The sequence below is a fragment of the Ruditapes philippinarum genome, unplaced genomic scaffold, assembly GCF_026571515.1.
Source record: "Ruditapes philippinarum isolate M1 unplaced genomic scaffold, ASM2657151v2 ctg825_1_1_1_1, whole genome shotgun sequence".
Classification (NCBI taxonomy): domain Eukaryota; kingdom Metazoa; phylum Mollusca; class Bivalvia; order Venerida; family Veneridae; genus Ruditapes; species Ruditapes philippinarum.
In genome coordinates, this window is record NW_026861026.1 from 19385 (window position 1) to 163563 (window position 144179).

General features: G+C 32.6%; 6 protein-coding genes across 6 annotated transcripts; 1 reads left to right on the forward strand and 5 right to left on the reverse strand.

The window, feature by feature from the left end:
* Positions 1-7823: 7823 nt before the first annotated feature.
* On the reverse strand, positions 7824-48902 carry LOC132714283 (proton myo-inositol cotransporter-like). The gene is made up of 9 exons (XM_060697113.1): positions 48362-48902; positions 18909-19068; positions 17642-17853; positions 16880-16991; positions 12063-12226; positions 11146-11260; positions 10186-10430; positions 9794-9946; positions 7824-9447 (listed from the first exon to the last, which is right to left on the reverse strand). Exons 1-9 carry the CDS (start codon positions 48807-48809, stop codon positions 9221-9223), a joined length of 1836 nt encoding a protein of 611 aa, XP_060553096.1. The 5' UTR covers positions 48810-48902; the 3' UTR covers positions 7824-9220.
* An 8261-nt stretch (positions 48903-57163) lies between these two features.
* On the reverse strand, positions 57164-78302 carry LOC132714288 (uncharacterized). Its single transcript, XM_060697117.1, has 14 exons — positions 78174-78302; positions 74236-74370; positions 70797-70981; positions 69218-69448; positions 67891-68185; positions 67127-67317; positions 66255-66423; positions 65289-65593; positions 62043-62293; positions 60687-60918; positions 59634-59771; positions 58494-58623; positions 57762-58015; positions 57164-57646 (listed from the first exon to the last, which is right to left on the reverse strand). Exons 1-14 carry the CDS (start codon positions 78211-78213, stop codon positions 57434-57436), a joined length of 2769 nt encoding a protein of 922 aa, XP_060553100.1. The 5' UTR covers positions 78214-78302; the 3' UTR covers positions 57164-57433.
* A 5510-nt stretch (positions 78303-83812) lies between these two features.
* On the reverse strand, positions 83813-87083 carry LOC132714284 (inter-alpha-trypsin inhibitor heavy chain H3-like). Its single transcript, XM_060697114.1, has one exon. The coding sequence runs from the start codon at positions 86604-86606 to the stop codon at positions 84678-84680; it is 1929 nt and encodes a 642-aa protein (XP_060553097.1). The 5' UTR covers positions 86607-87083; the 3' UTR covers positions 83813-84677.
* A 9816-nt stretch (positions 87084-96899) lies between these two features.
* LOC132714286 (uncharacterized) lies at positions 96900-105085 on the reverse strand. Its single transcript, XM_060697115.1, has 3 exons — positions 104904-105085; positions 99559-99783; positions 96900-98820 (listed from the first exon to the last, which is right to left on the reverse strand). Exons 1-3 carry the CDS (start codon positions 104938-104940, stop codon positions 98765-98767), a joined length of 318 nt encoding a protein of 105 aa, XP_060553098.1. The 5' UTR covers positions 104941-105085; the 3' UTR covers positions 96900-98764.
* A 37-nt stretch (positions 105086-105122) lies between these two features.
* On the reverse strand, positions 105123-115331 carry LOC132714287 (uncharacterized). The gene is made up of 5 exons (XM_060697116.1): positions 115271-115331; positions 110448-110539; positions 108419-108660; positions 106407-106542; positions 105123-105217 (listed from the first exon to the last, which is right to left on the reverse strand). Exons 2-5 carry the CDS (start codon positions 110503-110505, stop codon positions 105123-105125), a joined length of 531 nt encoding a protein of 176 aa, XP_060553099.1. The 5' UTR covers positions 110506-110539; positions 115271-115331.
* Positions 115332-129595: 14264 nt separating this feature from the next.
* On the forward strand, positions 129596-131887 carry LOC132714289 (uncharacterized). The gene is made up of 3 exons (XM_060697119.1): positions 129596-129738; positions 130390-130550; positions 131263-131887. Exons 1-3 carry the CDS (start codon positions 129692-129694, stop codon positions 131544-131546), a joined length of 492 nt encoding a protein of 163 aa, XP_060553102.1. The 5' UTR covers positions 129596-129691; the 3' UTR covers positions 131547-131887.
* Positions 131888-144179: the final 12292 nt, after the last annotated feature.

A 144179-nucleotide genomic window follows, 5' to 3' on the forward strand; every position in this document is an offset into this window, starting at 1 on the left:
AAATGACTTGGTCATTAATCTTTGACCAACCCACATTTGTCTTATGTTCACATAAAATTATCCTAATCATAAAAGAAGTCACGATCGTGTATGCTTGAGTTACTTCTTCCGACAGAGGCATTATCAATAATCGTTTTTACTTTTGCATTCTCTAAACCAAATATTTAGAAAAAGCATTTCGTAAAAAAGTCAATCCAATCTAGTACTGCTGAGGACAAATGAAATTTTTCTACTTTAGCTATTGAAGAGGTTACAAGATGCTTTCTCTATGTTATATCTTGACCTCTTAATCAATTGATTGATTTATTTATTATTTTTTGTTATCTTAGCTTTTTACCTTTTGTTCATTTGCATGTACATCAATTTGTGATCGCTGCAACCCCTTTATTGAAACCATAAGTTACATTTTCAAGGGTCGCTCTTGTCAACAACTGTCAGGTTATGGTTAAACCACCGTCAAATAGGAACAAGTATCATACCAAAATATTTGTTATAGAATGCAGACCTCAAGTTACAAATGCTCCATGCACGTATTCAAGTGAAGATCAAACTTTACTTTTCATTTCGGTTGTATTACGCATATTGAGATAGCTATGTTTGGGTACTAGCCATGCATGTGATAACAATTAAATGGTTTGTAGTGTGCTTAGCAGATAAGTACATAAAGAATCCAGTTAACATTTTAATACATTGTAGTAAGAAATTAACTTGGGCCTTAGTTATAAAAAGGTTAATGAAAACTTGGCTGGTTAATAACTGCAATGCTGATTTTTTCCTGCCCAATTTATTCCTTTCGTGCAATATAGAAACATGTTTAAGGTTTATTTCAGCTTAATGCTTCGTTAAAAACAGATTACATCAAGTCAGACGAAATTAATTATTCATTAATCAAGGCGGCCTATAATCCCATAGGACAAGATAAATGTTTGGAGAAAATGTATGAAATTACAATAGAAAAAAAAAGAATAAGGAAACTATTGGAATCAACTTAAACTCAACCCTTAACCTATTGAAATTTATAAAATGGACCTGCATGGATGTGCAGACTGGTCTCGCTCTACAGTCGATATCTTACCCCCAGTCTGAGCTCTTTATAACATATAATGATTTCCCAAGAAATAAAAATTATACAACTCAGTTCTTTAAGAGAGTATTTAAGCAAAGAGGTATTATTATAGGTTTTTCAGCAGGTGATACTTACAAGTATTATTTGGCAGCCAAACTTAAATTTTACAATAAAAGACATTTCAGTTTTTTAATGAGTATTAAAGCACGTTTTAAAGCAGGTGTTAGTTGTATTTATTGTTTTGCAGCAAAGGTTGTACAGCAGGTGTCTCTTGAAAGTGTTGTGTTACTGTTGGTAAAGGTTGCCTCTTTCTTGTGCTGTTACATTTTACAATTTTCAGGAATAATTTCTTCCAATATAAATTAAGTATATCTGTAAAATGAAAAGGACATATGTTAAAACAGTTTCTTTTTCATTTTAAATTCCAAATTTTCACAGCTTTGATATCTGATTCAGACTTTATGAACAAACAACAACAGAAGAATTTATAAATAATCTATTTTGAATACTGCCCAACAGAAATGCATTTTAACAATACAAAAGCAATCAATTGATTTTCCGTAGAATTTTACATCAATCTTATTCTTATCAGACACGCACACATTAGAGAGAAATCAACAATGAATAGAAACAAACAAATGAAAACAAACACAAACATTTCAATTAAACTTAACGAGACTCTATAATATGATATCCAACAAAACAAACAATAATAAACAAATAAATAAACCGAATAAACTCTGCAAACAGTTATATCTTACTATCACCAAGTACGTGGCTTCCTTTGGGATCATTGATTCCAACACTTTTATGCGTTGAAAATTGAGTACCGGTATTGCCGGTGCAAGGGGGCATTAGGGATGTTGCACTTTTTCATTATCCCTCATGCACAGACTCAATCAAACCGAGTCTGCAATTTTCATGTTATTTTGTTGTGAATAATGCTTCCGAGGGATAACACTTTCTCCAGATTTTTTTCTATTTAAGACATTTCGAACCAGACCTAGTAAGATCATTTTTAACAAAGGTAATATCGAGGGTTCAAAGGTAAAAGGTTATAACTGCCATTTTTGCTGAAATCGACTTTTTATGTTTTTTATAATGTACTTATTGTCCTTTATGTTTGGCGAAAATATTATACAAATATTCAATCCTTATAAGGGCATAACATTAAAAAGTATTTTGTAATAACTTCTTTTCTACAAATTATGTAGGGGTAAAAGGTTCTGAGTGTACTTATTACCTGTTGTTTACTTGTTGTTCCCCATGTTGTGAAGAATCTGTAGTGGAAAAAGGTTATAACTGATTTTATCACCTTTTTCCTCTGACAGAATACTGCATTCATACAGTTCACAGACACTATCTGTTATCTCTTTCCCCAAGAAATTTATCTTGTATATTTAAATGCAGCGAGAATATAACCGAAGGTGAAAGACAGAAAATACATTGTATTCAGAAAATACTGGTCAATGGGTGATAACAAAAGTCAGAGGCAATTCATTTGTTTCCATGTTGCCAATAAAGAACCAGAGAAGGTATCTAAACAGAGAAGAAAACAAAAAACTATTTCAAATTCGTTTTTCTTCACAGTTGGTGGCAAAATGGTTAAAGTGTGCAATGACTTTTTCTAAAATCTCTTGATGTCGGTTCCAAAACAGTTGCAAACGCAGTTAAGCACAAAGTGGCAGGGTTATATGTTGGAAATGACAAGAAAGGGAAAGCTGTGCCTGGAAATAAAACAAAGAAATATAACAAATGATGAGATCATTTGTAAAGAAACACATCGAAAGCTTTCCGACTTTTGAATCACACTACACGCGAAAAGACTTCAACAGGAGGAATCTAACGCAAGATTTAAGTATAAGACGAAGGTACTCACTGTATGTAGAAAAATGCAAAGGACAAAATAGAAGGTGCACTCTGCAATCTGTATGACACTTTGAAAATAGAAGATAGACTAGAGGAAGCAGCAAAGCACAGCAAGAAAGAAAAAACAATGCTAGAATGGGAAAATCAGCCGATAAAGAAAGGGCAAAGAAAGATCCAAAGTTTTCTGTGTCGGCATTTGATATCCAGGCTGTATCGCCAAACACCATGCAGTTTAATTGGTGAACTTTACTACAAAAGAAAACTGTGTTGTAACAATTTGTCATTCTATGAACTGGGAAATGGTAACGGGACTTGTTATCTTTGGGATGAGACACAGGGGAAACGAGGCTCGTGCGAAGTAGGACCTTGTGTGTACTTGTATGTTACTTCTGATGCAAGTAAGACATCTGTTATTGAAGAAGTGACATTATATAGTGATACATGTGAGGGACAGAATCGCAATCAGTTTGTTGCAAGTTGCTTAGTTCACTGTGCCCAGTATATTCCTCACATCAAGTGTATTAACCACAATTTACTCGAAAGTGGTCATTCAGAAATGGAATGTGATTCCATACATGCATCTATCGAGCATGCAAAAAGCCTCACAAAAGTACATGTTCCATCTCAGTGGGAAACAGTTATATCATTAGCACGCCGGAAGCAACCATATATTGTCGTTCTAATAAAATACACTGACATACTAGATTACAAGTTGTACAAAGAACAAAACTTTAGCTCAATGAAAATTGATGTTGATGGAGAACGTGTTAATTGACTGAATATTAAATGGATTCAAGTTCGTAAAGACAAAGAAATGAAAGAATACATTATTTTTGTGAACTATGGTTTTTGATGTTAGTGAGTTCAAGGAAGTAAGGTTAATGCAGAAGAAGAGCAGAAGCAAAGAAAAGTCTCTAAAGGCTCCGCGAAAGACATATACAGAGAAACTTTCAATATATGCTGCAAAAAAAAAGCTGATTTGATGTAACTTGTTGCCTCTGGGACAATTCCGAAGGAGGTCGAATCATACTACGAGTCATTGCCATGCAGCAAATCTATAAAAGACAAATTGATAGTGAGAGTGAAGAAGATGAGTGAACTTCATGGAATAATTAATGACAAACATTCACATTTTGTTACATAAAACAGTAGTTTTTATTTACTTAACTATGATATGGGTCACTTATATCCTTAATTGCTGATGCCTGTGGTCTGTTTGACTTCAGTTCGATTATATACCAAAGAACATTCAAAATAAATGAAAATTTGTAAACTTAGAATTTAGTGCGTATTTCCCTAACTTTTTAGTTATCAGTTCATTTCTGTAGAATCTTAATATTGAGCAGGTACATATTTTATATCTCTATGAATGAAAATTGTCAATTTTGTGTACGAGTATTATTGTGCATGTGTGTTAATGACATTACGTAAGGTTCTTCAAAGTAAGGACATAATTAATAAATTTGCAACAGTAACAATTACTGCAACATCTAAATTATTTTCAGAGGAACAAGGCTATAACTGCACTTACAACCTTTTACCACAATTTATCTCGAACTTTTATTGCTAAATCTTCAGAAGTAAAAGGTCGTAAGTGCAGTTATTACCTTTTACCGCTCAAACTTGAGGTCTTGACAGGATCTAAGTACATTTATTACCTTTTACTTCTGTAAAATGATTTTATTTTGATCTTAGAACTTTAAAACAAAACATAATTACTGTGTTTTATCAGCACCAAGCAATGTAAACTAAACAAAATATGATCTAATGTAGTCAACAAATATGGGAGAATCAAAATTGTTATGAAAATATTACGGAAAATATGATTTGATCAAATACCAGAAACGTATAGCAAAGTCACGGTATATTTTTTCTTGTTACAAATACATGATAGTGTTACTTCTTTTGTAATTTAGTAGTTCACTGTATACATTACGAACGTCTTTGTGCAACTTAACAAATTAAATGTGTGTATACACAAATTTATATCGTGCCTGTCAACTTAAAATAGCTTGTATTAAAAAATATAATTTTTACATTTATCTTTTTTATTGGTTTTCTTTGTTCATATAAATAATGACAGTTAAAACTGAAAGTTGTCCATAAAAGCAAAAACATGGCTTAATACATTCCTTGGAAATTTTGACTGCATGAACAAGATTGAAGGTATTGCGTTTTTACAACGGAAGCTCTTTTTGCAATCGTTTTAAAGCAATGTTAATTACATATTTGTAGCATTGTAGGGGAATATTTAAATTTAAATTGATTCCAGAAAAAAAAAACATTCATATGAGAATGACAAAAACTTTTTTAGAGTCTATGTGACTTTTTTCGATTATAGAGTTATTGAATGCTCTATAAAAGGCCAGACAATAACTTAATTTTGTTTCTAGATTTGCTTTTTAAAGCCTTTAATTCCTGACATTTTCACGTCTAAAATTGCAATAACTATAGGATAAACAGATAATTCATTTAAATCACAGACAGAAATGTTTTAAATCGAATACTCAACAACATTTCTTAGAATTGAAATTCAGCAGATAATGTCTTGATGGTTTTATACACGGACGCATTATAACAAACATCGGTACAATGGGATGAATATATGGTCATAGGGAACAGCCAGTTAAGCACTAAATGAAGCACACAGATGATTTACTTTGTGAACTATTTAATTTCACCACCCTGTTGATAAAATGGCAAAACGGCATTGATCTGATATAACAGTTTCACGTTTTTAGCGGATGCGTGAATTAATTGAAATATAAATATTCATTAATACTGTCTCTCAGTAAATACAAGTGTCAGAGAAAGATCAAATAAATCAATCTGAAAGTACATCGTTTTTATTAGAAACGCAAATAAGGTAATTTTTCTTCTTTTTAAACTCTGCTGGTAGCTGGCACCAAAAGTGAATAACATTTCATCTCTAAAGGAGACAAGCCATCATGCATATTCTTTCGGTACAGGAATATAACCGTTGGTGACTGACTTTTGAACCCCAAAATAACAATGGACAGTTTTAAAAATAAAGGAAAGCTGACAAATCTATCTTAAAAATTATCAAATAAAGGTAAGTGCAATTAAAACGATTTAGTTTTTTGTACGGTTGTCAAAATACCTTTTGCTACCTATACGACAAATTATTTTACAATCGGCACATCTTACTTCAGGTGATAAGCATCTGGATGCTTTAACTTACTTGTTAAAACACAATCAAAAATACCTTTGCTAAAGAGATAAAGTATAATTTCCCTGACAAAAAGTGCTTTGAAAGGACCAATGGTTGAGAGAATGAACAAAAATATCAGTATTGAACACTGTCATGACTTGTTGAAATTTGAAGTTGAATTAATGAATGTTTACCTGCCAGCGATACACTAGATATTTATTACAATAATCTGTAATTGTATTGTTATTGTATGTACCATACAATATAATTGTATGATGTAAAATTTTACATCATTATGTAAAATAGAATATTTAAGAATATCTAATAATTCAAGCAGCTGACTCGTTATGTCAAAATTGTGCCTTTTGTTGTCACTCTGTATGTTTGATTTACAACCTCATTTTAATTCTAGCCACCTGAGGCTCGGTTCGGGTAACGCGTTTACAAATCAGTCATTTAATGGGACATTTGCCACCATATATAAAAGATCCGCATCAGCATTGAAAGTTCATATTAGTTAAAATCTGACAGGAATATTTTATAAGAATCAAATTGATCGACTTGATTTATAGTAGGTTTGGAACCCACATCTATGTCGGTTGACAATAGAAATTTTATAACCAATGAATCACTAGAGTATATGATTTATATAGGCCTTAAATAGCTGCTAAAACATAAATTGGTCTCAATATCCTTTTCAACGTCAAATTATTATGAAATTCAATGTAAGAAAACATACCATTATGGTTTTCTAGCTTACTTAACAAAGGATTAAATCTTAATTTAGTTCTCATCGAAGATGCTTAAAGCTTTAAATAAATAGGAAAATATTTCATAGGCTCAAGGTTTACTTATTTCACAAGAGTAAAACGCATTCTTGTTTGTAAGATATATATGAAACATTCAATTTGAAGATTTTTATTTTTCAAAAGTGAAATCTTTACTTATGACAAGTGTTGTTGATATTGGTAATCAACTTTTCTTACTGTTTGATAATCAGAAGAAAACAATCAAGAATACGAATACTGATTGATGACATTAGGATGTATGCTTGTACAGGAAGATGCAGTATAGGTCCATGATTGTTGCATATTTGAAAGGAGCCATACTGTTTCATAAAGCTTGATTAACAAATGGTGTTTTCATTATTAATCTTTTTTTATCCACGAAATCTCCCTACAATTTATGAGAAATCGTGAGGGTTGTGACCTTGGTTCCAACAACAGCATTATCTTGTATTTGCTCAATACAAAGTCCATCAGAACTGAAGAGATGATTCTGTTTGCAAACGATTTATCATCAGACAAGAAATAATGAAAAAAACAGTAGAACAGCTATGTTGTTATAATCAAGCAATAAATATAAGTGGTTGCACATGCACATACACATTATCTTGACTGTCAGGAAATGGCCGTTATCTCATTTAGTCCCATTTAATATTGATAAAAATCAAGGCAATGTATTTGTCATTTACTTATAAAGATATTTTTTGTTGTTGTTTTTGTTTGTTTGTTGTTTTTTTGTTTTGTTTTGTTTTGTTTTGTATGCATAACTATTTTCAAAATAGCTAGGTTGAACAATTGGCTCAAAATGTTGCTAAAAGGCTGATCAATTTGCAAAATCGTTCGTTCTATCCTGTGTCTAAGGTTAACCAAGTGGCATGAAACACATTACTTTTTCAAAACTTCCTTACATAAAAACAATAAAACAACTATATTTATTTTTATTTCACAACATTTTTATTTCCAAAAATATCACAACAACATGCCACTGTTGGACATAATATATATATCTCTGAATAACAATATTGATTCAACAATACTTAACGTAATCTAATATTAAACATGGATTGGTAATTATAAAATACTATATGTATGCAAATAGTACATAAGCTTTGGTTTCGGACAAAATACATATTTCTGCAGATTACTTTTTGGAAACGGAATACACTCCTCTGCAAAACTCCGACTTATACCAACTTGTGTATATTTTATAGATGTATTTTTTATTTATATAGACCGTGAGAAAAGTATTGGTTAGACAAACAATATAACCAATAATACTACGTCAACTAAAGAAATGTCAACGAAATTATAAATTAAATACGAAATTTTGAAACTTACAAAAGTTATACAAGTTAGATTGCATTGGCACTTGGCTTCTAGTATATTTTAATTCTTTAGTTCAACAAAAGAAAATGCTTAATTCATTATTGTCATGATCATTCGATTTATAAAGTCGGTGTATCATATTTTTCCTATACACATGAATAATAATATGAACTGTATGACAACTCATAAGGATTAGCTCCTGCAAGTGTAGGATGTTTCGTCAGAAAAAATATATAGTTATTTGTCAGGTAAGGCGGTAACAAAGCGGTAAACAATGAATTAAACGGTAAGTATCTTCCTAAATACCTAGTTTGTTACTCTACTTTTTAAAAAAAATAAAAATTAACCTTTGTTATACCATCAAAATGCCCAGATTAAACATGGTAACCTTATTTCTTTTTAGAAATTACTAACTCAATTAATAAGATAGGAAACTTAATATTTTTTGCCATGGAAAGAATGGCCGTTTATCAAGATTATCAGAACTTTCAGGAAGATACAAGATAATTACACGCATAAAATACATATTATTCATATATCAATCAAAATCATTCACGTAATAGTTGTTTTAATTCTAATCATCTTTTTCTTTTGGCATTTAATGGAGAATTTTGATATCATATTTACATTAATATCATACCTTAACACATCAATAGTACGTCTATCACGATAATAGTAAACATTCATTAATTTTTGTTTTGAAAATAGAATACATAAATATTTAACATGATATATATCATATCGTCCTTGAACTAAGAGACGACATGTAAAATCATATGTACTTGCAACTTAAGAGGCAATAAACGAATTATTATCCATATATAAACCACCTGTTTTTAAATTTTGAATATAATTGTACTCCATTTATCATTTCTAGAAAATATTTTACAAAAAGAGATCACATATGACATCTACACAAGGGTATCACTAATTTGACTTGGTGAATATGGACAAATGCACATTGTTTTACTAAACTAATATTCATTAACGATATTGCTATTGCTATTCGGGTGAGTCCAATTCTGATTCAAGACCATCTCTGTTTAGACCACGAATGTGAACATACTGTATTGTTTTTGTGTTAAAGTCTGAACTTGCACTTACGCCACACCAAGGATTTGCAAACAAGCCCTCGACTTCCTCTAGACTCTTTCCCTTAGTCTCTGGTAGCCAAACGAACAGCAATAAGGCCCCTAGCAATGACAGACCCGCATATAGTAAAAATGTTCCTGAAAGCATAACATTTAACGATATGCAAAGTAACGATTGTTTCCTACGTTTAAACATACATATGAAAGAAAGAACATTTCCACGGCACGGAAAAAAATTACAAGCAAAAGGTAAACCTATATATAGAGAATGCGTTTTGTGTACTAACTTAAACACAATCACCTTATATATTTTGTACATTTCTATCACAAATTTGACATTTTTATCGAAATAAACAAAAATTGTCTTCCAGATATCAGAATTTAGAAGTTATGTTATTCACCCTTTGTTTGTCTTCAAGGATGTCTTTGGGTATAAGAAAAGGTTTAAAATCAATGTTAAGTCTTTCTTCAAAACAAAACTTACCAAATCTAGTAAGACTTTCCATGAGAGTAAGAAATGACATTGACACGACCAGATTGAAGACCCAATTTGTGAACGTTGATACTGAAATAGCTGTACTTCTTGCCCACAGTGGATATATTTCTGAATTTATTGTCCATGGCATTGGTCCCATTCCTGAATAAAGTATAAGCATTAAAATTATAGATGCCCAATTTATAGAAAAAGAGAAAAATGGGAAAGTATTGTTAAATCGAATGTATATATTATTTATATTTATCTTTTGCCTAGACTACATCAAATATTACAGCATACACATAAATTGTTAATGTATGCTTACAAATTAAAACAGTATATGATTTATAAGATCAAATAAATGAATTTTTGTCATGAACAAACTATGGTTCTTAACTTACCTGGTGCAAAGGTCATAAGGTATAAAATAAGGCCGACCATCGGCATCCACGAATAAGGTGATGGGCAGTAATCATACGCCCATGTTAATTTTCCAGGTAAACCCTGTACGTTACACCTTCCAGATAATGACACCCAGGGGTTGTCCGGGCTTGCTGGCAAACATGATCCATTTGATATAACAGAACCTTGATTATCGACGAAACAAAATCCGCAAACCAAATCCATCATACAATCATTGCATGTGCTGCAAATATAATAAAAGAATATAAGCGAAATAATGCAAATAATGTTGTTTTGATACCATAATCGATGTAAGTTCACGATGGACGCATGTGTTCACGATTAGGGATTATTATTTTGTAGGTTAGAGTAAGATATGTTCAAATAAAACTCTCTTGCTGAACGCTTATAAGATGAAAGTAATGTGTTCTAGGGTTCTAGGGAAGAAAAAAAAGATAAAAGCAATCTTTCCCACATGATAATAAATCTCTCAGGTAGTTGCTGACCTATCAATTGCCTTCTACACAAAATCTATCTATCAAATAAAGTCTTCAAAAGGTTTTACTAAGAATATGAATTTTCAGAGTTTTTATCGATTACAAACAGTTTGTGATCGATTTCTTTGAATACATTTATTTGAAGACAAGAATGTTTAGGCCAAATAGTCTTTTCGATCTGTCTTTGGTCTTTTAAAATCGTAACCATATCAAGAAATATAAAAAAAAATTTAAATATGTTTTCAATTATAAAATAATTTAAATTGTTAACTTAATACAATGCAAATAACAACGAATAAAGGTGACCTGTATTCTCTAATAAAAATAGTTTATCTATTTTCGGTTTAAATGAAAAAATGCATTAAAATAGTTTCCCTACACTAGGCAATTGGTGTTTTATGCAACAATTAATACATTTTCACAAAAAAAGAAAACAACAGAAAAAACAACCAAACGTCATACCTATGAGAAAAACAAGACGTATTTGATGGTGACTTTTCAGCCATTGATATTCTCGGGGTATTCAATGATGCCACATGAAATCCGACCGCCAGCAAAACCAAACTCACAATAGCACCTTGAATTAAAAAATATTTTTTTACGATAGTGTTATATCTGTAATAACAAGTTTGATTTGATTTGTTCTCGTAGGTTTCTGACAGAGAAGTTTTTATTTTGCATAATGTCGTTCTCATTGTCTGATAAGTAATATAGTTGAAAATATACTAGTATCATATTTTAGAATAGAATAATAGCACTTTGCAACGCCAGTTTAAATGTGACGGGCTACTTTGACTTTCCTATATACAGAAATTTCCTCTACTTATATGATAAAATATTGTCCCGCATACCCCCTGACAATTTGACCTCGAACAAAATTGGATTCTCTTGCGTGTAATTTTTCATCCCCAAAACAATTAACTTTTTTCTTATTTGAGGTGTTTAATATATAATCATCACTAACGAATGACTCGTTGCTTTCCTTAATGAGAAGAAACAGGATGTTATAAAATGGTTAAAGACTGATTTCCCACTCCTATTGAAAACATGAAACAGTTATGACAAAAGTCTAATTCATGATTCATTAATATGTTTTTTTTCTGGTGAATAACAAAGGAGTTTTCTGAAATGGAAGAAATTAGAAAATTTTAATACGTGTTTGTCATTTGAAGCAATGCCATTACATGGGAGTTTTTCGTCATACAGCAATAAGCCGGGAGAGACGACAATTCCAAACTTTACACTTGATGAACAAATCTTAAAAGATATCTATCTCTTTTTAGAAATTCAATCTTTATAATTCATCAAGCCGTAAGACAATTTTTTCAATTGTTTTCTAGCTATTTCATGACAACGATAATGAATAATGAATACTCTACCAGTGAGACTTCCAAGTGTTAAAGGACGTCTTCCAATTTTCTCTACGAGATATAAACCTAATAAAGTAAACAGGAAATTCACAGCTGCCATTACTGACGACAGCCAAATAGCCACCTCATCACTTCTAACACCCGACATTTTAATGATTGTAGCGCTGTAATACCTGAAATAGAAAAAGTAAGTGAAAGTATGATGCACGTTTCTTGTGATCAAAGATCCTGTATGTTGTAATTAAGGACGTAACATACAGTTAAGTAAAAATTTATATATGTATATAAATATTATTTGAAAACAATTTCAAAACATCCAAGAATATGTTGAATATGTACAGCAAATATTTATATACATTATAATTGGACGATAACATAAATGCATTAATTTTTTTATTAACAAACAGAAACTTCATCGAAAATCAACTCTTATTACATCCTTTTATTTTCATTAAATATTAATTTCGGTAATATTTACAAATAATGTTTTTTTCAACTTACAATTTTGAAAAAATCTTCATAATTATGATCATCATATTTATTATATCAAACCATCAAAAATAAACAAACTGAGTTATCTTATTTTAGAAATAACACATATTATACATGTTAAAGTCATTATATTTTTGTCCTGGATGCATGTTCCGTTGCTGTTTTTTTCTATTTCTAAAAGAAATATATATCATTGCTGTTAAATATTCTTACTGTGTTACCTTTTCTAAACAAATTTATAATTATTATTATTTTTTTTATTCAATAAATGATTAATAACTATAATTGTAAGTCCATTATAAATCTATAGTTCTTTTGTTTATTAGATCTGAAATGTAAGTGAATAACAAGCGTCTTTGGCAAGATTTACCTGAACAAAAATAATGTTTAGATCTAGATAATATTTTCAATATTAATACATCTCATCGATGTAAGAAAAACCAATTATTTAAAAATCGAAAATTAAATTTGCTTATTTCACGAACTGAAGATTTTCGCGAAATATATGTATTTGTTCGCTTTTTATCTACCATATATAATTTACATAACTCAAAGAAGTAATACGCACATATTTCATGTATTTGCAGTCGAAAGTTTGTTCAAAATGTTGATTTCGAGAAAATTTGGAATCTGAATGTGCAGTATATTTCATATTTGCATAAGTAAAACATCGGCAAAAGGTAAAATACTTCGAGATCAATGAAAACAAAACAACAACAAAAATCTAAAACTATGTGCAACATATCTTATGTTTTTACACCGGTGAGTCTTCCACCAAGAATTTTAGTCTTTTTTTTATATAGAACATTGACAATATTGAAATAGCAAAACATACTGGTCATAGAATTATAATCAAACTACAAGAAAAATTACCAATGCGGAGAATTGTGACCGTCATAATAAAATGACCCCCTGTAGTTTGTTACAAAAAGTGGCCCCTGATTACTCTTAACAAAAACGAAATTAATACGGAAACAATTTTTAAAAAAGAAAGTAAAAAACAATTACAACAACATTAAGGAGTAAGGCAGGTTTCTAAAGTGTTTTTTTTTTCAGTAGTGAGTAATAGGAGGTCACCTTTTTTATATGACCAAAGGACAGTATTTGATACACCGATTTTAGCTGATCGAGTCTAAACGAATAAACTACTGAAATAGATCGCCAAGATGGGTGTAAGATATCGAATGTGTTAGTAGTATAAAATAATGTGTAGATTTTTATATTTTCAAATATATTATACCAGCGAGTGAGCGACATATAAAAGAGGATATGATAATATAATTATACGTTTACATAAGAATATTACTCTCTTCATTAATGACAGAACCAGTTTATGCAGTTCTACATTTAACCTGGGTAGTGCAATAAGATTGGCCCTTTGTAAGGAATCATATTAGCAAAGCATTTTCAAATATACTCTGCAACATTTTGACTGACCTCAGTGACCTCGGGGGATAATCAAAGCGCGCTTGTTTTCCGTCTATCCCTTTCTAACAGTCAAAATAATGACATTAACCCTTTTGCTTGTCTGTTTGACAGTTCCTTTCGTTAAATTGCACACTTGCACACTTGATTTAAACCTTTCTATTTTAACCGTTTACAAGACAACAAAAGTTGAAGAATCGTAGCAAAGAACCTTTGCTGAATTAATTGATTTTTGTAATTGATTCACGCAATATTGAATAAAATAATGTATTTAAGTCTTTTGATGTAATTTTTTTATCAATATTGTGCAAATTCTGTCACTAACTAGAATTCATTATTAAACACGACATTGTTGCATTTCAAAATGTCATCTTGTTATATAAATAATAACCTCAAATGCTACATGCAAACCCTTGAAAATATTTATCTACTTGTGTCATGAAAGTTTACAAATGAGCTCATGAGTTAATGTGAGTTACTGTCAAACTAGAAATACACCAATAAAGCTAATGTTCTATTGCAGGGCAAATATATCCTTGAAAAGAGAAAAATAATCCCATTGATTGAGTAATTGTATAAGAGTAGATAGGCGAACACTGTCGGAACTCATTAACAATAAATCTGTTTCCATCTCCATTAGCAGCTAAGATACATGTCTTCCTAGAACAATTCAAGATGTGACAATATTTCCAACAATCAATACTCTCTAAGATTGTGACGTAGACCCTAAGAACCTCTTAATACATGTTTCGAGTAAATTTCTCCAACACAAACATATAGTACTGAACCTAAATGGCTTCTTTATGTACGAAACTAAACCTTTAAATACATTGTTGTATATAAGTTTCACATTTATACAGTAGATTAAATGTAAATGTAGAATACAAACACAAGCACACAAAATCAACTTGAAAATCATCTTTAAAGGAATCAGTTATATTCAGGAAATAACTAGAGTAAATAAAAACAAATTCTCATTATTTGCCCTATGTTTCTTGAAATATTTTGATGTAATAATGCCGACTTCTTGATTACCCATTTAGGCTTTGGTATCATATTATTCTTAAGTGTAATTGAATAACAAAAGGGGTAATTGTCCTTTAACAACTATCTGCTGCAAATCAGGAAATTGCTTTTTCCACAAGTTGCAGACGTCATTGTAGCTTAGCAACCAAACTCTCCAGCAACGATATAGATAAATAAAAAAGGCAAACAGAGAGGTAAAAGAAAATGTACAGGCTTAATTAGTTACAGCGTTTTCCATTAATGGAAATTGGCAGTGAAAACACTTGTGGAAAATTGATTGATCATTATTAGCCTCTTCAATAGTCGCTTGATGAAATATGGCAATTGATATAAAATTGATTAAGCTTTTACAAATATTTATACCTGTCAAACTCTAGATAAAAGGACAAAAGTTACGGTAAATTTATTGCATTAATCTAATATGCAAAGCCAATGCGAGCCTATGCAAAGGAATGATCTGTTTCCAATATACATTTTTACGCAAACTTGTTTTTTCCTTCACGTTCCTTATATTGCATTTCTGACATAGGACCATTATCTACTGTATGTACGGGTTCAAACATAAAGGTAGAACGATGTTCTCGGAATGCAATCACCTACAAACAACCACCGACAAACAACCATCAATAAACAACCACCGACAAACAACCACCGACAACTTCAGTAGCACAATACAACTGGAAATGCATCTGGCATTATTATTAATACGTGTGTTTTATCTTATTGATTATTTCTCCTCGTTGTAAGCTTTAACACAGTTCAATTAATTTTCAGAAAATTCTCATTTTCTTGTTTATTTAAAAGAAAAAACAACAAACATATGAAATACTCTTATAGGTTAATAAATTATGATACAGGGAATTCAATTTGAAAAATATATATTGGAAGGTTTTCTTTCGTCAACTTATCCCGGACGCATGTTTGGCGGCGTATGAAATGCTAGAAGTCTCCGTCCGTCTGTCTATTGATCCAAGCAAAGATCGAATTCTTTATGAGCTTCATTCCGTCCTAAATATCAGTTGCAAAAGAAGGAAACCACAAAAAACATAGGGTTTAAGAAGTGTTTTTCACTAGTTTTGTATGAAAAATTCGACATAAAGATAAGACAAAAAACAACATAATCTTTCGTCAAACATTAATGCCCTGAGCATATCCCTAAAGGTTTATAAGATGTCTATTTGAAATTTTAGGTATGGAGAGATCTTATCAAAGAGGAGTACATGGTATCAGAATGAATGTAATGCTCCATTTTTGTCTGTAGCATGTATTAGAGGTAGCTAGATCTCATGAAGCAGTGTAGTGCGTATCTGATAACTATTAAATCATTACCTTTGGAGTTTTTCTACATTCCTGTCATACTTCATTAAGTGTTTGTGATACATGGGTCGGCTTGAAACATCATTGAAGTCAGGTTGAAAGTTCTAATTGTTAAGAATGCTTACTCTCTTACTTTTGTAAGGAATAAAACTTAGAAGTATTTTGACATATCAACTTAAGACTTTATAGCTCTCATATACCGGCTTTGAATTGTTTGGTCCTTTTCCAATTTATGTCTATTCAAATGTCAATGCGTGCTAATAAACTGTATTCTTTTCATATATTTTTCTCGTTGGCAACTTATTTCTTTGTTTTCATTTGTTCGGGGCATGCGATGCGGGTTGATAGTTAAACATTTTTTAAAATTATGTCATCATTTTAAAATCACAAAATCCTGACATTAAGATAAACGAAGGAACCGTCATTTCAGAAGGTGCTTCGGAATTTCAAAAAGTGCGTTGATAATTTTCATGAAGAGAAATACACAACATTTAGACATGCCACTACAGATGATGAACTCGATAAAACTACCACTTCTATTCAAAGATCTACCCAGATACACTTACATGACAGTGTTTATCCCCGCTAGTTGTTGTATCATCTGTAAGGAGCATCCTATTGCAAGACCTCGTCTTAAAGATGGATATCTTAATATCTGTAATAGTACAGGCATGCTTGCTGAAACAAAGATTGTTTAGATTTATTTCAAATGTCTGACTTTATAAAATAAAAGTTGTGAAATACTAAAAGTTGTACATTGTATCTTGATGAAGTAATATTGTTCTTGCTACTCTGTTTAACTGATGAAATAATTATTTATGATTTTATTATTACGCTTTTTATAGAAACCACAGACAGTCGGTGCGTGACTTGGATAGTTATTCATATATGTACACTCCCTCTTCTTTTATAAATTAAATAATTTTTCTTATTCAACATGTTTTAATAACATCATATTTTCAGTAAAACAACAAAAGAAAGTTATATTCACTTCATTCATATATACTTTAAATAAAGACAAGGTAGAAAGGTTTAATATAAGTTATACAACAATGTCTAATGAATCAGTAGTTAATGCCAGCGTTTTAGCGGCCTAATACATCACAAAGAAACGACAAGTTTGTGATTTTCATTCCGAAAAACAGTTGCACATTGGTTTTATTATGAGTCATAAAACTTATGCAAATGGTTTTTAATTAACACTGTGAGATAAATGTAAATAATGCATTGAATACTATCTTCAATCATGGACGGTTGGACACACACATGGTAAGTCAAAGGCACAATATCAGAAATAACAAACAATGATGATAATTCTCAACTTTTACATTTTAATTGTTGTTCTTCCTTTGCATCGAGACATGTGGATTTTATACTGTCATATTCGTCTTCTATATCAAGCTGTCCACGTATCGACTGCAAAACTCTTCGCGCCTTCTCTTCTTGGGCTGAGACAATCAACCACCGAGGACTTTCTGGCATGAAGATGAAACCAACAAACTGAATAAACGACGGTATGCCAGACAAACCAAGCATGTACCTGTAAAAAAAGATATTTCTTGACGAATTGCCATATTTATTTACTATCATTCGTTTGTTGCACTCGTTCATATATTGAAAATGAATCAGTTTTGGTTTGCAATATAAGTAGATCCTATGACTTGTCTTTAGCGCAACATTGTTTTATAACCTTCTCTCATGAGAAGGAAGAACTATGTTTGTTGACACTTATTGAGACGTGACGATATTAAACTTAACCTAGAAGTCAAAAACATTCAAAATGTATATGGTTGCAGACATCTTGATACTTTGAGTTCAGTGATAAACAAAGTATCTAGTAGGAGACGAAAGAAATTAGTGTATTTTTATCATTGAAAGAACTTTAGTTACAAAATGGCAAATATGTTGTTCCTCTTTATACATTTTATCTCAACTATAAAATAAATGTCATTCTTGCTTGTTTTAATTATGTCTTTGTTTTCTGTCATTATATAAAGTTTTTCTGTCCAATCAGACCCATATGTTTTATTGCATCATAAAAAAAACATCGTAGAGTCTTGTCTGGTTCCTTGCCTTTATTCAATTGGAAAGAAGTGTACCAGCATACTTATAGTCTATTTCAAGGTTAATTTGTCCGGTCAATATTAAAGTTAAAACAATCAACGTACTGTTAGTGTTTATACAGTTAACTATTTTATTTATTGGACCTAGGAAGCGAGCATGGGTGTAAGTGCAATTCACAACTGAGGGTGTCAAAAATAAATGATGATTCGATATCAGCAAAATCCATGCCTTAGATTTTGTTTCTGAGAAAATTAATAAGCTATTATCAACAATACTTTTAATGATTCTTCCAGCTGCTCTTCTTAAACGCCTGTTTATAATCATTTAATTTAGGCCCTATAAGGAAATTGTGCTGGGTAAAACTTGCACATGTACATATTTGTTATAAGATGAAGCCTTCACTATATGCAGAAAATACTTTGAATGAGCCCACTGCCCCATGCTGTCTTCAATTACTTTACATTTACACTTATTTTGAAGTTAAAATCATCCGTAAGTTACAAAAATACAATTTGTAACGAATCAACTTACCTCCATCCATTTTTCTCATCAGCACCAAATACACCATCCACAATACTGGCAACAAATTGGCCGCATGCAACCATTGCTATGTTTGTGGAGACAAGCCTTCCTCTGATACTGACTGGTGAACATTCTGCCAGGTACATAGGCACAGTTGTAGACATGAGACCTGATAAAAAAACATACCACTTAAGATATAAGAGAAGTGAACTACATGTCACAGACATTCTGATAAAAAATTATGAGCGATTGTCCAAAAGGCAGATCTTTTTTTACAGGACGCATTTCACACAATCATTCAGTTGCACTTATACATCGGAGCGTCACCAAGCTGGGTACTGAACATGAAAAGCGGATAAAAAAGCAGGCAGAGGAGATGTCATTAAGAAAACGTCTCCTAGAGTATTTTTTTTCTATGTTGTCTATGTTGAGAAATTCATATAGAGTCATAAAGAGTCATTTTTCTCTAAGTCGTCTTACAAAGTAATTTTCTTCTAAGTCGTCTAAGGTAATTTTACAGTAAGTCATTTAGCTATGTTCCTCTACGTCATCTAAAGTTATTTTCCTCTAAGTTATTTAGATTGACTCTTCCCTTAGCAAACTGTTGTGTTTTAAATAATGATAAAGCTTATAAAACATATTACAGAATTTGTCGGTAAAAATTTATTTACGAAAATTATAGAAACATGTTTGGCTTTTGTCATCTTAACAATTTGTATGCATACATGTCTGACTTTGAAAACGTTTGCAAAATTTGTGTACAAGTTGAATTCGACTTAAGACGGTGCCAGGGGTGTGGACGGTAGTTTGCACTTGACAGTACTGTCCATGAACAGGCTCAATCAAACAGTCGTCAACATTTTCAATTTTGTTGTTTTGGACTTTCTTTAGTGATTCTTATTTTCTCTATTTTGTCAGTAGTCGAATGAAAACAACAACGCATTTTATTCAATGCAAGATTACTACTGTTATGGAAGTTTAATATGTATTGTATGGACGAACTTTAAAGCAACTGTTAATGGTATCTGTTTTTCGTGAAAAATTGTTTTATATTTTATATACTGTCATCCAATTTTCTATAAATAAACTATATAAACTATTGAAATGAGCAAAACCCTATACAATTATTTTAAAATAATTTTACTTTCAAGAATAATTTATAGAAAGCACTTTGCATGTCAGAAGAATGTAAAATTCCATTTGTAAAACTATTGAATACTTTTCACATGTGGTGTACGCTTGAAATAGATATATTTGATATGTTTTAACCTTTTGCGTAAAACAAGTCACACCAGAGGATCTACTGTTACTTTATAATGTTACATTTAGTCACTCTCCTTGAAACAAACGGGAATAAAATATGTACAGAAATAGAATCTTCATTAATATTAATGCTATACATCTGTTTACATAGGGAACGTGTTACATTTCGCTAATAATATTCTTAGCTTTATACCCTTCTATGGCAATACAAATTATTAACAACAAAACTGACATTTCAAGCGTACGTGGGTGGATCAAGAGAGCTTAGAAATAAAGTGAGTTTAACCTAATGAAACGTGTATAGATAATTTTATCTGATTCGTTTAATGTCTGAATATAGAAAGACCATGATTTAGCAAAAAGCTAGTGCTTTTGTTTCTAAAACTGTTTATACCACCACTTTCAGAATTTTTTATCAGATAAACTTTGTCAAAAGATGTTTTTTACATATATCACAGACTATGCATTGCACACAGGAAGATCGTTTGGAATGATCAACTTATAACAGAGCAAAAAGAATCCTTTAAATCGAAATCCTATGCGATAATGGTTTTAAGTGAACATCAGACAAATATCAGACAATCATAACAATAAGAAAGATTCTATTAAGATATATCAGTTTTGAGAGTATATTGACCAGTTTTTAGAGTATATATCATTAAAATACAAATAATGTCATATATTAAGAGATCTTTGACGAAACGGATTACGTTATTTAAAAGCACAGAAAGTGAAGCTTCGTTTCAGGCTATGGATATTTTTGTAAATTAAATTTGACTGGTTAACCATTTCAATACCAAAGTTAAAAATACAACGTGGTGGCTGAAAAGTACTTGTTTTTAAGTATTAGAATTTTAAAACAATATTCTGTAAAATGTGGTCTGGATAATTAGGACATTGACCGTTTGTAAAATGTTGTTTGAAACAATGACAACAAAATTTTGAACAAAAACCTGTGAAACAAACTGCGAAAATATGTGTAGTAGCATTAACACATATTATGTAGTGTGTACTGCAATAAACAAAAATAAGTCAATATCTTCCGAGCAGACCACCACATCAAAGTTACCACATTAAAATAGAAATAGTAAATACACACGCACTAAAGCTTGCTTTTACCAAATCACTAGTTTGTACATGGACCTATAAAACAGTGATAATTTTCCAAAATTTCAAATGCTCCTGATCACTTTTCTAAATTAACCAGTATCACCTATGAACAATTCATTTAATAATTTTACAAAAATTCTGATGCTCATGATTTTATTCATTTTATATAATATTCAATTGATAAATCAATATACTTTTTTTGTATCAGAAATACCTTACGGCTTACTAAAGTTGCATCTCATTTGTTAAAGAAAGTAATGGACTTATTTTTGCCTTTGCATTAAGGCTCACCATTAGTATATGTTGTTTGTGTATAGAAATATTTTTCATCATTTGTTGCTATAAACATCTGCACAACGTTTAATGTTTAACGCTAAAACAAATCTATTGTCAGTGTCATATAACATTTATTTTTTTTTATAAATATGAGGTTATGAGTGCATTTTACATTATATTTGTATGCAATAATGTCATGTCTGTCATAGTAAATTGATTTATAATCATATGATAGAAAAAACTACAATGGATGTCCAATTAATAACATACATGTGAAATCAACCTCATTATTTCAAAAGAAAGATCTTGAGCGAAATGGACCACTCAATATTAGTCTCAATTAATCCTCCTCCTTACTTTAATATGACGACACTATTTCTCTAAATTGCTTTATCAACATTTGTTATTCATTTGAGATGTTTGTTTATTTTTTCTAGAGGCCCGTAGTCAAATAAAAACAAGGCAACAATAGTCCGTTATCAAGAAACAATTGAAAAGACACATGTTCTTATCTTGGCAACATATGATTTTGTTTGGAAATATTAACCTTTCAGATTTTTTTCAATTAGTTTTTATAAAAAAAAGTTATATAACATATCATGAAATGTTAAATTGTATTGTGTTATAGGCATTGTATTTACATGCTTTATGTAATAAACATTTGAATAATAATATTACTGTTTGTTATATGACAGAACATCATCTGCCTGATTTTAAACTTGATATAGTATACTCATATGGCTGTAAGGCAATGATATCCATACATAACACAGGAATACACAATTTATATAACTGACATAGATCTGATATACTTACAGGTCTGTTTAATTATTGTTTTAACATTTGCTAATATTTCTCCATAAGTTACACCTTAGCTTCTCTATAATGATAAATCAACAATCAATTATTCTCTTATTTTCAGTTGTACATTCAAAGAGCTTACATCCAACCGCAATATTTTTGTATCTTTATTTTGAAATTTTTTTTACTTGAAAGGAATAGATATAAGTATTATTTTACTTGTTTTCCAATCCAGTCTGAATTACATTGTTGTGAAATGTTTGTGAATGTTATTCTATGTACAATTTATTGAATAATTAAAGTTTAAACAAACCTTTGTTATTATTCAGCATATAAAAATCAATTATGAAAATTATAAAAAGGAATCTAGGAAACAAAAAGGTTTTAGAAATAAAATGAAAATATATTTCTCAAAGCAGCTTGATTGTAAGCGCAAGATGCACCTGTGCAAACCTATGAAGGAATGGTTACAAAAATATCCGAAAAAACGACCCAATCATGGTATTGTAATTGCTTCAAAACCTGACATAAATCAAGCTTTACAGCCTATAAAGAAGATAAATGTATTGACCATCTCTCACAAAGAAACCTATTGTGATTGATTAGAGGAAGTTAAAGTAAAGTAATTTTACCCATCAGGCCTATAATACAGCAAGGAACAAAGTAACAGAGACACTAATCAATTAGAATGATACGGTTTCCGTGACTACAGTCGAATTCCAGCCTCATCATTACTAATAAAGGAGTGACAAATTCTGAATTACAATTCCCCCGGAAAAGGTTTATAGCTTCGTAAACATTCTTTCGCCTGTTCCGAAGATATAGAAGAAAATAAAGCCACAGAAATAGCAAAAGTTATTATCTCGTTGATACAGTCAAAGCGATTTACTTTGATTCATGTAATATATAGAATTTATAGAAGACAACTGATAATACAAAAGTAACGGTTCCTTGTAAGATAGGAATATCGGATTTTAAAGACTTCACATACAATATTTTTTTGTGGATGTTTATGTACACAAACAAATGCATTTCTTTTCCCAAAAAGGTAATCCTGATAAATCACCTAATGTCTTCCTTACGATTAATTTTGTTTTCACAAGCATGCATTTATTACTTGACTTGAATCAAAAAAGGAAACCAACAGATTATAATTGTAAATAAAAAAATATTTTGATCCTACACAAACATGGGACACCTTAGCTCAAAATATATAAATCAAGCGGTTTCAAGGTTACAATATTATCATCCTTCCTTATTTAGAAAGACCCTAATTGATAAATGGGGTGAGCCTGGCGTCTATAAATAAACAAAACCAAGAGAGTTATGGTTATTTAACAAAACACAACTCTGCGTGGTTAACGAGTATGGCTTTCCATAATTTTGTATTAAAAGATCATGATTTCAAGTTTCAGCATTTCTCTGTACCCTGTATGCCGACTAAATTACTTCCTTTATCTAAGTTATAATTATCATTCAAATTAATATCCCCCAACATATGCACATTCAGATATTTTCTCTAAATGAAATAAGGATATTTACTCAATCTCTTACATAACTTTAAACTGATACATGGGAAATAATAAATGCACACGCATTCTAGCTGTTTCTTTTTGCTTAAATTGTTGGTATTGTAAAAAATACAATAACAACAACAACAAAAATATCTCACTATCGGTCAATGTTTCCAAGAGAAATTCTCAATATTCAGCAATTTTTACATTCATTTTGACATGAATTATCAATTATCATTTAATAGAAATAAAATCAATAATAATTGAACTTATTTTTTTTTTAAATTAAGTCTAATTATGGAATGTTACTGCAAACTTAATTTACGTCATGAGTTATTCATTTCAAATGTTTATTCTGTCGTTTTATGTATGTTTAATTGATTATATAAGCAAGTATTTCACACCAACCCACGCAATATTAAAAATTAACAAACCTTTGCTTGCACTTTATCAATATATCATATTTGTATTTCAAAACATTTTCGTTTTAAATTTAATTGACAAAAAATAAGTAAACATTATCAAAGACAAGCTGTACATTTCTACTTTTATCAGTTCTTTCCATTATCAATTGAATTATTCTTATCGTGTTTATTCAGTTTGTTGAACTCTTCATAAATTGTCTTACAAACTTGAAAGCTATACATTCGACGACGAATAATTAAAAAAAAAGGGTCAAAACCCATAGAATTGATTTTCGCAAATGTGTTGCAAATACAAAAATTAAGTAAAATATTGAATGTTTGTAAGTATAAATAGTCCTCTCCTTTGCGTAAAAAACACTTATAAACCAAAACCAAAAATCCCTTCTATGACAGCTAGTAGAAACACATTATCAAAGAATTAATCACTTGCATGCGTTTATCTGGACTTCAAATAACTCATTTCTCAAGTTTCCTTTTTTATCTTAAATTGTCTTGAATCACGATGAACAATTCCAAATGGAAATTTTTTGCTTGAAATGCTTACTTTGTCAGCTAGATATTTTTTTATAGTAATGATATGCAAAGTTTTGTGTTTAGTTAATTATTTCAATTGACATGAATGTATAAACCTTTTTGACTTGTTCAATTGATGCAGTTAGACCATTTTGATAAATAAAATGTTTATTTGACTTATACACCAGGTGTACCTAGTGAGAATAACTGAGTTATTTAATAAAACAAAAAATCTTTCTATGTCATTTTAGATAAGGCTGACCTGAGGTAAACAAAGATCAGCGAAAACCGATGTAAGAGGCTATATAATAAAAAGCATCTTAAGGCTCACAGACAATCTAATGACAGCTCTGGCAGGTAAATCATACAGATAGCATCTACTTGATTGACCTTTCCTCCTAAAATCACCATAATTATGATATATGTCATAATCAGCCCTGATGCACTGACATGATGAGATGATTTTGAAGATATTATTATAGGCTTAATAAGGCTGGGAGACATATTCTTAGTAAAAGTATAATAATGTTACGGGTCTGCTGTGAAATAAAAATATGAATGACATATTTCAGAAATTGCTAGGGATAATTGTCAAAAAGATAGCTGGCCAATATATGGTTAAATGATTCTTTGACCATGTACTACTTTTTAAATAAAACTTTTGATCTTTTATTAGTAAATGGCCTGAAGTGTTATTTTCCGATCTTTTGGCTTGTATGTCAAGGGAACAATATTTCTACCTATACAAGTTGTTGCTCAGTTAAACAAAAGACTATAATATGATTAATATTAATCAATGATTGATAACGTTTGATGAAATAAAGTGCTTGATTTTCAATGATACTTATTGAATAGTTCTTAAATTAGTATATCAAAATATACGTGTTGAAGTTGTACTTTGAAAGTTCTGTTTAAAAACATAACATTCAATGGAGTTTATTGATTTTATTTGACAATAGTACGATATCCCAATCATAGTAAAGATGATATGATATTTTCAAACACTGTTTCTTTCTTTTATTTGTGATTGTGTGCTTATAGATTAATAATCACCTTAATACTCTAATCTGATTATTTGCGTAAAGTCTATTTTGATAAACAGCATTATCCGTTCTTTGCTTTTAAATATTTTATGAGTTGTCTGGATTTGTTTTTTACGTGGGGTCAAATAGACGTTTTCCTTGAGATACGGCCAGCAATGTTGGCAGTTTTGGGCCTGTAGAAATCTAGGTAGTATACTACAATAACATAATGGCGCCAAAAGCATTATAAGCATGGTTTCATGAATACAGTTGAGGAAAAGACACACACATTTTCTCATAAAACGGATAAAACACACGAAATACCGTATTATGATATCATTTTCAGTTGTTTTACACTTTATATCTGAAACCATTTTTACGAGTGCGATTCTTATTGTTGATGAAATTACTTCGTATTAGATTCGGTGAAGACAATTCTCTGGAGTAGTAAAGATGGATTGTATGAAAACAATTTATCACTAAATGAGAACTAAAGGGTGAGAAATTGAAAAACCATGGAGTTTCACTCTAGCAAACAATGATTAAATGTTAAATAAACAATAGCCATCATACAGGCTCTCACTGTTTTATTTTCTAACACAATAACATAATAATGGCAATAAGCCGCCAAAGAATCAAAATAATTTTAGCTGCCGAACATTTCCTGTTTTGCTCGAGTCTGAATATTCAATTAGTCTGCCCCTAAAGGGCCGAAGAACAGCATTAAACATTTTAATTGTGTTGATTTCACTATTTGGGTGCAAAACAAGAAAATTCACTGTTTAAACATGTCATCTTTGCAATTGTTTATTTCTAGCGCAATAGCATCATGAAAATGTAAAATTTCTATTTTCTACGATTAAAATTATGTTGTATCCTAAATATATATATAATAAGTATTTAATATCTTATTTGTTGAAGATTTATTAAATATATTTCCGAAGAAAGTCACCTTTACAGTGCCCATCCCCTCGAAAATCTTCTTACTCCGTTAAATCATATTTGAGTAAAAATGAAATATATTTATATCAAGAACTACAGCAGAGCATGTTTGACGTAACATTCGAATTTTCAATTTTATCAATTCAATATAAAAATCAGCAGTACTATTACTATTGAGGTCTTCAATGCCCTCAATAGGAATTGATAACGAATTAATCGGATCAGTTCCTTAAATAAGTCTCACATAAACGTTTATATAACATTTATTTAAATTTATACATCTCTGACCTTTAAGTTTCTGGAAACAATGCAACAAATCTAAATTATTTAGACGTAATATGATTTAAATTGCAAAATTGTCTCCAAATTTAAACAAAAAATACTCAGTTAACCTTTCTCCTATAAATAGCATTTGCTTTATACTTGCCATGCATCGAGTTTATGACTTAACATTATGTTTGTTTAAGATTTCATAGTGAATATAAATTGAGGTATTCCTGTCCAGCAGATTGTTCTTGTTCCTCTCTTAATGGCCTCCGCATTTTAACTGTTTACTATTATGTTTCTATGAAATTGAATGTCTTTATTTTATCTGTGTGTTTTGTTTTGTTGATAAAGGCGCACAATTTTATTAAAACTGGTATCAAGTACACTTGATTGTTAAGAGATATAAGAATATGTCCTAAACATTGTTATACTTAAAACAACGACAGCAATCAATTGTAGTTTTCATTTTTCAGTTCAAATACTCTTAACTCGTCTTTACACATTTGGTTGGTTATATTTGTCTGGTGACAAATGACAGAATATTTGAATAAAACAAAAACTTTGGATTCAGACTCAGGTGTCTGCAGAGCTAGAAAATAAAATATCAAGAAACGTACTTTTATAATAATCATAATTCATTGCATCATTTGAAAGCATGACTTTGGATACTCAGACTGATAAATTATTCATTACACACCCCAGACACTAAAGAAATCTCAGTATTTTAGAGTCTTTAACAAGTTGAAATTACGAAAGTAAGATTTATTTCCTCCGATATTTCTCTCCATCAATATACTCTTAACAAATATACTCCAATTTTAAAAGTGTGTAACTCCTGCATAATATATTTTGCTCAAAGACAAGTCATCATTGTCTATTATGTTATAGTGTTTGATATTAGAATGAAACCGTGTTGTCAATTTAGGGTTTAAGTACAAACAAAAAGTACACTATTTGAACTTATTATGTCAAAAACAAAGCGCACCAAATATTTAATGAAATATTTCAAGGTGACAAGTGAAATAGGGACCTTAAAATGTAGTATATTTGAAAATGATGTAATCTCGGATGTAGAGGCTGATGCATGCTTACCTTGAAAACAGCGTAATTATGTTTTTGTAAGAAAATCTGCATATGGTCAAAATAAAAATCACGATAGATTTAGATCTAAGTATGATGCGTAACCTGCAAAGGCAAAAAAAGCAAAGACAGTACAATGTGTTTCATTAGTTCAGACTTGACATTGATAATTGAGCTTTGGTACGGTGCTGACATAATATAATTATAGGTCTTAAGTTAACAAAGGTAATAACATACGAAATGAATCTCCATGTTTGGCTTTTTGATTACAAAAATCATGACAATGTTGAAGTTTTACTGAACGGAACCTCGTTAACCTGATTGGATAATCAAAATAAACTGCATAATTTTGATCGAATAATCAAATAAACCTATATATCTATAGTGATAAAAAAAGAAATGCTGTAGAGAAAATGGACTATTTTTTTGTTTCGTTTTGTTTAACGGTGCACAAATTTAAGTTAGGTCATATGGCGCTGAAATAGGAAAGATGATTTTCGCTAACTTCGGGTGTTACAAACTTATTGCAACACCTTGTGTCAAAACCACATTACCTGCTAGAAATAAGAGATGCATAGACTCCAGCAATTCGAACCAATTGAAAGTTTTTCTTGAAAAACTGCATAATTGGTCAATATCATGACCTTTATCATGTAAAGAAAGAATTGTTAAGAAAAGGACATTTTTTGTTTCGTTTTTGTTATTTAACGAGTACACCATTACAGTTTGTATAGCACAATAATGAGCAAATTAAAAACATAAACCTTGTCAACGAATTACCTGCCAAATATAATGAAACCAGTTCACAGAATTTATGATTTTGAGGTCACTGCCATCAAAAAAGTTGTTAGTAATTCATTAAAATTGAAACAGTATTTAATTTAAATAAATACACACATTAAAAATGTGGAGAAGAGCGATACCTTTGAAAGCTTTATCAAAACAGAAGGAAAATTACAGACTCGGTTTTATCGAGTTTGTACATGAGGGATCATGAAAAAATGCAACATCTCCAGCGCCCACTAGCAACGGCTTGAGCAATTCTCAGTTTTCAACACTTAAAAGTGCTGGAATCAATTATCCTAAAGGACCAGAAAAATATAACAACACTGAAAACACTTATTGAAATAACAAAAAGAATCTGCATACCTTTATGTGCCAACTCACTACATGTATTCCATACTTTAAACATTTGATTTCAGAAACGATCAGCGATACCAAACAATGCAACAGAATTTAGAAATAATCAAAACCTGTTATGATTATATCACCCTATTCTGCAATAATGGATGCATATTTCAATGTTTTAGTAATACATTTTAAGGTAAATACAAATTGTAATTATTGCATGAATCAAACGATTACAATCTTCCTGTCTGCCTTATTATTTATAGACCACAATAAGATGACTCACTTTTAAAAGATTCTCATGATTATGTGTAAGTTACATATTGTATGTCACCAAAGTAAACAGTTTCAAGCTCAAAACGTTCATTAAATAAAACAAATCAACATTATCAACTGAAAACATAATAAACATGATATGATAATAAATCCAAAACTGCTAGTAAAACATTTTATACAGAAATAAAAAGGAAACCTCCATTGCATTAAGATAGTTGTACTGCCTTTTAAGCATCACACTTAACTTGGCAATAATGACAACAGTTAGAAAATAATATGTTTGTATATATGCGTTACACATCAATGTCTTTTCAAATGGAAATGCATCCTAGTGTATAAAAACAATTTCTTTAAATACTGAGTAAACATTTCTGCAATTCCTTTGAGAATTTAACTACAAAGAATATTTCCTAGAAATGAAATTTATTTATTCAAAAAGTATGTTTCAAATTTCAATATATCAGAGTCCAACGAGAAATAAAACAGAACTATAAACATTTAATCAATCAAACACTTGACTCACTATATACTGTTATGTTTTAATTATTCTCTGTTCATAATAATTAAAGTCATTACAACCCCGCAACCATATAACAGGTTCAAGCTACGTGTAGATATGTTCATAAATCGTTACATAATTATTCTTCATTAATGTTTAAAAAGAAAAATCACCAGCGCATGAAAATAGAGAAATTAATTACTGAACAACAACCTGATAAACGTTTTTTTACACTTTGATGTAAATGATATATGCATTTTTGCACTTTTGCACTTTTTTCTCCATATTTCAGTAAAGGAGAATTCAAGTGTCAGTATGATGTCAAGAAGAGAGCAAGCTAAAGAATTCAAAACTTCAAGAGAGATGAATGTGCATGACAATGATAGTGTGTGTTGCGTTTTCTTCATCAAGTTCTCATCCGTTTCACAAAATGAATTGAGGAGGTTTAAGACAGACATAAAAATAAACTTGCTGAACACTTCATTCCCAAGTTACAAAATAATATCATTTAACATTTCAACTAATGTACTACGTGAATTAAATCAATCCGTTAATTTAACAGAGCCGTAAATGAGAGAAATCTAAATTGTTGAAAAACTTGTTAATCCATCTAAATGTCTGACATAGCTTGTATTGCAATGAATTTAATCTTCTTCAACATTATTGGGAATACCAGGACGTTTTGTTCTGTATGAAAAGGGAAAGTATTATTACTAATAGCGGAAAGTGGAGTAAAACAATCACTATTTTAATGTTAATAGCGACTGTCTGGTATATGACAAAACAATGTTTCCTGGTTAATATGAACACTGATACGGTATTACCATACCTCAATGCATTTAGTTGTTTTGAAAGTTTTGTACTAAAGAAGTCTAAAGCCCTTGTAATGTGCAATGTTTATCTGTATCTAAAGGCATATTTTATCAGCAACACCAATGTTTTTCAAATATTATCAAGTTACTGGTCTAAAACGAAATGACTTCAGGAATTCAGAATTTTGCTTCACGTATTCTCTCATTCTTTATTGTTCTATATAATTATCTAATATGTCCTTCCTTTATTTTGTAATGTTACGAATATCATACATATTAAAAGTAAATTGAAATTATTGCCGCAGTTAATAATAAAAAATACTTCTAAATCAGTTATGCATATGTGTGTGGTTCAATGTAATAAATATAAGTTCTTTGATGTATCAGTTATGTAAATTTACCATATTGGTTTCTGTATCCAATACAATGTCTAGAACAAACACGATTTAATGTTGTGATTCCAATACCTTCATGTCAAATATAGTAAGCTATTGATTTATCTGCAATATTCATCAGTTTTCTAAACTTGCCAAAGCATTAATTCAGATTCATCTCCGATACTTTAAAAGGGCAACGACTTTTTCCAACAGATTAATAAGAAAACCTTTTACGTGTTTAGGAAATGTGTAAGCTGATCCAAACTATATGAAGCTTAGAATCTGAACATATCTTACGGAATACAAAATTAAGTACTCAAATCTTTAAAAAAAAAAGTTGTCGGATGATGAGAATTGAACTATCTAGCAAACAAAAAGTATTAACATTTTTCATACTGAGGAATATAAAAAAAACATCGCTTCAATGGAAGTAATATCTTAAATTTACACCGTCAGGTTAGATGTTCTACACTATGAAACACGCCAAGTGTATCCGTTAAACGATTTTTGTTCTTATTGCACTATCTCAATTATTCTAACAATGTGTAAGTTTCATTAGATTAATTTTCATGACCTTAGACAAAGATTTTTATCATATCAATGGACAGGGTCATAAGATAATATTTGTTAAATTCATTACAGAATATAACAAAGTTCATAAAACTAGAATAAAGAAAAAAGAATAACATAGAAAAACAGACAAATTATGTAATCATCTAGAATCGTTTGGTCAAAGATGCATTTTATGATGTTATTCACTGTTTTTTTTTCTTTCATCCATTGACAAAGCAAAAATGAAATCTTTAGTAAATTCAGACATGACTGAAATATTTATGGCCAATTCTGTCTCAGAAATCAGTTCTTTTTGCTTATATTAACCTTTATTGGACAGATCGACGGGCAATTCTTACTGATGTTGCCTTTTATTGAATCTGACATTGAATTACAAATTGACACACGTATCTTAACGTGAAAAGTAAACGAAAGTCTTTCAGTTATGTATGCTACAAATTACAGAAAGACACATGCATACATGGGTTATTATGTTTGATTTTTGACACTGTGAAGAAAATATTATCATTCGCGCTTTTGGATATCGTTGGTTAGCCGTGGGCAGCCGTAAAAAGTTGCCCTGTACTTCACTGCAGTGTTGTTATCATATTTTGCTGGTCCTGTGGGATCATCGATTGCAGCACTTTTAAGTGTCAAACCGCTGCTAGGGGACGTAAGGGAGGATGCACTTGCACAGTCTCAATAAAACCGATTCTGCAATTTTCATGTAATTTTGCTGATTCAATGTTTCCCAGGGATCACTCTTTTCCAGATATTTTGTTTGATTTAGCTTGAGCCGAACAACCAGATAATGCTACATTTCGACAACATATACAAACGCCTCAAACTTGATTTTTTTATGACGAAGGTACCTTTTCAGCACACACATGTATTCATATCAATTTCAACTATTTCCTGACCATATTATTTTCATAAGGCAACTGATAGTTCTCCCTCGGTCTTTAACTAATTTTTAACATTATTTAAAATCATGTCTGTCTGAACGCAGGCAATTCAAATAATTCATTTAGACTAGACAGTCAGTGATTCCTCTCTACCATAAAGAAATTTGAATCTACCATTTAAATCCATGAAAGAAAATATCAGTTTTTCTAGTAGTTTATATTTAAACACAATTACTGTCAAAAAAGGAAACCTTTATAGTCTTTTATGCCTACTCTTGTGTCTTTATGAAAGAACAAACTGCAAGTCAAATCATTGAATGTGACAAATAGTTTGATCTATCTTTGAAATACTATTTTTAATAGCAATATATAAACGACTCTAGAGTACAATGTGAATTTAAGATAAAATAATACAATAAAATAGCATTTCTTTTATTATGTTAACTCATGTCTTAAATTATATGGCATAATATTTTAATGTTTACCATTGTTTTCTAAACGGTCTTTTTACCAGGTCATCTGACCGATTCCATACATATGTGACCCAAGTGAGGTGATTTCATGAACAATTTGGTGAGGTAGATAATGATGTACTACACACAGTATTGCTTGAATAAAAACACATTTGCAACGCAGAATGACAGCATGTTTCATCATAATAACTACCTTAAAAATCAAAATTAATAAATTTGACAGACGTCCCTAATTTCTTTCCAACTTTAACATTCCACTTACAGATTCTGTTTACAAAACTTGTTCTGACATGATTAATTGTTGCTTAAATGAAAAGAATCGATCTTAAAATCCTTTACTGATAAAGGTCTACCGTATGGTAAACATGTCCATATCTTGTGGAATCTCATCATGGTGACTTTATAATGTGAAAAGTTACTGGTCATGCAATTGTGATGGCCACAAAATATAAGAGAAGATACAAAAAAGTGCCAACATTGTATCATATAACATGAATAAAGTCCGTTCCATATTTTCACAATCTTATATATCAGCTTTCCCTTCAAATATTCTAATAAATATAAATGAACATCAACTGATTTAGTGGTCAATAACTAGATGAAAACTTAGAACACGAGACAGACACTGCATATCTTCCTTCAATTTAACACATTGCAAGATTGCAAGAGTCATAATAAAACTTTATGTGCACAGACAGTGTTATGATGAGTGTTATGAGTGGATTATATCCGGAAGACATTCCTTGCTGACAGCAATCAAGCCATTTTTGATACATGACAGACACAAACCTTGATGATAGTAAATAACTATAAATCATTAAAGGCTTCATTATTCAGGGAAATACAGTTTTTAACTATTGGGATAACAAAGTGACTGCTACACTAAATTAAGGAACACAAATATCAAAATATTCCTCAATACAACAATAATATAATCATGAAAATATGACATTAATGCCAAGCATTTTATAAATGTATTGCTATATATTACTGTTTATTTTGTACTATTGCAATATTTACAGTGTTGCATTAAGTGTTCTTGACGTACAAGATTATTAGTTTATTTCAATTGTTCGTGTTTTTTTTTTTGTTGTTGTTTTTTGTTTCTTGATGTTTTTTGTTTTGTTTTTTTTTGTTATGTGAGTGCGGGTTGTTTCATCAACAGTCCTTTGTTTTATTTCATACATATCTATTGCTACTGTTATCTATTCATCAAAACATGAAAAAATGATAAAATAAAAAAAAACTGATTTGCTCATGATAGTTTTATTGTTCAACTTCAATACCACTAGAAAGAAAAATATGTGCTGCTTTTTCTAAACGTGATTTATCAACGATATTATGCAAACATTTTGAAATATTATCTGTATATATGACTGAAATACTGTTGGGAAAAGGCGTAAAATGAAACAAATAAACAAACATCTGTATATATTAGTTTTTAATAAGATCATATAATTGCCTTTATTCTATTCATAAAAGAAAATCATAAACTATCAATACCAGACAATCACAAGATATAAAACGTAAATTCGCTGCAATAAAGGATAATGTAGTGTGACACGGAAAAATAGAACACCCAATAAATCAAACATATGAGTCACCTGCGGATAATATAAATTCCTTTACAATGCGAACATGTTCAGGTTCCAGAAAAATTCTTACAATTCATCTTTACAGAACATAAATGTCTTTGAAAATTCAAAAAAGAAAAGAATAGATAATGAAAATATAGTAAACTTCTATTTTTCTTTTATTTCTTTTATTCATTATTATTATTATTACTATTATTTCTAGCACACCTTCTGGGTTAATGATGGATGGTTTTAATGTCATTTTATCAAACATATCAAATAATCTCCAAGTTAATTTATTCTTTGGACATGTGCAATATATTACAAATTAACAATTCTACACATCAAGGTTAAGATTTTTCGATATAATTAATAAACACAATAAACGGGCTATTAAAATGTAAAACGAAAGTAAGTTAACATTTCGTTCCAATAATTTGAAAATGAAAATAACTGAACGTTTTTAAAATTGATCAATGAAACCATTAATGTTTCATATCTGTTCATGTAAAATGAAGCTGACGTTTAAATTGCTGTAAAAACTGTAAGTGCTTCTCGATGTCATACTTGTATTGCAAAAATTTCTCAATTAAAGTACATCTAACATTTCAACATACTAGGTTTAACATTTGAGCTGCGTCATGACAAAACCAACATAATGGGTTTGCGACCAGCATGGATCCAGACCAGCCTGCGCATTCGCGCAGTCTGATCAGGATCCATGATGTTCGCTTACAAACCCTATAACAAGTAGAGAAACTGACAGCGAACAGCATGGATCCTGATCAGACTGCGCGGATGCGCAGGCTGGTCTGGATCCATGCTGGTCGCAAACCCACTATGTTGGTTTTGTCATGACGCGGCTAATTTATTTGTTAACAGCAATTTTGTAATTGAATCATTACATAGGGTAATGATAAGATTTGAAGTAGCAATACATTTAGATTGGATGATTGGTGCGATAACATAACTAATTACATCTGTCAATTTTGATTGGCTAATAAAAATGTTGTTTACAGTTATAAAAATCATGGAAATTAGAATCCATTGTATGATGTTCTTGAATGATAGTCAAAAAGTTAAACTATCTAAAGAAGAGAACTGGTCTTTCAATTGTTACTGTTTAGAAATATTTCCAAACATTTCCAAACGGCCTGTCCATAATGTCTCAAAAAAGACTTTGAGCTAGACAACGATTTTAGCAAAGTTATCTAGTATTAGCAATAACAAATACAAATCCCCAGATGATAAATCTATGTGGAAACGATTTTCGATCGCATGAGGAGTAAAGGATGAAAAATGAGTCTAAGGAGATATATAAAAGCATGCTATAAAACCTCAATAATGAATATATCACTTCAACACCAATATAAAATCACGAAAATTCAAATATCCAAACAAGCATGTTTCTTGCTTTAGTTAATTCATATTATGAAATATTTAATCAAACCTACTTTTAATTATAAGAAGAAAAAAAAACATGAAAATACTTGTAGTAAAAGTCGTCAAAATTCAAATTCATATATTTAACTTTAGATGTTTCTATGTGAGTTTGTTAAGGTAAAGCAGTATTCAACCCAGTACAGTTGTGTCCAGTAACAAGACTATATCGAATTTACCTACCATATATTGATGTTAGAAGGCAGTTTTCTTAAGATCAATGGCTGGACAAATATCTCTAGCAAGTAAAGTATATTGATCTTTTCAAATAAAAAGACGGAAATTTACATAAACACGTTTCTGCAAACAATCAATGTTTGCAAAAAAGTTCTTTATATATGATTTAAATAGTAAAGATGACATTGAAGAACAAATTTTATGATTCAAGCTTCGCAAAATTTGACTTTATTTTGTTTTCTGGTTTTTTTATCATTTAAATGCTTAGGTTAATGATAACTTTTCTTGCATATCAGGTAAGATTATCAACTCTTTATACACTGGTGCTATAGAAAAACCTGTGCTACACCACCAATCTAAGCGTTAAATGACGTCATTCCCAGGCGCCTTTAATGAATGAATTGCATTCTTAGGATGACGTCATTGTGCTGTTATGAATAAAATTGTAAATTCATATGCTACAATTAGAAAAACAGTGCTAAATGAAATTATTGGTTTTCGCACAGACAGGAATATCTAGTTCTCGGGAAACTGTTAAGCGGAAACTCGGTCGCAGTAAACAGTTACCCTTGAGCTATATATTCCGGTCTGTACCGGCAACCGGTGTAAGATCCTTTTACCGTAACACGCCAGTAAAGAGCCGAGGCAACAACCTTAAAATCTGGTAAGTCTTGCGGCCATAGTTTTAACTTCTGGCTGCTTTATTTGAACATTTTGGTTTTCAAATTTTCATCAACATATATATAAATCAGTTTGAACGACTTAGTCGATTTTTGCAATAGAACACAGTTACAGAAATAAATATACATGTATCATTAGATTTTATAACAAGTATAGTATATTAAGGTAAGCAAAAGTTGTAATTATCACAAACATGATCATCAAGTTTTGAGAATTAAACAATTGTGGTTATATATGCAATTTTTGCTTATGGATTAAAACATATTTCAATGTATAAAGCTCTAGAAACCATACATATAGCGGCGAGAAATGCTAATCAAAGAGTATATTATAACATGGAAAAAATGTAACTCAACAAATCTCTGCAAAATGTCAATATCCCCGTTTTAAACTTCGTCCTTGACATAGGAAATAGTTGATTGTGAATACAAAAAGATTTTCTTATTCTTCTGCTCTATTTCCCTGACAAGATACTGACAATGTGTAGAATTTACCAATATCGTTATGGAAACTCAAGCCGCCAAACATTTCCGTTTTTTCCCTGAGTACGCACTATTCAATTAATCTATTACTAAAGTATTGTAGCTTTTCCAGCCATAATATGAATCGTAAAAATAACGACATGAAATATAAGGCATTTGTAAAAAGACAGTATGCAGTAATTATTTTATTCCACATAATCAAAAGAATAAAAAAGACATGTTTTATTGTAACCTTTTAAGGTTACAATTTTTAAGATATACACAATTGGATCTTAACTTGTTGACGTGATTTTGCCGTACCTTTAAGTACAAATCATGTACAATTTCATATATTTGTTCGGTAACAATATTTTATATTGTTATTGGCAAGCTATTAAAAAAATTAACATATGTATTCTAAAAATGTTCAGCAATGTCATAAGAATGTTGGTTTTTTAAACATATTTATTTTAAGCTCGATTGCGTAACAAGTTCTTGCAACTTATATTGATCACTTTCGAGTCCGCTTCCTGGAACAAACCAGTCCTGGTGTCATGTGAAGAAACATAGTCGAGACCCGAGTAGGGCTCGAACCCATGATCTCTGACACCTTTACCACTAGGCAACCGCTCCCCCATTAGAATGTTGTATTCAATTATTCAAATACTAACATTTATTTATACATGTACAATATGATTTCTTTTTTTGCGCTTGTTGATCCTTTCAATACATTTTTTGAGCATCTGCATGTATGAACAACATTTCACGTAAATTGAAATGTTTTGTATCATGCTCGCATCTTCATTATTTTTATTGATTATTGCTAAAGACAAAAACAAACAAGCATTAATACCTGTTGAGTGCTAGCTTCCGTTCAATCAGGAAATTACCTCCAACACAATTTCCTCATGAGAAAAAAACTTATGATAATCTCAAATCCATGGAATGATGCTATGCTATGACCCATTAAGTTTAGGTCCTTGAAAAATGCTTTTATTAACTTTTACCACGCTAAATTTGTCCATCTTTTAGTCTCAACACAATTATTCGTCATTTTTTTATAAATTTTTATAACATTAAATATTTTACTGATTGTATAGATTTAGCAGTGCAGACCAATGAGAACATCAAACGTAACAGATGAATCGGCTGGACTTGATCTGCACTGGAACATATGGTTAAATATATTCGTACATTAGAATAAACATTATATAAGATTAAATTATAGAATCACTTCAAAAAGAATACAAGGATTAACGAAATACTGTTTTTTTCTATTTTTTTATTTGTTTCCTGTTTCTGTTGTTGTTGTTGTTGTTGTTGTTTTATTGTTGTTGTTTTTTTCTTTTTTATTGTTCGTATTAATTAAATCTATTAATCACTCATAGATAGACTAAGGATATGTATAAATTTTTCATTGCATTATACCTAGGCAAAGAATAGACTATTTATTGTTAATATCATCCGTCCATCAATGATTACTTTTAGTCAACCAACAGACGATTTATTGCCGACCACATTACAATCCATTATCAACGATTGCAAAAATATAAATATTTCTCCGTAAAATAACTTTGTAAAAATGAGATTATTTCTTTCTTATTCGACAAAAATTACACATTCCGTCAAAAACTCATAATCTTTAGAAATTTCATAATCTCGTTAAGCTACAAAGCAGACGAGATCTAAATATAGAAGAAGAAATGATGAATAAAACATGAAAAAAAATTGTTTCCTAAATTTCCCTAGTCATAAAATTAATGTATTTTTTATTCTATAATTCATCAACTTCTCATTTTTATTCGCAATGAAGAAATTTGAATAATATAAGATATAACTTGTGCGTAATTTACAAATGTATCTCAGACTTCAGACATATTTAGCACTATTTCATTCCTCCACGTTTCGGTTTGAACTGAATTTCAAGAAGTTTATAGTCTTCATTGTAATGCATGCCTGCCAGTGGCCAGGCTCGATAACAGATGGTGGTGATACTTGGTTTATACAGAATTTATGTTAGTTCGATTGTGAAGAAAGCTTTAAGCTTATACAGACACACTTTCGAATCCGTTCCTGGAACAAACCAGTACTGAGCAATGAGTGTAAAGTTTCTTGCTCAAGGAAATAACGACTTGCCCCTAACAGGGTTTGAACCCATGCGGCTAGCGATCATTAGATTACTAGTCCGACGCGTTAACCACTCGGTCATGCTTATTATCACTAAAATTTGAATTAAAGAAAATTATGAACTTTTTTTATAGCCGTTTAGTAACATGTTATTATAAGTAGAATTAAATATACTAGATATGACCTGATGATGATTGAATCATAGGAAAAAAAGAAAATAAAGCAGTCGATAAATCTTCTTTGATGTTGCTTACATAAATACGTTATATTTGTTATTAACAATGTGCAAAAATTATTTATCTTAAATAGGCTTAAGGTACTTAAGTTCATTAAACAATTGGCATACACAATCTTAATTTGTTCTATGTTGGGTTAATCCTTACAATAAGGGTAAATTTTTGTTAAACAACATCAAAATAAGGATTACTTCGAAATCCATATTTGACATTGGATGTAAATCAATCAAAAACTTTCTACTTGAAAAGAAAATGCAGTTTCTTGTCTCTTCCATTAATGCCAGTCATACAAAAGAAAACCTATTTTAGGTATAGACTAATTTACTCCCTCATTTAAAAGCATGATTGCCGAACACAGACTTATAAATAATTCATTACAACGGGCAGACATTTGATTCCGGGAGATCAGTGAACGGTTGTTTTGAAATCTTTAACTTGTTTCGGTGAAAGGAAATACCGGGTTTCATTTAAATCTTTTTCAATAGATGGTATAATGGACACAAATGGGACTCTTTTAATCAGTACTCTATTTCCTGTCAAGTATCAGCAATATAGATTTCTAACATTTCTGCAGAAATTCAAGAAAAGTGACATTTGAGACACACCAGTATTAGACATATTATACATTTTTGTTTTTATGGTATATGGTCTTATAATAAGTTAATAAGATAGTTCTATGTTGAACCTTAATTGAAGAGAACCAATGCCTTGTTAACGTTTTTAATTTGTCTGGGTTACAAGAATATGGGGAAAACTCTCTACTCAAATAGGTTTTGAAAATAAATAAAATATTCAGCATCAGAAGAAATAAAATCCGATGTTAAACAGACTACATTGCTTATTATGCAATACAAGTTACATTTCATTTCTTTTTATGAGTCGGTCATGCAACTGTTATCAGAGAAAATTGACTTTCCTTTGACTTGACTGAGTCAGTCAATTTTGCTGCATGATCAGCATTTAAATGTGTATTTCAAATCAGTATTACTTTCATTTACTAGAAATAAGCATTAAACATACTTAATTGATTATTTTACAATATTTTATATGGAACGATGCTAAGGAACAAATGTTAACTCTTTTAGTAATCAGGGGTAACAGCTATGAATCCTATTTCATTCGCTATATACGTACATGTGAATATTTTTCTTTATTTCTATTGCTCATTGTAATAACATAATCATGCTCTTCTCATTTTAATAAATGCCACCGCCTTACATGTTTATACATGTGGGTAAAGAACATTTAAATATGTTCATATGCTCAATAAAAAATGAATTGAATTGAATTGTTTTACTAGTTCCGTAAACTAAGAAGCACTTATTCCGATAAGAAAGTAATATTACGTTCACAATCTCTATTTCTTCATCAACAAATCAAAATCATAATCCTTGCTTTTGTGCTATTTTTTAGATGATTACCGCAAGACGGAATGACAGATGGACAATATGTATACATATATATAAATATATAAACTTAATTAAAATCGTTCTTTATGGTAATGTCAAGGGCACGTACAAAATGACAGACAGGAGGACAAACGTATGAAATTTTTAAAATCTCGTACATAATATCCATTGTTATAGGACTCTATTCATGTATCAAGTATCATCCATCCATCTATTGTACTTTTTAGTTATGGTAAGATCACTTTCATAAGTTTTCATCATTTCTGTAGCCATAGTAACAACAGAAATAAATAGCACGTGCACAATCTTCATACGATCATATATTGACATACCAAGTATGATAAATCCGACTTTTGTTCTTGACATAGATTTCTTTAAACGTACGGACAGACAGAGGGTAAACATATAGTCATCATCAATGAAACCGATAGGGGAATACAATAAAGTAGGATTGCAGCGATTTTGTTGATGTTAAACGGTGCTAGACAATAATTTGGAAAAAAGGAAAACAATCTTTAAGCCCTAAATTCCAACAAATATCCGACAAGAATTTGATGCTGATCCATTTAAATGTCATAAACCTCTCTATTTCTGCATAAAATGGAAATGTATTTTAATGAAAATTGTCTTTCAAAACGGAATAAATCTTTCTTGGATAACGGAATTAAACTTTCTTGGTTACAATACAAAACATTTCATAAATTCCTTATAGAATTCATTATAACAAATATTTTAAAGCTAAACTCTATGGAGGGCGTTCGTTGCCAAAATTCCAGACATGTAAAGTGTTCCTTTTTAAAATGACTTTTGAAAATGCGAACTTGTATGCCTACCATTTTTTATTGTACCCGTGCATAGCACATAATATACCTCTTAACTCACTCTTTTAATTGAAGGTTCCCACCTTTATATAACAAGTTTATAAATGTATCGTAACAACTGACCTAACATCTAAAACGACAACAAATTTACAAATTCGTATCTTCCATTGCATGCAATACATATGCATGTTTGCACACTTATAGATCTGAAATATACAAATGAAATGTAAATCTTAAATACAGATAATAGATTTTAAGAAAACGTGTTACCAGTTGTAAAACTACAAGAGTACGTTAACACAGTAACCTGTTTAAATTGACAAAAGTAGATTGACAAAGTTAAACGATTTTAAGTCAAGCATAACGCTCCGCCCCTCTCGGAGTATTTACGAACTTCTATTACGGACAGGTATAAAACGGCGTCTCTCCAATATTTCTAAATAAAACTGAAGGACAACATACGGCATTTTTCATAACATACATTTGTTACATTTGTTACAAAAGTTTTGTGACTAGCAACATCACTTGAAAATTGCTGATTTTACCATTTATGATGAAGATAACTTATGCATTAACTTATTATTTAACATCGTGTTCTTGACAGTTACAAATTATTTATCATTTTAATGATTAGCCTGTCCGTGCTCTGCCTAGTGCCCTGTCCTGTGTTTTGTTTGGGGTCCGCCTGGGCTCCTTGCCACTTATTCTTGTTGCTGGGTCATGTGGGGTTGCGTTCATTGAGCGCCGCCTTTCCTTGTTGATATATACTGAGAAACATCGGCGATTTGGAAATTTTTAGGGAAAACAATGACCAACTTCAAGGGAGTAATTTTATTGATAATCTAAAAACCATCCAATATTTTTATTGGTATCATTAAAAATGTATTGGCACAAATTTCATTTTCAACAAAAACTATGCAAGTATTTGCAAAAATAGGATTTTAAAGCGGCCACCGAGATTTCCTTTCCGAAATCAAGAAAATACTTATCCGTAGCACATGTGTACAATCTTTGATAAGGTATTTTCAGTTTGAATAAAAACTTTTTGCACTTGTTCATTATCCCTCATGTACAGATTCAATCAAACCGAGTCTGCAATTCTTATGTTATTTTGTTGTGATTAATGCTTCCGAGGGATCATTTTATTTCCAGATTTTTATACTTCACAACAGCAGTTGTCAAGTGCCGTGTGGCAGCTGTAAAAAGTTGCCCCGTACTTCACTTCAGTGTTGTTATATTTTTCTGGTCCTTCGGGATCAATGATGCCAGCGCTATTAAGTGTTGAGAATTGAGTACCGTTCAAGCCGGTGCTAGGGGGCGTGAGGGATGTTGCACTTGTTCATTATTCCTCATGTACAGCCTCAATCAAACCGAGTCTGCAATTCTTATGTGATTTTGTTGTGATTAATGCTTCCGAGGGATCACTTTGTTTCCAGATTTTTTAATATACTTGTTCAAAGCTTATGGTCTTAACTTTCATTCAATATTCATTTTCTTTTTTGAAGGAAGCGACGTGATTTTTTTCCGAATATATGAGTGTGGTTTTAAGAGAGAAAAACTAAACAACGATAAATTTGAAACAAATTTTTATTACTTCTACGTAATTAATTTTCATTTTTAAGGCATCACTAGAAAGTTCATAAAGGATTCTTTTACTTGAGTCTAAAATTATCAAAATTGACCAAGAAATAAAAAAAGTAAGTAGGGGCGCCATGTTTCTCTTACTGAATTTCAGAGTGTGTTTTGTTTTTTTACTTGGGGACCATATGCCTTTTTTCATGGTATGGCATTTACGTGTCACATTGAAGGTTCCATGATAATCGCCATATTAACACATCTGCGGATGTTTCAAAATTCAAAATAGTACCGGTTCATGTTGAACTTTGCTTAAGCCGGTGCTAGGGGGCGTGGACGGTATTGCTCTTTCCATTACCGTCAATGAACAGGCTCAATCAAACCAAGCCTGCAACATTTTCAATTGTGTCGTTTTGGGCGTTCTTTAGGGATTATTATTTTCTCTATTTTACAGAAAGTAACAAGATAACCTTTTAAACGAAAAGTTAATTCATTTTGATTTAATTCATTTTTATTTTTAGGCACTATATAATTATATATCATAAATCGTATGAAGCACACTTTTATTTCAATCCAAAATTATCAAAATTGATTACGAAATAAAACTAGAAATGTGTCCATAGGACACGGATGCTCCCACATGCCACTGTTCTGTCAATCTTATGACTCTAGGTCAAATATTTTTTGGACTACATGTGCCACAAGTTGAAAACTAAAAATCAACAAAGGGCCATAATTCTGTTAAATTTGGTGGCAGCAAAAATTCCTTCCTTTACTACCATCTACACATTAAGGTTGTTAATCCCTGGAAGTTTAAGCAAAATCTGCCATCCGGTTTAAGAGGAGTTGCGTTCACAAAATTTCTACATAGTATATAATGAAAAAATAAAAAAAGGGCCTTAATTCTGTTGAATTTGGTTGCAGCAAAAATTCCATTCTTTACTACCATCTACACATTAAGGTTGTTCATCCCTGGAAGTTTAAGCAAAATCTGCTATCCGGTTTAAGAGAAGTTGCATTCACAAAATTTCTACATAGTATATAGTGAAAAAATCAACAAAGGGCCATAATTCTGTAAAATATGGTCGCAGCGAAAATTCCTTCCTTTACTACCATCTACACCTGAAAGTTGTTCATCCCTGTAAGTTTAAGCAAAATCTGCCATCCGGTTTAAGAGGAGTTGGGTTCACAAAATTTCTACATAGTATATAGTGAAAAAATCAACAAAGGGCCATAATTCTGTTAAATTTGGTCGCAGCAAAAATTCCTTCCTTTACTACCATCTACACATTAAGGTTGTTCATCCCTGTAAGTTTAAGCAAAATCTGCCATCCGGTTTAAGAGGAGTTGCGTTCACAAAATTTCTACATAGTATCAAGTGAAAAAATCAACAAAGGGCCATAATTCTGTTAAATTTGGTCGCAGCGAAAATTCCTTCCTTTACTACCATCTACACATTAAGGTTGTTCATCCCTGTAAGTTAGAGCAAAATCTGCCATCCGGTTTAAGAGGAGTTGCGTTCACAAGATTTCGGGACGTACGGACGGACTGACGGACGGACGGACGGACGGACGGACAAGTGCAACGCTATATGCTCCCACATTGTGGGGGCATAAAAAAGTTTGGAGGGAACGCCGTGTTTTTCTTACCATTTCGAGTATTAGATTCTATTTTCAAAGGAAAAAGTGATAAATTTTTAAACAAAAATTTCAATACATCTATTTAATTCATTTTTATTTCCGAGGCACTCATAGAAAGCTTATGGAGAAATCTTTCATTTGATACCACAAATATTTGACTTTTTATAGAAATAAAAAAAAGTTAGAATGGACTTCCTTCACTTTATTGAGAAAGCGACGGGTATTATACCTGTCCGTACATTTCAAAATCGTAAATACTCAGAGAGGGGCGGGGCGTCATGCATGACTTAAAATCGTTTAACTTTGTGAATCTACTTTTGTCATTTTAAACATGTTACTGTGTAAACGTACTGCTGTAGTTCTACGACTGGAAACACGTTTTTTAAATTATATTTTCTGTATTCGAGTTTTACATTTCATTTGTATTTTTCAGGTACAGATAGATATCTACAAGTGTGTAAACATGCTTATGTATTATATGCAATGGAAGATACGAACTTGTAAATTTGTTGTTGTTCTCCATGTTAGGTCAGTTGTTAAGATTTACATGTAAACTTGTTATTTAAAAGATTGAACTAAGAGGCATATCATTTGCTGTGCACGAATACAATCAAAAATGCTAGACATACATGTTCGCATTTTCAAAAGAAGTTTTCAAAAGGAACACATTACATGTCTGGAATTTTGGCAACGATCGCCCTCCATAAAACTCATGCTCATGGCCAAAATCTATTAAATAACAAATGTTTAATTAAAACTGCTGAGTCATTGTGATATTACGTAGAGAGTTTCTAGTCAAGTCAAAGAGATTTTATTATTTTCTCTGCTTTATTTCCCTGACAAGATATTGACAAGAAGTTGTATTTATCAATACCGTTATGGAAACTCAAGTCGCCAAACATTTCCGTTTTTATCTGAGTAGAGGAATATTGAATTAATCTGTCATAGTAGCATTTCTAGTCATCACCATCATTGAATCGTAAAATATGATTAAAGTAGAATGGATATGTTTATGCTATAAAATCAAAGCACTTTATTTCTTTTCTTTTTTTTCATCAGCGCTTTCACCAGAATATCGATCATATTATATAATTGCTGTTTATTGTGAACCGACGGTTTTGCTTACAAAAATAACATACATGTATCTGCATATATATTATTCATAAAGTTATCGTCAAATATATAAATAGTTTGCTTATAAAATCGTTATTTTTTAAGCATCTATCGTAGGCCCTTGAAGGTATTAGCTTGCTCTTTTATTTTATGATGATGTCATTGACGCAGTCACTTATGATCGATACTATCAGTAAATTCTAATTCAGTAATTACTACGCATGCTTCAAACAAGGAAATGGATAATGCAGTTTTGACTTATCAGTGCTGATCAATTACCATATTGGCATCCGTACTCTATTTATTGTCACAGCAAACATCATTCAATGCTGTGATTGCAATTCTGTCGTCGAGCTTGTTGAAGTCTAATATTGATTTCTCTAATTTACTGTTGAGTTTTCTGCACTTGTCAAAGTTGTAATTCTGATAAAATTTAGCAATTTGATGACGAACAACGTGGAATATAAATAGCAATGGTTTATGCCAATGTTACATGCTCATGTACACATATCGATTATTGCTAAAAGGTATATTACTAACAGTAGTTTTTACTAAAGGACATATTTCCCGTCTGAAAATTAATATATTCAGCAAATCAATCCTGTATGGAAAATAGAAGTAAAGCTAATTTATTCCTTCAGTTCATAATGTTTACAACTCAAAGAATAAGACATTTTTCGCTTTAGATTCTACATGAAACAGAATTGTATCGAAGCAGTCCTGTTTTACAATACAGAACGATGATAGCTTTCTCTAATGGCAACATTTTTCTATTGACTTTGATGAATATCTATAATCTATATCGTTTTTGTAATTTGATCAAAATAAGATACTAAAAACAGCAAAAATAAGACGCTAGTCCTAGCCACGTTATGTATGACAATATAATGTAAATTCCCCCAAAATTAATTTCGGAAAAAATGTTTACTGGTCACATTTTTAACATTCAAGTCAAAGGCCATCATTACATATACATTTGTAATCTATTAACCGTTATTCTCTTACCCTATATATGGAAACAAAGTATAATTAAGAAACAAATCAGAACCTATAACATAGACAGAAATGATAAAATATCAGTCTTTAATGTATTTTTTTATTGGCGAGGCAACACATTTGAATAATTTCGGACATGACTTGGTTAAAGATGACTGAAATATCCTAGATTTTATACAACTATTTTCTTATAACCTCATTCCTGTCTTTGATTTTAGGACTTTATACTGTTAACGATTTCAATATGAAACCACTACATTTTTTTTTTGCATAACTGATAAAGTATTGAGTTTGAAATTTCACTCAGGTTTTGTAAAGTTTTATGATATATTCGATCATCACGTGGTTCAATCGCTGGGGATTCATTGGATTATTTTCCTAGTTTTTAATCCTAACTAATATTAAAACATATATTTTAAACATACTCTCTGCATTTACTATGTCTTTATTGATAAGCTATATAAAATGTTTATGATCAATCAAAATCCATACAGAACTAATAGCTAAGTACAGTGTTAATTGATTTTAAGGAATAGGTGCAAAGGGATTTCATTAAAAGGTGCCTCGATTCTCAGATACGTCCCGAAAAAAGAAAATATATTTACTCAATATGACGATTTTGTATGTTTAAATTTTAGATTTATTCACAAATTAGAATTGCGAAACAGTGACAGTTAAAGTAATTATGAAAATGATAATGTCTGCATACTTGATTTCAATCAAATATTTGACAAAAATATTTCACGATTATTAGACTGTTGAAGTTGTTGGTTTTTATTGTACGAATGAAATCACTCATTTCTCGGATAAATAGATATTAATGATATATCTGCCGCGTTCCAGTACCAGTGTCAACAAGTATAGAAAAACAAGGCTAGTGACATATATTTAAAACTATTTAGTTCTTCTTACTGAATTAATTGAAAATCAAAGAATATAAGCATGATATAATCTTAAAATATAGAATATATACGAACCTATTGCCGCCCCGGCGAGTACTCTACCGGACAAAAGCATGTACTTATCTACTGCAATACCCATTAAAACTGCCGCCGCAGTAAACACAAGACACGAGCTCAAAATTACTCCCCTACGTCCCATTCTGTCATTCAAACCCCCGCCTACAAGAGCAAACAGGGCTGCTGCGCCTACTGTTACCGACACTATCATCTCTTGCCATAAAGATGTCAATCCAAATTCATTCCTTAATAATATCATAGCACCTGAAATCACACTTGTGTCGTATCCAAATAAAAATCCACCAAGTGCAGCGAAAAACGTCAAAATGTAAACAAAACATGGAGTTTTTGTTCTTTCTCTGATGCTGTCAATTTTTAAATCCAGCTTCTCGTCATCAGAGTCATCGTATAACTTTTTTGGCCTTGGAAGGCCTTTTGCGCCTTTAAGTTTGTGTGCTCTCTCCATAATGTTTTCGAATGATCTGATTTTCAGAACACTTGAGAGAGTACAAAAATCACATGTTGAACGTTTACGCGCCAACTGTCAACTGAGTGTTTTAATCGATTTCCAATGAGAAGATCCTCTTTATAAGGGGACACAAATCTCCAATATGAACAAGTTTATACCCACACGATATACGATATTTCTAATATTGTCTTTTCCGTTACCAGAAACAACTTCGATATTGTGCTTTTATATTCGTCCACAATATTTCATTATTCGATTTGATTGTCTACGGATTACTATGTCGATATGTAGTCCGTGTCAAACCAATAGATAATCAAAGCACAGAAGGCGCTAAATTTGTTTGGGTCTCAGAATGTCAGAAAGGTGAAGGTTGTGAGATTATGAACCAATTTGTTTTTGTATAGTGCCACCAATGCTTTCCAGCGTTTTAATTGTAGTAATTTGGCTATAAGACTAATTGCAACACTAATATTCAATTCGATGTTTATTTGACTTAAACAATTTCAAAAAAAAATGAATTGCCTTAACTGGGGTTTGAACTTTAGACTTCTCGATTATCTCAAACCCCTCGGTCACGGTGAAGTTATATGTTAACAGCCTGAAGAAAACCATAATATTTTAAATTAGGGTTTGAAACCCTTATTATTTCGACGCTAACTGTTGTTTATCACAGATGTAGATAATCATTGAGCTTACTATAAGCATGTATATCTATAGAGAATAAAACAATATTAGAAATCTTCGACCATTCGGGAACTATTTTGCTTGAAAATAAATGCGCCTGTCATTTGACCATCTTTACGCAGTGATCTCCCCTGAATTTTTCGCCGTAAGTGTACATATAAAGGGAAGTAACTGCTTCAAACAAGAGGGCCATGATGGCCCTAGATCGCTCACCTGACTTATCAAACTCATCCAAACAATTACCTAGACAAGCATTCTGACCAAGTCTCATGACAGGTGAGTCAAAAATGTGACCACTACAGTGTTAACAAGGATTATCCATATTTGAGCAGTGCGACCTAGTTTTTTACCCAGGTGACACATATTCAAACTTGACCTAGAAGTCATCAAAACAAACTTTCAGACCAATTTCCAGGATACTTGGATCAAAACAGTAGCAACTAGAGTGTTAACAAGATTTTTCTATTTTTAGCTCCGGTGACCTAGTTTCACATGCGATTTCGAAGTCATCCAAGCAATTACCTAGACAAGCATCCTGACCAAGTTTGATGATAATTGAGTCGAAAATGTGACCACTAGAATGTTCACAAGGTTTTTCGATATTTGGGCGGTGTGACCTAGTTTTTCATCCAAGATGACCCATGTTCGATCTTGACTTAGAAATCATCAAAACAAACTTTCAGACCAATTAACAGAATATTTGGATCACAACAGTAGCCACTAGAGTGTTAACAATATTTTTCTATTTTTAGCTCCGGTGACCTAGTTTTTCATCCGTGATGTCCCATGTTCGATTTGTTCCCAGCAATGACCTAGACAAGTTTCCTGACCAAGTTTGATGACAATTGAGTCAAAATTGTGACCACTAGAGTGTTAACAAGGTTTTTCTATTTTTAGCTCCTGTGACCTAGTTTTTCATCCGAGATGACCCATGTTCGAACTCATCCGAGCTATCACCTAGACAAGCATCTTGATCAAGTTTGATGATGATTGATGCAAAAATGTGACCGCTAGAGTGTTAACAAGGTTTTTCTATTTTTAGCTCCGGTGACCTACTTTTTCATCCGAGATGACCCATGTTCAAACTTATTCGAGCTATTTCCTAGACAAGCATCCTGACAAAGTTTGATGATGATCGAGGCAAAAATGTGACCACAAGATTGTTAACAAGGTTTTTCTATTTTTACCCTCTTTGACCTTGTTTTTCATCCGAGATGACCCATGTTCAAACTCATCCGAGCTATCTCCTGACAAGCATCTTGACTAAGTTTGATGATGATTGATGCAAAAATGTGACCGCTAGAGTGTTAACAAGGTTTTTCTATTTTTAGCTCCGGTGACCTACTTTTTTATCCGAGATGACCCATGTTCAAAGTCATCTAAGCTATCAACTAGATAAGCATCCTGACCAAGTTTGATGATGATTGATGCAAAAATGTGACCGCTAGAGTGTTAACAAGGTTTTTCTATTTTTAGCTCCGGTGACCTACTTTTTTATCCGAGATGACCCATGTTCAAACTCATCTAAGCTATCAACTAGATAAGCATCCTGACCAAGTTTGATGATGATTGATGCTAAAATGTGACCGCTAGAGTGTTAACAAGGTTTTTCTATCTATAGTTCCGGTGACCTAGTTTTTCATCCGAGATGACCCATATTCGAACTCATCCGAACTATTATCTAAACAAGCATCCTGACAAAGTTTGATGATGATTGGGTCAACAATGTGACCACTAGAGTGTTCACAAGGTTTTTCTATTTTTAGCTCCTGTGACCTAGTTTTTCATCAGAGATGACCCATGTTCGAACTCATCCAAGCAATTAACTAGACAAGCATTCTGAGCAAGTTTGATGATGATTGGTTCAAAAATGTGACCACTAGAGTGTTCACAAGGTTTTTCTATTTATAGCTCCTGTGACTTACTTTTTCATCTGAGATGACCCATGTTCGAAATCATCCGAGCTATCACCTAGACAAACATCCTGACCAAGTTTCCTGAGCAAGTTTGATGATGATTGGGTCAAACATGTGACCTCTAGAGTGTTCACAAGGTTTTTCTATTTTTAGCTCTTGTGACCTAGTTTTTCATTCGAGATGAGCCATGTTCGAACTCATCCGAGCTTTCAACTAGATAAGCATCCTGACCAAGTTTGATGATGATTGAGGCAAAAATGCGACCGCTAGAGTGTTCACGAGCAATTGTGGACGGACGACGGACGACGGACGACGGACATTCACCGATCCTAAAAGCTCACCCTGAGCAAGCTCAGGTGAGCTAAAAAGCGGACTACTTTCGGCATTTGCAATTAACAGCATCAGGGTCTGAAATTTCGCTACCATTATTTGTTTGGTCTGACGACCCAAACAAATAAAAACGAAATCCCTAAAGAACGCCCAAAAAGACAAAATTGAAAATGTTGCAGGCTCGGTTTGAATGAGAACGTAGCTATATGGGGTGTGATATGAATTTGATATGAACCTTTTGGACCCTGGATATGAAAACGAGGCTAAATTGATGAGATTGGATCAAATAATGATTTGTTTTTGAACATCAAGTGGTGCAAATGCTGAAAGTGCATTGGTTATATCTAATACGGTATAAGATAAACAATTAAATAATGAAGAAAATGTAGCACGCACTTACAAACAAAAAATATATATGTTATTAAATTTTTATTTGTACATAAATAAATCATGTTCTTAAAAACATCGATAATAATTATATTGTTTTGCATTTTTATAGAAGCTTTTTGTGTATCATTCAGATATTTTTTTAATCGGTCTTATGTCATAGGGGCTAATCATACGGATAATAAGTGAACGTGTGCAGTTCGAATACAACCAGCGACTTATAATTCAGTCTGGTATGGTACTTAATGGAAAGTATATGATGCTATATGCCATTATAATAGGACTTTAAAGGGTCAATAATAGTTTCTTCCAAAGTCACGACTGTCGCAGGTTTGTGCGATTTGCAAGCGATCAACATACTGCTGTTGGTTTAAAGATAATTTAACGTCTTAGAGAGACCTATATAAGTTTATTATTATCATCATCATCACCATCATCATCATCATCAGCATCATCATCATCATTATTATTATTATTATTATTATTATTATTATTATTATTATTATTATTATTATATTTGAAAGGTGGAAAGTTGGTACATGTATAATACCACTTATATGATTCATATTGTGTTGTATGGATATTGTGCGGCCATTTCAATGTACATGCAAAAAGAAAAAGTATCAGAATTTTTCTTGATTTTACTTAAACGCTTTTATCGACATGAAGATATGCCATAACACGGAACGATTTTATGTTTTTAACGTTGATTTAAAGATAGGAATGAACTTACCGATTCTGAAGGATGCTTCTCATTTCAATGAACTAAAGTTGTTCTCATAAAAATCAGTAACTGACTGCTATATTGTGATATCGAATTAATCCAAGGGGTGTTTCTTCTGCTCTATCCATTTTAGGCATACAGATTTTGGATAACGTTGCAAAATACTTTCAATTGGAGACACTCGAAGGTAGAAATAAAACCAGAACAATGTAATACAACCAAACACATATATTTCTTTTAAAGTTTATTGAACATTAAATTTGTACATAAGATGACATACATTTTTCAAAGAGCATGAAAATTAAGAAAATCTTCTTCATTTTGTGTTACAAAATACACTTTATTCCCAGAACAGGAGTATTTGAAAGTAATTTTAAAGAATACATTCAAATTTAGATTGTTTGCATACATGTACATAAACCCATAAATACATATTTAACCGTGTGTTAACTAAACTTTCCAGGTTAGAAGCGATTGGTGATAAAGAAACATTTAATTTCATATAACTGTTTATATATGTGTGTTTTAACAAAAATAAATTGTTTGTTCTTATATATAATAATTATTTATTCTCATTATGTAACACATGCCCATCTAACAGGTAAAAAAATAATTAACTTCACATTTAGCCATTATTGTGTTCAAATTCATATTAAACTGTGAAGAACAACATCAATAATTCACATGACAAACAGAAATTTCTATAAATATCTTTTAGAATGAATCGGTAACGCTGAAATTTTAGAGTAGGGCGGTGTTTTTATAATTTTACGTATTTTTACCCATTTTTCACTATCAATTAGTGTCAATTACCATTATGATAAACCAATCATCTGATACAATTTAGTTTGACAGCGAAAAATGAGCATGACGTCACTTTAAAATTGCTCTAATGGATATAACATGTTGACAATCGGTACCGTTGACCTAGTGCCTTCGGATCGGGAGGTTGAAGGTTCGAGCCCAATGGGAAGTGTTTATTGAAGGATAAATGTTTCTCCTGGGATTCGTTCCGAAATGGTCGCTTCGTGAGCCGCGAGGTAGTTAAAATGAATGGTTACCGATTTCAATCAGCCTGGCGCCAGGCATAGTGGTAGGAGTTGGGAGGTACAATGTATGCAAGCAAAAGGTGTCTCATAAATCAGAAATGGCTGGCCCTTTTAGTAGGGGTGACACGACCTTTAACTTTTTTTGTTTTCAAATGCACCGATTAAGTGACTTAACATAGTCTAAAACACTTGCTAGTTACATAATATAATTTATCAAATTATGCAGAAATTTCTCATGTCGTAAGTGTCCGGGTAGAAAACTTGAGATAAAATAGTAAATAATGTAATAAGAAATTGAATAACACGAGCACATTCATAGTTTCGCCTGCACTGTGAATAACTATAAATTTTTTTTTTTCTAAAATTTGAATTCTTGAAGATTTATTAACTTATCTGAATGCATTTTGCTTTCATGAAAAATCTTATTTTATCTGGAATTCTTAATCTTGGGACTTTTATTTTAAAGAATTATCTGTCCAACAAACGTAAAAAAAACCAACCAACAATATTACTTAGCAAAAGTGAACATTGATTCAAACATTCCAATATATTGAGACCATTAACATAGCATCTTGTAAATATTCGTATGGTTATAATTTTATCACTCATTATATTTATCTTAATATGAATTTAGGGGTTTTCATGAACAACTACAGAAATCTGAAAAACTGAATTCAGTTTTTTTGTGATTTTCTCTTCAATAGCTGTAACATATGATTTTCAAAATGGCGGCGCTTATGTGATTATTTTAAGATTATTCATACTTATTATTCATAGTGCCTTATTCATCAATGCGCTGTGAGTTTTGTATAATATAGTTCCATGTTAAATAGTAAAGTTAATAAAAGGAAATAATCTGCTTTAATACAAAGTACAACAAAAAAACAACAACAAGAAAAAAGGAAAAAACAAAAACAAAACCAAGAGGTCCATGGCCCTTGTATCGCTCATCTGATTATTCTTGCTCCACATGACAAAGAATGATAAATGCTGATATCTATGAATGAAAAGCAGGTATAAGGCCACAATACAGACCAAATTGTGTACATGTAAACTAGTCACCGGTTGCTATGGGAAAACAAGTTGTTGCTAATCAAGTTACGAAATGCTTTGGGAAAAAAACGTTGCTAAGGAAAATCCATGTTTTTTTTATTGAGGACACTTATTGTTATGGCAAATCAATAGATGCTATAGAAGTCAATAGTTGCAATGGAAATGCAATAGTTACTGTGGAAGTCAATGGTTGCTATGGAAAGGCAATTGTTGCTATGGAAGTCACTAATTGCTATGGATAGTCACTTGCTGCTTAAGATGTCACTTGTTACTTAGGAAAGTCAGTTGTTGCTGTGGAGTGTCACTGGCTATCATTGATAGAGAATGGATGGTGTTGTTACCACGTTGTTCACTGGACAATGGTCAACTATCTAAGCTCTACACTATGATTTCAGAGAAGTAGATTAAAAACGTTTTACTATATACATTTAAGGAAAACCAATGACCATCATGGCAGGGCAAATTTTGTCCTCGTGACTATGATCTAAAGAAACTTGGTAGAGGTCTTCTAGACAATATTTCATGCCAAATATCTAAGTGCTACCCTTTGTGGTTTTAGAAAAGATTTTCATATTCTACTATTTATTAAAAGAGTAACCATAACCCCCGGAACAATGCCAATTTTCATCGAAGGGCTTGCTTTGTTTTGGACAAATCTGGTAGGGACCCATTGGTCAATGTTTCATGCCAAACATCCAAGCATTGTGCTTTTGGAAAAGCGTATATGTTAAGGTTGAAAATAAAATGAATTTACAAATGTATATCTACTCTTATCTCCTATGAGCTACTAATTTATTACATTAAAACCATTTACACAATTTGTGTAGATGTCATCTAAGGATCATCCCGGTTAAGTTTGGTCAATATAGATCATGTGGTTTAGGAGAAGGATGCTGTTGATTGAAAAATATTGTGGATAATGGCTGACAACGAACGAAAGACACATTGCCATCACAAAAAACTCACATATGAGAACTTTCTGCTCAGGTGTTATACAATACCATATGATATGTAGGAAACAATCAACTTGTATCTTTAATATGACTTGTCCGGCTTATGTTTCAAACATGAATGGCCTTGGTTTTTCAAATTAATAACTGAAATTCAGCAGTCCGTCCCCATTGCAGTGAAATTACACTAAGAGATGTAGTGGTTTCTTTGAAAGTAGCGTCAAAATGGACAACATGACGTTACACTTGACATATCTATATATGAGCCGTGTCATGACAAAACCAACATAATGGGTTTGCGACCAGCATGGATCCAGACCAGCCTGCGCATCCGCGCAGTCTGATCAGGATCCATGCTGTTCGCTTACAAACCTTATAACACGTAGAGCAACTGATCGCGAACAGCATGGATCCTGATCAGACTGCGCGGATGCGCAGGCTGGTCTGGATCCATGCTGGTCGCAAACCCATTATGTTGGTTTTGTCGTGACACGGCTCAATTATAAAAGCGACATAAAGAACACAAATTATAAGACATTTTCTTTGCATAACATAAAAATTTAAAGGTCTTTGAAAACATTGATAGTTTGAACCTACTACAAGAATGATTACAGTAAAAAATGTATGAAATGATTATGTTGTTGTTTTTGTTATACTCTTTTACATATCTTCTAATTTTCTTGTAACATACATTTAGAAAATAAGTAAACAATTCATTTAGCTCGTTAACTAACATACTAATATCGTTTTATCACTATTGTGTTGTACATTTCTTAAAAATTATATATACCAAATGTTCACTTGAAGAATGTTCACTTGAAGGTACAATATTTTGATACAGTCTTATTTGAGACATTTTTTTTTCATTTTTTGTTTTTTCTTCTGCAGATATAAGCAGAAAGACCCTTAAACTAACATGTATGAGAAATAATTTCTAGATAACAAATAGATGTATTGAAATGTTAATGTATGTTCAAAGGCAAATCTTTATTTTCAATTTTGTTGATTAGTCATGCGCCAAATTAGGTTTATTCTATTTTCAATATATGACCCGCGTCACGACAAAACCAACATAATGGGTTTGCGACCAGCATGGATCCAGACCAGCCTGCGCATCCGCGCAGTCTGATCAGGATCCATGATGTTCGCTTACAAACCCTATAACAAATAGGGAAACTGATAGCGAACAGCATGGATCCTGATCAGACTGTGCGGATTCGCAGGCTGGTCTGGATCAATGGTAGTCGCAAACCCATTTTGTTGGTTTTGTCGTGACACGGCTCATATCTTAATACAGAAAAATAAGGTTTTAACTAAAAAATGTACATAAAGTATGTATTAAAAAGTATACCAAAAGTTTTTTTTTTTTTCAAATTCACATATTATGGAAACTTTTTCAGAAAATATTGATTTTGAAAATACAACTGTCTTAAAAATAAATTCAATGTATACAGAAAATTAACTTTTAACACAAAACTGTTGTTCATTATTCGATACAAAAAGTTCTGTTTATTTTTCTGTAAATATTTCATTGTATGATTTTAACGCCACATAACTCGAAGGGTTCGGTTGGTTCACCATCGTAATAAAGTAGAACGCTGATAGCTGCACAAGATATGGCGTCTGAGCATGGGCACTTGTACATGCATGACATTGGATCGCCTTCAACTCTCTCTAGAAATGTGCACTTTTTCCATGAACCGCTGAAGTTACTCGTAGCTGCATTTTTCGGATACATCACCTGTCAATTAGAAAGAGTTGACAAGATTTATATATAAATAAAATAATTTCAAAATTTTAAATAAAATAAATATGTTAAAAGTGTCAAGAAGAATAGATACTATAACGACACACACCTTAGTGACTTGACGGCCTAATTTATTATCACATGAAATCCCTCGTCCAGTAAGCTTCACCGTGAATGCCGTTACCCCGTCGGTGTTCCATATGTTAGTTTTGAAGTGTGACCAGTAGTAAGTGACAGTCTCCGTTGTTGTTTTGTTTGGAAGTTGTTTACATGTGTTATCGTCGTCATCCAAGACATACATTACATTTTCTAACATTGTGTTCTTGGAGAAATCTTTGCCGTAAAAATCAATGTCTTTTCCAACTGAAAACGGTATTTAAAACTATATTTGTTGTTTTCATTCCTTATAAAAGTGATAGAGAAAACATTTGAACAAATTAAAGTACATTTACTTTTTCCGAATTTGACTCTTTATGGTTTCATTCTGCAGTCATTTAAAACTCTGTAGTATCGCATTCTCACATGAATACAGATGTCGGATCTTTTATGATTTATTATATAGAAACAAAATATTAGCCGCGTCATGACAAAACCAACATGATGCGTTTGCGACCAGCATGGATCCAGACCAGCCTGCGCATCCGCGGAGTCTGATCAGGATCCATGCTGTTCGCTTACAAACCCTATAACAAGTAGAGAAACTGATAGCGAACAGCATGGATCCTGATCAGACTGCGCGGAAGCGCAGGCTGGTCTGGATCCATGCTGGTCGCAAACCTATTTTGTTGGATTTGTCATGACGCGGCTCAATTATTATTATTAAATAATACAAAGTTCTTACAGTCTGCTTGTTCGGGTTCGTATTGAAGAGTACACCCATTACTCTCATACACAAGACGGACGTAGCGTGCGTATAGAGGACGATCAGTTTTGAATACAAGTGCATCGGTGACGTTTACTCCCTTGCCCCACTGCAAATATATATAATATACATAAGAGAAATGTCTTTATATAAACCGATAACATTTTATCAGCCCATAAAATTGTTCTCCAGAAAAATCATGAATTAAAAAATATAAGTATAAATATTACATTCTAAATGTAAGATAATGCACTTTCAAAACAAATAGAGAACTACTCCATTGACGTTTAAGCCTTGCTTTGAAATGTTTACAAAATTGTAAATATGCAATGACATAAAATTAAAAAAACATAATCCCTAAAGAAAGCCCAACACGAAAAAATTGAAAATTTTGCAGGCTCGGTTTGATTGATACTGTTCATGGACGGTACTGGAAAGTGCAAACTACCGTCCACGCCTCCTAGCACAGCTTTAAGCAGAATTCAACATTTAAACACGAAAATGGCGAAATTTGAGTCATGCATGAGTCATACATATAAAGTATCCTGCAGGGAACAAAATATAACAAAGAAAAAGAACACTAAAGGACTATATGTTAGTTATAAGCAACTTAATTTGAAATCACAAGGATAATCAACAGTTTAAAGGAACCTTTAATGATAAAGTGAAGAGATATACGGCCTTTAGAGGGATTTGGGTAAGTAATGAAATACTAGATTTGGGTCGATTGTCCAGCATAAGAGTGAATGGTGTAAAGGAGAAAATAAGGGGCGTCCGTGGCCGAGTGGTTAAGGTCGTTGACTTCAAACCACTTGCCCCTCACCGCTGTGGGTTCGAATCCCGACAGGGACTTTGGATTCTTTCATGTGAGGAAGCTATCCAGCTAGCTTACAGAACGTCGGTGGTTCTACTCAGGTGTCCGTTCGTGCCTGAAATAATGCACGGAAGGGCACCTGAGGTCTTCCTCCACCAGTAAAGCTGGAACGTCGCGATATGACCTATACTGTGTCGATGTGACGTAAAACCAAACAACAAACAAAACAAACAAAGGGGAAAATGTAACTGGTAACACCCAATCACCAGTAAGTTGTACACTGAAGATAAGTCAAAAAAAGTTACTGTATGGCTATAATCATGAAATTCCACATTGTCCTCGCTCCATTGAAGTTTGAAGAGAAAATTGTTTGCGTCGATGTACTTATGCATAGAATTTGGAATCTTGAGTTTGTCAACTCTTCTAGTCTTACTAAAGTCAATCTGAAAACAAATGAGCCGTGTCACGACAAAACCAACATAATGGGTTTGCGACCAGCATGGATCCAGACCAGCCTGCGCATCCGCGCAGTCTGATCAGGATCCATGCTGTTCGCTATCAGTTTCTCTACTTGTAATAGGGTTGGTAAGCGAACAGCATGGATCCTGATCAGACTGCGCGGACGCGCAGGCTGGTCTGGATCCATGCTGGTCGCAAACCCATTATGTTGGTTTTGTCATGACGCGGCTCAATTTAATGATATAGCATTTGAATCGTTCAAAGATTAGTTGAGACAAATCTCAGACTATAAACATGAAGGTTTTTTACCGTACTTGAAAAGATATGTACACATTTTTGTAAAGTGATGCTTTTATTTCTCAATTTTCAGTATCTCAATTTTGTTCAGTTTTTATATTTATAAACTGGATACATTCGTAATGTCAGTGGCAGTTTTAGCAATATAGTGTTGTATAAATTAGCTCTCCTTATTAGCTCTACTTAAAGACCCATTATGCACAAGATATGTTTTCATTTTTGTTTCTCTAAAGCATTTTATATTTAGTGTACTACTTTTAAAGTCTCTAAAAAGCTACAATATGGCCATTAACCTTTTTCATCTTTTTTTTCTGTTGCTTTTTGGCAATAAGTTCAGGTATTGTGAACGTATAGTGATTTACTATTTTGTAAAAAGTCAAAATACTTTTTGGTTCACATTTTGATTACTTTTACAACACATTATTTCACATTTAGTGCTACTTTCTTCAGGTATCAAACATATAACGTTCTCTGAAACCATTATCTAAACGTTCTTGAATTCATGTCTGACCTTTCCAAAGAAGTATAAGGCATGAGGCATAATGTGTCTCATACATTTTTACAGTAATAATCTTTTATATTATATAAAAGTATGCAATTACGGATGTTTTCGTGTTGAAGCGATCTAGAAATGTATCTTTGTCCGAGAAAGTCTCCCTGTGCGTTATAAATAAATGATTATTCATATCGGAGGCACGGAGTTCTTCCAAATTCAAAATATGCAGCTTTAATGCGATGACAAATGTGTCTTCTTTCGGATCGTCAACAACTTCGACGTTGCACACCAATGGTAGATATAAAAACGTTCCTCCCAGATCAGAATCGGTATCAACCCTGTAAGAAAAAAAAGTAAAATCGTACAAAGTAACATCGTACACCTCTAAATATCTTATTTATAGTTTATTTATAATTTATAGTTAAAACGATCATTCTGTATATCAATATTCATTTTGTAAAATTAATTAAAAGGTACTTTGTACTATCTCATAGATTAGCGATAAGGTTATGGAGGACTAAAAATAGTAATTCGTCAGTGTGTATTACCGACAAAAATGTTTATAGATTATACATATACTGTAAAGCCATTGCAAGGGTTTACCTACAAGAACACCTGTTCTCGCATAATTCAAATCTGAACTGCTTGACGTCATCGTTCATCATTTGAGCCGCGTCACGACAAAACCAACATAATGGGTTTGCGACAAGCATGGATCCTTACCAGCCTGCTATCAGTTCCTCGTCTTGTAATAGAGTTTGTAAGCGAACAGCATGTATCCTGATCAGACTGCGCGGATGCGCAGGCTGGGATGGATCCATGCTGGTCGCAAACCCATTATGTTGGTTTTGTCGTGACGCAGCTCATTTATATTTGCGCTTTTTATCAAAATCACTTTTTGGTAAACGTGTAAAGCTTTCTTTCTCACAATCATGTGTCCTTGTATAAAATGCTTATATTTGAAGATATCAGGACAGTGCATAAATTTTTTCACGCATGCACAATAACCGTATGACAAATAAATATTGCCATAAGCAGAATTACAAGTAGACGAGTAACCAAAGTTCATCATTCAGAGCATTTTTCTTATCCTTACTGCATTGTTAGGAGGATGCTTATGATTCCTATCGTGTAAATTCTGATGAACATTTCCACATCTAAGCCGTTTTAATTTTCAATTGTTCTGAGGAATTTTTCTTTTAAATTTTGTTTGACAAATTCCCGATACTTTTTATCGAAAATAAGTTCATACACTGATAAATTACCACGTGAATAAGATTAAAATGTTAAAATGATAGATTATCCTAAGTTACTAATGGATATTATTCTTCTAGTACATGTATTACGAATACGTGTTTTTTGTCTACGTAGAAAGAGCATATTTTCCGCGTCGGTATAAAATCAAAATATGAAAATGAGGTAGCTGAACGTCCAGAAACTTATCAAGCCGACTATATCTTACCATTCAACCACTTTGGTGGTAATATTACCGACATTAACACACCCAACGTTCCGTCCTCTGAAAATAACCTCAGCACTTACGACCTCTAACAAATGCATTCCCGCGCTTGGTACTGCCGTTCGGTAGGTGACAGGGCTAACAACCGTGTTCCGGAATGTAGTAACATCAAATGAAACTGACATTATGGTGTCAGGTAAATACGTCTGTGTTGAGCAATCAGTTTGAAGTTCATCTTTGTAAAGTGGAAATTGCTGAAATTTATTAGGTAAAAACTTAGTTCTTATGTTCCCGTGATGTAAACATGTTATATATAGGTATATACAATGGAATAAATTGAAACTTGAAATATAAATATATAAATATAAAATTAAATAACTTGATTCTTGATATTGTATATATACATTTTTACTATGAATGAACTTAATTCTTGAAAGAGTGTTATCGTTTATAATTATGCAAAAGAAATCATCTAGTTCTTATTGGCTTAAACACTTTGTATACGATAATATATACACCGTGAAGAACCGAATCTCGCACAAATAACAATACATGTCTACAACTGTTGACCTCTTGTGTGCAAAATATATATCATTGCGTTTTGTATTTATTGCCATTTCTCGATTCAAATATAATTACTTTAAAAATATAATAAAATAAAAGTTGCATCACAATAATGACTTTACACTTGAATTACTTAGCGTTTTAAAAGCCTGACGTCATATGCTGTACGTGAAGTTTTTTCTTGCGCTTTGGTGAAAAACAGTTTAAGTTGCTGTTGGTTTGTTTTTATTTGTTCATTGCTGACTTGAATATACGGGAGAATATAGCTTAGCTGACATAAATATAATACTCGGCTAGCGCCTCAGGTAATTGGATATACGGGAGAATATAGCTTAGCTGACATAAATATAATACTCGGCTAGCGCCTCAGGTAATTGGATATACGGGAGAATATAGCTTAGCTGACATAAATATAATACTCGGCTAGCGCCTCAGGTAATTGGATATACGGGAGAATATAGCTTAGCTGACATAAATATAATACTCGACTAGCGCCTCATGCAGGTAATTGGATATACGGGAGAATATAGCTTAGCTGACATAAATATAATACTCGGCTAGCGCCTCAGGTAATTGGATATACGGGAGAATATAGCTTAGCTGACATAAATATAATACTCGTCTAGTGCCTCAGGTAATTGGATATACGGGAGAATATAGCTTAGCTGACATAAATATAATACTCGACTAGCGCCTCAGGTAATTGGATATACGGGAGAATATAGCTTAGCTGACATAAATATAATACTCGGCTAGCGCCTCAGGTAATTGGATATACGGGAGAATAAAGCTTAGCTGACATACATATAATACTCGACTAGCGCCTCAGGTAATTGGATATACGGGAGAATATAGCTTAGCTGACATAAATATAATACTCGGCTAGCGCCTCAGGTAATTGGATATACGGGAGAATATAGCTTAGCTGACATAAATATAATACTCGTCTAGCGCCTCAGGTAATTGGATATACGGGAGAATATAGCTTAGCTGACATAAATATAATACTCGACTAGCGCCTCAGGTAATTGGATATACGGGAGAATATAGCTTAGCTGACATAAATATAATACTCGTCTAGCGCCTCAGGTAATTGGATATACGGGAGAATATAGCTTAGCTGACATAAATATAATACTCGACTAGCGCCTCAGGTAATTGGATATACGGGAGAATATAACTTAGCTGACATACATATAATACTCGGCTAGCGCCTCAGGTAATTGGATATACGGGAGAATATAGCTTAGCTGACATACATATAATACTCGGCTAGCGCCTCAGGTAATTGGATATACGGGAGAATATAGCTTAGCTGACATAAATATAATACTCGGCTAGCGCCTCAGGTAATTGGATATACGGGAGAATATAGCTTAGCTGACATAAATATAATACTCGGCTAGCGCCTCAGGTAATTGGATATACGGGAGAATATAGCTTAGCTGACATAAATATAATACTCGGCTAGCGCCTCAGGTAATTGGATATACGGGAGAATAAAGCTTAGCTGACATACATATAATACTCGACTAGCGCCTCAGGTAATATGATTCGTGCTGGCTATATTCTCATGTATATCTCATAAGCAACTTAAATTTTATGGAATTCGAATAATACTGTATGGTCAATAAAATTTTGGAAAATAAATTTTTAATGCACTTTAAAGTTTTGCAATGATTTGTACATGTGTAGCTGCAAAATGATAATAACAATGAAGCACTTGGTATGTGATGCGAGGACACGCATGGGCCGGCCCTTCTTCATTTGCTTGCCATAGTTGTATATTTAAATACTTAAACATCAGAGTTAAAATGACTAATGTTTTACAACTTATTACTTCCTTTTAAGAAATAAATGTTTAATTTAGGATGATATTTTACGACCTCAATGCCGTTTGGAAGGCCACAGGGCTATAATGTTTTAAGCGGGGGCATAAAACTTGTATTGATTCGCCGAATTTCGAGTACAATGTATAATTAAGAATATTTTAATAACTTTATCAAATTTCATCAAATTTCAAAAATGATTTACGGAAATGAAAAAATGTGATAAAGACAATTCCTAAAAGTTACGGAGTGTATTTATTTATAATTTAATAATTGCAGCTTTAGAGATGTGACATACGTTTTCACTTCACTTTGAAACTAAAAGTTTTCTTTTAAACTACTCGAAGAAACTATCATATTGCTGAATAGATTACATGATTTCAAGACAATTCATCAACATGCATGTACATGAATGATAAAAGACTTGCACTTAGGACAACTTATGCTCTACAATCTTCACAACGATATAATAGCGAACCCTACGTAACACCTCAATCTTCCAAAGCACATTTCAGTATAATACAGTAAAAGTATGGAATATTATTCCGATTGATATTCCCAACTATCAAAATCTGACCGAATTTCGATACCAATTTTAAAGATACCTACAAATATTGGGTAGCGGGAATCACTTCTTAACATGTTTTTGATTAAAACTGTCTTTAGATTATACGAATATACCATTATTGTTGTGAGTATGCAAGAAAAAATAGATTCAAACACCAGCTGTCGTAACAGACGGGAATATCTCGTAAAACTGTTTAACGGAAACTCGACAGTGCTTCGTTACTGCCGTAAACAGTTACTCTCAAGCTAGATATTCCGGTCTGTACCGGCAGACGGTATAAGGTCTTACAGAATAACTCTTATCTGCTCCAACAGTAAAGTCAGCAGTTTGTCCTCCCACATCATTGATGTCAATCAACAGTCTGTGTACATCGCCTGGTTTTGCAGTCTCTAGCATCATAACGTACAAGTTGAATTTTACGCGGTTTAATTCTTCAGTCGGCTTCATCTCAACGTTTACATTTTCAATGGTCAAGGTAACGCTGCCGCTATTGTACAGTCCCGACCCAGGTTTGGACTCGGCAAGTTCTAATTTTATATTTGACATTGTTCGGGTGTCACAGTCAATGTTGTTTCCAGCCGTGTTTAAGACCACTAATTTTATAAAACAAACTAATGTTTTACAACGCATTGATATGTTAAATTTAAAACAATAATTCAATTTTAGAACCCTAATTCAAATCTTTGATTAACGACTTAAAATCTGTCTTTTACTATACTATAATTTTTATGTAAAAAGAAATAGCCTAACTTTGGATAAAAGTAGTTGATTATATCTTAAAATTAAGATTATGTTTTCGTTAAAACAGTTGATGCAAATTCTTAGTCAATTTGTCTGAATCATTTTCATACTATATGACCATACTCTAGATATGCTGGATAACGTTTTATTAATAAGCAATACGAAAACATTAACTTAACTTAATAACTACCAAGTAAAACTTCCGTAATCGAAGTGAGCCCCTTGTACAATCCCATTTATTGGATATTGAAAATTTGTGGTATTCTTTCTCTTATTATACAACTCTCTTCAAGTTTCACTTTTTGTCATTTCTGTTATTCATACAGATTGCATTTGAATTATGAAGCAAACCTACCACATTTTTATATACATGTATATATTTCGGCGCTTAAAACTTCACGGAAAACCATATGATTGGACAATCTATTGTCCTTTTCAACCAGAAAAGCTGGAAAGTTATTGTGAGCTTATCTAGACCAAGATAATTATAGAGATGGAAAAATGTGAACTTACTGCCCAAGATGCTAAGAGCGTTGTCCTTTCCTTTCGTTGACGTTGATATGAATGAGAAAGTATAGTTATTTCTGGTGAACTCTGGGATTGTTAAGGTTATCTCAACTATTCCTTGAAATCCAGGTGATACCACTTTGTAATTCTCGTTTACATTTGTGGTAAATGTTGACTTGAATAAAAGTGAAATGATATAATTATAATAAATATTCCTTTATAATAAATATTCCTTTCAAACTATCTGAACATATTAGCAAGCTCTTCGTTAAATGGATCTATGGAGTATCGAGACCATTCACACAGTCGGAAAATCTTACAACATTTAGTCGATATCGAACTTAAGTTGCAGGACAGATAACTTTGCCAAAATATCATTTAATTACAAATAAGTAAGTTAAGTAATGTATCTGAGAAAAACATTCTGTCTGTTGTTAACTGGCTCGTTTTTTCTTTGATCATTCGTTTGTATTTAACAAAACATTTTCATTTATTTTTGTAGATCTAGTTACATCTAGTTACAAAATTAATTTCCAGTTAGTCAAACCGGTATTGCATTCTCTTCTGATGTTGAGTAAGACAATCATGCTACTTTCAGCTTTACTGTCATAAAAGTATCGCATTATGTAATGCATGAGAACGTTGGGAACATATAACAAGCGTATACCTTATTTATGTGTAATAAGGCAGTTCTAAAATGTTTCAGGTAATACGAGTAAATGGAACTAATTTAGGTTTGAGATTCTGTTTTATGTTAATTTGAATTAAGGTTTCACTCATGGAACAATTTTATGAAGATAAATTGTACATAAATTAGGATAAGTTTTCCAAAATGTAATTGTAAAGAGATTTGAGGTCTTCAACATTGTACGACTTACAAACACATCAAGTGCCCTTGGTGCAAGATTAACCGTGAGATTTAGTTCGCCAAACCATATAGCAACCTTCTCAACATGTATCCCTATCACAAACTCTATGTCTGTTCCGTTAAGGTCTGTATCCAATGTTTGTAAGATTGTTTCAACAACCAAAAGGTTACGATCGTCATTCTCGGGGTTGTTTGTAGCATCTGTTAATACAAAGAGATCTATGTGAAATACTATGGAAATATGAGATATGGTGTTATAAGATATTTTCATAACAGACGTTATTGCATTTATATAATAATATTCAAACGGCCTTAATCACATTGAAACGCTTAGTGAAAGCTTCAGCTTAATTATTTATGTATCAATATCATTTTGAGACTCACGGTCATGACTTTGAAGCATCATGTGTAACATTTTGCTCAAGGAAAGAAACTCATATCGCATGTACTGACACAAAAAGTTGCTCTAAGTGACGCTTTGAACTAATATTAAAATCTAAGGGTGAAAAAAAAAAAAAAATTGAAATATATCTCGGCCACACAATACAAAAAAAACGGTGTATAGCTGTTACCGGTATAAACAAACACAAGAACAGTTGACGTGTAGGATATATGGACCATTTTTGTTTTATATATCGCGGCGTCAAAACTGAACTAGCATAAGCTAATAAAAATAATAATTAAGGATTGTGATACTAACTCATAAAAGGAATGCAAGATTAACTTCAAAAAGAATCATTGCTTTGAAATATACTTATAATATACATGTACAACCTTTGTTAAACAGCAGTCCACAATCCAACACCAGAGACGAAGTTAAAGGACATTCACTGTAAGCCTTGGAATATATCCTCTCCTTTGCGACGGACTTAAATGAGTGTCCGACAACCGCAAGTCTCATTTCAGACACTACAATCTTATCCTTGTACAAATCTTCATTCTTAACTGACACCTGAACTTGTAGATTGCTCAACACAAACGGTAAGTTAATGAATAAGTTAATTAATGGAAGGCCTCTGATAGGGTCTGGGATAGTTTCTACATCAAACGCTTCGTCCACGGTAATAGGCTGAAAAAAACATAGGAGCCGCATCATGACAAAACCAACATAGTGCGTTTGCAACCAGCATGGATCCAGACCAGCCTGCGCATCATTACAAGTAGAGAAATTGATAGCGAACAGCATGGATCCTGATCAGACTGCGCGGATGCGCAGGCTGGTCTGGATCCATGCTGGTCGCAAACGCACTATGTTGGTTTTGTCGTGACGCGGCTCAAATTGATTTAAGCAGACAGACACAGGTTTAACAATATAATTAATTGATGTAAATAAATAGAACAATTATTCAACGGAGAATCATATGATATGTTAGAATAACTACATTAAAGTTGCTCTTATACAGCTCTTACTTAACAACAGCATCAATCAGAAACCATAAAAATAATTCAGGGAAAGTCAGAATAACTTTTACAAACGACAGTATAGGGGTCATAAGGGATACTTTGGTGTAACTCTGACAAGAGCAACTCGAAGTCACATGCACGACGGTTTTCTTGGGTGCTAAATATATTTGTCAATTTGTGATAACGAGGTAGACGTACTTTCCTTTATTTGTTTTCTTTTCTTCTTCTGATATATTTGTAGGTGACGCTAGGAATGCAAATAAGCACGAGCACCAGGTCGGATAACCGTGTTATTCGTGGGTACGCAGCAAAATGCAGTAATTTAGAAACTCTCATATCGAAATATATATCAGTTACATTTACAGTGACATAATTTAAGTAATTTGTAAATTAAGAGGTATTGAAACCGTGAATTAAAAGAAAAATTGATTTAGACTAGCGTTTATTGTTGTCATACATGACCGTTATATGAAGTGTTACAAGCAGTTCTTTTTGTGCTGAGCATCTATATATTAGACTATATATATATATTATAACGTTTTCTGGAGTAATTTTGAATCATTTTTAGTTTTCCCTGAGTAAAGTAAATCTTTAAACATTGTTATTTTACCACATGCGGAATAATGATTCCTTAGCCATACTTGCACTAGAGTCATGCAGAATAACTTAAAACATACAATAAGTTAAAGTATCTTACATTTGTAGTTGGCTGCAACGTGTACTGTATTTGACTGAGGATAAGATAGCTTTCATTATTCATGTTGTATTCCACGGCAAATGTCGAAAAGAAACCTTCCACTTGCTGGGTGTATGTATGATAGTAGAATTCCATTTCGATATCTACCTTCGTTGAACTTGAAGTATTACTGCTTGGAGCCGAAATATTTCCAAGTGTCAAAATAAAACCAGTCTCGTGTCTTATTGCAAGCTAAAGATTGTTTAAGGGAACGAACATTAGATAATTTATGATGTACATGGTGTCATTTAGGAAATTAATATCTATTTCTATTCTAACATGTTAATTAAAAAATAAAACTGATAAAATATGCTGAACTGAATTGGGCGTATAAGTAATTTGGGTAATAAGGTTTATTGTCGTCATACCTGACGTCATATGACGTGTTACAATCATTCTTTTTTTTGTGCTGTGCATCTATCAAGTAACAATGCACTTGATTACCCTATTTACTTAAAAATATTGGAATAGAGTGATTTGTTTGTTTGTTTGTTTGGGTTTTACGTCACACCAACACAGAATATGTCATATCGCGACTTTCCAGCTTTACTGGTGGAGGAAGACCTCGGGTACCCTTCCGTGCATTATTTCAAGCGCGAACGGGCACCTGAGTAGAACCACCGACGTTCCGTAAGCTAGCGGGATAGCTTCCTCAGATAAAGAATCCAAAGTCCCTATCGGGATTCGAACCCGCAGCGATGAGGGACAAGTGGTTTAACCATTCGGTCATGGACGCCCCTAGGGAATAGAGTGAAGCCTATCAGAATTAAAATAACATATCACCATGTGACCACATTTCATTACCCTAAGCATATTACAAGGTATCTTTGATGCAATATTTTGCTTATACTCCATACGTCTATGTTGGTATGAAATTTTACATTGAAGTCTCGGTAAATTAATTTTGTCTAAACGGGGTTATCTTTTAAAAATAAAAATAATTGATGTTAGATATAAGACAAGATCGAATCTATGACATCCGGTGATGTCTTGTAACAAGCAGCTTTTAACAGTTAACTGGCGATAAATCGGCTTAAACTGAAAACAATAAGAAAATTGTAAACTTTACAAAAATATTATTCATGAACGCACTAATTAATAGACTGGCGACAAAGTTATGTTCATGGCAGTCTGTTCAGTTGCATTCATATATACATAAAGCAAATATTCAAAAGTCGTTTAAAAATTTTAACATTTGATTGCAATGCACGTTCTGTATGGCATGTGAAATACGTAACAATTTTATTGTGGGTTGCTGGGTGAGTGTAGATGAATTTTGGGCTCGGTCGGTCATCGGGCAATTAGTTAGATTGTTAGTTAGTTAGTTAATTAGTTTCGCTGTAACTAGTAATACTCATAATTATGTGATACTTATCGAACTAACTCACAAATATATCGTCAGACAGATAATTTATATTTCACCCTTTTTTCTTGCACGAGTCGGTTCGCTCAGCTACCTACGATTTTTTATTTTTACCAAAAACTACTATAATGCTTGCAGTGCTTTGATTACACTTAAGAGTAAATCTCTAAATCTTACATCTGGATCCTTGAAATCTCCTTCATACTTTTTCTCCATAAAGTAGAAGTATGTGGTCTCTGTAATAGCCAATGGTTCCCCGTTCACCATCACTGTTGCGTTTACGTCGTCACCAATAGAAACAGTAGGCTCTGCTCCAAGAATGAAATTCGTGTCGTCGCTCGACATTATTTCGATTTCAAGATCTTGATGTAAATAAAAAAAAATCATATAAATTGCCAGAATAATGACAAAGCCATATACTTTACTTACATCTAGCTTATTAGCTATATCCGTTCAACGTCTATAGTCTTATATAACGTTCTCGCGGAGGTGATGCATTTTGGCTTCCGTAGAATACATTATTTATGTCCCAAATTTGGAAATGGCTCCAACAATAAAACATATACATGACATTATACAGGGCATAAAGTGATCGAGGTCAAGGACAAATTTTGAAGATCGCTTGGTCAATTTAATATATGCACCAGTGAGCATTAAACAAAATTGAAAATTTGAGTTCTACTGTGATAAAATATTCAAATATATATTCATGTGATCTTTTCCTGATACAATTTTTTTTTTGTATGTGTGGTTTGTTTTTCCGAAAAGTTAAATTAAAGAAAGGCAAGTTAGAGAAAAGTATGCATCACGTGACACCTATACTGGGCCGCTACTTCTTTTTTTCTGTTGTGCATACATTAACATGGCGTTCTGAGCATGACTAACTTCCTGCAATCACGTGTTCTGACGTGTGAATGTAAGTCACATTTTATTAGTTTACACCCCATTATTTGAGGGGCAGGATGTGAAGTGGTTTCAAACTTGGTTCAAGAGAGAAAAATCGTTGCAAACTTGACAAAATTACAACTGAGTCATGAATATTTACCACGCTGGCACATATTTTCTAAGTAAGTGGGTTTGTATGCTTTTTTGATTTTTTATATATAAAAAAAAATTATATATAATTTATGCTCATTCCTTAAGGCGATGTTTATGGCACACTTGGTTTTGAGCTTCAGCGTCCTTGCTTCTGATGTAACGAAGGTATTTAAGATATAAACTGGTCATGTACTTGTTTTGTGATTTGACAAGTTGCAATTCTGGTAGGATTTTCTACTCATTTATTCACATCTTTAAGTTTTGAAGTTCGCCAAATAATACAAAGTATGTTTCTGTCAATACTGTGTAAATGTTTTAATTTGCATGTTCCAAATAAAGTTTCAAAAAACAAACATATCTTGTTCAAGCGCATTTTGGTTACAAACTTGTACTTCAATATTATTGCTTATACATGTAATTGCGCGGACAGAACTTTGTTTTTGATAAAATAATTATTCCTAATATTACAGCATTTTTTGGTATTCATAGTGCCATAATAATCAAATATAAAACCAAAACGCAATGCAAGTATTTATAATTTGTATATTCTGGACGAATTCAAGATTGGCGCATTTGAATTAACAATATCCGTCAAAGATAATTACATATGTACTAAAAACTATTGATAAAAACAAACAACAACAAAAAAACAAAAACTAGTATAATCAAAGGGCTGAAAGCTCTGTGGTATTTTCTGATCTTTGCAATCTAAATCGTACGGTACAGTACATCTGTATGTATTTTCCTGTATAAGTTTATTTTTATATACTATAATTAATTTATCTTACAGGGCACCGAGATGCAGCGACTGCGTTTAGATTTTTTACTATAACAGTTTGAGTTTGATGCATACTAAATTTTGCATGACTAGAGTTGCATCAAAAAAAAATTTATGTTCATCTTTTTATGACAGCCACACATTATCATTGCATATCGTGTCTACTTTCTTAAAAAAGACACTTGAATATAGTTGCTTCGACTGGGATTTGAACCCCTGACCTCTCACACCCTAAACGAGCGCGTTACCCCTGTACCACGGAGAAGTTACACGAAGAGAGCCTGAATAAACTCAAACAATTCTGAATTTAGAATTTCCATTTCGGGTTTTTAATCTTAAAAATTATTAGTTTTGATGTATTTTGTTCACGATAAACATGTTGTTAAACACTGATGTAAATAATTTAGCGATCTCCTCGCCACAACAGTCCGACATGTATATATTTCACTACTATACAGATTTATTTGTGTACTACGCTATGAAGTATTCGGTATCGACATCGTTAAAAATAGCATTTTCATTGATTTAAATGATATTCATCCGCGTTATTTGTGATTGTGGATTTATTGTCAATTCTATAAGCCAACGCTACTTTGAAACTTTGAATGCATTGTAATTTGATGGATACTTGTAATAAAATGAAAATATTTCTTTCTTTTACATCGCTAGTTTTAAACTGTTTTGAGAACTACTTGTTGTTAGGTTTGTCGTGAAAGATAGAGATTATATGTCAGCATTGTATTTCCTGACTGCGTCAGAAAATACAAAAAACGGGTATGCTGAAGATCTTAAGCTAGCTTAGTTTTTAATTTGTATCAGTCTTCCCTTCAAGCAATATGTACGAAATATAGCCTAACAGTTATTTGTGTTGGATCAAGAGTTAAATGAGTGAATATCAAATGCACTTTTTTCAAGTGTGGCATAGTCCAGAATGAAATTAGATAAGTAATGCTGACAAACGAAAGAATCAAATTTACATTTTTTTTTACAGATTTTTGAACTTCACCACAGTACGTGCAGCATGCCGTGTGCCTGCTGGAAAAAAAACTGTACTTCACTTCAGCGTTGTTATATTTTTTGGTCCTTCGGGACCTTTGATTCTAGCACTTATTAGTGTTGCAAATTGAGTAGCGCTAGAGGCTAAGTAGCGTGAGGGATGTTGCACTTTTCACAATCATAATCCCTCATGAACAGACTGAATCAAACCGAGCCTGCAGTTTCCACTTATTTTATTGTTATTAATGCGTCATCCTTTTTTCCAGATTTTTATACTTTTTACTGTTTTCGCTGAGAAGCATCAAAAGCCCTTCATCATAACGCGACAACGTCCTTGCAAGCAATAATCTATGAAAGTTTTATTTTTGTGGCAGAGTGTTCTTTCATTTCGTTTTTAATTTATGGTATTATTTACCTTATAACATCAGTTAAGCTTTTTGAGAACTTCCCATTATATTCCATAATGTCAATTAATTAAATTATAAAAATGAACTGAGAAGCGTGCAGTTAAAATAAAATAACGTTTGCACTAGTATTATGATTGTGAAACAGGAAAAAAATACAACAAAGATCAACAATGCGAGGCGACATTCGGACGCAACCCCAACAAATCCAGTTATATTCGTTTAAACCACGTGAATACATTTATATTATAAATTCCTTGGCCATATGTGAAAGTACCTGTGAAGAAAATCAAATAGTAAAGTTTTCAAACACTACTTTGTTTTGTACTTATACGAGGATAAAACTTAAAAATAAAAAGATTTTTGAAAATTTAGTTTACGTTTATAAAAATGTGTTTACTTTGAACTGTTTGGCCTGCAAAATCTAGGGAAACTTTGTGAGCAGTCCTCTGCCCAAGATAGATATCATCATTCTCAGAGTCTTCCAAAGGACCCGTGACCTGTATATCCACATACGGGTGTGTCAGAACCGATCCTGCAAAATGACAGAGAAAATGATTGTTTTATCATTTATCTATGTGTGGCTATGAGCCATTATATATGTTATAATGATTCCAGCATACTATATTGAAGAAATTTAGCAAAAACATATATAAGTATAATCTGATGTTTAAAAATATAAAGTGTTTTCTTCCTTAATGAACATCTAACGAAAGTTTCTGACATCATGTCATTTAAATACATGCGAGAAAGTGCAAGTTATGCCTATTTTCGACATGTAAATGTTAAATTTATATGATAAAGTGCATTGGACTTTCATGAAAAAATATTGATTTAAAATCACCGTAGGGAACGTGTTACAGTATTGCGCCTCCGGTACAGAATTTTCAAGATGGAGGGTTTTGTAGAGAAGACAGGTAAAAGTAATTTAGTTTCTTAAAGACATTTTTGTGCTTCGCCTGTAAGGACAGATCTTGCACATCTCTATATTGGCTAATTAATGTGCAGATTTGAAAATTTATAAAATTCCCGCTACAAACAGTTATGTGACATGGTTTTGTTCATGTGATATGATATAGGAGACATCGTGCTAACATCTAAACAATGTAAGAGTTTCTGATACTTATTGTTTCTCCCTGATATAAACAAAATGTAATAGATTAAATATACATAATGATATTTACAAAGTAATAATTAACATAATTCACTTTTTTTTTTGTAAATTTTGTCATTGAGGATACATTCAGTCGTTTATTTATAGCGTCAGAAATCACGCAAATTACTATAAATTAATTATATTATTAGCAAGATTTGGTTATACTCATAAGCTGTACAGATATAGAATAAAAAGATCAATAACATTATACTGTACAATACGGGATATATTGGACGAGTACACATACAACAGCTATACATTCCATTCATAATTTCTGTTTGTGAAAAATATAATATACATAAATCATGTATAGTTTGCTTAAATTATCTTTATGTCTAATTCTTGATGAGTAACGGTAAGCAGATGATATTATTAACATTAACATTAAAAGTCGCGTGAAATTCTTTTCTTTTGAGAGTGTTACAATCTTTTGGTATTCTTACAACTTTTATCATTTTAATGTACATTAGTTTTTAAATACAGTCGCCCTCGAAAGAGTTGAATTTCAAAATTCAGAGAAGATTCAGCAGTGTCATTGCCGCCGTTCTACCAGTAACAGTAGCCTTTTCCGTCAAACTTCGGATAAGAACCTCGAAAATAAGAATACGTATTTCGGTCTAACCTACGAACAATTGAATGCTAGGAGTTTGTGACTAAATTTATACCAATTTATCGAGTAAAAATCCACCTCAATTAAGTATATTATTAGATATAAAAGTAAACAATACATACATTAATTATATACTTATTAAATTGTCTACCTGTTGATATAAAATCAGATTTGGTTATAATTGTACATCAGGTGGCATTTTTAAATTGATTATACTTGTCAGAAATATTTTCAATCATAGTTTTACCAAAATATACTTTATTTTACTTTTGATCTCACATATATACATTCGCTATATATTATCAATGTTAAAACAAGTAGAGATTTTGATGCTAAAGCATCAAGTCGCCGGATAGAAAATGACTGTATTATCATAAATATAAAAAAATCAGTTTAATTAATGGTTCAGGTATAAAGAAAAGAGGAACAATTTATGTTGAGTAACTGTTTATTCACAATAAAACATCTTATATGAAGCAAACTTGCTTAGCAATATTGTTAAGGAACTGCTATGATTATTATTATTATTATTATGATTTATGCTAAAGATTTTATTGATAGTATAGATCTCGATATTAAATTAATTAATATGTGGTAAGTATAGGACGAAGTTGTGACCTAGTAGGCCAAATTCGAATCTTTGAAAATCCCTTTTGCAGTTTTCATAAAACTATTTTTTTGCGCTATCGAAAAAAATAAGCTATTTAGTTGAAATCAATATTCCTGTCGTTACATACGATATAGTTAACGTTTAATTGCCTTTCAGTTCGATAAAATACATGTATTAACAAAAAGATATTTTATTAGTTTTCATTATTATGTGTCGTACCGTTTTGGTAACCTGCGCGACGGAAATCGACGGAATATAACGAAGACGACGATTACCACTATTTATTTCAATAAATGTGCCTCTTTAGCATAAATCTATTTTGTGATGTTCAACCTAAACAGTTTCTATTGAACATTGACAGAAAGGGCAAAATTTAACCCTTTACCAAGATAAAATGAAAAGGTTTTGAAAATTTATTTAATTCTTTAATGTACTAATCCTTTCTAATGATATAAAATATGAAACTGATTAATGAAAGATAACTTTGTAATTATTTATACATTTGCATCTAATTAGCCCCCATACCGTTTTCCAACTAGTATGCTTATCAGCAATCTGTTACTATTAATAGATTCTATAACACACAACGTGTAGTCACGTGATTCTTACAATAGAACAGGGAGAATCTGTTTATAATTAGATAAAATAATGAAATATAATAGGTGTCATAAGATATAAAACAACCAAATAATTTAAATGTGTCATTTTAAATATCATTCATGATTTATCAATCATAAAATAGCAACGCTTGACACTTAGAAAAAAGTAAAAGTATCCCTAAATTCAATGACTGGTCCATAGGGATACGTTATTAATTCATTTTATGAAAATTGTAATGTTGCTTTTTAAGATGTCAATATTTGTATATTTCATTTCATTTAGCAACGTTAATTTATTTTTGAATTTTTAAGATTATGAAAAATAATTGTGGTCCTTAATTGTTCAGTAATTGATTTGCTTTTATTTTCAGATTTTAAGGCCTTCTCCTACCATAGATATAATATTAAACTGTTACAAATATAGTCGCCGTTTTCTACCGGCGGCTAATCACTTGGAAGAACTATTATCAACCCGTAATAAGTAAATTAATTAGTAACGGAATAGTAACAAGGCGAGAAATTTGGTATTTTACGTATAAAGTATATAAGGTGCAATAAAAGATTATAAATTTTTTTTCTTAAATGGTATAACTTTATATCTTATGAAATATTTTTTTATAAAATTTATCACAATAAAATTATATATTTTTTTCCATAATCTTAAAGTCGATTCTAGAAAGAATTGTAACAAAGAATGTCTGTTATTTGCAGCGGATATATATAGCTTTATACACTTAAAACGTATAATTCTTTAACCTTTCTCTGGAGGCATTTAGCTTCAAAACACATCTGAGCCGTCTCACGACAAAACCAACATAGTGGGTTTGCGACCAGCATGTATCTAGAACAGCCTGCGCTTCCGCGCAGTCTGATCAGGATCCATGCTGTTCGCAATCAGTTTCTCTACTTGTAATAGAGTTGGTAAGCGAACAGCATGGATCCTGATCAGACTGCGCAGATGCGCAGGCTGGTCTGGAAAACGCACTATGTTGGTTTTGTCGTGACGCGGCTCATATATGTTACTTAAAAAACCATTCTTTTACTTATATTATTCTAGAATTAAACCAATAGTTTGAAAACATAGTGTGTTTTTTTTACTTAATTTGCTTAATTTTTCATAAAAAAAGTACAAAGGTTTCTTTTTTAACATTGTACTTGTTATTTTAATATTTTTGTTATCTTCTTTACCCTGTTTGTTTGTTTTTTTTATGTTCTTTTTTAAACTGACTTCTTTAACACTTAACAAATTGACAAAAAAATAATATGATTGAATTTTAAAAAAGACGGTAACTGAGAACACTTTAAAAGGAAAAAATGAATAAAATAAATAAATAAATTTTTTTAAAAAATCTGAACATCTTACCATATAAAAGAATCTTCATAAACCAAGTAATTGCCCACATTTTTTGTCCTATTCTAAAACTGGCGATTCTGCGAGGTAAATTCTTCTTTAGAAATGACAAATAACTACTTGGATATCTGGAACCGGATGTCGTGGTTGCTAGCAGTTACTGTAGAAGTCATTTTCAAGTGACACAGAAGGCTGGTCAAGTTTCACTGGTTATGAATAATTCAATACAAAAACAAAGGTTTGAAATACTTTAAACAATTAGCGTCTTCACCAGAATAAAAATCCTTTTATCGTGTTCTTAAATCGATTTTAAAACGATCTTGTTAAAAGGAAACGGGAAAATTAAAGTGACAAATACAAGGTTATCATTTACAATATACCAAAAGAAGAAAGAAATGGATAATGAAAGGAATTTGTCGACTTAGAATTTAAAAAAAGACATGTTTTCAAAACTAAGCATTGGTTCAGATATTTTTAAATAATGTAGTAAACAACAGGTCATCGGTCATTTTCAAAACATTCCGGGCTACATAGGTTCAAGATTTGAGCCAAATCCCGGGCATAGTTGATTTTTTTGATGAGTGAAGGGTTTTTAAGAAGTATAAAGATACTCGGACGAGTTAAAACTGATGTTTTCCGGTATGCACATGTTATTTCCGGGGATCGTGGACGTTATTGGTCGTCTCGTCATTTTAGAACAGTTAATTTTTATTTCGAATTTATTCACTAGAGGATAATTGAAAAATTGTATAGCAGTGTAAAAAATATTTCGAAAGTGTGTTTCCGATATTCCTTTATATTATTTTATAATTTGGTACACGTTTCAGAAATATCCTCTTAGATCATAATACTAATTTTAGAGTTTAGTTTGCAATTTTAAAATGACCAGTGAAAATCCTTATAATATTCAGTAATTGCATAGTAAATTGTACAGGAAGTCAACCGATCTCAGACGGACTTCGTCCGAAAAATATGTCCGATTAGATATGTTCCGAATGAAATTATATATGGCCTGTTTCACTCTTTATATATAACGAGTAAAACTCCAATAGGACCTTTTTAGGACCGACCCATCACCAAGAATATGAACATTCTTGGACAAATTATTTAACACTATCTGTATACAATGATACCATATATAATTCATCGCCAAACTGTGTAAATTATACCTTTGAAATGATCTAGTTCCGACAGTTTTACACAGATCCTATCTTAAAGACCCATCGAAACAAGTATTTTCTATATTTTCTACATCCAAAACTTTACTCGAATAAATAGTCCATGTTCCCTTAAAGACTTATCATAAGTGGTGGAGTGGCCGAGTGGTTAACGCGTCGGACTAGTAATCTAAGGATTTTGATGGCCTCGTCGGTTCGAACCACGTCAGAGGCAAGCCGTTGTTTCCGTGAGCAAGAAACTTTACAATCATTGCATAGTACTGGTTTGTCTTAAACTGTTATATTGTTCAATAAGCTTATAGCTTCCAACACAATCGAAGTAAAAAATTAGTATAAACTAAAGACTTATCATGACTTATATGCACCCTGCAGTATGACTTTATTTGTGAAGTTCTCTCTCATACAACCTGATGACAGTTTTCTTTTCATAACGACCTTTCTCACTTTTTTTTGAAGACTTTTCAAACAATTATTAACCAGTCACGATCTGCTTTCGTTAGTAAACAAATGACATTGATTCACCATGGTGTACAAAAAAATGTCATGCTTTAAAGGCAGTTCATGGGTTTTGTTCTTAAAGGCAGTTCATCTTGATGTTGTTTTTGTTGTTTTTTTTTTGTTCATGAATATGTTATCTTTATGACTTTCTTTATCTACCTACAGGAAGTAGACATATACATGGTACAGGAAGTAGACATATACATGGTACAGGAAGTAGACATATACATGGAAGGCCACGTAAACGTATACACAATATACAGGGACATTCTGGAAAAGTTTGTTTTAGTTCAAATGGATCAAGTTCTGCTTTGGAATGCATTATCTTTATTTATTCCACGTTAAAGACGTAACAGAACTGTTGAAATATTCATGTGCAGAACATTAAAGTATGTTATGACATTAGAATGGTTGGCACAGCATAAGTGGAGATCATTTGAAAGAAATAATTTCAAGTCGCAAAACTAAGTTGCACTGAATCTGTCTTTAGAGACAAAATGTCACACTGTTGAGATAAGATTAAAGAAAATGATAATTGAAAAACTTGAAATCATCAAGCCGTTTATAATAAGTGCCATGCAAATATAGCTCTAGCGGAAAACGTTTCTTCCTGTTACCTGATACAAGAAAACCTGTGTTAAAATAATCGAAAAGTCCATGATACTTTGGACAGAGGAGAAATGTGCTTTTTGATTATTGAATTACAGATATGAAATCAATATTTACGTTGATAGCGCTTTAAGTCAGGCAAAAATCACTGTTTTCCGGGTGACATAACTTGAAATCAAGTTTATTAAAAAGACCTTTAAGTATGAGAATAGAAAAAGTAAATTGCCCAAAGAATTCGAATTCATGACCTTTAATTTAAGAGTTCTGTGCTTGCGAACACCTTTGTCGGTTATTTTACATTAAAGGTATATCCATTACCAAGTGACGCATGTCATGTCAGCACATTAATTTCAGGGTTTGTATGTGAAGGTTCTTATGTCAGAATCGATTGAATCATTCAGAGTCTTCCAAATTTGTAAGACATGAGAACAGAAATATTTAAGTTAATATATTTTCTTAAATTCATCTTTGCATCCGATATTTTTAAAATAAACTATTCTAGACTATGAAGAGATCAAATTGTTTATAAAGTTGTTGAATACTGATAATGTAACGTCGAGCCATATAAGTTAAAAATATTGCAAATCACTAGGAGCTCTGACCAGTTCACAATCGGCTTCGGTTGGACTAACATGGATAGCTTAACTGAAAGGAGATTTTTTTTTCATTTTAACAAAAGAATACTAACTATTGTATGAAATGGGGCGAGGGAGTAACTGCAATAAATACTGAAAACAGTTCCTGGTATTTTATTTTATTTATATAAGCCTGAAATGGAATTTATAATTGGTAAGTGTGATTTGCATTGACAGAGAAACAAACTCGAACACATAATCCTTACACATAATAATTTTTGTACAAAGATACAAAAATGCTGTCATTATATATAAATCTTTAAACAATGCCTCATTTCCACAGTACATGAAAAACAAATCTCAATTTATTCATCAAAGACATGAGCATAACCTTAGGTCAGCAAAAAAATCAGATTTATTTGTGCCACAACCTAAAAAAGAAATTTTTAGAAAATCTCTGACATATTCAGGCCTTAATTTATATAGTATTTAAAAGTATCCCTCATTCTATTCGTAAACCTGAAACTATTGGAAAATTCCAAGCTTCCTATCTATATCAGTTGGAATTTCACATAAGTACCCTGATCTTGCATAGATTTAGTGTTACATTGTAACATGCATTGTGTTTTGAATATGTATTTTGTTTGAATGTACATTGTTTTTGTTGTTGTTGTTTTCATGTACAACTGTATATATTATGCACTTTGTGTTTTCATGTATGTTATTTGAAAATTTCGCTGTATAACCATGGTGTAAATTATGTATATTTTATGTATATTTATGTTTTGAATCTTCCATATGGAAGATTGGGAACCTCAGTAAATAAAGACTTTACTTACTTATACTTACCATTCTTACAAGTGTTCTTTTGCATTTTGATGAACACGTGATTTAAAGTACAGTGTCAGGCTGTACTTTATTTATTTTACCCTTACCCCGCTGGTGGCAACAGATTTTACCCATTATGTACATTCGACCAGTGCGAGCAATGATCAGCCGGTACATCCGGTCAGTTCTTACTGTACATGTATATTAAAAATAATAAATGCTTTCGTCTAGATAAAAAGATAGACACGTTCATTTATCATATTTAGAATGGTAAGAGTTAATAAATGAATAATTAATAACAATCTTATATGATAAGATCGCAAAATTTACCAATTTAAAAAAGAAAAAAAGAAAGAAAAGACGAAAAAAAAACAACAATAAATCGCATTATTCTAAATAATTGAATATTCATTTCTATGATCACGAGGGCTATTGTTTTGATGGATGACGACGCCCACCAGCCTTTGTATCATCCAACATTACTGCACGTTCATCCGTATTAATTGTATTGCCATATTTGGCCCTGGAGCGTACATGCGGAAACAATTAATTTAAATTTGTCAAGGTCTGTAATACCTTTAATAATAATGCTAAATTTAATAGTATTTAGTATCATACGTGAAAACCATGCACGAAAAAAAATATACATGGATGTTGTTGGTAAGTGTTGAATATATAATACTATAAAAATTATTAATTTATAGCAGATATTAAAATGTTCTATATGGTGGCATATTTCTGCCACCAGATAACCTGATAACAAACTAGTTAATTAAGAGGTTAACTAGTTACGTAACTAGTTAACCTGATAATTAACTAGTTAATTAAGAGGTTAACTAGTTACGTAACTAGTTAATTTTTTCAATAAAGAAAAGATCATAACGGGAAATAAATGCATGTTAGTGCCTGCAACTGCCATCCTTTTATTATATCATCATCTTAAAATTAAGAGGTTAACTAGTTACGTAACTAGTTAACCTCTTAATTAACTAGTTAATTATCAGGTTAACTAGTTACGCAAATACCTAACTAGTTAACCTGATAAATAACTAGTTAATTAAGAGGTTAACTAGTTACATAAAAACGTAACTAGTTAACCTGATAGATAACTAGTTAGTTAAGAGGTTAACTAGTTACGCAAATACCTAACTAGTTAACCTGATAAATAACTAGTTAATTAAGAGGTTAACTAGTTACGTTTTTACGTAACTAGTTAACCTCTTAACTAACTAGTTATTTATCAGGTTAACTAGTTACGTAACTAGTTAACCTGATAATTAACTAGTTAAGTATTAGGTTAACTAGTTAGGTATTTTCGTAACTAGTTAACCTGATAATTAACTAGTTAATTAAGAGGTTAACTAGTTACTTAAAAACGTAACTAGTTAACCTGATAAATAACTAGTTAGTTAAGAGGTTAACTAGTTACGCAAATACCTAACTAGTTAACCTGATAAATAACTAGTTAATTAAGAGGTTAACTAGTTACGTTTTTACGTAACTAGTTAACCTCTTAACTAACTAGTTATTTATCAGGTTAACTAGTTACGTAACTAGTTAACCTGATAATTAACTAGTTAAGTATTAGGTTAACTAGTTAGGTATTTTCGTAACTAGTTAACCTGATAATTAACTAGTTAATTAAGAGGTTAACTAGTTAAGTATTTATTTAACTAGTTAACCTATTAATGAACTAGTTAATTATCAGGTTAACTAGTTACGTAACTAGTTAACCTCTTAATATTAAGCTGACAATAAGGGATGGCAGTTTGCAGGCACTAACATGCATTTTTTCCCGTTATGATCTTTTCTTTATTGAAAAAATTAACTAGTTACGTAACTAGTTAACCTGATAATTAACTAGTTAATTAAGAGGTTAACTAGTTACGTAACTAGTTAACCTCTTAATTAACTAGTTAATTATCAGGTTATCTGGTGGCAGAAATATGCCACCATAGTTCTAGAACAAAAATATTATTTATATTATTATTCATATATGTTTTAAACTCTACTGGTATTTTATTTTTCTTAAATATTTCAAGAGTATATCCAAATGATACATTTCTATTGTTTTTATCAATATTTAAAATACTTCAATGTGTCCATTGCAGACCAATCCACTTTTAAGACAAACGATTTACATCCAAAGCATCATATTGATGTAGTGATTTTATCCAGTCACTTTTGCGTTTTATAGTTACTTTAATTTATAAATCTGCGGTGATAATGTGAGATTTTGTTAATAAACAAATGTTATTTTACAACTGGAGAGATTAGTAAGACATAATTATATCAGAGTGGAGTAACCTCCTCTGCTTCTGATGTCGGAAATAGGCCTGATTTTTTCCAAGTACACCCAGATACAGTTCTTGTTTACGTAACAAAACTCAGTAACAATACAAGTTAAAGGTAAATTTAACAGTTTACAACTAAGTATATAAATCGCGGTGTCTATACCAGTGTGACCTGCGTTGGCTCCGATGGGAATACATGTAGAATGCCATCGAGGTATAGTAGACTCTATTTTATAACAGTATAAGTATGGGCTTATGTGTAGAAGTCCGCTGATTCATACATATACGTAATGTTTTATGTTCGTTTTTCGTAAAATGAAACTGTATGTACATCTGTTTGCTCAGACACACAAAGAAGTATATAGTATGTACTGCAGTAGTGGTTTCTTCTAACTAGAATGAGTGGGCTCTTTATTTCACTCCATTTAATGAAAAAAATATAAGTTATGAAAGAAAATGGTTCATTGACCGTTATTTGCTCCATTCAAATCACAAAAGGTCATGTGATACACGCAATTAACACATACACACAACTTAGACTAGTGTAACGTATCTTAAGCTAAATAATTGCAAACTCAAACCAATAAATGCACAAATATTTGACATTGTCGCTCTAAACGAACAATCCCTAGAATACCCAACGTTTACATCTCCTGAAACTGTCGAATAATCTTTAAAGAAAAGCGTTGTCAAATTAGTCACAAAGTCATTCTCCAAAGATAAACCCAGTGCCATTTTGTTTAAAACTTTACTAGTGTTCGGATAAAAAGTACTTTCTGCTTCTTTCAATAACCGCTTTATCCTTTTGTACGCAACAAGGCGTGATAATATTCTAGAATTCTCTTGCGAGACTGTAACAATCGGAACTGAGTCAAATTCTATATCGTTCTGTATGCTTTCGGCTTTCACTTTGGGGTAAACGGAAACATGTGGATGTGTCCATCCGCTCACAATTAGTTCACTGCCACAGTCATATTGTAAGAATTTTATTTGAGAAACGTTTTCCTCGGGTATTAAAATATTACTAACGCTGTATGTAAACTCTAAATTTTTGTAAAACGGATTTTCAATGTCTTTATATATTTTGACAAGTTCGCCTGCTACGTTGCTTTCCGTTTCTTTGACAACGGTTAACAGGCCTCCATGCTCGTATGCAATTATTCGTAAAAAGTCCATGTCAGCATACCTTCCAAACGCAATCGTGTTAATGCTGGATTTACAACATATATTACCATGTAAGAAATTCCTCGCCCGCACATTTCTTCGAATAGCTTTTGTATCCATTTCTCCGTAAGTCGGAGACCCGTCTGTCAAAAAAACTATTATTTTTCCAAGATTTCCGCTGACACGTGACGGTAACTCTTTATCAAACATGTCAACTGCCAGTTGCAAAGCCTCGTTTATATTCGTCCTGCCGTCTGCTTTTACACTCCTCTGTATAAATACCTTCGCCGCGAAAACGTTGAGCGAGGTTGCCTGTTGGAATGTGGATTTCCACATGATTGCATCATCGTCAAATAAGATGATATTAAAGAAATCGTGACTGCGCAGGCGCGAAAGGATAGTATCCATTGCTTCTTTAACCTGTTCTATTGGGTTACCATCCATTGAACCACTTATATCAATTACAAAAACAATTTGTTTCATCATAATTTTTCTTTCCTCACAAGGCGCTGAAAACATATGTACAAACTGACCGAGCTCGTTTTCGATTAAAATACCGCCATTTTTATTGTCTTCTAATTCATATTCAATTTCAAATGGTAAACCCAACTTTCTATTGGCATTTTCTTGTTCTCTCGTGCTAGGTTTCCATTCTATTTCATTGTAATAAAAGCCGTCTTTGTCCAAATTACCCTTGTTATAAACAACATGCACTCTTTCTGTGTAAAATGGCGTTTTGTAGGTCAGCATTTTAAACTTCTGTTTGTCTTTTAATTCGCATCTCAACTCTAACTTCTCTATCAACTGTCCTGAATCGACAAATAGCCGCTGTACATGTTTCCCTGCGTGTTTGTGCAAAAGTTCTTCATATTCCAACCGAAATTTGATTTCAGAATTAGCAGCAACGTTAACTGATACTTTGAAAACATCGATATCCACGTCATCTATGATGTCATAATACGTGATTTGGCCGGTTCGCGCGTTACTTTTTTTTCGTCTGTAATATATTTCGGCTACTGCTTTCTCTTTTATCACAGCTTTTGAGATTTTATTGTTTGTTTCATATAGAAAACTTGTTATGAATGCTTCTTTTGGAAGTTTGACCTCAAATATCACTTCCTGATCATATGATCTCGAATTGACAACATGGCTTTTGACCACCACATTTGCATACCGGAAGACAACTTTAGATGTGATCACATATTCGCGTATCGTCACTTCCGGTAATATGTTAGCCACTAGCGCACAGTTTAAGCAGAGTAAAAACCAAGGTAGACGCTCTATAGTTAATGAACACATTGTGAATGTATGCCAACATTCAAACAACACATCTAGCAAATGTGTTCGCCGCTGATAACGTCGTTACAATTACACAACGTTGACACAGGAATACAACGTTAAACAAAGTATTTCTAATCATTATTGCATAGTTATTTTCCTATTTACACTGTCCCAATTTTCTAGCATTTCGTAGCATTTCTATGTATTTATTGCAATGAAAAGTAAATCCGTAACTTAGCATAACATATCACATAAGCATCGATACGTTTCCAAAATATGTTTATGTTCGCGCTTCATGACTGCATACTGCATACAATATTCCAAACTTCTCCTCAGAAATGTTTTATAAACTCAGGTAAAATCTGAAATATTTAATTTCAGCATAAAACTACCAGCATCTTGAGTGCCAAGTGAAATTTGAGAGATCCCGCTCTCGCTGTCAGTATAAATAACTTCCGAACACTCTCACACACTTGGCATAATTATCTACGAATAATCGCTATTATTACTCATGGAGCATTAAAACAAAAACAAAAAAACAAGAGCAGAATGGGTTGTCCTTGAATAGAACTACTTAAAATTTGCATCTGATTCATTTTGAGAAGCAGCGTGATACACAACTAATATGTAATTTCTTGTTTTTTATTATTATAACTTGGAACAATAAAATAAGACAAATACTTCAACACATGCACCGTTTTTGCATTCAGCTGCAGACACAATAACAATATAATTCTGTTTTAACTTATGGCAGCCATTCATTTTATTTCCAGTGTTTTCATTTTATTGAGACAAAAAAAGTTAAGACGTAAACTTATTACATTAAAACTCTCGGATATAGTTGCAAACTTTATAATAATCTACATGCGATTTGTGGATTTAGTTTCTATTCCCATTGCCTCATTTTGAGAAAACCATTTTATTCCCCTTAACTTAAATCTGAATCATGTTAATCATCCGAGATACGGTTATGATAGAATAGCTAAACATACCTATGCATATATATCAAAAATATATGTATGGGAGGAGATACTAGTATACATCATCATTCTTGATTTAACTTTTGCAGTTGTTTGTTTTTGTTATATTCTATGTTATTATTATCTCAAACCACTTGCCCCTCACCGCTGTGGGTTTTAATCCGGTAAGATACTTTGGATTCTTTCATGTATGTAAAGAAGCTATACAGTCGCCCGTTTTGTGCCTAAAATAATGCACGGAATGTAAACATATGCACTTTATAGAGCGTCGGAGTGACTTAAAACCCTATCTTATATTATCATCTTATATGTCATTATTTCATCATAATTATTTTTCATTATTTTATCGCTATTATTTTCATGATAAACAAACCGATATATCTATCTGCAATGCATTGATAAAGATTTCAGAACACGGTTTCTTATATTTTAGGTACGCAATCCTTTTCCTAACTTGGCCTCTAATCCATTAGGCACATCCTGTGCTTTTCCGTAATTCTCAATAATTCTTTTCCGTAATTTTGAAAACAAAGTAAATGTTAGTGTACTTCATTTTTTTGACGCTAAAAAATGTCCCATTTTATCTTCCGACATGTGTTAACAGCATGAGTAATTTAATTAATGCCCGTTTCGTGCTTTATGGATTTCTAAGTAGAAACTAGAAATTATTGCACATTTAAAATTCTAATGGTGAATTTTTTTTATAAATTTTGTTATCAAAATTAATTTATCAAAATTTAGGTGATATGATTAGATTTTTTTCGTTTTATATTTGGTGAGTTTTCAGGTGAGAGGATGGAGGAGAGAAAACAGAAGTTGAGACCTAGTTGCTTATCTTTGCCGATTTGAAAGTCTCTATAATAAGTTGGAAGGTTTTGTGCATGCTCGAAAGAAAAGAAATATCTGCGAGATTTGCTGGCAATCTAACGCATATAAAACTGTCAGCGGGACAAAAACAAATCTAACAAAACAACTCTGCCGCAATGAAGACACTTAAAGGGTAGACTATAAAGTCAATAAAAAACAACAGCGCATTGATTACATTATAAGAAATTCTATTATTATCAAAAGCAATAACAAGTATAAAACAAGAGCAACCGCAAGGCGGGGACAATGCTCGCCTTTCTTACTTTTTCTAAAAGCCAAACAAATAAACAGTTTTAACAAATCTTTAAAAAGAAAATTAAAGAAAAAATAAATTCCTTTTTCTAGTCACACTTGTTGCTCTGTCCAAGTATGAATCCTTTCCTTAAATAAATGACAAAGTTAAGAAAATATAATGAATAATAAATTCAATCATTTGAAGGTCAATGTCATTTAAAGGTCAAGATCACATCTAAATCATTCAACATGTCTGTTTGGTCACACGTCTTGTTTTTTGTCTACATATGAATCAAATCAGTACATAAATAACAAAATTATGACTCCTTAACTGAAATTCAATACTTTGACCTTGACGGTCAAGGTATTTTTAAGCTCACGGTCAAGATCAGTTCAATTTTTGGAAATGTCTTGTCAAAAAGGTTGTTTTGTCCAAGTATGAAAATAATCCAGTGATTAATTACCAAGTAACAGCCAATTATAGTGATAATCAGTGAAAATTCAAAATTTGACCTTCAAAGTCAAGGTCATACATGAATCAAAGTCAATTTGAATTTGATATACACGAAGGTCCTGACCTAAAAGATAGTGTATCTTAATTTGAATTTAATCCATTTATAAATAACAAAGTTATAGCCAGTTACAGAAAAAAAACAAGAAAATTTCATTAATTTGACATTGAATGTCAATGTCTTTTTAGTGTCAGGTCACATCTAAATTGTTCAATATGTTCGTTTAGTAGCCAGTCTTCTTTTATCAAAGTTTGAATCTAATCTGTACATAAATAACAAAATTATGACAATTTAACCAAATTCAATACTAAGACCTTGACAGTTAAGGTCATTTAAAGGTCAAGGTTAAAGTCAGTTCAACCGTTTAAAAGGTCTTGTCCAAAATGTTGTTTTGTCAAAGTATGAAGATAATCAATTTATTAATTACCAAGTTACAGTCAATTATAGCAAAAATTGGTGAAAATTCAATAATTTAACCTTCAAGGTCAAGGCATAAAAGGGTCAATTTGAGCTTGATATACATAAAGGTTTTATCCTAAAGAATTTTCTATCAAAATATTAAGTCAATTCATTCATTAATAAATAAGTTATACCCAAAATACCAATAATTTGCCATTCAAGGTCAAAGCCATCTATGAGCAAAGGTCAAAATTTGAAGGTTCATGTTCAATTTTGAAGACAATCCATTCAACAATAACAAATTTATGGCCACTCATAGCAAAAAACAATCAAAATTTAGACATTTGACCGTGAATGTCAAGGTCATTTATGAATGAAGGTTAGGGTAAGTCTGGTCTACTTGAGCGTCTTGTCCCAAGGATTGTTGTAGATAAGTATGAAAACAATACACCAGGAACTTAAAAAGTTAAGAAAAAGGTTAAAGTTTGCAACGGCAACACCGACAAAATTTAAACAATACGGTAACTATTTTTAACAAGTTCAAGCTAAAAATTATTCTTAATTACATACTTATTACATTCTGTATTTTGGCTATGTGATAAGCATATATCAATATATTCACGTAGATTCATCACTGAATCTATGCATAGATCCCTGACTTGTCTCATTCTAATTATAAGTTTAGAAGAAACAATAGGAATTTCACCACAACATATTTGATAACAAAAGAGCACATGTCAATGTATGTGGTTAAATCTATTGTTATTCAACTGAAAGGTCATAGTATGAATCTATCAATTGAACTTGTTGAATAAGATAATATTATTCTTGACAAACACAATTTTATTCAACTTGTTCAATAAATTCAGTATTGAACCAACATTTATGTATAGGTTAGTGCAGGCGACCAATTATTTTTGTTAATGTGTATTAGTAAACATTAACCTATTTAATGATCAACATTATTTTTTTCAACCAAAAACAAGGCATTTCTCTAAATCACCTATAGCTCCGCCTTCGCCCTTTCGCTCAACAAGATGTCTACACCTTGTCAAGTTTCTAACATGTCACATTTAGATAAGCTAAATAAATGGCCCTTTCAACATATAATTAGGAACATTTTTTTACTGAAATGTCACAGAATTTATACATTTATCTACAATAAGACTATCATGTTCCTATAAAATATCTGGAATGAAAACAATGCAATTAGGTAAAACAATGGAGTTAATGAAATGTGTACATCCTTTTAAAATAAATGGAAAATTAAGAAAAATACATTAGAGATTATTAATTGATACAAATTCATTATTAGCTTCAAGTTATTCACTAAATTTTAAAATCCCTATTGATTTGCTCATTTGAAAAACAGTTGACTTTTTTTTCTGTGTGTCAATTTAGGTTTACAGGTGGTACAATGAGTTTTCCAGCCAAAAATGTAATCATTGTATTCTTAATATCAAGTATTGTTAATGCAGTTCATTCCTATCGACTGAAATAAAATAAGGTCTAGAAAATATAAAGTTTAAAACAGTCAGCAGTTTATAACTGACATTTTTCTTAGAGTTAAAAGGATATAAAAAGTAACAATGTAATCATTTGTCTCAGGGTGCCCCACATGAATTATCTATGTAATAAATTAATTGATTGTATCCTCACATTTAGAAACACATGACCTCACTTAATTTTTTTACGTTGGCATTGTTTTGCTAACCTTAGATATTTTACAATTCAGAGTGCAAACCACAACTCTAACTCCTCCCAAATATAATGCATTATTGAAATTTGTTAGACTGGTTAGACAGTTATTTAGTTAGTACACATTAACCAAAGTAAGACTTAGCAGAAATTTGAAAAAATACTACAATGTGATTGGACAAAAAATAATGTTGATCATTAATCAACAATATCCCCTCTTGATTAAACATTATATACCACAAAGGAATATACATATATATATATCCAATATAGTTTTAAAACATTAAATATATAAAATAAAATTAAAATTTACATAATTATTATTACATATTTGTATATGCAGCAAAATATTACCACAAAAAAGAAACACACTTAAAGGCACATAAAGCATCTAAAATAAATAGAAATTTAAATTCTATACAAAAAGGCAAAACACTTATTTTATAATGTTGTAATAATGAAGACTTTATTTAAAGATGAACTGTATGGTAAGATGCTGTATGAAAAGAATATATATATAGAAAAAAACTTGAAAATAAGGTTATAAACATTGTTGCGATCACGGATTTATATTATTTGTTATATAAATCCGTGTTGTGATTAACACATATCATAGATGCTTATCAAGAAAGTAACAATGAATATGAAATTATTTGTCATAAAGGTTTTATAAAGATTTTATAGGTTAAGAATCTGTTGCTCTAATTTTTTCTTGGTTTTAAGTAAAAGAACATTTATAAAGCAATTGTACCAGAAATTCTTTTAGTCTTTTAGAACAAGATAAACAATAGTTCCTAATTTTAGTTGTAATATGCATAAGAATATGGCATTAGAGGAGAGGTAACTCAGTAAGCTATGTTGGAAATTGTTGTAGAGTTGCCTCACTTCCATTATGTTACTATTACAGCCTATTGTAATTCAGAATAGTATGGCCGTACACATACAACTTTTATTTTGTAAAATTATATAATTGAATTGTTTTATATTATTATGTATGGATGAGACTCAAATAAAGATTATGTATGTTTATATAAAGGTAACAAAATGTAAAAGCTTTTTTCAAATTTTCATACTAAATCACTTTTAAACTGTACTTATTACTAAAACACAAAATAATCAAAAGATGTCTCAGCTATATGGCCAATAAGACACTTTTTGAAAAGTGTATTATTCTTTGAAAAATAAAGGTTACAACATTTTTTGGCTCAATGGGTCTTTAATGCTTTCATCACCATATTTCTATCATAACAAATTAAGAAATAAAAAAAAATCTGGAAACAAGGTGATCCCTCGGAAGCATTAATCACAACAAAAGTACATGAAAATTGCCTGGAATAAAGTCAGCCATATTATAGTTGATATTTTATGCACAGGCAATTAGGTAAAAACACTTTTTTCTACATTCCATATCATTTAAATTAATTCTAATTTTAAAAATGTTTAAAAAAAAAACTAACACAGATCTTACGGCTGGTTCTACAAGAATTTATATCTGTAAATATGGATAATATATATAATATCAAGAGAAAAACTTGTAAACAATTTTATAAATAAGTAAATAAAAACATCATTAACTACATCTTATGAGCAAAAAAAAAATGTTAAAGAAAATGTATAAAAAAGTCTAAAAAAACATGTCAGTAAAATCTCAATTGTCTGAACTTCCTGAAATGAAAAAAAAGATCTTCATCCAATGTTACTTTAAGGCATTTAAGGTAGTCATAATAAAATGCTTTCCCGACAAAAAAGTCTAGCATCAGATAATATATCATAGCAAATTGGTTATTTCCGGAGCGTTATTCTTTAAAAATCTTGGGTATTAGATTATTTACAATCACTCATTCCTTATCGATATGTACTAAATTCAGGTTATAAATGGTTAAGATTTGAATACCAAAAATTGTGAAAAATAAAGTGGCGGAAAAGAATGATTTACTAGACATCTATAACAATTTATTTATTCTGATTAGCTAACAGAACAGAGTCTGGCCAGGCACCAGGGATGAAATAATTCCGTAGCGTCACTTAACAATGAGCTTGTTGGCAATAACTGAATACATATGCCGTCTGATCTCAGTCTGAACTGTTCACTATTCAGTCTGTATCTATTTGTGAAATATTCCCTAGTAATTATGAATGGTTTTTGTCCACTTTGACAGTTGGGCAAGTTCATTTTACATATCTAGTATGATAAGGGTTCAAAGATTAAAGTATGTTAACATCTTTGCTATGGGTAAAGCAAAGTCAAAGCAGGACTCATATTATTTCTTTGCATGGGGTGTAACAATTATTTCACCCAAATAAAGACATGAAATTACCCTAGGTACCTATTTCTTACTTTGAATCACAGAATCGCACACGAAAAATAAATACATCAGCTTTTATCACAAAGCTATCAAGTGACAAATAGAAACAAGCAATTATCATAGTATTGCAAGCAATCCATAAGTCCCCTACCGGTTAGAACCCCAGCAACATTCTGATTTCAATTTTACCAGTGAATGAATGACATGAATGAACTTAAATCTTTTGAGTTCTAAGTTTGTCTATTTCACAGTAATGTGTTAAGTTTCCCTGCCTAGTAAGGCAATTATGTTTATATAACCTTGTCATATTATTACGATGTGGGATTTTAAAGTAAATCCTATAAGGAATGAAGAAGTTGGAGTAAAAAATACCAATTTCTCGAAAAAAATCTAAGTTCAAGGGGGACATAATTCTGGAAATAGTCTTGCTAGAGTATTTAACCTTCTCAAAAATGTTGAGTGATAATAAGAAACATATATATATATATGAAGTTTGAAGTAGATACATTAGGAAATAAAGAAGTTATTTAAAAAAGACAACATTTTTTTTCATAAAAATTCTAAGTTCAAGGGAGGTAATACTGATAATTTTTGTGCTAGAATTGTAAACCTTGTCACATATGATGTGGTTGATGACCAGAAACTTATATTTAAAGTTTGAAGTAAATGCAAGCAATCCATAAGTCCCCTACCGGTTAGAACCCCAGCAACATTCTGATTTCAATTTTACCAGTGAATGAATGACATGAATGAACTTAAATCTTTTGAGTTCTAAGTTTGTCTATTTCACAGTAATGTGTTAAGTTTCCCTGCCTAGTAAGGCAATTATGTTTATATAACCTTGTCATATTATTACGATGTGGGATTTTAAAGTAAATCCTATAAGGAATGAAGAAGTTGGAGTAAAAAATACCAATTTCTCGAAAAAAATCTAAGTTCAAGGGGGAGAGAATTCTGGAAATAGTCTTGCTAGAGTATTTAACCTTCTCAAAAATGTTGAGTGATAATAAGAAACATATATATGAAGTTTGAAGTAGATACATTAGGAAATAAACAAGTTATTTAAAAAAGACAACATTTTTTTTCATAAAAATTCTAAGTTCAAGGGAGGTAATACTGATAATTTTTGTGCTAGAGTTGTAAACCTTGTCACATATGATGTGGTTGATGACCAGAAACTTATATTTAAAGTTTGAAGTAAACACCTTAAGAAACCAGTGAATGAATGACATGAATGAACTTAAATCTTTTGAGTTCTAAGTTTGTCTATATCACAGTAATGTGTTAAGTTTCCATGCCTAGTAAGGAAATTATGTTTATACAACCTTGTCATATTATTACGATGTGGGATTTTAAAGTAAATCCTATAAGGAATGAAGAAGTTGGAGTAAAAAATACCAATTTCTCGAAAAAAATCTAAGTTCAAGGGGGACATAATTCTGGAAATAGTCTTGCTAGAGTATTTAACCTTCTCAAAAATGTTGAGTGATAATAAGAAACATATATATATATATGAAGTTTGAAGTAGATACATTAGGAAATAAAGAAGTTATTTAAAAAAGACAACATTTTTTTTCATAAAAATTCTAAGTTCAAGGGAGGTAATACTGATAATTTTTGTGCTAGAATTGTAAACCTTGTCACATATGATGTGGTTGATGACCAGAAACTTATATTTAGAGTTTGAAGTAAACACCTTAAGAAATAAAGTACTTATAGTGAAAAAGCTGAAAAAATTAAATCAGAAATCTTGAAATCCAGGCTATTTGTTGCCATAGCAACCAGAATTTTCAACATAGGAAGAAAAGAAAAAGATGTGCATAATCTGCAGACTGCCATCTACCCATATTTTATGTTTCATAAAAATATTTTCAGTACTTTTTGAGTTATCACTGGATCCAGTTTATGTGTTAAATTTGCCATATTTTCAGACTATTTGTTGCCATAGCAACCCGAATTTTCAACATAGGAAGAAAAGAAAAAGACGTGCATAATCTCCATACTGCCATCTATCCATATATCAAGTTTCATAAAAATATTTTCAGTACTTTTAGCGTTATCGCGGGATCCAGTTTTGTGGACGGACGGACTGACGGACTGACAGACAGACGGACAGACAGACAGACAGACAGACGGAAAGACGGACGGAGGGTAAACCTAAAGTCCCCTCCGGTTAAACCGGTAGGGGACTAAAAACATACAAAATGTCACACAAAAAACTTCAACTTCTGGCTTCATGGTCACAATAAAAAGGATCAGATTTCGATAAACCATTTGATTTTGTTCCCATTGCTACATGAAACTTACTATGATCTCTATTACAAGATTAAAACAATTTTAAAGAACAATATATCTTGCTGAATACAAATATTAGCACACATTAACTCATGCCAGGAATGAAATAAATGCAAAACAAGTGATAACAAATTCAGCTTTACAGATATGTCAGGGGCAACACTCTACTCAGTATTCATACGCAAAAATGTAATTCCTAGATTAAGTTAAAATTCAATAAATCCTTAAAATACATTCCTAAAAGGGACTCCACTGAGGTTTTTTGTAATGACTGGACAGAAAATAAAATTTCATGATTAATCTTCCATTTGATTAAGAGGTTAAGGCCAGTAACTTGTGTGCAAAATCTCAGACCATTAGCTCATTCCGTTCTTCTAGAATAATTGCTAGTAATCTAATTGTGAAAAATGAAGCAAACTTGAAAAGAGTTTAACCTTTTCCCTTATATAAGCGAGTTTCGACGGCTTTTTACCCCCTCCCCATCTGAGGCCTCAAACAGTGAAAAATTGCCCTATTTAGGCCCCAAACACTGGTTTTCGTTTGAGAAATGTTGTTCAAAAAAGTGACCACTTTTCGGCGCCGTCCCCCATCCAAATGTTACATCAGGGGGTTGCCAGAAGGGGGATGTGGGGGGTTTGAAGGGATGCGGAGTTCCCCTCATCGCTAAGAAAATTTTGGACATGTGACAGGCTTAAAATGGCCTCAGGTGGATCTTAGGGTAACTAGTAACCGACGCTGAAAAGCCTTTTACTCTATCTCAATTCATTGAGAAGTTGCAGCACTTTGAAATCAGTTTTGATGGAAAAAAACAATGCAAAATAGTGATTTTTGGCAATTTTGAGATGTTCCCCCATTGCCATGGTAACAGGAAATTTACGATTGAGCATGCTGTTACAGAGGCTATGGTGTAGTCAACATTTGTGCCAAGTTTCATCAGTATTGAAGCATTTTTCATAGTTTCAAAGAAGTTTGAACTTGTTACAGGAGGCTTTTCAATGAAAACGGCCATTTTTCGCAATATGCTCATGGGGTAAAAGGTTAAACCCTTTTCACTCAAATCAGGCTAAGTATAACACAAAAAAAAATACAAATTTTAAAATATTCCTGATTATATTTGTTCATTATCTTTTGCATATATTTTTGTTTAAAGTGCCCCAGCTAATATGAAAGAATTAAAATTGTATATTTTTAGGTTTTTTGATCTCAGTGTAATTCCTTTAAGGGCCATCATAAACTCTGGACTGAAAGATATTGCCTTAGAAAAACATATCATCTTTAAAGATCCTGTATGTTGTAGTTACTGATGTACAAATACTTAAGTAAAATTTTATATATGTACAGTTGACTCTCAATAAGTCAAAATCGCTTTACTCAAAATTCCGCGTAAGTCGAAGTATTTCTAAAGTCCCGTCAAATTTCCTTCTTTATCTTTGTATTTTAACTCCGCTTAGGTCAAATTTTGACTTACCGAGACTCCTGTTTAGTCGAAAAGAAAATTTGGTCCCGTCAATTAAAGTCCAACATATTTTCATCTCAATTAGTCGAATTATGAAAACAGCCGACTGATCAAAGGTCGGCAACATCAAGGTGAGATGTTCTCCTTGTGATTCACACGTTCCATAGAAATTTTAATTGCCGGTCATCATGTATTATTAGCACGTCGCAAAAGTGGCTTTAATCGGTTTCAAGACTGAATTGGTTTTCACAGTTAGATAACAAAATTAAGACTCGTGCCAGTCTGACAGGACTGGTGTTAGTAAAAAAACAGCCTAGGTATTGATGTGTGTTATCAACGTAAATGGCATCTGTATAATTAATGTTCCGTCATATTGCATACATTAATTTGATCAATTCACTTCAAATATAAGATAAATTGTTGTTAATATAAAAGTGTTATTGTGCTTTTATTGTAATGATTTGTCATGAGTGTTTATTATAAACATGGGCTTTACTGACGAATACTGACAAACTTGCATTTATGTCATTGCTACGAATGTTTGTGTTTATGTTTCACTATTAATATACATGCATTAAATTATATATTTTTGTTCATAATTTGTAGTTGAAAGTGATTTACCGTCATTTCAACGGTTAAATATTGTAGCATTGCCGCTATCAACAACAATAAACCTACTTCTTTGTACATCAGGCACATGTATATACATGTACGAATGTCAACGTAATGGCGACAGATCCATCTTACTCGAATTCCGTTTCTCTCGAAGTAAAATGCCCAGTCCCTTGGATTTCGAGTTACCGAGAGTCAACTGTATATAATTATACTTTAAAATCAATTTCCAAACATCCAAGAATATGTTAAATATGTACTGCAAATGTTAACACGCATTATAAGTACATGTATTCGAATCATTTAAATATATGTTACATTTCTTATTGAAAAATTTGGCTTAGACTTTATCGAAAATAAATTTCTAATTACCTCCCTATATTTACATGAAATGTTAATTCAGTATCTTATAAATAATGTTTTTTGAAACTTACATTATTGATATTATATTTATGAAATAAAACCATAAAAAATTGAGTAACAGGATCTTTAACAAAAGACATACAAAGCAACAACCTTTCAGTAATATATGGTTATCTTAATAATATACTACACAAATAAGGTAAAATGTTCTGGTACACCATTTTACTTCATTATATCTTTTTTTCATATTTCTGTGATGAACTTGTCAGTCCTCAATTTTTGTAACTGTTCATTATCAATTTTGGGAATATCAATATGAAAACTTTAAAAGTTAATCAGCCAATAGTAAGGAACCTGGGAAGGCTAAATGGATGTGCAAGCTGGTCTAGCTATGAACTGGTTGTTACGGTTAATTTGTTTTCTGTTTCAGCAGGTTTAAGACAAAGAAAGCAGGCTACTTCGTAACACTGTCATAAGATGGTGGTGGTTCTGTATTGCCAACTGGCGGTGCTGAAATTATAAAATAAAATCAATCAATAAATCAACCAGTTGGTAAGTGGTCTAAACAGCTCTATTATATTGTGATGAAGGTGTCAGATTTCAAGTACTAAAAAATCATTTTATTACAAAATGTACATGTAATTATATACATGTATATATAAAACTATGAATAGTCTTTAAAGCTTTTAAAATAGGCAATAGGAAGAATTTAATATGACTTTCAGTAGCTGTTACAAGTGAACATTGACCAATATAGTTCAGGAATCATACAATGTCCTTCAGTCTAAATCTATGCTAGAGTTATAGGTCTTAGTTTATACAAATTTATTTTAGTTTGATTGTGTTGGAAGCTATTAGCTTATTGAAATACTCTTGAATCTGTTCCTGGAACCAACCAGCAATGAATGTAAAGTTTCTTGCTCAAAGAAATAATGGCTTGCCCCTGACAGGGGTTGAACCTGTGTGGTCAACAATCCTTAGATTTCTAGTCTGACGTGTTATAGGTCTTGGGCATGGACATTCAATTATCCTGAAGACAATAGTGTGACATTTATAGAGAATACCTAGGTAGTTGTGGTGACACAAAATTCTTAACATTCACCCCAGTAAAGCTTAAATCATTGGTTCTTGGACAGTGCCATACGATTATGATTCGGAAGACTTTAGATGAATACCTTTGGTGGTTAATACAGTATAGTAACAAGGCTTTTTTTATCATCATATACATGTACATGTAAATTCTTTCACCTGTGGGTTGAGGAAAGTTAGCAGGACTATGTCGTCCATGCTCTGCTTGTGGAACAGGTTGGTAGCTAGTCCCCATATTGTAACTCTGCTGTGTGTTTGCTGGGTAAGCACTCTGCATTGGATGAAGTTGGTAACTACCCTGCATTCCTGGCTGGAATGGAGCTTGTGGAGGAGGTTGGTAGCTTGGCTGTGATGCTGAATGATAACCTGGTTGGTTTGAACTAACTGTTGAAAAATAAAAAAAATCCTCTATGTAGAACAAAAGGATTAAAAAACAGTTTTTTTGTGTTTTTTTTTGCTTTTCAATTTTTCCCCATACATATGCTTGTTAAATTTGAAGTGGACCAGATTTTACTTTAAAATGCTGTTATTTTGTTTGTTTTATTTTAATCAAGCGATTAATATAATTAAATCAGACAGTTACCATAAAGATCTTTACAAGCCTCACTGATTGTTCAAGATATCCTGACTACATCAATGTAGGAAAATTTAGAAAATGCTACAAATTGCTGTAAGCTACTATACACAATAGGGCCATAATGGCCACTACATTCCAATTGCCGAAGTTTGATTTGTTCTAAACCAATTTATTATTTGATAGGACCTGGTGACCTAATTTTTTAAACCAAAATGACTCTGCCGAGGGACCACACTAATAGATATATATAGGGGATATTTGTTTGTTTGTGTGTAAGATGAAATTTTATTTCATCAAGTGGGTTACGCCACTCATGAGAATACTGTTTTTAAAGCCCACTCAGTGAAATAAAATTTCATCTTACACACAAACAAACAAATTTTCTTTTTATTCTATGCTTAAAAAACAAGTTAAAACAAAATTTCCTTAATATTGACTTTAATATCAAAATCTGTTTTCCCAACTGGTAGCCTCAAATTGAGTCGAATTTCTCATAAAATACAAGAAGTTTTGGGCTGAAAAATAAGTTCGACAATCAACATAAAATTGCCATGATATTATTCATTTTATTTAAATAATATGAGTGCTCGCTTGTTTTAATAAAACAAACAAACAATTCGAGTAGGAGAAAGAGTCAAACTATTGGTCCTTATTTCTGTAACTTAACGGGGAATTTATATTAGACCTGGCTCTAAGAAATGTAAGCGGCCGCCATTTCTAAAAGTTGTGTATTTCACGGGAAGAAAATAATTGTGTTTGATTCAGAGGGATATCAAATGGATTTGTTAGTCATTCATCCTTTAAGAAGAAAGAAAACTTATTTGAGGATTGTAACAGACAATATATAAGTGTTGACAGATGTGTAAACATTCAAAAAGCAGCTAGGAACTTGTAAAACATGGAATTTTTTGAAAGGCTGCCTTACAAACACTGGATTGTTTAATAATTCTTCGGGCTGATGGCTGTCATTGCTTTAAAAGTTATAAGGCAGTTTTTGCTCGTAGAATACTTAAATATGCCCAAATGTCATCAAGGGCAGTTTTGCATGTGGAAGGAATTGCATTTTTCAGACTGTGAAAATCAAACAAAAATTTAGAGAGGATATTTTGGTGATTGGTAATTTGAATGAATTGAAGTAAGATTTATTCTTTTTATTACTTTTGAAATTTCAGTTATTTATCAATTTCAGCGTTGCTTTTCTCTAAACAGCTCTGAAAATGTCAGAATTGTCAACAATAATAAATTTGAGGTACCTCATGGGGAAAATCTTTAAAAGTGGTCTCATCATTGAAAAGTGTGAAATTACATTTTGATAATTTTCACTGTGAAACTGTCAAATATAATTTTCAAGGATAAATCAGTAATCCACTGAAAAGCATAAAATTACAAAGTTTGTTAAAGATCAAATCAAAACTATGACCTCTACAGTGTATTATAACATTAATGTTGGATGCAAGATGGAATGATGAAAAAACCACATAAGAAAGTTATGGTTCTTGGACAATACAATTTACTTTGTTTCTGGTCTAGTTTTACTGATAAAAAACAACAGCACAAGAACTTACATGCACTCGGATAAAACCAAATTTAGTCAAAACTAGAACTATCACTAAATGTGATTAATACCCCCACAAGACTGCTTCGGAAATGAGGATGTTACTAGTAACAGAACATCTTGTAAAAGAATTGAAATATAGAGTTATGGTTGTGGGCAATTCAAGATAGTTGTGGTTCTTGTATATTGCATTTCCTTTCAATGTGGTTGGCCATTGATGAAGTTTTATTGAATTACTCTGTAATAAGTCCAGAAAGACAAAGAAAATGAAAAAAGGGCAATAACTTTATAAATACTGAAGATGGAGTTATAGTTCTTGTGCACTGCACTTCCTCTTTTTGTGCTTGACCATTGTATGAAGTTGTTTTGAATTTCAACCAGTACGTTTTAAGTTATGCTCCAGACAAGGAAAAGTATCAAAGGGCAGTAACTCTGTATTTTGTCAAAATGGAGTTATGGCTCTTATGCACTGCACTTCCTTTTAATGTCCTTGACAACTGTATGAAGTTGTATTGAATTCCAAACAGTAGTTTTCAAGTTATGCTCTGGACAAGGAAAAGTAACAAAGGGCAATAACTCTATAATTTGTCAAGATGGAGTTATGGTTCTTGTGCACTGCACTTCCTCTCAATGTGCTTGACCATTGTATTAAGTTATATTGAATTCCAACCATTAGTCTTCAAGTTGTGCTCCGGACAAAAAAAAGCAATGGAAAAGTAACAAAGGGCAGTAACTCTGTAATTAGTCAAGATGGAGTTATGGTTCTTGTGCACTGCACTTCCTCTCAATGTGCTTGACCATTGTATGTAGTTATATTGAATTCCAACCATTAGTCTTCAAGTTATACTCCGGACAAAAGAAAGCAATGAAAAAGTAACAAAGGGCAATAACTCTGTAATTACTTTAGATAGAGTTATGGTTCTTATGCACTGCACTTCCCCTTACTGTGTTTGACAATTGTATGAAGTTGTTTTGAATTCCAACCAGTAATTTTCAAGTTATGCCCCGGACAAGGAAAAGTAACAAAGGGCAATAACTCTGTAATTAGTCAAGATAGAGTTATGGTTCTTGTGCACTGCACTTCCTCTCAATGTGCTTGACCATTGTATGTAGTTATATTGAATTCAAACCATTAGTCTTCAAGTTATGGTCGGGACAAAAGAAAGCAATGGAAAAGTAACAAAGGGCAATAACTCTGTAATTACTTTAGATAGAGTTATGGTTCTTGTGCACTGCACTTCCCCTTATTGTGTTTGACAATTGTATGAAGTTGTTTTGAATTCCAACCAGTAGTGTTCAAGTTATGCCCCGGACAAAGAAAAGTAACAAAGGGCAGTAACTCTGTAATTAGTCAAGATAGAGTTATGGTTCTTGTGCACTGCACTTCCTCTCAATGTGCTCGACCATTGTATGTAGTTATATTGAATTCCAACCATTAGTCTTCAAGTTATGGTCCGGACAAAAGAAAGCAATGGAAAAGTAACAAAGGGCAATAACTCTGTAATTACTTTAGACAGAGGTATGGTTCTTGTGCACTGCACTTCCCCTTATTGTGTTTGACAATTGTATGAAGTTGTTTTGAATTCCAACCAGTAGTTTTCAAGTTATGCCCCGGACAAGGAAAAGTAACAAAGGGCAATAACTCTGTAATTAGTCAAGATAGAGTTATGGTTTTTGTGCACTGCACTTCCTCTCAATGTGCTTGACCATTGTATGTAGTTATATTGAATTCCAACCATTAGTCTTCAAGTTATGGTCCGGACAAGGAAAATGCAACGGACGTCTGGACCGACCGACCGACCGCCTGACCGACCGACCAACCGACCACCGGGTGACTCCTATATACCCCCCCAAACTTTGTTTTTGGGGGTATAATAAAACCAAATTGAATAAATAGAACAAGAAACATGGCAATGCCATGAAACCAGGTTTTCAATTATCACCATTGTAGATAAATATGTTGTATTTGAAATACAAATACAAGCAACAAACAATGTAACTATGTGCAATGTAAAACATGAATAATGTAGGAGGAATTGCCACTGAAGAAGTGTTCACTATAATATTATGTATAAGGAAAAAAACAAAGGGCCATAATTAGGTCAAAAACTATCCAATCACAAAACCCCGACAATATGTGCCAGGGTGCTTGATGACAAAGCTTCTGTGAAAGTTTGAACAAAATCCGTTGAGAAATGTAGGACGAGTTCAGCACAGAAGAATTTGTTCACTATAATTATATTGATAATTCTGTATAATGAAAAACAAGTTACAAAGTAGACATGAAATAATATATCATATCTTTTTTAAATTACCTCCAAAGATGATATGACCTTTGACTGCCAAATCAAGTTAAAATCATGTAAACAGGATTTTCAATGTTAATGTCACTGTGACCTTGACCTTGGAGCCAGCCATGCGGAACATGCGTTCTGCACGTCATCTTGATGTGGTAAACATTTGTCTGAAGTTTCATCAAAATTCTTCAAAGGGTTGAAGAGTTACAGAGCGGACAGGATTTTCAATGTTAATGTCACTGTGACCTTGACCTTGGAGCCAGCCATGCGGAACATGCGTTCTGCACGTCATCTTGATGTGGTAAACATTTGTCTGAAGTTTCATCAAAATTCTTCAAAGGGTTGAAGAGTTACAGAGCGGACAGGATTTTCAATGTTAATGTCACTGTGACCTTGACCTTGGAGCCAGCCATGCGGAACATGCGTTCTGCACGTCATCTTGATGTGGTAAACATTTGTCTGAAGTTTCATCAAAATTCTTCAAAGGGTTGAAGAGTTACAGAGCGGACAGGATTTTCAATGTTAACGTTACAGAGCGGACAGGATTTTCAATGTTAATGTCACTGTGACCTTGACCTTGGAGCCAGCCATGCGGAACATGCGTTCTGCACGTCATCTTGATGTGGTAAACATTTGTCTGAAGTTTCATCAAAATTCTTCAAAGGGTTGAAGAGTTACAGAGCGGACAGGATTTTCAATGTTAACGTCACTGTGACCTTGACCTTGGAGCCAGCCATGCGGAACATGCGTTCTGCACGTCATCTTGATGTGGTAAACATTTGTCTGAAGTTTCATCAAAATTCTTCAAAGGGTTGAAGAGTTACAGAGCGGACAGGATTTTCAATGTTAATGTCACTGTGACCTTGACCTTGGAGCCAGCCATGCGGAACATGCGTTCTGCACGTCATCTTGATGTGGTAAACATTTGTCTGAAGTTTCATCAAAATTCTTCAAAGGGTTGAAGAGTTACAGAGCGGACACAATTTCGTTTGAAAACCTGGTTAAAAACTGTCCTTACATCAATTTTATCAAACCAAATAAAAATTGTATACAAAACCAATTTTATAAGTCATACCAGCAGTAGTTTGAACCACATATGGTGTTTGTGGCATTGCCAGTCTTCTTTGTTGTGCTACTTTACATGCTATTATTAATCCTGTAATAATGATCAGAAACACAACTCCACCCACTACTAATCCAACAAGAAGACCTGTGGAACTGCTTGAACTGTAATCTGAGTCATATGTATCAGGCTTCCCCGGTTACTGGAAAAAACAAAAAATACTTAGGAGTTTTAGGTACTGGGCATAATAAAAATATTTTTAAATTTTCCCATTAGTTTCCGGGGAAATGAAAAACAAAAAATTTTTTTTAAAAACTTCCCCGGTACTGGAAAAAATAAAAGTATTTTTTAAAAGCCCCCCCAAATATTTAAAATTTTTAAAATTCTTTAAAATTCCCGGTACTGGAAAAAACAAAAATAAAAAGCAGATAAATTTTGTTTTAACCCTTTACCTCATATATACGTGAAACAACGCACTTTCGACCCCCCCCCCCCTTTTTTAAGGCCTCAAATAGTGAAACAATGTCCTATTTGGGCCCCAAACACATGTTTTCGTTTGAGAAAATGTTGCTAAAATGTTGTGCCCCCTTCTGTTAGGGGGGTTTGAAGGGGGGCGGAGTCCTCCTCATTGCCAAGAAAATTTTGGACTTGTGAGAGGCTAAAAATGACCCCAGGTCGATCATAATATAACGTGTTACCAACGCTGAAAAGCCTTTGACTCTATCTCAATCCCTTGAGAAGTTGCAGCACTTTGAAATAAATTTTGATGGAAAAAATCGAGGCAAAATAGCGATTTTTGGCAATTTTGAAGATTTCCCCTCGTTGCCATGGTAACAGGGAAAATTTTAAAACTAAACATGCCTGTCGTTTTCAAAAGGGAATGGGCCCTAAAAATTTTGCCCCTTTTATTAGTATTAAAGGGATTTTTATAGTTTTTAAAAGCATTTGAACTTGTAAAAGGGGCTTTTTAGTTAAAACGGGCCCCCTTTTTTACAATATGCTCATGGGGGAAGGGTTTCCAAAAAATTTAAAAAACAAATTTATTATTTAGGTACTTGTAATTTAATTTTAAACTGTTAGAAAAGGTCTTTAATTTAAATAAATTTGTGCCCAAAAGGGGGTTTAAAAAACAAAATGGTAATGAATAAGTACTTTTCCAAAAGCAAATTTTTTGCGCAATCAAAGGGAAATTCAAATTCTATGCATTTTGTTAATCTTAAATAGGAAATTTTTTGACTATTTTTGAAGCTTTTGGACGTGAACATGTTCCCGGGTTAATGGTATGGGGTGGTTAAAAGGGCAACTAGGAAAATTAAAAGGGTTTTGAAGACTGGGGTTCAAACCCTGTTAGGGGCAAGCCGTTGTTCCCTTGAGCAAGTTTGTGGCTTCCAACACAATTGAACTTAAATAAATTTGTGTGAACTAATGGTCACAAAACACAGCCAAATCCACGTTTTGGGTTGTTTTTTTTTTTTTTTTTGAAGGCTCGGCTTTTGATAAGTAAGTCATACTCACAATATTTTAAATATATATGCAGTCTGATATTGTCTGAAGAACTTGAACTTGAAGTCCTGAATACTATATATAACCTGTTGGTACGTGTTGGCCCACACCATTCATCAAATGATGCTTGACCACACGTAAATTGCTTCTGAAAGATACATTCACAGTATGTAAATATATAAAAGAATTGGCAAAAAACCTTGTCTCAAGTACATCTTAAATGGACTTGGCCATCTTTTCAATCTGTACAAAACCATTCAATATTGCAGTAAAATTTTTCAAAAATAATAAATACTGGCAAAATAGATCTTGGCCTGCACTGGTTTCAATGGTAAATTCATTTGGTTACATGTAACAACAGGGTCAGTGTTAAATATTTCCTAGTGTCATAAAAAGCATTCAAATTTATCATGAATATTATATACTGAAAAATCTTAGCTGCCAACCAGATATTCACTGTTTTACAGAAAATAATTGATGATGGCTGTTATATGTCAAATTTAAGTACATGCACTATAACATAAACAATATAACTTAAGTTGAGATATTTTTGTTTATGTATTATTTAGAAGCCAATTTTATAATAAAGTAGTTGTTTTAGTCCCAGCAACACTAAAATAGAGACAATAAGAATCCCTAAAGAAAGCCCAACACGGCATAATTGAAAATGTTGCAGGCTCGGTTTGATTGAGTCTGTTCATGGACGTTACTGTTAAGTGCAAACTACCGTCCACGCCCCCTAGCACCGGCTTAGCAGAATTCAACATTTAAATGAACTGGTACAATTTTTAATTTGTGAAACATCTGCAGATGTGTTCATATGGCGGTTGTTATGGAACCTTCAATGTGACACGTAAGTGCCATTCCATGAAAAGCAGCATAAGGTCCCCAAGTAAAAAATTAGTCATGCAGTAATGAGATATTAATGTCATGTGGCAATGTGATATTTACCAGGTATGTCATGTGGCAATGTGATATTTTTGTCATGTGGCAATGGGATAATTTATGTCATGTCAGGGCTTTTTTTCCTTCTATAACAGGGGCCAATATAATTCAAAATTGCACTTTTTTTCACAAAGCGGCAGAATAAAATTCACAATTTCAAGAGAGATTTCACAAAATGTTGGGACTTTGTCTTCGAAATACATTGTTTACCTTCTGGTAAAACTTGATTTACGCCAATTGCAATAACACAGAAATAGTTTAATCAAGTTAAATGGTTTTTGCGCATGTTTACCAGGTTAATGTACCGACTTGAAGTAGATTTTACACAGGTCAGAAATTATAATCAACCGTTCCCAGTTTCAAAATGTCGCAAAATGCTAAGTAATATGTCATTTGTTTTTCTTCACAATTTTATGATATATTGGGCTTTTTTTCACAAAATGAACAGGCCCAGGCCCCTTCACAATTTTGACAAAAAATGCCATGCATGTAGCAATGTGATATTTATGTCATGTGGCAAAGTGATATTTATGTCATGTGGCAAAGTGATATTTATGTCATGTGGCAATGTGATATTGTTTGATTGACAATTGATTGATGAATTGATTAATCAATTAATTGATTGATAAATAAATAGCATGTCAAACTCAAAAGAATTTGACCTTGAAGGTTAGCAACATTAAAATATTTGACCTCAATGTCAAATAAAGGTCAAAGTCAAGTTTCATTACATCATCTTGAAGGACTTTTCCTTATGTTGTGTCCAAGATAGAAGACAATCCATTGAAAAATTGCCATTAATATCCATCAATTGTAAAACAAACTGTGGAAATACAATTATAAAACCTTCAAGATCAAGGTCATTTCAAAGTCAAGGTCAAGTCCAATTTAGTGTTCCTTAAAGGTTTCTGAGATAAATGTTGAGCTAAATATAGTGATAATGACATCATTCTGCAATATCAACACCAACATAACTGTAGCAATAGCTCATATTCTTACTTCCTGAAAACTGAGCTTAAAATCATTACAGTAATAAAAAACATTATCGAATTAATTGAAATTGAAAACTTAAACTATACCGCTGGATCAAGGTATTCTGAGATAAAATGTCTGAAGTATTCCACCTTTGTTGAACAGCTAAGATTTATTTTCTGTGGTTTTACGCATATTTGTTTTTCAAATGTACGAAAATTTTGAAATTGAACATGGCACTCGTCTTTATTCAACCGATTTCCTGAATACTCCAAATAGACATCTTCTCCAACATCATCCATGTCATAGTAGTCATTACATGCACTGCTGGTTACTCTAATTTCCCGTGCTGTAACAAATTTAGAAAATATAGATGATATTGAATGAGTATAGGTTTAATACTAAATTTATTAAAACACATTATGCGAGCCTCAGGCGAGCATAGTATTGTTTTATTCAACACATTCAATAAAAATATGAATATAATATTCTATTTATCACATATATTAAATAAGAACGGTAAACTGTTAAAAAGAATTATTTTTCACTGACGTGCCTATAGTGTAACACTAACATTAGCGTGCTTTAACAATATGTTTATATAAAGTGCAAATGATGTCACGTCAAAGTGTTATTACACTAGTGTAATATCGTTTTTACTAAATGGCTAAAATTATTTGGCTGCAGTTTATGTGATAAGTAAAGTTACAACTAAAATGACATATTGAAAACATTCTAAAAACTATTTACAAGAGGGCCATGATGGCCCTGAGGTCGCTCACCTGTATAAAGGCACCTGGAGCGGGGCCAGTTTAAACCCCAGAGCTTTTATTTGAACAAACTTGGAAGATACCCATTAGAAGATGTTTCACGATGTTAAGTTTTTACTACACACATATAATGAAAAACAACAATCAACAATCTACCCCCCTCCTTCCGCCCCCCCCCCCTTGGCAGGGCCAATTTTAACCCAAGGGCTTTTATTTGAACAAACTTGGTAGACACCCATAAGAAGATGTTTCATGCTAAACATCTAAGCTCTAGCTCATTGGGTTTTTTTAAAAGAAGATTTTTTAAGTTTTTACTATACACATATAGTTAAAACTAATGACACCCCTGGGGCGGGGCCAATTTTGACCCCAGGGCTTTTACTTGAACAAACTTTTCAGGCACGAACGGGCACCTGAGTAGAACCACCTACGTTCCGTAAGCTAGCTGGATAGCTTCCTCACATGAAAGAATCCAAAGTTCCTGTCGGGATTCGAACCCACAGCGGTGAGGGGCAAGTGCTGCCTACACTTTAAACTGGTCTCAATTTACTATTTACCTATCATTATACATACTGAGCAAAGCAAACTACTTTAATTTGTCTTTATTTCACAAATAAAATAGGCATATTGTACTATTTATAATATTACAAATAAATTAAATAGAATTGCATTAATTTTTTCAAAATGGAACTATAAAACTATGTATGAACAAATAAGAATTGTCATTATAGGATTTCCAATAAAGTTAAGAATATCTGCCGTCTATTACTGTTTGTATATGGAAAAATAAGAGTGTTTGAATGAAATATGTTATATTTCTTTCACAGCAAATAGCATGTGTAGGTACTCACTGCTAAAAAGTCAATATCCTTATTTAAAATAGCAGCATGATACTTGATATGGAACAATACAAAACAATTTATTCAATTTAATGATGTAAGATACTCTATGTTCATAATGACCGTATGATTATGGAAACAATTTCATTTTACCATTCATAATACTTGGCCAACTGTGCATGTAGTCAGATTGGAGTCTATACTATTGGCAGCTTTATGTATTTTTATATTGAAATCCCTTAAATTGTGTATGGTCAGTTCTAAACTTGTAGCAGGGCAGATCCATTATGCAAATTAAGTAGGTTAAAGGTTCACTTATTAGGAGTTTGTCATCAAAAAGGGAATTTTCCATGAAATGATTTCAATACAAACTGTTTTTATTTAAACAGTACTTACATATAGAACAAAAATTAATGGCATTGTGATGCTTATTTTCACAATTAAAAGGTGCCTTGTCCTATTGTTTACAGGCAGACTACAATTTTTATATCTTTGTTTACAAGCAGACTACATACAAATAGACTTACCAGAGGCTAACACTAACATGTTTCCAGCTAGCACTAAAAAAGAAATCCATTTTCCCATGTTCTTCTTTGCATTTACAGCATCAGTGAAACAACTGCAACCAGAAGAATAGGGTTACAGTGATATTGATAAACCTAAAATCTGAAACATTAAATATACATATATTCCCTAGAACTTAAGAAGAAAATTTATACAACAAAGTTACAATGGAAATTGCATTATTCAAAATTGATGAAAATAGAAATACTATAGAACATAACATTAAGAAAAAAGGAAAACTGCAGTGTAATTACATAAGAAAATATTTTCAAACAAGAGCACCGCTAGGCGGAGCATTATATGCCCGAAAGTGTTTTTTTTTTTTAGTAAGGATGAAGCATTTGTAAGACATGGGAATTCGCTGTTCATCCTATAAAATTTTACAGCTGTAGGTTGATTAATACTTAAGTTATTAATAATGACCTTAACCTTTGACCTTGTGACCCCTAAATCAATAGGGGTCTTCTACCTTATATGGACAATCATCCTAAGAAGTTTGAATATTGTGGGCCAATTGGAACTTTAATTATGCTCTAGAAACTGTTTTCAGTATTAAGGTAAAAGTGACTTTGACCTTTGACCTTGTGACCCCAAAATCAATAGGGGTCTTCTACCTTATATGGACAATCATCCTATGAAGTTTGAATATTGTGGGCCAAATGGAACTTACGTTATGCTCCGGAAACTGTTTTTGGTTTTAAGGTAATTGTGACCTTGACCTTTGACCTAGTGACCCCAAAATCAATAGGGGGTCTTTTGCCCAATATGGACAATCATCCTATGAAGCTTGAATATTGTGGGCCAAATGGAACTTAAGTTATGCTCCGGAAACTATGTTCAGTTTAAAGGATATAGTGACCTTGACCCATGACCTTTTGACCCCAAAATCAATAGGGGTCTTCTACCTAATATGGACAATCATCCTATGAAGTTTGAACACTGTGGGCCAAATGGAACTTAAGTTATGCTCCGGAAACTGTTTCCAGTATGGGAAACTGTTTCCAGTATCAAGGTAATAGTGACCTTGACCTTTGACCTTGTGACCCCAAAATCAATAGGGGTCTTCTACCCAATATGGACAATCATCCTATGAAGTTTGAACATTGTGGGTCAATTGGAACTTAAGTTATGCTCCGGAAACTGTTTTCAGTATCAAGGTAATAGTGACCTTGACCTTTGACCTTGTAACCCCAAAATCAATAGGGGTCTTCTACCCAATATGGACAATCATCCTATGAAGTTTGAACATTGTGGGTCGAATGGAACTTAAGTTATGCTCCGGAACCTGTTTTCAGTTTTAAGGTCATAGTGACCTTGAACTTTGACCTTTTGACCCCAAAATCAATAGGGGTCTTCTACCCACTATGGACAATCATCCTATGAAGTTTGAACATTGTGGGCCAAATGGAACTTAAGTTATGCTCCGGAAACTGTTTTCAGTATCAATGTAATAGCGACCTTGACCTTTGACCTTGTGACCCCAAAATCAATAGGGGTCTTCTACCTTATATGGACAATCATCCTATGAAGTTTGAACATTGTGGGTCAAATGGAACTTAAGTTATGCTCCGGAAACTGTTTTCAGTTTTAAGGTCATAGTGACCTTGACCTTTGACCTTTTGACCCCAAAATCAATAGGGGTCTTCTACCCAATATGGACAATCATCCTATGAAGTTTGAACATTGTGGGCCAAATGAAACTTAAGTTATGCTCCGGAAACCAAATTGCTAACGGACGGACGGACAGACAGACGGACGCCAGGGGGTATAACATAATATGCCCTTTCGGGCATATAAAAAGGAAAACTGCAGAGTAATAACATAAGAAAATATTTTCATTAAAGCACATGACAGTTTTTTTACGAAACATTTCAGACTGCTGACATTACCCGTAGTTAATTCGTTCCTAGAATATTTAATAATGCTGCTACATGTATTAAACATTTGTCCTTGGACAAGAAACATGGACTGGGAAGAGTTAAATAATGTTGAAACAGCTTTTTTTCCACAGAAATTTCAGCCCAATCTTTATCTACATTGTTTAGTTACATGTATGTATTTATTTGTATTTTGATGTTTTTCAATAATTTAATGCAATATATCATTATCAGGGCTGTCACTAAGGTTTATAAAACAGAAGTCAAGGACTTTGAATTCAGAACTGAATGAAGTAAGAGTTCTAATCAAAACCATGTGGAGCAGCAATTCTCCTTAAAATGTACACTTACTGAGATGGTATCTTGCTACAAATGCTCCATAAGTATGAATCTAAAAAGGCATCTGTCATAACACCATGACTTCCATTCTAATATCTCCAGATAGGAAATTCTATTTGAACATGTATTAAACTGCAAATATTTTTTCCCGATTATTTACTAAAACTTTTTTAATTTAGATCAACAGTTTAAAAAAACTTTTTTAATTTAGATCAACTGTTTAAAGCATAAAATATTGTTTCCTGATAGTGTACATGTATGGTAAATAAAACAGTTTTGTTTTTTTATTTCTTCATTAAACAGTTAATGTGGAAAAAAAATCTACCTAGAGATTTAAAAGGTATATACAGTGGAACCTGTCTAATCCGAACTCGTCCGGACCAGAAGAAAAGTTCGGATTAGAAAGGTTCCCGGATTAGAAAGGTTTCCGAATTAGGAGGTTCTTTTACATGTTTTTTCATGTTACATGTATTTGCAAAAAAGTTTAGGGAAAGAAAACGAGAATGTATTTGAAATTGCAATTGAGATATTTTATTTTTGCAGTCTCTTATCGTTCATTCTAATACATGTGAATACAAAAATAACGAAATGAAAATAAATAAATAAATAAGCAAAAAAATATTATTTCCTCAAGGGTAAGTTAACCTACGATGTTTAACAGGAGGCCGAGACATAATTAAATATTCGTACCAGCATTTGTCAATTGTTGTTTACTCTTATCCGATTCAGCGACTATCCGAATTCACTGACAGTTTCTATTAATTTTCATTGCTTAATCACGTATCATTGAATCCATTACAAAGGATCAAAAGATATTTTTATTGCATTATATCAAAATATTTATTGAAAGTGACGAAAAACAATCAATTAAGCAATTATAGAAGATATGAAAGCAAGCTAAGTATAATTTTCACACCTTCGCAGATCAAACGTTTCACCCATTAATCAAGTGAAATTACACATCAGTTTGGTGTATGTTTACACCTGCAAGATGTGCGATTATTTGTTATTTTGAATGAAGGTGTGACATTTGGCAAAATCTGTTCGGATCCGAGAGGTAAATTTTAGAGTAAAATAAGAACAAAAATTGAAAAAATCGTCCAGAATTCGGAGTAGACAGGTTCCGGATCCGAAAGGTTTTTTACTATTGTAAATAGAACGAATAAAATCGGGACCGGACACTTCGTTCGGATAAGAAAGGATTCCGGATTAGAAGGGTTCGGATAAGCAAGGCTCCACTGTATATATACAGTATACAATTTATTTAAATCCATGTTTTATGATTTGAATTTGTTGTTCACTTCATTAAGTGTGGGTCATTATGTACTTTACACCTCAATTTGTTAACACACATCAATTGCATCATGCTTACCATATTTGGCAGTAGGGATTAGACGCTAAGTCACTTGATACCTGTATACATGTGAACTGTGTAAGTGTTGCAGAGTTGGGTAGAGGTTGTTTGAAGTGTACTGACTACTGGATAATAATTGGACTTAATTATTTTGGCCCTCTGAGTGTTAAAACAGGTATTATTTATTTGGTTGAAATGGATTTTTACCTCTTTCAATCCCTCCTCACTGTTCGTCGGTTACCATGAGACAAAGCTAGTTTCAAACATTGCTAATCTCAAATAAAATCAAATCAAAATTTATTTTCGGTATATATATAACAATTTTCACAAAACATAAGCTGTCATTCTTTGAGTTTCTATTGCCTGATCATTATTTTTTTTATCTGCATCATTCCCTACTTCTTATCAACTTTAAAGACCCAATGCCGACAACAAACTCAAGGTGGGGTTACAATAATGTCCCAGCAACAATTGATATGTCACGCATTCAGTATCGGATGCTGTCATTGGTTAAGCACCTGCAATACTGACACTGATTGACAAAACTTAATCAAAAGAGAATTGTCATACATTGATTTGTTTATTCCTTGACAGCTGAAGTGTGTCGGAGTAACCAACAATGCAATTATTTGTTAGACCCCTGATGTTTAATGGGGGATATATTACTTCAGGCATGTATAGTTTTAAAAGTTGTTTAAGTCTATCGTTAAATTATTTTTATTAGTAAAAATGATGCTTTAATTTTTTTGTTGGTTGAATTTTTAAAAATCGGGGGATTTCTATCCCACGGCGCCAGATTGGGAGACAATGTCGAAAATCGGGGTTTTTTTGTCCCCCGTGGGAGATATGGCATGTATGTGTTCATTAAGTGTGGGCCCCTATTTTGTCTCCAATGACCCCTTTTATTTTTAGGCCAATTTAAGAACACAATTGGAAATCAGTCTAAATTGAACACCGTGTAAGAAATCCAACTAATTAGATTTGTCAAAGAGACATTGAGATAATTTTGGACGGGCGAGCCGATGTCTTTTTCAAACGGTTTGACAGTACGAAAAAAAAGTTTGTAAAATGGGTCAAACCGTTTACGGCGAATTAATTAGGCTATTGTTCACAATGCATGTATCTGAAAATAGGATGAAATGTTATAAATTTTAAATGCCAAAGTTCATTTTCGTGTTACACTAATATTTTACATTTTTCATTTCAAGATAAATACCTTTTCCGAAGTTATTTTCACCAACTAAAATTACCTGTACAAATGGTGTGTATCAATTAAGGGGAGGTAACAAAGAAAGCAAAATGTCCTGTACTTCGATGAAAACATGTAATTTATTCGGGAAAATTTGATATAGGTCCTTGATTTTTTTTTTGAACATCTAAGACGTTTTGGCTACAAATCTGTAAAGGTAGATATATTCCGACATTTGAAAGAATAAAGATAAAAGATTTTCGTTATATACTTGTCTCCTCTTTAAAGCAAAAGAATGAACTTACGGTGCCAATATTGTCATAAGTGGCAACGTTTGAGTATTTTCTGCTGTATGACACAAGAAATCAACAACGTATGCAATCAAAAACATATTTAAATATATAATAATCAAGACGTAGTTCTGGCTTCCAAAACTTTATAAGCCGCTATTTCACATTTTTGTTTTTCATCTGATGCGGCATGTCATAGCACATAAACGGGTACGCTGAAGACCTTAAGCTAGCCAAAACGTAGATCATAGGTCAGCCATGACACAAATCGCAATAAATGGTGTTACACTCTAGCTAGTTTTTTCATGTTTCAGTTAAAATTACTAAATGTTATATCACGGATTTATATTACCCGTGGTTATATGCTCAATTTTGAATATTAAAACTATACAAAATTATTTTTTTCAACAAACAAGAACATTTAGAAAATGATGATTGTTTCAGACATATGTACAACTATACTGGACTACTGTGGCTTTTTGCAGAAATGAGTAAAATGTTGTTCCGTTTACGTAAAAATCTACAGATTTAAAATATTTTCAGAGATGTACATGTAGATACTGTCCACAAATTTTGTTGTTTACGTGCATGACTCAAATATATAAACTTTACCAATTTTAACACTAGTGCAGGGTCTATTTGAAAGACCCTGACTAGTGACATAGAAATATGCCATTAATTACCGTGAAATAAGTGATGACGCTAAATTAGTGATATCAGATATTTTATAAAGCGCTCTGATTGTATATACATCTGTAATCAAATTTCTATGACCCCATATGTGACGAAAAATCAGATTTTTATGTGAACACCAATGTCACGGTTCAGAACTGTTCACACTTTAGGAGAGATGTGTAAGCGGCCGGATAGCTCAGCCGGAAGAGCCGCGGTACGGCATTATGAGGGTCACGGGTTTGAGTCCCGGTCAGGCTGCACATTTTTCTCACGCTGTGATATTTGACGCCCAACGGGAGACCGTCCCTGGATATAGCTCAGAGTTTGATGTACATGTAACTCTGTGAAATTCGAGGACTAGGGAGTGGGGGAGTATGTCACGGTTTAGAACTGTTCACTCTTTAGGGGAGATGTGTAAGCGTCCGAATAACTGAGCCGGTAGAGCCGCGGCACGAACAGTATTACTGATCTGACCCGATAATAAGTTCAACAAACACATTCATTCGGTTCTTCCAAAAAAATAATGCTTCTTCAACACAAACTTAGTTTCCAGCAAATTATACTTTTTTATAATATTATAACTTTTTTTTTACTTTATTTTTTTCCATTCAGACTTTATTTGAGCATTACCTGGTTCGGAAACTACATACAGATATAGTTGGCATCCGCTCTTTTGTTCTTCCGATGAAACACATTTACAAATGTAAAGGTCTTTTTGTAACACATTGGGTTTTCCGTCTTATTACGGCATGTATATGAATGCTCTGAAACGATAAGTTATATGTTTCCACAGGGCACAGGATCTTTCAAACAGACTTTTATTTGAAAGACCCTTGTTTCCAAGTGTACACAGCAAGCGGTTGCCTAATTACACACTTTAAATGACATTTTGGTTCAAAGGCTTCTATTTTGTTGTGGATTCCTTATCAGGAATATTCCCAGAAATTTCCACTACTATCACTCTAAATTTGTGTTCATCTTTCAATAATGGGAGATTTGCCCTTGAACCGAATTTGCCCTTATATAACGAACGACTTTGTCCTTATACCGAACGACTTTGTCCTTAGAACGAACGACTTTGTCCTTAGAACGAACGACTTTTTCCTTAGAACGAACGACTTTGTCCTTATACCGAACGACTTTGTCCTTAGAACGAACGACTTTGTCCTTAGAACGAACGACTTTGTCCTTGGACCGAATTTGCCCTTATATAACGAACGACTTTGTCCTTATACCGAACGACTTTGTCCTTAGAACGAACGACTTTGTCCTTATACCGAACGACTTTTTCCTTAGAACGAACGACTTTGTCCTTATACCGAACGACTTTGTCCTTAGAACGAACGACTTTGTCCTTAGAACGAACGACTTTGTCCTTAGAACGAACGACTTTGTCCTTAAAACGAACGACTTTGTCCTTAGAACGAACGACTTTGTCCTTATACCGAACGACTTTGTCCTTATAACGAACGACTTTGTCCTTAGAACGAACGACTTTGTCCTTAGAACGAACGACTTTGTCCTTAGAACGAACGACTTTGCTCACCGTGATTTAAGTCCCTACTTTTTTCCCCGAGATTTTCATTGATGGAGATCACGGCCAGTAAAATTTTATGCATACACGTACTTTCAGATCATGCGTTTTTCCTGGATAATTTCCTGGATAATTATTTTGATTATAACAAGTGACACAAAAATGAAAAGCGTTTTTAAAAGCGCTTTTACCTCAAAACGGGACAATTTTCAAGTCAATTTAATTTGGTGTGCCTGAGTGTGCTTAATCAGTCGCGAAAGTATAGTAAATTGAAAAAATGAAGATCCCCGTCTAATGTGTAATCAATAAGCATTCAATATTTCTTTTATAGTTTCTTTTGAATGTGTTATCAACTGTTTAATTTTTTTTAAATGTGACTGATGGGCATGGAAAGGAATATTCGCCATTTTGTTTTAGTGTGGTTCGATATTCTTATTCTTATTGCCAGCCGGCATATATGTGTAACGAGTTCGTGTGACTCAAAGGAGTGAACAAGATCTATCAAAAATAAAGATGATATTGAATGACTGTAATTTCAAAGATAATTATGTGAGCCTCTGGCGCACCACTTAATTATCTCGTGCGCACGACTTAGTAACTCGTTGACACAACATAGTATCTCGTGAGCACTTCTTAATTATCTCGTGCCCACGACTTAGTAACTCGTTGACAAAAACATAGTATCTCGTTCCAACGACTTAATTATCTCGTGCCCACGACTTAGTAACTCTTGGCCACAGCATAACATCTCGTTTCCACGAATTAATTTTCTCGTGCCCACAACTTAGTAACTCGTGGCCACGACAAAGTTTCTCGTTCCCACGACCTAATTATCTCGTGCCCATGACTTAGTAACTCGTGGCCACGACATAGTAACTCGTGGCCACGACATAGTAACTCGTTCCCATGACTTATTTATCTCGTGCGCACGACTTTGTAACTCGTGGCAACGACATAGTATCTCGTGCGCACGAGATAAATAATAACGCACAGATGTCACCTCTGTGCCACCGTACATAGCAGGTCATAATTTATGGCAATTAGAGGAGGAAGATCTCAGGTGCCCCTCCATGCATTGGGGGGGGGGTGTTACATGTATGTACTTCACATCTCAGTAAAACAGTAAACTGGCTGAGTGTCATACTGAAATCATAAATACAAAACATTCAAGTAATTTTAGAAGATTGTATCATTCGTGATATTTTACATCATGGTGAACCTACAGTCAATACCACGTTCCATTTAAATGACAATATAATCTCGGTATTTATCTCCAAATAATGTTGACCCAAATGTACAAGTCTATATAGTCATATTTGATGTTCAAACAAATCAAGAACCAGGGTTAACTTTACCCTATGACTTACTCAGCCTGTGATGGGATGTTTTGGGGCCAAGGTGACCCTTCACCCAATTCTATTTCTTTTTCAGTGATACCATGCTTGTAATGTTATCATGGGCATATTGCCTAATGGAATAAAGAATAAACTACTACTGTACTATCAAATGAGGAAAGTTTGCAAATCTATGTAAAATTCCGGACTTGTTTTTCATAAAATGAGGCCAAACTTGTCAATAAAATTCATCACATTTTGGTGAAATTCCAAAACAATATTCAAAAGATTTTTTTCCATATCAATTATACAGTTTCAAAATAATGCCTTTCATCGGTGTTCTAAATTATTTTTAAATAAATGCAAGATTTCAGAATAAATGTCTTTTTTCTGGTGCATCAGTAAATCAGTTATGGACAAATGTCAGGGAAAAATGAAGGTAAACAATCTGAAATATTAAGCGATATTAAAATATCACTGCAGTGGATTCGCCTCTTTGCCAGTAAAAACTCGAGGTATGAAGACACTAGTTTTTGCCACCAGCACAAACTTTTAAAAAGCAATTTCTTAAAATGTTTAGTGTGGTCATATTAAGAGGTTAATACACGGCAGGAGAGGGCCGGAAGGTGATAATCGGCCCGCAAAATGAATAATGGACCCGAGGGCTTTAGCCCGAGGGTCATTATTCATTCATGGCCGATTATCACCTTCCGGTCCCTACGCTGACGTGTATTAATGTCTTTAATACACTTGGTAGATCTAATAGTAGCATTTAAAAAAAAATCAAAACAAAATTTAATAGACTTTGAAGTTCTTTCCTTGAAATTCTTGTCTACTCTTCTACTGTTCTGTACAGAGATGTTTACTGTGTGTGTGTTCAAAGCAGTAGAATCAAGAAGCAAGTTTTATTTTCATTTTTTTTTCGGAATGAATTTGTCGTATTATTTCTTTAAATTTCAATAGTAACAAAAATGTGTTTGTACTAAATACGCTTAAGCTCTCATAATAAAAATAAAGCGATTCGTGCTGACAACCTACTTTCACTTTTACAGTTAACTGTTTGATGACGTAAAATATGACGTCATTGTTTCAGTGTGTGCACGTGCACATGTTCTGCGGGCTGATAACTAGTTCTCGGCCCCGGGCCGCAAACTCATAATAGGTCACGTAACTCTCATAATCAGTTGAAATCATAGACAATTTTGTTACTTTATATAGTAACAAGTGTATTAATATACAAATGTACTTATACTTTTTTGACAACACTCTCAAATACTTAACAAAAATTTAAAGGCCTAATGAACCCTTTCCATGATCAGTATTTTAAATACACTTGCCCATCGTTCAATCTTATTATTTTAGGGAACATTTCAAAATAATTAAACACTTACCATAATATGTACTGACCAAAATATGTACTGACCAAAATATGTACTGACGGAATTGTGTATAAGTATAGACCATCAGACATTATTATATTGCTTCATATCACTATAATCTTCAATTCTGCCTCTCTGCTTTTATAAAACTAGGGTGTAGTCACAGAGTACGTCGGCCGTCTTAAGTGCAACTGAATGGATTTATTATTATTTAATATTTTTAATCTTTACTATTTTTTTCTAGCTGGGTTGTTCCCATATTCCTACTTGAATAATGTTAAATATGTTGCCTGTTTTTTAAATTTGTCTTTTCTCGTCTTACCTGTGACATGCAGGCTTCATAACCTTTAATTCCCTTTTAATTTTTTTTTCGTTTTGTTAAGTTCCGCCCATTGTTTTCTCATTTTCGGCACACTTTTACTTGGGAACCAAACACCACTATCAATGGAATGTATAGAATTAAAGTTTTATGATAACCGCCGTATGAAAATGTTTCTAAATTCAAATTACACCATTTTATGTTTAAATGTTGAATATTGCTTAAGCCGGTGCTACAGGACGTGGACGGTACCTTAATTAAACTTTCCCAGTACCGTCCATGAACAGGCTCCATCAAACCGAGTCTGCTACATTTTTCAATTTGTTCTTTAGGGATTCTGTTTAATCTCTATTTTATGTTTATATCATTATTATAGCACTCAACAGTAACTGTTAGTTTCCGAAATTTAATTACGTTGTTGGTATGTGTAATTTTATTGCTTGTTTTTTTTTGTCTTTTTCTTTTATCACATGTAGAATTTAATTATTTTTTTATAAACACGACAACATGAGAATTTCTATGTTTGTTTTTTTAATCAGTTTTTTTACTCCTTTTTCGCATTCGATACCCAGAACATACTTTTATATAGATATCGCTTTAAAGCTACATACCTCCAGAAGCCAAAATATTTCAATAAAATCAAACCTGAGAAAAATATATTTAGATATTAGGAAATGTAAAAGGATTCAAGATTAAAGTAATAATTTACATGTTATTTGCGATAAATGATTGATTTTTTCAGTATTTATAACCATATCTCTACTGCTTTACTAATGCAGTAAAGGCTATTTTCGAACAGATTAACCTTATTTTGGTAATTTACGTGGGTTGTGAGCGCTGTTTGAATGAGTAAATTGCCTCCTTTTGGTTACTTCACAGTAATTTACTTTTAATACATTTTCAAAATTTTCACGAAAATTAGCATGAAACTGGACGCGTGCTGCTTTAAGAGCCGACCAGAAACATTTTGATAACCATTTTTATACCTTTTTGATATACATTTTAAAACACATTTACTCACTAAACCGTGAGTATATCAATTATTTTCTATTCTCATATACTTCTAAACAACAATCATTATAGGTTTGGTTCGTTGTATTCGACAGAATTATTACATTTGAAGAACAATCATTTCTCTAGTCTTTTGCAAAAAAAAATCTGCTGGAATGAGGGCTGTCTCGAATTTCGGGTGAGTCATAATGAAATCAACTGAAAATATCTGAAACTAAGAAAAAGCTGTGTAAAAAAAACAGAACATAAAGAGGGTGGATGGGACGGGAATATGTATGCTTGTTTCTGTCATATTAACAATTGTATTCTGCCAAATACAGACCTCGAGTCACGCTTTTACACACATACCCCTTTATATACCGTACACGCACGTGCAAACTATTTAAAATTATATAGGAATGTGGAATTAACGTAAAATCTAAAAAGATCTATAACAGAAACCATAAACTACTATTTGTTCGAAACGAAAATAATTTCAGGCATGAACTCAGTCTGAGCTCAGAATCTGAGGAAGGGTTTATTCGTCTCAGACTCAGAGCTCAACTTGAAACTGAACTCAACCTCATTTTTTTTTATAATCTCAACTTTCCTGAGGTTGAACTGTGCTCTGGTAAATTCAATGTGTGTTTCTGTCGTGATCTGGTGGATAAACTACTAACAAAAACACCGCCAGATTTTTAAGAGGAAATGCACACGGTGATAAAAATTAGTAAGAGCAGAGTAAGAATAAAATCACCTTAATTCTACTTTTCTAAATTTGACCTCTTTAATATCCTAAAAAAATGTGCGGATTATAAGTTCTAAACATTTAAAGCAGCACATGGCTATAGAAACTAGTGATAAGAAGTACATAAATTTAAATAATCTCCTTTATGATACATAATGCTCGTCTCATAATAAAGAGATCAGGGAAAGGAAGTGCATTTTACAAGAACTTTCATGCTACCATGCTTATTTACATTCTCTCCCTTTAACTATAGTATTGAATAGTGCTTTGCACTTTCGCTCATAATACCATTTGTTTCTCGACTGATACTCTCATAATTACCTTTGGTGTTCTTCTAACTTTGGGTGAAGTAGGGCGCCACTTTGCTCAATGACAGACTCCATAAAGAAAGCCTTAAACGGCAAACTGAGAATGATGCAGTCTCGATTTGACCGAGTCGGTAATTGCAAGCCACGCACTAAGCACCGGCCTTTAATAAGGAAAATTTGAAATAAGAAACATCCACAGAAAATTAACATGATTAAATGTTGACTTCTGCTTAAGCCCCTGCTAGGGGGCGTGGGCGGTAACTTGCACTTTTCAGTATTTTCATGAACAGGCTCAAACAGACTCAATCAAACCAAATCATTTTCAATTTTGTCGTTTGGGCGTTCTTTAGAGATTTCGTTTTGCTGTATTTTACACTTTTGCTCAAACATACTTTGTAAATAGACTGATGTATTTAAAAGTTGATGTGTAGACCACCTTGCGTAGACTAGTCCATAAGCAGGGGGTCGAACGTATAGCGGTGCGATACTCCTTTAAGCGAGGCGAATTCATGCGATACGCCCTAATATATGGCGGACGGGAGCGAAAACGAAAGTGGGTATGAGCTTGTTTTTTTTTTCAAATATTTGTTTTCTATTGTAATATTTTGCATTGTGCATGCTGATCAAAACTTATAATTGTGCATGATTGTCAAAATAAAATACTAAATTTTATAGAATTGAGGAAGTTATTGAGGTATTTGTTGCTGCAAATGCAATCGTCAACCTGATATGCACATGCAAACGAATAATGTATCAGTCGTTTTAAAACGAGATATTCGATTAGTTTAAGTTCCAACATGTTTATTTTTGAAAACAAAACGATATACAAGAGTAGTTTTCCATATCTATCCGAAAATATATAAAATATTTCCAGTTTTTTTTACTGTACGCCTAATATTTGGTCCAATAAACCAACTGTACGCACAAATGTTGGTATGTTTTTCTGTAGCAACTTCCTCATTACAGTACATTCTTATTCAATTTTGATGAAAAATCAAGTTTTGAGTTTGTATGTTAATCATATGAAAACCACAGTGTCAATTAAAACAACAGTGTCAATTAATGTATTATAGTATAGTATAGTTAATTTAAATATTCTTTTCCCACAAAGGTTAATCATTAAAATGAGATAAGTTTTCCACAGAAATTTGAAATTCTATCAAGTAATCAATAGTCACGATAATATTCGTTTTGTTTCTTCCATTTTTTTTACAATGGAACTTGAAATTTATAAAAAAAAATACTGGTTTGATTTCCTCTATGGATTGGATGTTACAATGTATATATTATATACAGAGCACACCATTGTATTTCAGTAATTCTGATGTTTGTCATTTGCTCTGACGCTTTGAATATATAATTATGCTACTCCATAACCAGTGTATACCAAACAGCTTTGTGTATTTGCTTATGAAAGCATTCATACTTTTAGTGATTAAAACTGGCTTTCTCTGCAACATTTAATGTATAGCATAACCCCTAACCTTTTTGTAAATATTCATTTCCACAAGGAGTTACTCTTATTGTTAAAGCAAGTGTACCAAGAGATTTGTACTGTTACAGGCCAACATCACTTTTTAACAGTATAAAATCTGGGCAAGTGTTTTTTTTATGTGAATAAAAGTATTATAGATTACAGTATCTGTTCGGGAAATAAAATAAATAACAGACAAGCGTTTGTGAGTAACAGTAAATACTGTTTCCCTCGGCTAACACCTTGGCTAACAGTATTTTCCATGGGATGATATTTTAACTGTAACCCACAAACCCATGGTTATTTATATACTCCATAAGCAGTGTGACACAATCTAATATTATATACTCAAAAGCTTTTTTGTTTATTTGCACATGTGTCAGCATTTGTACTTGTGGTACTTTACCTATCTGGCAGTAGATTTGTTCGTTAATCAATTTGTAATGTTTTAATTGCTCTGCAACATTTACAACTGTGTATTTGCACATGTGAGCATCAGCTGTTCCTAAGAAAGACACTGAGCTGTTTGGTGTCCAATGACTGACTGACTTTTGAAATTGTAGTTTTGTGTTTTTTCCTGACAGGCCACAATTATGTGCACTACACAAATAACCTGTTCTAAGCAAGATTTTAGAAAAGAATTTTACCACCTAAAGATTTTTACCACCTGGTTCTCAGTCTCTATCTCTAGAACATCAGTGAAATGTACTTTCAATGTATTTTATAGGTTGTTTGAAATGTTCAATTCTATTTCTTAAATTCATTCTTACATATTTTGGTCAAATTCCTACTTTTTATCTAAGATCTTAGAGTAAAGGTTACTTTTTTCCAACTCCTAATTATCACAGGATAATTATTATTAATTATTCAAACACCTATATAGATGGTTATACAAAACTTTTATTTCAAGTAAATCTTTAAGGAAAAAAAAGATTTCAGAATTCCGGAAACGGGCAAATATATGGTAGATATTTTAGTATAATCATAGGAAAACATGTACAGCAGATGTGATAATGAAAAATATCGAACCTTTAACAGCGTACAGTTATTTTATCGCACCAAAATTCAGCGCGTACACTTAATTATTTTGACCAGTAAGCGTCTATGTATATCGGAGCACAAAGGTACTTGCTATGCAACTCAATAATGATTACTCTTATAGAATAAAAAAGAAAAAGAAATTAACTATATTAATATAAGCTTGCATTAAGCGATTTTATTCACCGACCCAAAATTAGTTGCCGTCAGTTTACCTTCAATAACTTTTTTAGTTATGAATTAGGCCTCTGTAATTTTGATGAAATGTCTGTCGGTCCTATCTTCACATCCTCAATACAAAATATGAAATTGTAATCAAAGATTTATGAAATACTTAATAAAAACACTCACTCTGGCGTGTGTTTACATGGGTAAATCCGCTATAGGGCGTATCGCATGAAATCACCTCGCTTAAAGGTGTATCGCACCGCTATACGTTAGACCCCCTGATAAGATGGAAATCTGCGATAAACCCCTTGTTCTTGTCTGTTACGAAAAAGACAGAATACTGTAATATTTTAGAAACATGACACGTGCTTTCTCCCGTTTATCTTCAAATGAAGAGTACTTCGGCAATGGCTACGGAAAATAAACAACAGAGATTTACCATAGAGAATCAAAATTTGCTTTCACAAGAAAAGTAGACACTTTAGAGTAAAATCCTGAAAAATCTCGAGGGTGCCTTTTTTTTTTGTTTACAAAAAGTAAAATTTTTATTCAACGTCGTTTTGTTAATTCATACCAGGCAAAAGTTCATTTCCATTTTTAATGGGACAGACTATAGTAGCAACTTTAGGCATGAAATAAAAGTAGCAAGATTAAGAAGAACTATACATTAAGACGACAAATTAAAGCAAAGTATGATGACATGCATAATAGTATAATATGTCGTGTGTTGTATAGATCTAGTTCAAATATAATAAATAATGCATTTGAAAGCTAAATATGATATCAAACCAGTGTATTTGTGTTTCAAGTGTGTGTTCGAAATGTGAGAATAAAAAATAACACGAGAGAGAGCATCCCTCACACAATCCAAAAGCAACGGCTCCCAAAGGGGCAAAAGAACAGCAAGGGCAGACAAACGGAGCAAAGGAGGAACACATTATTAATCTAACCGACAACATGAAACGGTTTCTAATTAAACTGTGTGGGAAATTGTAAATGCTTAATTAAGAACTACAGAAGCCCACAGGAAAACCGGTCAGTTCATTCGTTACAAAAAACTAAAAAAAGTTTAACGCAGAGCCCTTGCCATAAATATAAGGCTCATTACATCAATTTTATTGTTAATATCTTATATTACTGATTTGACCATTTTATTTACAAATATTATACTAAAATTTAAAAAACAAGTTCGTTCTCTAAATAGCGTTACATGGTGTTATTGTCTATATATGCAGTTATTTCAGATTCTTTCTCTTTTTTAGTTAAAGAATAATCAAGGAAGAAGCTCGACGACGGTAGAATAGTAACAGTTCTTTTCTGATTGTAAATAGTATAGCATTTCAGATTACTTTTAACAGTAACATGAATGAAAGAATGGTGACACTGTCCAAAATATCCTAGGTGCATTGAATTACATGCTTTTGACATAAAATTTATTGTGTTTACTTTAAGTTATTATGAGGTTATACTTATAAATGCAGATAAACCATTTCAGAGCGTTATCACTACAATGACAACAGTAAGCCCATCGTACAAATATGTCACATATGCCTAAATTCTTTTATTTTCTTTCGAATTGGTCATTATCCATACAATATGCCTTCTAAAGCCGTTTTTATTTGTTTGGGTCGTCAGACCAAACAAATAATGGTGGCGAAATTTCAGACTCTAATGCTGTTAATTGCAATTGCCGAAAGTAGTCCGCTTTTTGAAGCGGTTATTGGCTTTATATGTACACTAACGCCGAAAAATTCTGGGGAGATCACTGCGTAAAGATGGTCAAATGACAGGCGCATTAATTTTCAAGCAAAATAATTCCCAAATGGTCGAAGATTTCTAATATTGTTTTATTCTTTATAGATATACATGCTTATAGTAAGCTCCATGATTATTTCACCTTCACCTTTCTGACATTCTGAGACCCAAACAAATTCAGCGCCTTCTGTGCTTTGATTTTATAAGGCGCAGTTGTCAGAATGTATAATCAATGAGTCAATGGGAATAAAAAATTGTTTGAAAAGGTATACAGAGATAAAAATGGCTGACCTATTGCCATTCATTAAAGCGTTGTTTTTTTCATCAGTTTATTCATTTTTTTCTTTGCATGGTGGGTGTAAATAAATAGAGAATACCACGCTAGTGTCTGATATTACAAAATTTATCAGGCAAGGCTTAGAAAAAAGAAGGGCGAGATCAGAAACTTGTTATTTATTCTATTTATCATGTTTTTAATTTTAATATGCGTTTCTTTAAATTTCAAATGCAACAAAAACAAATCTGTAACGAACCACTCAGGTTCATGCCGCGCACAGTTATTTGCCAAGGGTCAATATGTAATAGTCCCAAAATTTTTTAGTCAACGTAAGAGAGACTTTAATTAATATTCAAAAAAATATATTCGATTCAAAGTTTATCAGTGTAATCTTTTTTAAAACTAGTAAAAGATAAAAAAAAAAAATATTCCATTTTCTTAATGTTATTTCAATATATATGATAAAGCTAAATTTATCATGCTTGCACTTCATCAACAGAAATCAATGTAATGTTATGATAATAACCAATCTCTTCGCCAATAACCGTCTCAATCGCAACTATTCGGCCCTTTTCGTCAGTCTTCTATATATACATATCATAGATAATAGCCGAGGATGTTCCGATTGTAACCGTCTACTAATAAACATGATTTTTGATTTAAAAATATTTTATTGCCAAAAAAAGAGAGACATATACATACACGTAAACAGTTACAAAATGACATGAAATATTTGGCAAAATGGTTGACCCACATGTTCTCTCAATATTAGCAAAGGGTCTTCCCTGATGCAATAAATTACATTCTAACACGACCCGCATTTTTCCCTATTGAACATAGAAGAACCGAAAGTGTGTGTTATTATGCTATAAAATCACTGTTTGACGTTCTATATTTAGACATGTGACGTAATCATTATTCACGTGACGTAACCACTAAAAATGTGATGCGCTGACAATAAGTACGGAAACAAATCAGACGCAATTTAGCTAATTATCATGTACGGCCGCATTTATTTGTTGATGTCGTGTTAGAATCGAAATAATATATCCAAATCGATGATTTTATTGCTTGATAACATCACTGTTTGTCGTTCGGATGCGCATACGCCCTCGTGATATAAATCCCCGCATCCGAACTCCAAACAGTGATGTTATTGAGCAATAAAATCACAGTTTGGGATATATTATTTCTTAAATAACATATTTTACAAGAATGACTATCATTAAGATAGAAGTAACAAAACTCACGTACACGTGTATAGTACTTGGCTTTAAAAAATGATTTTATGTAAGCTTAATTAAAACTAGAAAGACAAATAAAGATGAATGACTGTACATGTTCACAAGTTTGAATAGTATTTAACAATGTTAACTGCTTTTTATATAATTTACGTTTCGATGACTTAGAAAATATATACATTTGCCAAATATAACAAAAACAAACAGAATGCAAATAGATTTTGAGAAAATAAAATATAGAAGGGAAAAGAAGAAGAAGAAAAAAAACATGATTTTTAATCGGCGATGAGAAACAAATAAACATTACACTCGATGTCGTCTGTTAATTTTCACGCGCCTAAGGATCGGACCAGCGCCACCTGGGTTACTAATCTGGCGCTCTTCCTGTTGAGCTAGCGGATAAATCATCTATTATGAATGCATTCCACTTAGAAACACTTCACTATAGCTTCAAAACACTGTTAACAACATTATTATTTAAAAGATAGAGAAAAAAGTATCCCTAAAGAACGCACGAAACGACAAAAATGAAAATTGTTGCAGTGAGCCTGTTCATAGACGGTACTAGAAAGCGAAAGGTACCGTCCACGCTCCATAGCACCGTATTAAGCAGAATTCTACATTTAAACATGAAAATGGTGAAATTTTGAATTTTGAAACATCCGCAGGTGTGTTTATTATGGGGTTATCATGGAACCTTCAATGTGACACGTCAGTGCCATTCCATGAAAGCGGCGTACGGTCCAAAAGTAAAAGAATATGTGTACCCTTTAGTCTACTAACGTAAATGACGTCTTTACATTGTGACGTAACTGTCGATGTCGTCATAACGTCGTTGTTACTTTGGCTAACAACGTCAAAACAGAAACAGCAATCTTTAAAAGCAGACGACGATTTTCTAGCAGACGACAATTTATAATGAAGAAAACAACACAAAGCGTAGAACGTCTTCAGGACATGTTAAAGTAAGTACCTGTATAATGTACAGTACCTGGCGGTAGAAATATTTCATATTTGGTAGTATTACGATCTTGAATACGCTGACAAAACGAAATCGAACCCGATCAAAAATAACCTTAAGGTCTATTGGGCAACAGTTGTAAGTAACTGAATAAAGTTATAATAGATACATGTAATAGAAATAAACATGTAGACCTCTATTATTATATTGATTAGAGCTTTAAACTTGTAACATGGCTTACAATAATTTATCTCTGTTTTGTATTTTTGCTTTATATACGCGTATTATATAGAATAGGAAATGAAATTTCTCAATACTCGTGCGTTCTGAGACCCGTCTTGTATATACGGTTATACATTTATACATAATAAATATCATTATTCTACATCAAATGAGTTTAATTTTTCCGAACTGATTCATTTATTTTACTATATAAACCAGATCTAGGCTTATTTTTTTCACATGCTATGTACGGGAACATATTTGTTATTAATCTAGAGACTTATCTTGTTAACAACAACATTGGGAACTTTACAATTTTAAGAAATAGTCATCTTCCTACATAGATGTTTTGAAATTCAAATAGTGACTAAAATCAAATATTAACACAATTAGCGGAAAGAAATAGTGTAGACAATAAATTTCTTATTTGCAGACATGCATCCAGAAAGAGGAAGCGTTCCGAAAGCCCTCGTGAGGAATCGCTACCCCCAGCAAAGCGTCCAAGGAAGATGGTGGCTGTGGTTCCACTATTTCCAAGAACGTTTTTATTAAAGGTCAAGAAATGGCAAGATAGGAAAAGAAAAATTGAATTAGGTAATTACTTCATTTGTGTTTCTTTTGAAGTAAAAGTAAATACAGAATACATATTGATATTTCATAATAGACTAACCTGCATGAAGAGGGGATTTCTGTAAAAGGTTAAGTCTCCGTTATGTACAATTAACCACCAAACAGCTAAGCCTGATTTTTTTTATAGTAAATAACTATTCAATGTAGTAATAACCCGCTATTTTGTGCCATAACTGACCCGCGAGCGCGGGAACGAAGAAAAAGTTAACATCTGACTGATTTCCCCCGCTATTCCCGCAGTTTCTGTTACAATGACTCGTGCATTTATAAATCTTTGTTTCTATAATTTGAAGGGAAAAAACATCTTTTTTGGAATTTTCTAAAATGAAAGTCACCAATAATATGGAAATCAACTCTTGAATAATATTTCAGCAAAAAATTCAACCGCTAAATATTGCTCATTTAGCAAGGAACGTAAACCAGAAAAACAACGTAAAAATAAACATGCCATGCCATTTATGTCATAACTTCATAGATTTAGTGTTTTTTTTAATATAAATTTTACAAACAAAACATGTCGTCTGCATCAAAGACGCTGCAATGAAAGAATCAACACAATGTCTGAAACAGACAGAAATGTTAAAGAATCTCATCAATTTAAACAAATAATATTTTATTATTTGTTATGCAAACACTTCTGAAATGAATAACAATATTTTCGTCTGCTTCTTTCCAGGTATGGCTCTATACATAGAGGCACAGTTGAAGAAAATGGCCGACACATCATCTTCGCCACCAGAACCTGCAGTTTCATTATCAGTTGAAGCATTAGAGGGAATTAAGGCAGCCGAGCAGCTGATTGATGAAATCTCGGCCGAGATCGCCGCTTCCTTTCCAAAGCGTTATGGAATCATCAAGAGGCTGGAGGTCAGCAATGTTGCAGACGACAGTGACGAGGTCAAGGTCGTTCCAGTTAAGCGCCGTGGCGGATGGAGGAAAAAGGGAGAGAAGCGATACTAAATTGAGTGATAAAAAGACAAACAAAATGCTAAAAGCAAACGCCATTTGATAGTTTTAGTAAGAGACATGGCGTCACTTGACAGGTTGTCACTTTCAAAAATCTAGCAAAAGTGTGATTCCTCGGACGCATTAAAAACAACAAAATTACATGAAAATTGCAGACTCGGTTTGATTGAGTCTGTACATGAGGGATAATGAAGAAGTGCATATGAGATGAACAGTGGTGTGAGTTTAAACTGAAAGTGGTACTTTCAGAAGTAACAGTTGATATGAGAGTCACCAGACTTGATTTTTTAATATTTGAGCTCCCCAGCCGAAAGAAAACGAAATAAAAATTTATAGGCTGGTAGAATTTTGTTGAGTTATATATATTATGCCAATGGTATGCCAGCTATCGTTAAAATTATATGGAATTTATTTTTAAAAAAGTATATACCTTTTACCGCAACTAGTAAGAAAGGGTAAGAACATGGTCGAATGTCTTATCAGGAGTTATTTTCAAGTCGTTTTGTGTTTATATAACTAGAAAATTATCTAACATTTCGATATAAAAACAGAAAAAACCTAGAATAAAAACATACCTCGTAGAAAAATACTCATGACATCATTGGCTCAACTCACTTCACTCATAGCATAATGAACCTAACTATATTATAATAGTATTACTCATGGCACCCTGTGTTCAGCTTAACTTAATTTTGCACATAGCATGCTTATACCTCATTGAGTATTGCTCATGGCATCCTGAATTCTACTTACTTTACACAACTCGCAGCATACTGTAAATTTCCTGATATTATTCATTACATCAAGTACTTAACTTACTTAACACTGCTCACAGCATATTATTACATCTTTAAAAGAGCATTACTCATTACATTGGACTCAACTTATTTTACAATACTCACAATGTATCGTAGCAGTCCTGATATATCATTACTCATGACACCCTGACCTCAACTTACTTTACACAACTCGCAGCATACTGTAAATTTCCTGATATTATTCATTACATCAAGTACTTAACTTACTTAACACTGCTCACAGCATATTGTTACATTTCTAATAGAGCATTACTAATTACATTGGACTCAACTTATTTTACAATACTCACAGTATATCGTAACATTCCTGATAGATCATTTCTCATGATACCCTGACCTCAACTTACTTTACACAGCTCATAGCATACTGTAACATCCCCCATAGAGCATTACTCATGACACCCTGACCTCAACTTACTTCACATAGCTCACAGCATACTGTAACATCCCTCATAGAGCATTACTCATGACACCCTGACCTTAACTTACTTCACATAGCTCACAGCATACTGTAACATCCCCATAGAGCATTACTCATGACACCCTGACCTTAACTTACTTCACATAGCTCACAGCATACTGTAACATCCCTCATAGAGCATTACTCATGACACCCTGACCTTAACTTACTTCACATAGCTCACAGCATACTGTAACATCCCTCATAGAGCATTACTCATGACACCCTGACCTTAACTTACTTCACATAGCTCACAGCATACTGTAACATCCCTCATAGAGCATTACTCATGACACCCTGACCTTAACTTACTTCACATAGCTCACAGCATACTGTAACATCCCTCATAGAGCATTACTTATGACACCCTGACCTAACTTACTTCACACAGCTCACAGCATACTGTAACATCCCTCATAGATCATTACTCATGACACCCTGACCTCAACTTACGTCACACAGCTCACAGCATACTGTAGCATCCCTCATAGATCATAACTCATGACACCCTGACCTCAACTCACTTAACAAAACTCACAGCATACTGTGACATCCCTCATAGAGCATTGCTCATGACACACTGACCTCCACTTACTTCACACAGCTCACATCATACTGTAACATCCCTCATAGAGCATAATTTACGGCAACCTGGACTTAAAGTACTTAACACTATTTTCAACATACTGTAACATCCCTCATAGAGCATTACTCATGACACCCTGACCTAACTTACTTCACATAGCTCATAGCATACTGTAACATCCCTCATAGAGCATTACTCATGACACCCTGATCTATCTTACTTCACATAGCTCATAGCATACTGTAACATCCCCCATAGAGCATTACTCATGACACCCTGACCTCAACTCACTTCACACAACTCACGGTATACTGTAACATCCCTTTTAGAGTATTACTCGTGGGCCTTGGCTCAAATATTTTTAATACTCACGCATATTAGAGCATAAAAACCCTGTACTTTGGGTCAAATTCTTGAAAAATTGTTCAAACTCATATACATTTCCCTTGGTTAGCTCAGTTTTCCACTACTTAAGCAACCCCCCCTTACTTTTCCCACTAACTAAGCAGCTTACTTCACACTACTCCAATCATCTAGGGCAATACTTAGCTTACTTCACGCAAGTCTAAGCATCCAGGAGTGTATTCAGCTTACTTCACACTACCTTTAGCAGCTTACTTCACACTACTCTAAGCATTCAGGACAATACTCAGCTTTCTTCACACTACTCTCAGCATCCAGGAGTCTATTCAGTTTATTTCACACTACGAGAGTTCAGGACAATAGCAGCTTACTTCACACTACTCTAAGCATTCAGGACAATACTCAGCTTTCTTCACACTACTCTCAGCATCCAGGAGTCTATTCAGCTTATTTCACACTACTCTAAGCATCTAGGACTCTACTCAGCTTACTTCACACGTACTACTCTTAGAATCCTGGACACTACTCAGCTAACTTCACACTATTCTAAGCATCTAGAACAACACTTAGCTTGCTTCACACTACTCTAAGGATCCAGGACTCTATTTATGGCCATCGTGTTTTTCATAATTAAATCCCTAGAGTTTGTGCAGCTTGTAAGACACCAAAATAAAACTAGAAATGTGTCCATAGTACACGGATGCCCCCACACGCCACTGTTCTGTCAATCTTATGACTCTAGGTCAAATATTTTTTGGACAAAAAATCAACAAAGGGCCATAATTCTGTTAAATTTGGTCGCAGCAAAAATTCTTTCCTTTACTAACATCTACACATTAAGGTTGTAAATCCCTGGAAGTTTAAGCAAAATCTGCCATCCGGTTTAAGAGGAGTTACGTTCACAAAATTTCTACAAAGTATATAATGAAAAAATCAACAAAGGGCCATAATTCTGTTAAATTTGGTTGCAGCAAAAATTCCTTCCTTTACTGCCATCTACACATTAAGGTTGTTCATCCCTGGAAGTTTAAGCAAAATCTGCCATCCGGTTTAAGAAGAGTTGCATTCACAAAATTTCTACATAGTATATAGTGAAAAAACCAACAAAGAGCCATAATTCTGTTAAATTCGGTCGCAGCAAAAATTCCTTCCTTTACTACCATCTACACATTAAGATTGTTCATCCCTGTAAGTTTAAGCAAAATCTGCCAACCGGTTTAAGAGGAGTTGCGTTCACAAAATTTCTACATAGTATCTAGTGAAAAAATCAACAAAGGGCCATAATTCTGTTAAATTTGGTTGCAGCAAAAATTCTTTCCTTTACTACCATCTACACATTAAGGTTGTTCATCCCTGTAAGTTTAAGCAAAATCTGCCATCCGGTTTAAGAGGAGTTGCGTTCACAAGATTTCGGGACGTACGGACGGACGGACAAGTGCAACGCTATATGCTCCCACATTGTGGGGGCATAACAACGCGATGTGTAAGTTGTTAATGGGCTTTAATATTAAGCCGATAAATGGATAACATTTTACATCTAGAAGTTTTTCATGTCTTAACTGGGGAAGTTGTTAATGGGCTTTAATATTAATCCGATAAATGGATAACATTTTACATCTAGAAGTTTTTCATGTCTTAACTGGGGAACCAATTCGCCCAAAATGATTAAGCAAAACTTCAAATGTGGTTTCAAATAGAAAACAATTGTAGCAAACAATATGATAAATGACAAAAGTTGGATAACAACGCCACCTAAACAAATACATGTATGTAATATGAACTGCTGATCATAAAATATTTTCCAAATTGTGGTCGACTCGCCCAGGAAAAACCATAGTCTGGAAACCTGTACCCTTTTATCTTGCGTCTTATACCACTCCTTGAAAAATACTTTATGAACTTTTAATAAAAGTAAGTAGCCATTTAAACATAAAATGTAAGTATTATGACTACAAAATGATAATATGCAAAAATATAGCGAAATACACGAACAAAAGGAAACTTATACAGATGAATTTCAATGTGATACATAGTAAACACAAAAAACAACATACATTTTATAAAATATTGCATTACAAAACGTCCAAAGTGAATCAAATTGTCAGATCTCACTCTCACTACTAACTTTCAGTAGTGGATGGATGGAAAGGGAGGAGGAGGTAAAACTTTATATACTATAAACATATTTAACTAGCTGAGAGAAAATTTTGCTTTGTTTCCTTTGTTCTCGAAAAAAAGAGTGAATTGCGCATGCGCATGATTTATAATACGGAACGATCCTATTCCCGAAATGAATAACGAAAAGAAAAGTAAGAATAAATGCTTTTGAAAACAGCTTGTCCATAAAATATTTTATAAATAAAATTCATTTATGGCCATCGTGTTTTTCATAATTAAATCCCTAGAGTTTGTGCAGCTTGTAAGACACCAAAATAAAACAACGCAATGTGTAAGTTGTTAATGGGCTTTAATATTAAGCCGATAAATGGATAACATTTTACATCTAGAAGTTTTTCATGTCTTAACTGGGGAACCAATTCGCCATACATAAGAGCAGTCAAAGACAATTCATTAAGCTTACTTCACACCACTCTAAGCATCCAGGAGTCTACTCAACTTACTTCACACTACTCTAAGCAACTTTGAGTCTTCAGTACAATACTCAGCTTACTTCGCAGTACTCGATCTAAGCATCTAGGACTCTACGTACTCAGCTTACTTCAAACTACTTTTAGCATCCTGGACAATACTCAGCTTACTTCACACTACTCTAAGCATCTAGGACTCTACTCAGCTTACTTCACACTACTCTAAGCATTCTGGACAATACTCAGCTTACTTCACACTATTCTAAGCATCCAGGAATATACTAAGCTTACTTCACACTACACTAAGCATCCAGCACTATACTCAGCTTACTTCACACTATTCTAAGCATCTTGAAAAATACTAAGCTTGCTTCACACTTCTCTAAGGATCCAGGACTCTACTTAGCTTACTTTACACTACACTAAGCATCCAGGACTATAATCAGCTTACTTCACACTATTCTGAGCATCTTGAACAATACACAGCTTACTTCACACTATTCTAAGCATCTTGAACAATACTTAGCTTTCTTCACACTTCTCTAAGGATCCAGGACCCTACTTAGCTTACTTCACACTACACTAAGCATCCAGGACTATAATCAGCTTACTTCACACTATTCTGAGTATCTTGAACAATACACAGCTTACTTCACACTACTCTAAGCATTCTGGACAATACTCAGCTTACTTTACACTATTCTAACATTTAGGACTTTTACACAGCAAAATTTCCCACAATTTTTCTAATTTTATTTGAAAAATATGTTTTTCTTAATAATATCTTATAACTTTATCCCGCAGTCCTTTATCTTCCCCCCACTTATAATTGGGAATTTTCAGTCATCATTAAACGAATAAAAAACTGTAACACGTTTTCTGTGTTATTAAAACAAGTGCACGCTCGGTTTTACTTTATTAATAAAAAACCCAAAAAACGGTGTCGGGAAGTTAAGGGTTATTAATTTTTCCCAGAAAAACGCTTTTTTAATTTGTATTTTCCCTTAAAAGGGAGTTATAAAAAATTTTGGAAAATAATCCCCAAAAAATTTCCGCGTAGGGACGGGGATTCGAAAGACTTAAAATTTCTTTTAAGAGTTTTCAAAGAACTTTCAGGAATTAAATTTTTAAAGGGGGCCTTTTGGCAAGTAAAACGGAGAAATTCAATGTAAACTATTTGTGTTATGGGGTGGGTTGAAAAGGGCCCGAAAATATACTCAACTGGACTTTAATCAAAACGATTAGGAGAAAGAAACTTAAATCATATTTGATAGAATTCGAAGAATATTGCCAAACCAAAAAGACTTGTTAACATTTATATACAACAGATATCTTTTTTAAATCAAGAGCACAACAGGAAACGAACCGTTTGAACAATTCGTTACAGAACTGAAAACGCTAATCAAAGATTGTGATTATCCTTGGGGGCATGCAGCAAGATCTTATTCGGCGACCATATTGTTTTTGGAGTAAGATCTAGCAAAAGGTCAGAGAAAAACTTGATTTGTGGAAGGCTCAGAATCTAACAGCTTTGAAAAAGCCAACGTAGATGTATGCTCATACGTACGAATTGAGTCAGTCTCGGGCCACAAGAAAAAATTAGCAAAATTCTACGACATCTAAACAGTTTTTTTGAGCGTTTAAATCGACTTTTGGAACGAGGGCCAAGGGAAGAGATCCCAAAACCAGAAAACCCGGGAAAAAGTTTCCCCAAACCCAAATCCCCAGCAACAACCAAACGACAAAAAAACGTTTTTTGAAGTTTATAAAAAAAAAAATGGAAAAAGTTTGGGAAATAAAAAAATTTAATTCTTTTGAATTCCACCCAACCAAGGGAAAAAAGGGTTTCAAATGGGGACGATTAAATTTCTTTTTTAAAAACAATTAAAAAATTTTGGCACGAGTTACTTTGAAGGTGACACTTTTATTACGTGGGGAAATTCTGACGGCGGAAAGGGCCCAAAGGGAATTCTTTTTCACAGGGTTTAAATTCTTTTTCATTTTTTTTCCCTATAAATTTTTGTAAATTTTTTGTTTGGGCACACAAGATAAATTTACCAATATTAATTGCAAAATTGATACAGGTTACAAATAAATTGCCTCCCAAATCACATATTTAGGCAACTGAAAATAAAACACCCTTTGGAAGCCTCCAAAGCAAGGTTAACTTCGTACCCACAGGTGACCGAATTTTACCAGTGCTTGGAAAAATTATGGTTACACTGTAAATACAATAACAAAATCAGTGTGTGTTTCGAATTTTATGTAGTTGAGAGTTCTGCTAACCCCGCTGTTAAGCCTCAAAAACATCTATAGATTTAGAGATCTGTTAAAATTAAACGTATTCGGTCAATAAGATTGAGTCTATTGACGCATCTGAAAAACCTTAGTAAGGACACTGCCTACTTAGAGAGTACAAAGAATTGTTTCATGGGATAGGGTTATTTCCTGGAACATGTTCATTGCATTTGAAGGAAAATGCTTGTACCAGTTGTTTTGTTCACCTAGAAAAGTACCTTTTGGCACTCAGAGATAAGCTTTTAAAAAAGCAGCTCGACTCAATGGAGTCAAAACAAATTATTTGTAAGGTTACAGGAACCTACAAACTGGGAAATTCACTAGTATTGTTGAAAAAACCTTTTCAACCGGGTAAGCTTAATTAGAATCTTCTTGACCCCAAAGCATTGAATGAAAATATACAAAAGGCCGTATTAAATCCATTACGTACTATTTGACGACATTACGTCAAAATTGCATGGCGCTAAATACTTCGTGTATGTAGACGCGGCCCAAAGGTTAACTGGTCAATTAAAAAATTTAGACGACCACTCATCGTCACATAACGACATTTAACACGGTATTTGGACGGTACAAATATTTAAGACTTCCCTATGGGCATAAGAAGTTCTCAAGAACATTTTCCAACGGAAAATTGACGGAGGACATTTTGAAGGTTTACAGGGGTGTGACGTCAAATAATTGACGACTTATTAGTGTTTGGAAGCACACGCACAGAACAATGACAGCAACCTTAAAGAACGTACTCGACCGAGCAAAGGCAGTCGGTTTACGAATTTAATCCTGACAAACTGAAAATAGCGTCTAACGGAGGTAAATATTTCGCGTCACGTGATCAGTGCTGATGGACTGAAACCTGACCCTGAGGAAATTAGCGCAATTACCCGAAATGAAAAATCCTGCAAATCGTTCTGAGCTTGGGAAACCCTGCTGGTATGATTACATACTTTAAAAATTCTCACCAAAAATCTCTCGGAGATAACTAGCCCGATGCGAGTTTATTACGCGAATGACTTTAGAGTTCAGATGGGATTCAGCCCGAATCTGACGCTTCTTGACAAGGGTTTTAAACAAATGATTACAAAGCACCTGTCCCCGGGTTACTATGATTCACCCAAACCCTTTTAGATTACCAATTGGTGATTCGTCCAAAAAGGGGGGACAAAAAAAGGTAAACCAATTGCATACGCTTCAAAAACACTGACATTTTTCCGAAAACAGGTACGCACAAATAGAAAAAAAAGATGCTCCCCAATATTTTTGGGTGCACTAGATTTAAAACATTTTATTTCGGACGGGGCACCCAAAATTTCGTAAACCGATAGTATCATTTTGAGAAAAACCACTTTATTTGTGCCCCGCCTAGGGTTTCAACGGAGTTATTACAAAATTCAAGGGTTTTGAAACCCCATGTTTTTTCCTGTAAAGGTAAAGAATTCCCCCTTGGGAAAATGCTCTCAGCCGGGAATTTTCTAACTGACAAATTTCCTAATTTTGATTACAGATTAGAAAAAAACATGTACACACTGTACTGAAATCATTACCCATAAGTGATTTAAAAATTTCAGGGGAAATTTTAAAAAAGCAACGCAAAATTTATCTCATTACAAACGCCCTTTTTAAATGTCCCTTTCTAAAAGGATGGGCCCGAGGAAAAGACGAAAAATTTCCCCCACTAACAAAAATACTGGAATCATAGAGACGAAGGCTTTTTAAAAATATTTGTGTTCAAGGGGCAAAAAATTGTAATAAACCCAAATTAATAAGAAAAGGGGGGAGACTAACGCAGTACATGTGGGTTTATTTTGGTTTTGAAAAAAAAGCAAGACCCGGGGTAGGATATAATGTTTTTTGGCCCTCAATGTTTAAAACAAATTACAGATTATTTTACTTAAATGCCAGATTTGTTGTAAATATAGAGACCTCAAATAAAAAAAAACCCCTTACCTCTTATGATATACCCCCAAAAACCAGGGCAATATTTATCATTTTGATTTTATTACGTGGGAAAGGTCAAGATTTATTTCTTGTTGACGCTTAAAAGTCGAAAATTTTGGTTTGACCTTTTTGACTACATTTAGTTTTTGATTTTAAAAAAAACTTAAGGGACATTTTCAGCAGATTTTGGGATCTGTGAGAAGTTAAAAACACCCTTTGGGCATGCTTTATAGGGGAAAAATTTTTATAACTTTCCCTTTAAAAAAGGGAAAAATTTAAAAACCCAAACTTTCCCAAATCCCACGCAAAAGCAAGTTTTAAATGGACTTTTGTGAATTTTATGTTAAAAAAATTGGGGAAAAAACCCTTTTCAGAAAAATAAGGATGATAATAAAAATCCTTAAATTTCCCCCCTTTTTTGAAAAATAGGAAAAACACCCCTTAAAAGTTGGGTTGGGCACCCGCTCAACCCTTTTTAAAGGGCAGACGCCCCCAATCGCTTCTCCCAACAACTAACAATCAGCTTCTGCCCCCAAACAGTTAAAAACATTGGAAGCAAGAAAGAAAATGGGAAAAAAATTTCAATTTATTAGTTGAATTTAATTACCATAAAAATGCGCCCCAAAAAAGAAACCCTCTAAAAACGGTGAATCTGTCAGAATTCGAAAAGATAATTCTGGAACCAGGCCCAAGGGTTTTAACCCCAAACAAAAACCATTCAAATGAGACCCCTGGGCGGTGTTTTATCGGGGGGGAAAACGCCTTTTAAATTTAAAACTCCTGAAATTTTCTGACCTTTAAAACAAACACACAAAAAACCCTCTAAATCGATGAACACCCGGAATCTATTTAAGGAAACAAAAAAATTCAAAATTTCCCCTACAGAGTCCCTATCTCTTGCAAATGTGCCAGGTAAATCGAAAACCATTCAAATCACTAGGTTAGGTAGAGAGGTGAAACCGAATAAGCTTTTTCGTGGGAAAAATTAACAATTGTTTAATTGTTGAAAAACCATTAAATAAAACTGTAAATCCCGTTTACATTTAGAAAGGGTTAAAAATTTTTTGTATATATTAATAAACTGTTTTATTTTTAAAATTTATAAAATTTAAAAATCTTTAAATTTTATTTATTTACTTAAATAATTTTTTTTACAGATAATTTTGAAATTTTACTAAATTCTTTATTTTTTAAAAAAGGGGAATGTTGTATATTAAACATATGTTTCACTTAATTCTTATACGTTTAAAGCGCATTCCATTATCTTCCCCCCACTTATATTTCTTGGAATATTTCATCATTTAAACGATAGAAAATAGAAACGTGTCTTGTTATATATATACAAGTGCACGCTCGTGTAATATTAAAAAAATATACCCAAAAATAAAAACATAAGCTCTGAAAATACTTAGCTTTCTTCCCCACTACTCTTTGATTTTAGGGGTCTTTTTCAGCTTTTCACATAACATGTATTGAGAAAACCCGGGCGTAAAAACCTTCCTTTTTTCCAAAGTGTTTTTAAAATTTAATTTTTACAATACATGCGATTTTTTTTAAAAAGCCCTTTTTTTCATTAAACCCTTTTGTTGTGTTTTACCTCTACCAAAAAAAAGTTTGTCTTCCAGTTATATTGTTGACCTGAACAAATTAGCCCCTTCGAAAAATTTTTTCTTTTTTATTGACAATTTAAATTAATTGTAGGAACTGATTTTTTAATACAATCAGATATTTAAGTTTTTACTATTTCAAAAGGGGGAAAATCTTAATTTAGAATTAGTACTTCCATCAAAAACCAAAAGGGGTTGATTTTTAAAAAATGCCAAATTCGGGAGGATACACGTCATCGCGCACCTGCAAATGCTTTCCCCCTTTGGGCCATTTTTTTGTCGACTCGAAGGGAAAATACAATTTTTTTACAAGAAAAAAGTAGAGAATTAAAAATCATGTAGCGACCAAAGAATGGCTATAGTACTTTAGATAATTGTAAAAAAGTTGATAATGTATTGCCTGGTTAGGCCTGAAAACGGATGAAGTGTTTTTCTCTGAAATGCCCCACTCGGACTTCTCCCGAAAATATGATGAAATAAGGTTAAAAAACCTTCTTTTAAAATTATTTTTAACGTTACCGGAACATAAACCGAGTCATGTCATACCCATTATTCTTTAGGTCCAGTTGTTAAATATTCTATTCAAAAGTCTGTCTTTTAAAACGTTTTTTTTTATGAAAAATGGAAATGCTCCCACCGGACTCGATTTCAGATTATGCTCCCCACTCAGACCCCAAATTTATCATTTGAAAGCACCATGCTGTGTTTAGTTTTTATGGATTATTGCTCTTCAATTCGAACACCATTTTGCCAATAACTACTGTGTTTGGCAACATTAACTTTTCATCTTTTTACAGAGATACTTTCTTTATCTGAGAATGACGTCGTTGGGCAGAACAAGGGCCATTGGCAAAGTTCAACTGACAGGATCACTATACAAAAAGTGCCACTTGGCTTTGTGTTGCATCCCGACGCGATAATTCAAAAGTATGCCAACACAAGCTAGGACTATAAGACTTTAAATGGGCTGTTTTGGATCTCAAGAATAAAGTTTTGTTAGATGTTCAAAATTGTGGTGTTTTACAAAGAAGTTCGATTATATATTGAGTACCATACTGGATCTAAGATTCTGTTGGACTCGTGCACATATTAGAGGCCAGGCTTTATTCAATAATTGCTGACTTTAATATCTGTTAATAATTTAAAACCAATGGTCTGGTGTTTGTTAACATGTGATTTAGGTATTAAAACAGCATAATGGTACGTTATGAACATAAAAAGTCAAATATCTATCGGTTGATATTGAATAGTTATTAAAGAACAACATGTAAATTATTTTTGTTGGACATGAACAGGTTAAAAAGTCAATGTACTTGCCATACGTCTACGGCGTCACAATTATTAACAACTTTGACAATTTTAAGTATGAAAGTTAATCATGTTTACGTATTTTTACCCAAATAAAAAAAAAAGAAAACAAAGGTCATAGTTATTTTCTTATCACGTCTTTACCATATTTTGGTAATTAAAGATCATGTAAGTTATAATTCAGGCTGTTACCAATTGAAATTGTCTATAAATAAATGTATTAATATATTTATGGTACTAAAACAATTTCAAACATAAAGGAATATGTTCAAACTACTACTGCAAATGCTTGTCCACAGTATCATGTTATCATAAAAATATACATGTATGCATTCACATTTTTTTTGAAAGATTCAATTTCCTTTATTTTACATATATTTCAATACCCCCCCTTAAAGTAAATTCGGTATTATCTTAAAAAAATGTTTTTCGGAAACATAAAATAGAAAATCTTTTTTTGAGCATTTATTATAATAAACATGAAAAATGATTTCAGGAAATTTTTTTAAAATAATAACAATAATACAAGAAGGACACAGACAGCAACCCCCCCCCCCCCCGCCATAAGGAGGAAACAAAGGGGAAGTAACCCTTACATACTTAAAAACCCAAGTTTTGATCCCAAAAATTAATGAAAATTTAAGGGGCCTGACATAATAAA

What these genes read in the sequence shown, in the direction of transcription:
- LOC132714283 (XM_060697113.1), bottom strand. Translation starts at nt 48,809, where the DNA reads ATGGAGAGAGCACACAAACTTAAAGGCGCAAAAGGCCTTCCAAGGCCA. An exon ending in ACTCGCCGGGGCGGCAATAG is followed by an intron (nt 19,069 to 48,361) that starts GTTCGTATATAT and finishes TTTTTTTATCAG; the next exon opens with GTCTCATGTCTACAACTGTG. An exon ending in AACACTTGGAAGTCTCACTG is followed by an intron (nt 11,261 to 12,062) that starts GTAGAGTATTCA and finishes TTTTAATTCAAG; the next exon opens with GTGCTATTGTGAGTTTGGTT.
- LOC132714289 (XM_060697119.1), top strand. Translation starts at nt 129,692, where the DNA reads ATGAAGAAAACAACACAAAGCGTAGAACGTCTTCAGGACATGTTAAA. An exon ending in CGTCTTCAGGACATGTTAAA is followed by an intron (nt 129,739 to 130,389) that starts GTAAGTACCTGT and finishes TCTTATTTGCAG; the next exon opens with ACATGCATCCAGAAAGAGGA. An exon ending in GAAAAGAAAAATTGAATTAG is followed by an intron (nt 130,551 to 131,262) that starts GTAATTACTTCA and finishes GCTTCTTTCCAG; the next exon opens with GTATGGCTCTATACATAGAG.
- LOC132714284 (XM_060697114.1), bottom strand. Translation starts at nt 86,606, where the DNA reads ATGTGTTCATTAACTATAGAGCGTCTACCTTGGTTTTTACTCTGCTTA.
- LOC132714288 (XM_060697117.1), bottom strand. Translation starts at nt 78,213, where the DNA reads ATGTGGGCAATTACTTGGTTTATGAAGATTCTTTTATATG. An exon ending in TATGAAGATTCTTTTATATG is followed by an intron (nt 74,371 to 78,173) that starts GTAAGATGTTCA and finishes GTCATTTTGCAG; the next exon opens with GATCGGTTCTGACACACCCG. An exon ending in TTCATGATTATAGCCATACA is followed by an intron (nt 58,624 to 59,633) that starts GTAACTTTTTTT and finishes ATATATTTGCAG; the next exon opens with TGGGGCAAGGGAGTAAACGT.
- LOC132714286 (XM_060697115.1), bottom strand. Translation starts at nt 104,940, where the DNA reads ATGCCACAAACACCATATGTGGTTCAAACTACTGCTG. An exon ending in TGTGGTTCAAACTACTGCTG is followed by an intron (nt 99,784 to 104,903) that starts GTATGACTTATA and finishes ATTTTTCAACAG; the next exon opens with TTAGTTCAAACCAACCAGGT. An exon ending in TAACTTTCCTCAACCCACAG is followed by an intron (nt 98,821 to 99,558) that starts GTGAAAGAATTT and finishes TTATAATTTCAG; the next exon opens with CACCGCCAGTTGGCAATACA.
- LOC132714287 (XM_060697116.1), bottom strand. Translation starts at nt 110,505, where the DNA reads ATGGGAAAATGGATTTCTTTTTTAGTGCTAGCTGGAAACATGTTAGTG. An exon ending in CATGTTAGTGTTAGCCTCTG is followed by an intron (nt 108,661 to 110,447) that starts GTAAGTCTATTT and finishes AATTTGTTACAG; the next exon opens with CACGGGAAATTAGAGTAACC. An exon ending in GCATATATATTTAAAATATT is followed by an intron (nt 105,218 to 106,406) that starts GTGAGTATGACT and finishes TATTTTTTCCAG; the next exon opens with TACCGGGGAAGTTTTTAAAA.